Here is a 110,238-nt window from a genome sequence, read left to right on the forward strand (position 1 = left end):
CCTCCATTTCACAGTTCCTGACTTTGCTGTTAAGATGATCACCTTATACCTTCCTTCCAGTACACAAAAAAGAATGCTTATGGCCCAGTATCTGATATGGCTGGTCACAGCCACATCAACTGTATTTTGTAATGAAGTGGCCCAAGTTACCTACTATTTCTTTCTGTGGTAATACCCAACATAAGACTACTTGGAAGGAAGAATTACAAATGCAATTGTTTCACAGTCAGCAGGGGGCAAGGACATGATCCCAGTTACTGAGAACTAGAAGGAGATCAGAGCTACCTGAACAGATTACTTACTGTGTATAATTTGGCTTTTGAAATAAGTCTAACAAAAATTCATGGACAAGGCAACTCTTGATTTTGCCTCTGGGCATAAAACTTGGGGATAATCTTATATCTCAAAGCGGTAAAGCTGCAGGTTTTGTTTATTTTTAGTTCAAATAATCTTTTTTTGTTTTTACTTAAGCATTATTGTTTGCAAAGTACAATGCTTGTTCTTCTTGGACTTTTGCTGAGAGAAGTTCAATTAAGGGGATATACAACTTGGCAAACTGACCTGACATCCAGATTTGTGTTTAAAATGAAGTCGTCTTTTTTAAAATTCGTGGCAGTGAGTCAGTGAAACAGAGGAGTTACTGTCACTGTGGGGCCTCCTTAAGATTTGTAGTTAACTACATCCATCTTACCAGAAGTTTAAGTACCTCAACTTTAAAAAAAAAATTTAAAAATTCCTTACTTCGTGTAACATAGTGCCAGTATAGCAATGTTTTGTACCACTATGATGCTTCTTTCCCACAGTCACTCGTACAAAATTATGATTTTGTGATATGGCAGATTGCTAAATAGGGAGGGCAGCATCAGCCCTCTTTCTGCCCATTGCATTTAATACTATTTCTGTTGGTTTTCTTGCCACCAAGCACTTGCACAGACAATTTTTAAAACTAATTTCACAATCAGTTTTTAAGCTGCAGAGAACTTAAGTGCTTGTTCAACTTAACATCTTTTTTCTCCATTTCTATACATTGCTTTGAAGATTTAAAATTTTGTGCAAAAAATGTCTTTGCATTTGTAGTCTCAGTTGTGTGTACGTTTTTTGTAACAAAAGATGATAAAGCTTTAAAGCATTGAAACAGCATTTTAGCTGGATAACATATGCAGGAATTATGTAAAATTTGCAGTGTATAACAGTAGCTAACTGGTTTCCAATATATAGTAGATTAAACATAATTTATGTAAAAATCTCAGGGAAGTTTGTGTAATGCAATGAAGAAATCTTCCAGTATGCTATTTTTTCAAGCGAATAAAAAGTCTTTTTCTTGTTCTACTACAGTATGACTGAGACATAGTCTATTTGGTTGCATAAATATAGTGTTGAACTCAAGGATAATTTTTAGGTGTCTTGTGGATTTTTTTTTTTTTACTTTAAGACTTCATAATTTTTAGAGAAAGCCATATCTTTACACTGCAGTATAATTTTGTGCTGTTGGTCAGGAACATACAGTCTTTTGTAACAAGTCTGTCTCTGCAAAGGGCTTGATCATTTGAGATGAGTATTCTTAGCTGGGTGCATAGGACCAAGTAGTGCTTAGGACTCTCGGGGGATGTGTGATCATCTGCAGCATCAATGTTTAGGTCCTGGAGCAGACCAAATGGTTTTCTCAAAAAGCTGTTGAGGATGTAAATGCAGTGATGTTGCTGAATTTGCTACTGCCAATTGTAGTAACCTTTAAAAAAAAAAAAACCACCAAAAAACACTGCATTTTGATAACTCTCAGATCTACAGTAGCATTGTATAATGCCATATTTTTATATAGCATTTGTATTAACAGACTCAGGTCTTTGTTTCAGAAACTTTCTTCAGCTGGCATTGCATTTGTCATACTTTAGTGTAATCATTATGCTACCCAAAATGCTGTGATTTTTTTTTTTTTTTGGTAGAAAAAGTGCTGGTTTATGCATACATGACTGCTGCTACAATATAGAATTAAAATATTAACTACTGCTTTGCACTTATATTTGAAGTGAAAGAATTTTTCTGTAAGTGCACAATATATCTTACAGAATCTCTGCAAACAAGTATTGTGTAGTATAATACTGGCTTGTTGTCTATCAGTATAAATATGTTAAGTTTCAAAACTAGTTTTTAAATGTATTCCACAACCTTGCAACAGTCATGTAATAAGCCAGAGGAGGAAAGAATTTTCAGGAAAAGAAATCCATATTCTTGTCAAGTCGTAGTATTGATTAAAAGCTTCCATAGTTGAGATAATTGTTACTAAATGTACAGATGAATATAACTGTCAAAAGATACATAAAAAAAATTTTAATCTTTTTCCAGAAATTAATTTTTTAATTGTTGCATTTAATTGAGATGTTGACTAACTGCCTTGAAATGTATGGGAGAAGATGTTACTCTATGAAGAAATGTCACTGTTGTGTGAAGAAAGCAAGCTGTTCAGGAATGTATGATCACAAACACCTGGAGGATAGGGTTCCGAGAGCAAAAGTAGAAGTGTAGAAGAACAAGACTGATGGAAGAAGGCTGACGTTCAACACTGAAGAAGGTTAAATGTGAAATGCACAATGATTTATGAAAAACTGATGTCTGCTGAAAATGCCATACCGTGACAAATATGTGCTAATATATTTCTAAACTGTGTATTGTCTGCCTTAAATCTAAAATACTCAGAGAGACCTAACCTGACTGAAAAATACAAGAATTACTATACCAAAAGAAAGTGCTTAAGGTTGTGCCATGCCAGACAGCGATTTTGAAAAGGTGTTTGGCTAAGAAGTTTTTTCTGAATTTTGCTTTTTGAATAAGAGGTTTACAATACTTTATATTAAAGTAGAAAATGTCCCGGGGGGGGGGGTGTGGGGGGGGGGGGTTGGAGCGAGGGAAGAGACGAGACATCTGCTAGTTATGGTTGGACTGCAAACATTTGAACACATGGTTTATTGAAGAGAACATGAAGGGGATATTTTTTAGAAAACTGTGTATCGATACCTGAAACTTAACTGTGCGTTTGAGTTTGGATAGTGAAAATAAAATAACTAAATACAATGAATGGCACATGCCTGCCAAGATTTTCTTTTATATAATAACTAAAATTAGTTACTGGTGTTTAAATAGCTACTGAAGAGAGCTGGTCTGTTTAAAGGGGTAGAACACAGCACATAAAACTCTGTGACCTTCCCAGAATAGCCACATGTAGTGCTTATCTTTTGGAAGGAACTTGCACGTACCAAAGTAAAGGTGGTATATTGGCTGCTCCCTAACAATAAGACTGGGGGCTGTTTGTTTTTGGGGTTGTTTTTTTTTTTTTTTTTTTTTTAAGTTTTCATTAAGCTAATTATTTGGGGATGAAGAAGCGCTTCCCTTTACTCTTCAGTATTTAGAAAGAAACAAGTCCGTAAGACAGGGAGGGCTAACAGATTGCCTGTTACCAGACTACAGTTCTTTAGAATTTGTAACACAAACTCTTTATGAAACCACTTCTTGATTTGCATTACTTTGTCATCTTTTTATATGACTTTCCTGTAACTTTGCATGAAAATTACCACCACTTACCTTAAACAGAGTTGAATGCTGTTGTTGAATTTTGAGAAGTGCAATGGCAAAATGGATAATATGCATATAAATACAAGCATGCAAATATATAGTTAAGCTACTGTATTGTGGTGGAAGTAAAAATTAAGCTAGTGCAGTTACGCCTTCCCACACATAAAAGGCATCTTATTCTCAGAGCAGATTGCCTGAAGATTTTATTTTCTTTCATGTGACAAAATACCATCCCAATGATGTTTAAAGGTTATTATAGGTAGTGTTCTTGCTGTTCCTCCCAACACCTAGTGACATAACTGGGGATCTTTGATTGTTCTAGAGAACAAATTTCTGGGAAAATGAAAAAGTTTGAAGCAGAAAATGCTGTAGGAGACATAATAATGTCATGAAGCATGTTGCCCCCATGTCATAAAGTATGGGACAACATAGCCTTCAATTCATTGTCATGTTATGCAGTAGTGTGATGTTCTGCTTGTACTTTGTGATAAATATTCATAGTGGTTTTAATGAATTCTGAAATTCAGGTTTAGAAACCTGTCCAACCGCAGTCAGAATAAGTGAAACATTCTTCATGGATGGTATTAAGGAAAGAATTAAGAATTTGCAAAGATTACCCCAAAATCTTGTCATAATTTCAGGAAGGCATTTAAAAGAAAAAAAAACAAATAGAAACTAATTACGTTAATTGTATAAAGCAAGCAAGGCAGCAGATACTAGTTCAGTTATAGAGCACTGACAGTTGAGTCTGCCCTAGAAATGCAGACAAATGAATAGATGTAACACCAATCACTAGGAGCAAGTGCAGAAACATTCAATATTAAGCTGATAGCTAAGTAATACTAATAAAAGTAGAACAACAAGGTAAAGCTTAAAATACTTCCAAGTTTTATGTGACTCATTATTTTGAGCAATGCAGAAACATCCAGGAGTGGAAAGGATTCAAGAACTTTTTAGCTAAATTAATAGCGCAGCACAGCAAGTACTGAATTCTGATGAACTGTATTGTGTTGGGTTTGTTGTTGAATGAGAAAGACTGAATAACATACTAAACTGAGTTACTACCTTAAACTTCTGCAAAACTGCAATAGTTAATTTGCTGTGTATCTGGTTTTCTGTGTATTCAGTTGCATTTTCCATATGGAGCTGTGCCATAAAACTCATTGAACAATATCAGTCAAAAAAAACCAAAGTAACCTGTAGATGAAAAAAACTGTGCATCACTTACGCTTCCTCTTTTTCCCTTCCATGTTACAAAGATGTGGAACTTCTAGTGAACTTGTAAAAAAAGAAGCTCACATCCATGTTAGCTTACTGAAAGAAGTCAAATAGTGGTTTCTGCAACAAAGTAAGATCACTACTGAAAGTCTGGGTGGTAATGGAGCTGTTATTTTAGCATCCAATTTTGACATTTGCATTCTGCCCAAGTCTTAACCTGAGACATGATTTTTATTTTTTTTTTAACTAAGCAACCTGCCTTTCCTCTGAATTACACTGCACTATTTCTGTAGAGGAAGATTTAATTCTGTGGAATTCTTCAGCCAATACAACTTTATTCCATTTGTCAAGTTTATTCTGAGACTGTATGAAAAAAAGCTGAGCACTGTGACAGGTTTGAAACTGTGTGTGGTAGTATGTCCTATTCTGGAGTTAAACCAGATTCGGGTTTTGGTTTGAGAAGGTAAGTACATGTACATGCGCACATTGAGTTGCCCTATATTTTCCAGAGTCTCGTATCTGAAACGTATTAAAGGGACTGTGTAGCACATGAGTAACACGCTTGGTGCTACAGGGCCATGTGTGATTTCTGTTTGTGTTTATTCCTGTGTTTATACAGGAAGTAGCTGCTCTCAGAAAGCCATACAACCTGTTTGTGATGGCACTCCACATCTGACTTGCACTCCTGTGAAGCACATGATATACTACACTGTATTAACTCTAGAAAATAAGAATTTGAAGGCAAACAGCAGCCTAGAAAGCAAACATGCTCATATTAAAGCCAAACAAAATTGGACTGAAAGGTAAAACTTGGAGAAATCCAGGAAACCCATGCATGCAATTCACAGAGCCAGATACTGCTGCTGCGAACAGGTCAAAAACAGAACTGGAAGAATTAAATCTGGAAAGTGTTGCAATAAGCAGTAAGATCTGAAAGACATGACCCAGTTATAAACCACGTAATTTTTTAATTTCTACTTAGAGTATCTGTAAAACTGTAGCATACTTAAATGCCTTCCAAAAAGTGTTTCAGCTACATCTGAAGTAATGCTAACTCAGAAGCTTTACAGCACTTAACAGAAGAAACATGAAGTTGAACAAAGGAGGTCTGGGCAGTTTGGTACTTGTTGGCACTGCCTTACCATGCCGGAGTTGCTGGTGCAGCTGGGAGGCCGGTGCCCAGCGTGGCAGGGATCTGCCTCTACCCTGTGCTGCTGTGCAGTATCCACCCATGCTGCTGCACAGGAGCTGGCAGGATGCTCCGTGTGGGGAGTCCCCATGATGGCAGAAATGCTGTTTGTCACAGCAGGCAGAAATAGGAGCTGCATGCTTCAAGGGGGTTCCAGAAGGAGTTTTCATACCTAGTAACCCTGTTTCACAGTTGTTGCTGTCAGGTCAATGCACACGCAAATCCCAAGGCACATACAATGTGGAGCTCTGGGAGCAAAGGCTTGCTTGCTCTGTCAGGCACAACTGGAGGTATAAGGGGAGGAGGATCCCCGAGTCTCCAAGCAGCTGTGTGACAACCAAGCATGTACAAGGGCATTGTGTAGGAGACCTTTCTGTGAGGCCTTTGCAAGCCCTGGGGTCACCCTTCTGGAGTGCATCCTTTTGCACCATGGGGGTGTTGTGGCAGCTGGCGTGGATAATTCATTTTTTGTGATGCTATCATTAAAAAAAGATTAACTAATTGCTAGGGAACATCAGCAAATGCTGTAGAAAGCATATCTGAGCTTCTAACCCAAAACTGCAGATTACTGGAGCATGAACTAGAGTTCAGCAGCGTGAGGTTGTCTTTAGAACATGAACACACAGTTTGATGAATAGATGGCTGCAACTGAGCTTCCCTACTTCTTGCATCTATCGTCTTGACTAATATTATTTTCTTAGTAGAAGAAATTAATGATAAATGGAAAGCAGAATGGTATCCAATATTGAAAGGTCTTTATGAGATGCTACTTAAATTTCAAATCTGTGGAGAAGATCTTAATAAAGAATACTTGCACATCAGCAAGGTACTGGATATGTCCTTCATTTCTCAGGACTAAGCAAGATTTTCTTACTTTGCTGTAAGGTGTATAACTCAAAGGCTACAAGGAAGTTGACAAGGGGATATCAAGGCTTTTGCGACATCCCATGTTGCAAGTGTCTAGGCAACCATGCCATTAGAGGAACAATATGATATGGAAGAAAGAGACGGTCCTAGAGGAGCTTTAGCCTCCTGTGTTGGGACTGTTGGACCCTTGGGGACCTGTGGCTCCAGAGCTGGTCAATCAGCATCTCCCACTAGTGTGCTTGGTTGGTAAGTGTACAAAGATTTGGAGCAGGCCAACCAGGATTGTGACCGTGCTGGCAAAGGTGAAGCCTTGCTTTAGGGTTGGAGGGGAGCAGTGCATGAGCACGCAGTGCTGCAATCCAGCACAGAGGCCTATGGAAGGGAATGTGGAAGTCCAGCACAGCACAGATGCAGGATGTGGCTGAGGTGGAGCTGCTCCACATTGGACTTAAAAGCCACAGTGAGGCAGGTGGGAAGGAGTGAGGTGGTCCCCTGGGCTTAACTCTGCTGGCACATGGGGATGATAGTTGGGGCGTGTCTCTGGTGTGTGAGATGAGTGAGTGAAAAGCCTGTCCCATTCTTGGTTTGCTTAATACATTAAACTTAGCAATGTCCAATGTTTTGGTGGTTTACCTACCCCTACCTGAACAGAAGTATACTGTTATTTCAATGCGTGTTTTCCATTACCAAGCTCAACTACCAGACTGAGGGCCTACTAAGACAGACCCATCAGGTGCCGTGTAGGAAAACAAACACTTTCCTGGCATTGAATTGGGCTTTGCCTTCTGAAACAGCCACCAAACCACCCACTAATAAAAGGCTTTGGGGCATCAATAAAAAACACAGGAGCGCGGAGGCACTGGAGAAATACAAAGGTCTATGAAACAGATGGCTTTAAAATTAAGATTCAGCTAAGAAGCAGTTTTAAGGATTTTTTTATGTTTAGAATGAAAACTAACAATCTTTTATCTTTCCCTTGGGCACCTAGGCAAAACTTTTGGATCTCTCCAAAACACCTTTTAATTCAAATTATAATCTTTACCTTGCTTTCTTTTGTCTGTGCTTTCAGATCTTCAAATTGCATGCTTGAAGAGAGGAAAATGTCAAACATACTCTGCTTGCATCACAAATGATGCAATGGAATACTTAAAATTTTCGGTCAGTCTTGGGTCTTGAACTAGTGCATCTGTGGAGATAAACCTGACTTATACAGACAAGAGATCTCAAAGAATTTGTTTCTTTGCAATAATGAGCAATAATAAGAATTTAATTATGCCATGTGACTTCAATAAATACACCTGCCACCTTGTAAAAGACTCTCAGAAGAACTGGAAATATGAGGAGAACCAAAAGCTGGATTAAGTATGCCAGAAGAAAAAAGGATGTTACTGCAGAGTTGTATCAGAATTTCTGATACAAGTCAAACTACCTAAACAAGGATGGCAAAAAAGATCCTGTTCGAGTTCAAAGTGTGTGATCAGTATATATTTTAGGTACGTACAATCAATTTCAGCTGAGTGGTGTGTGATTGAATGCTGCATGGTGGGAGAAAATTAACATAGTATTTCATTCCCTCTGTAATACAGCTGCCATCATATTACTGACTTCTTAAAAAGAAAAAAAATCCCACAAATGTAATAGCTATTAGTGATTTTGCTTTGCCACTGTAATCTTGTCTACTGTTTTACTGAACCTAGACAACTAATTTTAACTTTAGTCTTAAATATGTATAACAATTTTTACAGAGCTTTTGTACAACTTTCCTGAGAAATTAAATATTAACAAATCAGATACTTAAATTAGTTAAATATAACTAAGTACATAGCTCTTAGTTAAATATAACAGTACATAGCTCAAGTGTATTGCAATTCATTTAAAATTGCAGTAATTTCCACCCCCCCAAGAACTCCAGTTAGCAATCATCTAGTGTATTATTAAGTACATCTAACTTGAATGATGAAACAACAAAAGCCAAACAATTACATCAAGAGGAGTTGAAAAGAACAGCTATTAAATGTGGATGCTAGATATATTGCCTGAGCTACAGCTGATTGAGCTCTAATCAGATTAATGGACTTTTCTAACTATGTCATTAAAAACGCTCAGTCAGGTCACTATTAGAAGTGGCTTCTCCTCATAAATACTGATCTATCAATTAAAAAGGTAAATCAGACAACATCTAGTCCATGTATAGCAGCTTCTGTATGGGAAATGTAGAGCTTACAAATAAGCACATGCAGGTTCTTACCTCTTACTTCTGAATGGACCTCTGAAAAGACCTTGAATAAAATTTGAGGTTAAACCTAAGCTTGGCTTCAGCCTTCAACAGAAGAGCATCTGACACGAGGACATGAAACCCTCTATTCACTTAGCCGAAGATATTGGTATTTTAAAGGATGTTTTGATAGTAAATGAAAAAAAAAATGGTTTCCAAAGGCTAAAAGAAATTCTCCATGAAGATTCAACCAAAGAGGTTGAAACCCCAATGCAAACTGAATTCATAAATGAGGGAGAGGAGAGGGAAGTTTGGCAAATCTTTCAGAAACCACAGGCGAGTTCCCAAGGTGAGAGAATACCAAATTCCTTAGATGTGAGGACTGTCAAGTGCATTTTAAAGGAACTGACATAAGTATATTTTCAGTATAAATGTATTGGTTAGACTAATGGACAGGGATATTGAATCAGGTGATCACAAGTGCTTTTATCATACCACATACCACTTACTAAGTACCCTGAATTGATAGTTTTCTGCTACATGTAAAGAAGTTGTAATTATGAGATCCTGTAAAACGGACTAGGGCTTTTTTATATCTTTGCAGATCTACCTCTTCCACCATATTGAAGTTATTGTATATTTTATCCAATATGCAGTGAGGATCCCATAACCTTTATGGGAAGTCTATTCCAGTGATTACTTTTCCTTGCTCTTAAAAGTCTTTTCTTATTAAAAAATACATTTCTATACATTGTCTAAACACATTGCTCTTTGTCCTACACTGGTTGTGTAAAATTTATTTCTTTCATCTTTACTGCTACCTTTACATAGCTGAAGACTTCTGCAACTTCTTGCCTCAGTCTTCTTTGCTCTGTATAAAACGACTGCCATTTCTACATTCTTTATAAGCCATATTTTCATTATTTCATTTGATAATTCTTGTTACTGTTTTACAGACTTCCTCCTTCCCAGCAGAAGAAATATTTCACATAACTTACAGTTAAAATTCTCATTTATATAGCCCCATATGATACTTGATTTGATCATATTTTTTTAATCCACGATGATTGTTCTTCATCATCTTCTAAGTACCTGCATATTGTTTATTTGACTATTTGCTACATTTCCTCTTGCTCCCTGAATTATGGTCAGACTTGACTGATCTTTAATTCTCTGTCCACTTTTTAAACAGAGTCTATGCATTTTTTCCTACCATCTGAAGCTCTCTTGTCCTCTTTGAATTCCCACAGGTAACATTGGATGATTCTGCGGTCTCAGCCTGGGGGATGCAAACACCCAGCTTAACAAGCCCGCTCTGAATCATTCTTGCCTTAGCTGTGACCCTCGAGCCATACTTTGGTTCAGGCTGACTAAGGAGCAACAGGCCTCACACCCTATGGTGAACTGGTGAGCTGGAAAGCTCCTAGCTCATGTACAAGGGATTGAAGGTGCCTCGGAAAAATATTTCGAAAGGTAGCTTCAAAACGCAAAAATGCAAGATAGCCAATGTACAGAACAAGATACCAGAGCCAAAAGTCAAAGCGTATCTTGTCTATGCTATTGACTAGCAGCCAACTACTTCACCCTGTAAATATTACCGTCAGAATGGGCCCAGTTGGAGCTCTCCTTGAATTGCAGCTGGACTGCACACCAGGTGACTTTCCCCTGGAGCAGGGATGCCTCTCAAGGTTTGAGATTCCTGAGACTAAGAGATCCTTCCTTACCCAAGGCAGAGAGATCCTTTATCCACAACAGATCCTTGGCAGGTGATTGATAGCATGCTGAACTAATACTAATGAAACATTACTCATCCACGTAGCTACTCAATATTATTATAAACATTGTACAGATAATTCCATTAGGCATAAACTGTTCATGTTTGAGACTAAAATTGGACCTAGCCACACCTAGGCTCCATAAGGAGTTTAGAAAGCAAGAGGGTCCACTCTGAACCTCGTGACTCAACGGGAAGGTGTTCCTCACTCTTTGCATCTCTTGTCTCTGTGTGAATCATTCTAAGTCAATTTTCCTTTGTATGTTTCTTCCATGAAGTAATTAATAAGGTGAACCTTGCCATCAAACTTATTGGACCTTGTTAAACCGCTGTTAAACTTTGTTAAATTCTGTCAAATTTATTGAACTCTGTCAAATATTTTACAAATATTTATATTTATATGTCTGTTTTACCTCAGTAAAACATATTGCTGCTCCTTTCTTTTAAGTGAGGTGCATTCTGCTCATCCGTGACATTAGCTAGTCTCAATTCTCAGCCCCAGATCACTGGTGCAGTTGTGCTAGTCGATTGCACTTGGTTATTTTAGTAAACACTGGAGCATGGGGGGATGCATTAGATACTTTTTTTTTTTCTTCTCTATGTCATGATTTGTTTTAATGCTCCTTTCTTTTCTAAAAATGATGACTATATCATGGTCATTCTTTCTTATGACGCCCACCGTGTCCACATTCTCAGACAGATCTTTTGTAGTGGTTGTAATTAAATAGCATGTTATCCTCCAGTTGTTTTCTCCATCTTCTGCAGAGTGCTTCAATGCCTTTCCAGAATTTTCTGGGTAATCTATGTCCTTCTGTATTGTTTTCTCATCAAAATGACAATTGACATTTCCCATTAGTATGAAGTTTTTATGCTTTTGGTAAGTCCTTTGGTGACCCAGAGAAAGACTCATCTCCACTATCTTTTTTATTTACAGCCTACTGTAGCCCCTACGTGACAGCAATATTGCTTTTACTGAGAAATGTTTAGTCACTTTAGCCTCCAATAGCCCTTCTGGACTAAAGAATAAGCATACACATCCTTGAAACAGCCTTTTAGTCTTAGCTATCTTTCCTGAACAGACCATACTTGTCTGTATGATCTCTGCAACCAAATCTCTATCATGCCAATTAAGACATGATTTTGAATATGGTTTAAGACACCTAGCCATTCCTGTTTCCTATCCTCTTGCATTACTATGTCATAAACTAATTATAGTGTGTGTGTGTATATGTTAGTTATCTATTAGTATATAATGAACAATAGCATATAATGAATATATATTTGTAAACAATGAACTAAGATATTTCTGCTTACCTCTCTCAACACCACATCAGGAAAATACTTCCTTCCACATCTAAGTCTTTATACCGATTGCTGTCTTGTATGTGCTTCCTTGGTTCATATCCTTTCTGCAGCCAGTCCTGGCTGCACTTCTGCAGGGGAAATCCCAGGGGAACATAGGTTGGCAGGACCTCGGCAGGGCTCCTGTACCCACACCCTGCCCACAGCAAGCTCAGCTGCGGGGTCAGACCAGGCTCCTCAAGGCATTACCCAGCCAGGGCTTGAAAACTCCCCAAAGCTGGAGTTTTAATAAATAATAAAAAGTACTCTCCAAAATGAGTCTCTCTCTTTTTGGAGATATCTGCACTCCACATCTCTAAGAGGCAATGCAGACAAACAGATGAGTTCAGTTTTGGGCCCCTCATTACACAGACATTGAGGTGCTGGAGCGTGTCCAGAGAAGGGCGACAAAGCTGGTGAGGGGTCTGGAGCACAAGTCTTATGAGGAGCGGCTGAGGGAACTGGGATTGTTCAGTCTGGAGAAGAGGAGGCTGAGGGGAGACCTTATCGGTCTCTACAATTACCTGAAAGGAGGTTGCAGAGAGGTGGGTGTTGGTCTCTTCTCCCAAGTGACTAGTGACAGGACAAGAGGAAATGGCCTCAAGTTGCACCAGAGGAGGTTCAGGCTGGATATTAGGAAAAATTTCTTTACTGAGAGAGTGGTGAAACACTGGAACAGGCTGCCCAGGGGGGTGGTGGAGTCACTATCACTGGAGGTGTTCAAGGAACGTGTGGATATAGCATTGTGGGACATGGTTTAGTGGGCATGGTGGTGTTGGGTTGATGGTTGGCCTTGATGATCTTACAGGTCTTTTCCAACCTTAATGATTCTGTGATTCTACACACTCTTCAGTGCCGGGCTGGAAGTCACCTAAGTTTCCAAAAGCAAAGCTGCGAATGCCTCACTTTCTAACTTCGGGTGGATGAGCCTGCAGAAGTTAAACCAAGGTTAAAAGGTAAACAAAATCAGACTCACAACTGGCAAACAAGGTCTGACTGGTTGCTGGACAGCTGGAACAATACAGAAGACTACGCCTTCTTCCATGACCTATTCAGTTTCTGAGCCTTCTAATTTAGATAGATTCTCACACATGGTTCTCTCTCTCCCTCATGCAGCACTCAATGAGAGTGGCAGAGACCCAAGAGACCTAGTGCTGAGAGACTTAAAATGAATGTTGGTAACATAGGAAAGCTGACAAGGTGTAAAAAGTACCAGACTTCCCCCTGAAGTGGAGGTGCAACAATACTGTTAGAAACCTTAACAGGTTCTGAAAAGTTGCGTGGTTGTTCAGGCAACTTTTAGCCCACATTGTTCATTGTATCAGGGCTGGATGGATCTGTACGATCAATCTTCCTGCCCCTCAAACCAGCAAGGTGTCGTAGCTGTCATCAGCCCATTGTAGACTACACCAGCCCCTTACTTAAGTCACTGAAAGACTCCAAGACCAACAGCTATCACATTTCACCACGACAGGAAGGTCGACCTGCCTACTGAAGTCTTGGCCTCTCAGGAGCTCTGCGCAGAGGGTGAAAGCCTGCTGGGATCGACGTGGCACTGCACTGGAGCTCTCAGTCCAGTGTTGTGAGCTCAAATGAAAAAAGGGCAGGAGGAAAAAGCGTATCATCACACGGTGTTGCTGCATGGGAAACAGCTCAGGAGATTCCATCTCTTGGCACAGGGACAAAAAGATGCAAAACTACAGAAACAGAGCAACAGTGGCCTTTGGTGCCAAGAGTAGTTGCTGCTGAGCTTAATAACTTCTGCAGTGCCAGAAGCATGCAGTCACAGGCAAACTCTTTACACCAGGTTGCTGCCATAGAGAACAACCTTGTGCTAGCATTGAATAAGCCACTGAAGAATGTTACCAGCAGAGTTGAAACCATGGTGAGCCAGTTCTGGTGCAGAGGCAGAAAGCAGGATCTTACTGCACTTCACTTTCAGCTTGTCTGGACAAAACAGTTCCTGAAGAGGCACTCCTCAGTGCCAGAACGGATGCATCACTTGCTGGCTGAGGTTTCACAGAAACTGCAAGGACCTGGAGAGTCTCAGGTCAAAGAGTACAATCCAGAAAACGCGATCCAGAGAAGGCAAAGAAAGAGGCACAACTTTCTGGGGCCTCTCTGACTGGCCCACTTGGAAGGGCAGTACTCAGAAGTTTTCGAAGTACAAAGGCTGGAAGCCGGGTTTTGGTTCTCAGCTGAATTTCTATACATGCTACCTCTCTCAACTCTGGTAACATGATGTGCTCTTGAAGGGTCATAGATATACATCATTTGGCTTTACACACTTTAAGGCTAAAACACGAGAGTAGGCTGCAGTTGAGGAATTTCTAGCATTGCAAATCAAGTATAGGAAACTTCCAGGAAAAATATAGATAGCAGGGAGGTTAGGCAGAGGAAAAAGGCTGATGCACAGACTGGAGAATTTACTTTCCTTCCTTTTAGTGCTCATTCTCTAGAGTATATAGGTAAGAAAATAGTACTGGACAAGCACACTGTGACGGTGCAGTATTAGATACCAAGACCTGACCACAAAGCAGGTGGCACAAAGCAGTCAGAGTAACAGTCAAGTAACTGTTGGAGCTAAAATCCAGGAAAAGGAGACAACAGCTCAGATGTTTGTTCCCAAGACACAGAAAAGCTGTGCGATGAAAAAATTCATTCTGCATGTGATGGCAACATGGCACAAATGAGAAAAGGACCCTCTTTCAGCTCCTTGCTGATACTGGTGAGTGACTGCAGAGCAACAGATGGGATACAAATCTATCCAGCTTCTGTTCTGCTGTGTAGGAAGGGAGCTTGCATTTTCTGTTGAGTCATTGCTGCCTGCTGAGGAGGAAAGATGGCAGTCTCAGAAAGTCTTCCAAAAACCCAGAGTGCTAACTCTAGGCCTATCTCTGGCTTTGCCAGAATGTAGAAATAAAGGTTAACTTTTTTCCTGCCTGCCAGCAGAGGTAAAAAAAAGAGGATAGCACATCTACTCCAATAATTCAGAAATCTAGATTTTTTCCTCTATGATTTAAACAACTGGCAAAGTAAGCAACTGATCAAATAGGACTGGACATAGAAGGGAGCTGCGCCCTCTAGGTCTCTGGGACTTGTTAGCTAGATAGCTCTCTATAGCACATTTAGCATTCTATGTACGGTCAAACTTACACCTTATCATCATTTGAGGTAGGTGGCTCTAGCTATATCACAGTCTTCCTATTGCTTAATGCTTTACATGAAGAGTTCTGTCCAGTTTTAAACAAGGCAACAGCAGACAATAGAGCTGTAAAACCTGTTGTATATACTGCTGTGGGTTATTCCCATGTCTCTGGGCATTGCTCAAGGAGTTCATAGTCAGACCTGAATCAGACTACACCCACAGTGGGAAAAAAAATCCCCAAACCATCCAGAATAATAAACTCTTGCAGACGCAAATAGCAGTGCTAATATGGGAACATGCTGATGTATCATTTTCTACTCACAAACTCAGAATAACTGTTCAGAAGATGCCTCATGCATCTTAATAGATTACCCAGAAATTGGACGCTTCCTGTGGGTTAAGACTACATCAATGGGACTGCAATTTCTGTAAGCAGCAAGTTGCTAAAACAATGCTTTTCTCAATAGCTAATTGCTCTGTGAATGAAATGGGTGAAGAAAAGGGCTTATTTCTTGTGAAAAGGTGTAATACGTTTCTGAACAGTTGTGATGGTAAGCACAGTGTGTTGCTTTGAACTGATTCGCTCATATTTATGCTATGGCCATACTCCCAGAGGAGCTTTCAGCAGAGAGAATGTCCTTTTGGATCAATATGCCAACTCACTAATTATTTTACATTTTGAGCTGTCTGCTCCAAAATGTATTTGCTTCCCCCAGGTAACTCGTCAGACACCTCATTTTACATAAAAGGTTTAGCTTCTGGTCTTAAAAAAGCATGTTTGGACACTGAGTCATGTGAGCAGATGGCATCCTCTAGACCTGTTGCAATCAAGTGACACATAACCATCACCTTTGGCTACATTGCAAAGAAACATGGCCTACACACAAAGAAAACATTAGAGGTCTTTCGAAACTCAATTTGCTTTAAAACAAAAAAAACCTTTGCACACTCTAATGTGTACACAGAGTCAGATACTCTAAAATACAGACTGAATTTCAGTCTATGCCATGTACCTGTGTCATGGCTGACCTGCTAAAGCAGTTACAGATTATGACGAAGCCTATTAAGAAACTAGATGAAAACACTAACTTCACCATTTCTCTAGCTTATGCATACTGACGTATCTTGACTCATACCTCTCAAAAATGCCTGTTTATGTCAGATAAAGACTGATTTTTCTATTTACAATTCTGTCTCAGCATGAAACAGTTCATCCGGAACACTAATTTCCACTTAAACTATTCATAGTTTTACCAACAGGTTACATCTAACCTGGCAAGTTAAACTCCAGATTGTTCTGTTCAAGACTTAGGCTCACAAATTTAAGGTTTTAACTTACATCTTTGTTTCACTCAGGATATAAGAAAGCCTGCTCACTATACGTGCAAGCTGTGTACCTGGACAGACCAGTGCTATTGGAGCAAGCAAGCAGAATAAACACCATATTAGCCTTTCCCAACACTCCTTTTTAAAGGCTTGGCAGAAAGTTTTCTAGCGAAACGAACAATGCATACAGGAAAATTTTCAGTTTCAAGCATGGCACTTCCACATTTTCCCTTTTTTTAGGGGTTCTATGTACCACTTAGTCTTCACCTTACTAAGGAATCTGAACTCCCAAAGCCCTGGACCCTACTCAAAAAGAAGGAGTACTTCCCCTCAAACTCCTCCTGTGTTCTTCTAGGAAATCCTGATCTAAACTAGGAGTCTCCAAACCCCTAACTATTTCTGAGGTGAAGTTGCTGGAAGAAGCTAAGCTATAGAAGTTAGCTAGCCTGCTGCAAAGAAAACTATAGCAGAACTTCACACAGTTACCTCCTCCACTCAAGAGTGACAAAAAGCATCTCACTGTCAGTACAACAACGGTGTGGAAGAAGAGAACTTAATTCTTGCTAAACATTATTGTTACAGTGGCGGAAGAGATGGTGCTTTTCAGCTGGAAGACAACAGCATTCATAGTGAATGCCCATTCTGCCCAGTCTCTACTGAATAAAACTGACATAGTTTAAAAAAATAAAAAGGATTGATAGATGCCTAATTGCTGGAATAACAATAATATCTTAGGAAAAGGGATAAAGAGTGATGTAATAATTTCACTCAGCAGTAGTTCAATCAAAGAACACTTTTTGAAAGACATCTGAAGAATGAAGCCAAAGATAACAACCGTGCAGTCTAAGCTATGAAGTATACTACTGCTACAAAGCTACGTTAAGTTACCACGAGCATCATAAAGGTCAGAAAAAAACAAAACCCTCAAGTCATCAACAACATAGCTTGAAATACAACTTGTTACAGCTGAGAAAAACAGCCAGGAAGGCAAAAAGCTTAGAAATCACAAAGATTAAACTAGCTGTTTATAAATACAGTAGCAATTAGCAACTTAGAAATACATCTGAAGTAGTGTAGACCAGCATACCATAAGAACACACAGGAAGATGTCCGAGTGTCCATAGAGTAAGTTACTTGAAGCACATACAATGCTCCCACTTGACAGTAGTAAGAAAAAAATGGGGAAGTAAGATAAACAAGGAATAATTAAAGTGTTGAGACTTCACCTGCTAACTATTTAAGCCCATCCATGAATACGAAGAAATATTTAGGCTGCAAGTGTTGTATTGTGGTAAAGTTTCTAGAAAGACAATATTGCATAAAACAATTCTGCAATTACAAGAAAATGGAAAAAGTGTGTTCAAAATAACCAGCAAGTTGAGTCAGTGTTGAATGGAGTTTCAACTGGCAAAATATCCTTTCTGTACAGCTTTGTACCATGAATCTCATTTCAAGAACATGGCTGGATGTTCATTCTGTTGACAGAGAAAGAACAATTCGGTAACATTTAGGATAATTACACTTTAATGAAACACTGAAGTCCTTCCTAAAGTGTTACAAAGTTATAATACATTTGTAATATAAGTGTAAAGGCTTGACATTAAAATGAAAAGAATTAGTAAAAATACAGATTAAAAGTTACTGCAGCAAAAGAAAGCTGTTACAATTACACTTGTGGATTTTTTTTTTTTTAAAGAAAACGAGCAGTATTGACTGGCACATACAGACAAAATGAAATACAATGAGAGTTTTCTTCCTCCGTACGGTATTCAATCAAGTAGCACTGCAACAAACATTGATTTCACGCATAAGTGCAGAGAGGATTTTAAACTCTGCATATGGTACTAATTTCAGCTTTTGTACAGCCCCATTTGCAACACATTCCTGCCAACCCCAGAGATTCCCGTTTTCTTCTGGGATATCTGGCCCAAAGATAACTGTTTGATCCCATGGGGTTTGCAACTCCTGTTCCTCCCCTGTCCTTCTGGACTGCTTCTTCTACCTGGTGAACAAGTTCTTTGAAGTCATCTGCCACAGGTACATATTCATTATAGTCATTTAAACTATACAAGTCCTTAAATGTCTCCCATCCAAGAAAAGGGCTGCTTCTCTGCAGCTGCTCCACTTCAGAACCCAAAATTGATTGCAGCTTTAAGTTTCCCAGTAGTTTGTTACTCGCTGTTCGTGCAGAATCTGTTTAAAAAAGATTACTTTTTTTAAGTTCAGACTGTAGAAGGAGTATCAAAAGGAGCACGTAGCTCTAAGAAATAGCAATAAAAACAATTCTGTTAGTAATAAGCAGAGAGAGCACTGTTATCTAGAAGAACTGTCAGTACTGCAGAGTCTGCGCTCCATGATTTACTTATAGCTTACTTTTAGGGGAATCTTTGTGTTTTAAAGGCTATGCTGCCTGTTAGATGTGGAGAGTATATGGCTGCAATCACGACTGAGGTATAGATATCCTATTACAACTTCAGTGTTACTGATACAGAAGTCTCAGTATTTCTAATAGAAACAAAATTCTGTTGTAAAGACATGCATCCAGAAGCCACACAGTGCTATGTCATGAATTAGATGAGACCACTCCTCTCCCATGCACAATCACACAAACTAGCATCACATAAAGAACAAACATAGGAGGACTAAACAAGCAAATATTGTATGTGAACTGCTTCTAATAGATTGTATTTTTCTACAGCTATTTTCAGTCGATACTGTCCATTACTTTCATTTCTCAAGGCATAGCAGAGGCTTGCAGAATTAGAAACACACTTTGTCTCACTGACTGACGTCTTCTCAAAAATCCAGTTCTACTTCCTTTCACCTCACACTGTTTCTCTTGGGTTTACTTCTGCAAGGCAAGTGCCATTGCTTACTTCAGCTAATGTGAAGAAAAGCAGCTCCTTCAATTCTTAAGTTAAAAAAATCCAAAATAAGTGTTTGTCTTGTGATCTTAATACTGCTAATATGGTTTTTGTTTCAGAAGGCTGAAAGAATATTCGAACATTCACTGGGTGTTCTCTTTAATATGGCTCAATAATATATAGAAGCTAATTTTCAGGTGGAACAGCTGTCTGAATATGTATGAAAATAAAAGTGGTTGTAGCTACTTTACTAATTAGATAGTAACAGCTATTTAGTAGTCTTTAGGGGTAGGGAAGACTTTTAGTAATGTTTACTATGCCGCACAGAGGGATGTCCTTAGTGACTGATGCTCTCAGAAGCTACTGTTAATGAAAAGGAAAAGAAAGTTTGCTGGGGAAGAACACAATCCTGGCAGAGGCTGTACATATGTAATTTGTCACAATTACAAAGGTAACTTTTATCTTCCACTGAACCTGTCAGAAAAAAAAACAAGCAAAAAAACTCCCAAGAAACCCAAAATACTTGCTTTGTTAACTGCCTGAGGTCCAATGTTGTTTCATTAACAGCATGTTTACGAAAGAAAAAATAAGCTCTTCCATTGTACATTTTAGCCATAATTCCAACTTTTATCCTTATTAAAAATGTTTTTTTACTATATATATTATTTAAAATATCAACATGAGAGTCATCACTTAGAATTACTCTGTTACATTACTGTAGTTTGAGAACACAGCCCCAAAAACATCTGCTTACACTTTCTTAATATATTGTACTTAGAACATGCGACAGTAAAATTCTCTGAGGAATACTTTACCCATTAACTGTTTCACCAAAGATCCCTAAAGCAGTTCTTGCTGTTTAAATTGTAACCTGAAGCACCAGAGAGTCCCATCCATCCTCCAACGTGCCAACTTTTGTAGAGCAGCACAAGCGACTGATAAAAAACCCAAACGAGTCCACATGCAGTAATGCCCCTTCCCCAGCCCGAAAAGACGAGCGGCACAGCTTTAAAGCCCCTAGCAGAAAGGGAAAACTGAGCCAGGTCTCCCCAAGAGTTACCGGGATTTGGGAAGGGAGCAAAGCCAGAGAGAGAGGCACTCCCTGCCACTTCCAAGAGTACATCACACCTCCCTGCATGGCCAAGACGATAAAAGTGATTCGTTGTGGGTTTTTTAAAAATAAGAAGAGTTAAGCAAGCCTCGGCCGCCGGCAGGGCTACTCAGCCCTGTGCGGGGCAATGCCTCTCAACAGACCAAAAACTTTGCAGGTTACCCCGGCTAATAACGGCCCAGCGACTGCCGTGTCTCCGCCTCTAATTCGCAGGTTTCCTTTCAGAAGTCACGGGAAATACTGACCAGCATCGGGAAGGAGAGGGGCCGAGACGCTCCCACTGCGGCGCAGGGCAGGAGGCGCGAGAAGCACCGCGGGGCGCTCGCCCTTCCCTGCTCCCTCCCGTTTCCCCCCCATTTCTCCTCACAGGACCCCTCCCGAGGGAGGCGAGGCGCCCCGAAAGCTCCCTCCGCCCGTGGGGCTTGTAAGCAGCGCCACCGCCCCGGAGCCACCTGACAGGGCTGCCCCGTCCGGCGCGGCCGCTGGCCTCGCCCTGCCCCGTCCACCCCCGCCCGCTTCTCAGACACTCACCGGCCTCGGGCACCGGCTCCATCGCCAGCAGGGAGAGCCGCTTCCAGCGGGACCCGCCGCAGGTGAAGATGACGGCGCGGATGAACTCCCGGCCGCACAGCTTCACCCCGTACGCGTCCCCCTCGCCCGCGGGGAGCCCGGCGGCCGCCGCGCACCAGCCGCTGGGCTGCCCCGGCACTGCCGCGTAGAGCAGCGCCGCCGCGGCGCAGAGAAGGCGCAGCTTGGTCCCCATGGCGCCGGCCACCCTTCCCGTCCCCGGCCCGCTCGCGCGGGTGCACTCCCAGGCGGACCCGCCGGCCGCCCAACCGCTCGCGCCCGCGCCCTCGAGCCCAGCCGCCGTCGCCCCGCGTGCCGCGCGCGCTGCCGCCGCTGCCTGCCTGCCTCCCGCCTTTTATGCGCCAAGGGCGGCGCTGAGTCACCGCCCCGGCCCGGGCCCGGGCCCCGGACCCGCCGAGGCCGCCCCCCGCCGGGGCGAGCCCCCTCCCCCGCCCTGGTCCCGCCGCTGCCGCCGGCGGCTCTCTCGCCGGGCGGTCCCCGTGCCTGAAACCGGCGTCGAGGCGCCCTCGGGCTGGACTCCCTCCTCTCTCTGCCCCTCGCTTGCCGTCGCGGCTCCTCACGCCTCGGTGAAGATACACCCCACCTCCGGTCTCCCTCCTCGGGCTCCCGGCTCCCCACCGACCCGGAGATACGGTCCGTCCCCTCTGCCGGGCACTCCGTCTCCATGTCAGCTTTGCGGGTTCGTGGTCAAGTACCAGTTGCCAATGCCCGCTCGAATGTGAAAAAATCCTGCTCATCTGTCTTTTCCCGTGCGGGTCTAGAATCTGCATAACTACTCCTACACCCTAAAAATGTTGGCTGAAGCAGAAAGACAGAAGGAAGGAAAGTAGAATAAATGCACTTCTGGAGAACTACTTAAGCTGTGGACACTTGAGGTGGGATTTAAAAGCCTGAATTCCTCTCAAGTTTGTCGTTCTCAAGACCCATGTTCAGTGGCAGCCACAGGCACCCAAGCGTCAGAGACGCCTTGGCTCCGATACGCGCATCCTGGGGATGTGGACCTCCACGCTGGTGTGTTGCACCAGCAGCCCCTAGCAGGCACTCACTGACAGGGGTGGTGGTGTTCGGACTCACCAAGCAGAACTATGAGCCCTGTGAAAGTAAACTTTGCTTTTGGGGGTTTTTTTTCAGCACAATAGGATAAGAGGTCGCTGCTGTTCCCTTTTATAAACAGTCACACTGTGGAAAAACAGGAAAGTTCATCTCTCTAAAAATACAGTGAAGCCGTTGTCTATGGATCCTTTTGCATGAGGGCTATGCTTTATATCACTTGAATACTGTTAGTGTGTAGAGAAAAACCCTCAAAGCTAATCTAGAAGGAGAGCACACAGGAGGCATGCGTCCACAGCCTAGTGTACAAAGGTGAATAATTCATCTGTGCTGGCAGAGAAGACATAGACTCCAATCACCTTTTCAAGGAGGACTCGGGGGTTTTACACTGAGCTGAATCTAGGAGGAGGCTGTGGAGGGCTAGAATAGTGAGCAATCTGCAAAGTTGTCTATACTTGGACTTTCTTTTTGGTCCAGACTTAAATGTTTTATACAGTGGTACCACTTCAACAGTAGACACTATCATCCAGGCTGTTACCAGGATGCAATCCGCAGAACTGGAAGTTGAAGAACAAAACCTTGATCTGTTTCTCCCTCAGTTAAAGTCTTAACTCCTACTCTGTTACAGAGAAGTTGTGCAGGGACAAACATAACTTGCATTTTTAAAGAGAGCAGCAGCTTGATCTTGTTGATGTCGTGGACTTTTTCTGAAAATACCCACCACATCAGGTGAACTTACTCGTGGACTGTAAGTAGTCTTCTAGGCACGGGAATTGTTTTCAGTGCCTGGAGAGCTGTAGTTGTGTGCAAGAGCACCGGCAGGACTTTCAGGGCAATAGGGAAGGTGCTTCCTGAGTTGGGCAGTGACTGACCTGGTGACTTATTTAGCTTGTAAGCTAATATAATTTATTTTATACCCTACTTTGATGCCCATGCCCAATATCAGATCCAATCTTTAAAAGCAGCAAAATGTCAGATATGTCTTTCCCAGAGTTTTTACCAGGGAATTTTGAGAGAGGTCCTCAAATAACAGGCTGATCTGTCAATCTAGCTGGAAAACTCCTGACTCTCCACATGCTTTAGTTTCAAATTTAACTGGACTGTCAGTTACCGTGCCACATCTAACTCTCCCTAAGCAAAGGCAGGCATTATGATGGCCACCTTTAGGGTTTTTTTGTAAGAACCTCATTTTTGCAACAGTCTGAAGCATATAACCTCTGATTACAGCCACTAAATGCAAGCACTCAAGAGACTGGAAAACAAATAGCTCAAAACAGTTTTTCTGTCCTCACTTGCTTCTTCATCAGGGGTACCGAATATGAAAGACAATGCTTTCTATGCTTTCCCATGCTTGTTGGTAGGTGATAGAGCACGAGTTGTCAAAGCGGCCTTGGAGGGAGTATCTTTTCAAGATACAATTCCTCAGGGGAGCCCACACTGCAGCACTCTTCATCACTTTTCTTGTTGAAAAGCATAGGCTACGAATGCTATCTTGCTAGGATTAAAGACTGCAACAACAGGCAGCCAGTTAATGAGTTTTATTAAGGATCATATCTGAATGAGCTGGCAGTAGTTTGACATTGCTTAATGCAGTTTCACTAAGAAGGTGTACTGATCAGTATTTTTCCTCCAGCCATATTTTAGTAACATTGCCTTTGCATCTAGGGCTTTCGAGTGCATCTACTGTGATTTGATTAGTAGGTTATAAAGAAACTTACTATGTTAGTCAAGTAACTTTATATTGTACAGGATTCTATACAGAAAAGCCTATCTGGCAATCTCTCAGTAATTTGGCATGAATTTAAATCAAGTCAGAGGCTAGGTTTGTTTATCTGTTCATCATAGATGGAAAAACTACGTCTATTCAAAACAATAAATGCAGAAGAAAATAATTTAAATACAACCAATCTGAAGTAACTATCCACCTTCTTACTGTTTATATTATAAAGAAGAACAGACAACAGCAGAGCAAAGAAATTAAATTCCATTTGTGATCTGTAGCATCTTGCAAGATAGGTACAGCCAGTGTACTGTTGCAATGCAAGTATTTTGTCTTTCTTAGTTTCCTAAAGTAAAGTAAAAGTGATTGTACCGTTTCTCTCCGTTGCACTAAATTTTGAATCAGTTGGCCAACAGCAATCAAAGTCTATAGAGGGTAGAGGATGCCTCATGAAAACAGGTGGCTAAATAAAAAAAGATACCCTTCAACAATACCTTGATAGCCTTGAACACCTCGAATGAAAGGCTTATTCACATGTTAAATGTCAGACAATCTACACAGAAGATCAGTGGTAAGACAGAAATGCACAGACTTCATGAGTCTTTTTTCAGAGACTTCATTTCAAATTCATGCAATTCACTGCTGCAAGAACTACTCAGTTTTTGACAGCTGCCCAAACCTTAATTTAAAATATTTCTTAAGTTTGCTTAGTACCAGACAGGATTCTGCAAGAAATGTGAAGTACCACTGCATGCATGCGACTGGGGACTAAGTACCAGCATTACCCAGCTATCTTGTGTAGGGTTTCATCAGAAGATGATTATGGGTTTTACAAAGCAGTTCACCTTTAAGAAAGCTAACAGTTGAAAAATGGAGAAATCCAAGCATTTTTATATAATGAATTCCAAGACTGATTAAGCAATTAAATAATAATGCAGAAATGATCTTGTTTGTGTATAGCCACGTAAGTGCTTTCCCCTTCTACTTTTAAAAGCATTGATATGCAGTCATAGTCATAAAATAACTTCAAAACACTTAGGAAGGGGCTGTAAGAATTAACTTTCCCTATCGTAAGGAAAGGTTCAGAAAAGTTATATCATTCATCCAAGGAATAAAGGAAGGGGCCCAAACTGGAGCCCCCAAAATAACTTTGCTTGTTTTTCTCAAGAATACTCATGTATCCTATCAAAACCAGATTAACAAGAAAAGTGCGAGGCAGACAGTTGTGGCTTGCAAGTAGCGTGCACCTTCTTGGATTCTAAATGAGACATACCCATAATGAGAACACAAAGAGTTTAATTTTGACATCCTAATCATGACTGACTTCTCACTTTCCCAGAAGAATCCCGCTCTGAGTGACACTGATTCAGGATACATGGCTATCAGTCATTACGACCAGAAAAACCAACAGGATTAAGGTGGTAAGAGTAGTGCCCTCAGGCCAGAACAAGCTCCCCCTGCAGTTATTCTCCTTCTCTTCCCCTATGACTGATGAAAACAGACAGTTGCTGTGATATAGTAAAGTAAGTCTTACAGCTGGAGCCAGTTGAGCACCAATGACAGAAGGGACCAGGATGTTTTAGGTGTTTTATTTATTTATTTCTGTGAGTACAACTGGTATGATGATTACGGGCAACTTGTGCTGTAAACATCTATTTCCCTGAAGTAGACCCTGTCAAAGGTAAGCTTTCCTGCTTTCTTTCATTGTTCTCTGAAGGAAATCATGCAGTTCAACCACTCTGTAGCTGGATATCTATGTGACAGATATGATAGCTTAGCACGTGCATGCATTTTGATTAATACACTGGCAGTAGAATAACTCCTCAGTAACAAAGAATGAGCATCTTCAAAACGAAAGCATATATGTATCAAGAAAAAAGCAACGCTAACAGTAAAAAATAAAGGCAGTAAAGGTGGCTAACACTTAACTTCTTGATGATCTTTGGCACATTATATTTAGCCTGTTTAACTCCATTTCTGGGTTTGGCATTTGACTGTCCTGCTTAGAGCCTGTTGTGTTTCCCTTACAAATTTGGTAACTTTCACTGACACTCACTGTGTGACACTGAATTAAACTTACCCCATTTCCATCACTTTTTAGTGTGGAGTCTTGCAATGGATTAACACTATTGATCTAAGTTTAAACTTTGGGAGAAAGAAAAATTCAAATTTAGCTAGGATGGAGTAATAAATAGCTATCCTATTATCTCCTAAAACCGCTATCTGGGTCATTATTTTGCTTAGCCTGCTTGCTTCCTTTAACACCACCTTTTGATCCAACACCATAGCCAGCAATCTATCACAAACACACAGATATTAATTCCTAATTCACAGTGGATAGGATTAGAGTATTTCCTAATTTTCTAGGATTTGTAAGTAAAACTCCTGAATGGACTATTAAAACTGCTCTTGTAAAAATGTCTTTCACAGGATTAAAAGATGGGTTAAAAAGCACAGGTGGAGACATACAAATACCAAAAGAAACTGGTTTAACTGTTTTTCTTTCTTGGAAGAAAGAGTATCAATAGATGACAGAGATCAAAACATAAAAAGCTGTTATAACCGTTTCAAAATTAAAGCAAGGTGGACTTCAGAACTTGGAGGAAAGGTAGTAGATGATCTGTTATTCAAAGCAAAAGAAGTAAGCAGCGATACATGTGTCCTAAAAGTAATAGGTAATATAGCAGCAAGTGGTGAGGGATTGTTACAGGACAGGCAGAAAACGTGAGGTGATATTGGGCTGCATTTTGTGAGCTCACAGAACACAGGTAGCACCACAGGCTAAGTTGAGGCACACCTTCCAAGACAATTAAAATCACTGCCTTAAATCCTAAAAAGCCAAAGTGTAAACCAAGCTATTATAACCAAAAAAGCTATTATAATCCATTTTATCACTCTGCACATTAAAATGCATCACATTTGAAATCTCTTACAGATTGTATGCATTCTTAACATGCAGACAGGACCAGTTACAGAAATGATTGAATGCAGGAGTGCATACACTTTCAGAAATCAATCTTAAACAGCTACGAAAACTGTGCTATTAATTTCTTCTACATTGAGAAGCTTTTGTTTTATTATATATTCACCTGTCGGACTGTAACAATATTCTTATTATAGTCAAGTAGTCTTCAAAACCAGATTCTGGGCATTATCTCCAGCTAGAATTTAATTTTCAACTCAACAAACTGTCAATACAGACTTAGGCTTAATTCATTATTAGATGTTTTTTGAGCATTTGTTTTTCATTCCACAATTAGACTAATGCTAGAAGGGTTTCCATCCAAAACACAAAATAATCTGTTTGGTTAAACAAGATTTCTAATACAAAAAGAAGCATTTTTTACCAAGTGTAACATCAGAACACTAAAATATACTACAATTATATTCTCAGTATATACCACGCTAGAGTAAAGGCATGCAAAAAATCCCTCAGTTTTTCAGTACTTGTAAGGCCCCTTGGATCTACCCATTACAAAAACATACATTAATAATTTTGCTTGCTGTTAGCCTAAGTTAATATTAATCTTAGTAGTGAAACTCTGATTTCATGTAAACAAATTATCCTGAGTTTCAGAACGTCAAACAAGCATGAAAAAGACTCAGGAAATAGCTACATAATTTGTTTCCTCTTTTTGAGAAATTATCTCTGCTCATACTTTAATACAGTTTTTCCTAAGAGTAAAACACACAGTTAGCAAGTGACGTGTTTACTTCTGAACCTACTTCTGATAAAAGCTGTTTATTCCAGAATTTGAAGCAGAGATGGTGAGTTTACTTCCTAACGAACAGCATATAAAAAGTGTCTTATTTTTCAGAGAAACTGACTGTCTATTCCTGACTTCAAATTGAGCTATGCATCCTTAAATATTTGAAAATTATGACCATATTTATACAAATTTGTAACTACCAATTAACTTATTTTCATTGATTATAGTGAGTTTGGTCAGTACCAGACATTTTTACTACAGGTGAAAGTTATTTTCAAAGTCTAATTAGACAGTGGAAATTCAGTATTTCATTCTAAACAAGAAAAATATACTACAACAACAATGGATATTTTCAAGAGATACATACAGTATGAAAATAATTGCTTTAGAAAGTACTGATTTTAAAAAACTTAACTCTATTTTGATTTTATAAAAGCTCATAATTTTATCCAATTTTTAATTATTCATTTATGTCCAAAACTAGTATTACAATCACATTTCAGATATTAAGCTTTCATACCATCTTCTTATTTTTCTATGAAGAACTTGCTCTGAGATCTTCTGATTTTCTCCAGATCTTCATAAGTGAGTGGTCCTTTCGGCAATTCTAGCAAAGTGCTCTGTGTGTCCAATATGTTCTCTGCTTCACCTTAAGAAAATAAAGAAATTAAATAAATTTCCTCACCCTTACTGTGAGAAAGCAAAGGAATTAAGAAAAAAATAATTAAGAAACTGATTAAGCTATTCTCGTTTGGGCCAGAACAACGAAATACCAGGTCACAGTTATGTATTTTACAATCGAGCTGATGCCAATGTAGCATTAAAGCTGTCTTTAAGGAATTTTGGACTGGTGGGATGACTGCACATGGAAGTGTGTGGTCGGAACTGACTGGCTGCATTTGTTTGAAAGAACTTCAGCCAAAACAATCAATTGTGCTGTTGTTGCCGTTTCTGTTGCCTTTCTCTTAAAAACTACACTAGGTTATAGTTATGTTTTGTTTAGAGATTTATTATACACATGCTTTGGAATGGAGGCATGAGATATAGCACGGACTTAGCATCACTGTATACTTTGTACCAACCCCATACTGTATTTGACCAGTTCGGAGTCTGAGAAGAGGGTGGATCAGACATACACATAAAAGCGTATGTAAGCTTTAACAAGTAAATTCCCTGTACACAGCACCCTAGACGTGCAATATTTGGGCACAAATTTTCTTCTTGTCTCAGGCCTAGGCTAAAAGATGTCAGGCTACAGGCAGAAAGTGGGTAGCACAGGACTTGAAGAAGCATTGGTCAAAGCATACTGCTTTTTGTGAAAAAGATTTGCTAAGACAGTTACCTAAACATGCAGTCTTAACAGCATAGCAGGGAAAAGTTGAAGGGTGCAGAATGCTCTGGCTGAGGTTGGAATGAAAACATCTAAGACAGAGAATCCAAAAAACAAAGATACAGACTGAACATCATGCATAAGTTGTGGTGGTCTGATTGTGATATAAGAAAGGATGAAGATTAGGCAAAGAATGTATTTGTTTTGGCTGATGCCATTTGGTAAAGTGCCAAAAATCTTGTTTACCTATGCCTTAACTCCTACCTTGATGATTGTTAGGGCAGTGATTTGAAGCTGTACTTATGTGCAGTAAACCTGACTGAATATTGTAATGCAGTCAAGACTGTGGTCATTCTTTAAAACAGGTCTGAATGCTGAAATCTCCAACCGCAATTTTGGTAGTATTACAGTGCTTGGCATCTCCACACATCAGTAATATCCAACAACACGACGCTGATTACCACTCCCAGTAACTGGTAGTAACACAATGTCATTCAGTTGCGTACAGCATCTGATTATGGAATAGCATGAGATCTTAGGCGACAGAGAGATGTTACAGATAGTCTAATCTCTATGCCTGCCACTCACATGCACTGGAGCAGATTACACAGTCGCCATCCTTCTCACCTGGCTCAGGATACAAGCAGTGAGCTATCTAAGTCTTGGAAAAGGTAGCCAGAGTTTCATTGCTTAGTGTAGAAGTTCTGTGCAGCTGGAGGCTGGCTATATAATCCCTCCCCTGCTTTAATAATTTGCCTGAAAAACAGCAGCAGTATGTACCTGGACTGTGAGGAAAAGCAGAACAGCAAGGCCAAGAACACAGACAGCAGGTCCATGACTGATTCTTAGCATCCTCAGCAATTCAGAAAAGATAGTACACCTGAGGGCTGTTCTGTAACCCTGCCATCCCCAAAAGATTCAGTTCTGATACATGGCCCTGGCACACTTACGGCTTTTCAGCAGCACAAGCAGAGCTGAAAACAGTTTTTGCTTCAATTAGCCCGAGCTATAAAGCAGGAAAAAACCCCTCCAATTTCAATGTGGGAGAATAAGCAAGTAATGAGAAAATGTTTGGACAAGTAGGCTAGAGACAGAAGAAAAAATTAAGTGTAAGCAAGACTGGAGAGAAAATGCCTGGTGAAAGAGAAATAAAGAAACCTTCCAGAGGTATAAACTGATTCCAAAGAACGAAGGACAGCAGATGCACGGCTATTTGATCAAGGTGGTTCAGATACAAGGAAGATTGTGCAGCAGGGAAATAATTGCAGATTAGTTTAGGAGAGGGAATTGGCCGTGGGGTTGACGATAGGCGTATCCTGGAGGAAAAAGACCAGTTAAAGAGGGAACAATAAAGGGAATGGTTTATACGTTCATTATTACACTACACAAATGAAGCATGGCATGCACCAACAGAATACATGGGCGAGCAGAGAAGTGGTTGAGAAAGTAGTATGCGAGTGGACACAGGGATCAGCTGAGTACTAAGAACAAGCATTGTGGCTGCAGGTCAATTGTGTCATAAAACCTTCTCTTCAACTACTTAATTTTAACCTTAAAATAAGAATGAACTCCTGAACCTGATTTCCACATAATTATGAACCTTCTTCTGATTTCCAGCCCAGATTCATTCAGGCTAGTCCACTTCCTTTTATTCTAGCACTGATATTAGTAATCAGTTTAATTTCCTTCTCTTCCCTTTATCCTACCCTGTAAGCAGGATCTGTAAACCCAAATCTCTCATGTCTTTTTACAAGGCTATACAAACTAATCACATTGTTTTCTCTTGAAAGGCAGCTCAGCATTCCCTGATAATTTTAACTCTTCAGCAATTCTAGATTCTTTATACAGAAGTGATCCAAATTATGTATAAATTTCTAAGGAAGGTGTTACTGTTTTCCTGCATCAATACCTTCCTATCTGTACTCTCTATTTGTACTAAGGTTGTGGAATATCCATCCCTGGAGATATTCAAAAGCCATCCTGGGCAATTGGCTCTAAGTGATCCTGCTTGAGCAGGGGGGTTGGGCCAGACAACCTCCAGAGGTCCCTTCCCACCTCAACCATACTGTGATGCTAGAAAACCTCACTTGATGTTTCTAGACTTTGCTTGACTCTCATAATTTCATCACACTATTGGATTATATTCATTCTGTGATCAACTAATACATTCAGGTTTTTCCCTTTTTCTATCATTTCCAGCTGGTGATCTCTGATGGTAGAAATACCTGTTAGTCTCTAGCTTCTTGCTGACCTTCTTATCAAATTGAATCCTATTTTATTATCTCAGTTCTTCAGGTCACCAGTTCTTCTTGTACTACAGTTTATTTCTTCTCTGTTGATGATACCAATCAAGTGTGTCATCCAGAGACTTCATTAGTATAACCTACTCATAATTTCAAATACAAAACAACAGCAGATCCACACCAAATCTTGAGGAATATTGCTAATAACCCTGCTAAAGCCTAACCTTCCTCCTTAAACACAAACCTTTGACATCTTCACTTTACTCCAGTGCTTACCTGCCTACTAATTTCCATGTCCTTCTTGCTAACTTAATCTTCATGTGATACTGCACTACATGCTTTCAGGAGTTTATAGTTGATCTACCACATTTCTTTTGGAAAAGAGGAATTCTTTTCCTGGAGAAGACAGAGTTAGTTTGGCATATTTAATTTTATCTTAGTGTCCATTTGGCTCCATAGCTTCTTTTCTCCAAAACCTTTCCACAAGCCTTGTGCACCGCTGAAGTTGCCCTAGTGTAACTGAAGTTACGAAGATGCCTTTTCCTATTTGGAAAGCAATAGGACACTACATTGCCCCTCTTCAACCTATACAGGACCACATGGTCCTCAGTAAACACATTACATACTCTTGCCATGGGGTTTGCATTATGATATGCTCACTCTTTCAAAATTTTGGAATGAAAATTACCTCACCTTTAAAAAAATTATTAACAAATCCTAAATTCCAAGTGTTCCCTCTACATTGTATGTACTAATCTCCTTTTCAACACTCCGATTTCCAACAGCCACTCAGTTTTTCTCCCTGTGCTTAGCTACCTCTTCATATTAAAATCCAAAGAAATGTATTTAGTAGGGTTTAGGAAATATTCACAGGTATACATTGCTGCATCACCTAAATATAATTGCATCTGTATGCAGCAGGAAATGTCTCAGACTTTGTCTAATTAATCTACCATTATTTTCAATGAAGTACACAGAGTTAGCAAACCTAGCTCTTAGATTTGGAGGCTAAGACCATAAGCTGAAACAAATTTTTGTTTGTTTTCAGTACGTTTGTGTCAGTAGCAGACAGGAAAATCAAGCTAGTTAACTAAGATGAGTTGTGAAGGTGACAAGCCATGGCCCAATGCTGTCTTCACTTACAGTGAACACTCTCTTAGCATGTCTCCTTCACTAGGAATCAGAGCCAACATAAATGCACCTCCATAATCCTCAACACCCACCACTTAATCAGATCTGCCACTGGCAACTATGAGGCAAGACCCCACTTTCTGGGACTCATCTTTCTTTTTTCCATCTTAGCAGGGCACTGTGGCAAGATGATCCACTGATGACTATGTTTGGTCATGGAGGTATAAGGGCATGATTCCTGTCTGTATCACTTTATCTGCTCTTATCATACCTAGCCCTTGCCAAAACAGTAGCAGCAGAGTGGAATATGGAAGAAAATCACTAGAGCTGTCATTTCTCCCAAATATGCAATGCTTACTTCAGCTGTATTTATAGCTTTAGAATTCACATTTTTTGAAACAAGAGAGGAGAAATTAACAAACAGTCTTAACTGGAGGGAAAGGCTGTAAAAGTAGAGTGAGTACTCTTGACTGGGAAAGTATCTGATTGTAACAGAAAAGAAAAGAAATTAAAGAGTAAGACCTTTGTCCAGAAAAAAGAGAAAATCTATTGCAAGTTTTCTCCTAGCCATTCTAAAAAGATACAAGGTTTTCTGAAATATTAAGCTTGTTTCTATGTGTGAACTAGACAGACTTATATACACATACCTTTTATCCTTTGCAACAGTGTCCCATAGCCCATATCATATTGATAGGCAAATATAAAGCTTAAGGGAACTATTGGCAGTAAAACTCCTGGGTTCTTCTTTTTCAATGCTCTGTTTAAAAAAAAAAAAGAAGGAAAAAACAAGATTGTTTAGGACATTCAGCACATCAGCACTGTTAGTTTAGTTGACCTTGACTGTCTAGGAATTGTGTATCCTTATACACTCTCTAATCAAAGAAGAACAAGTCTTTATTTCCTCAGAAGCGTTCATTTTCTGGTTGCCTTCTTGCTTATCTGTCAACCCAAGGGTATTAAAAAAAAATGCTTCAAGTGAGTTTTGAATATATCTAAGAAAAATGGGACTATCTGACTAGTGTAGCATGCATGTGCACATGCATATATCCATCCAGCCATGTGCAACATGTAGCAATCAAGGTATTACGTTCAGTTCCAAATGCATTTGAGTCCACAGAGAATGCATAATGCATAAGGTGTGTTTAATCTGTACTATGTACACAAAACCACAAATATTTCCTACATTCCATGTAATCATGTTATAGGACAAGAAAAAAATGTTACCAAACAAAAGTCCTATAAGGCAAGTTCTTCCCCATGCAATACAGCTTTATTAGCCAAGGCTTTTTCCCCTTGGGTGAGTTCCTTGATTCAAATTTTAAGTGAATAGGTTTCAGAATATGTCCACTTGTTCACTGACATATTAAAAAACCCAGATGGTGAAGGATTTGTTGCTCATTAATAGTTCATTAAATCACAATACAGACAAGAAAATAGCATGGCTTTTAAACAATACCTCCTGTTCCACACACAACTTTTTGGTACCTCAGCTGCATCATTTTATTGTCAGCTCACGTCTCTACTTTTGTATAAGTCTGCAGTACAGACGTAACCAAAACATATCTGGGACCAGACAGAAATCAGAGTCACTTTGCCAGTTGATCAACTTCTGAGCAGCTGCTAGATAAAAATAACTACCTGTGATAATGCAAAAGGAATATCCTGCATGATGGAAATATAAATGTAACATATTTATATTTTCTGTTAGGAAATAAACTTCATACCCAGCTGTTAAACCTACAGCAGCAAGTCCAAAAAATGTCCCAAAATATTTGAGAAATTCCCGTGTCCAAGCAATCTGCATTGCTGTTTGTCTCTCTCTCATCTGGTTCTGCATCAGTAGTTGCCTTTCCAGCTAAAGAAGGGAGAGAAGTTAAAGAAAACTAAGTCATCCATTTATTTTAAACACTGAGTCAATCTCTTATTGGTCTATAAATCGAAAAGACTAACTGAGAAGGTTTCTTTTTTGGTCTTTTACTTCAGTCATTGATAGTTTTTGATTGAGAATGGTCTTCTTCAGGAATAATTCAGAATTGTTTATACCATTTAGGTCAATTAGCAAATGCTTTAATGCAGAATCTTTCTAATGCTGCTTCTGAAGGTCAAGAAAACCAAAACATCAGTGTTAGGTTTTGAGAGCTCTCCAAGTCTCAGCAGCACTCCCTGGGTTAAGGTTCTCTGACCTTTGCATTTCCATGGTGATCCAAAGGCTACCATCTAGCTGCTTTCCAATTTATTCTGCTTGATTTTAATTTAGCTGACAGTATCTTTAGAATCAATCTTGACACCTCTTTCCCCTTTGAGGATTTCTCTTCGTGATGCATCATAAAGCTAATAATTCTTTTGAAACACCATAGTTTACAAATATAGAAAAAACATTGTGAAGATATCAGATCTTTTAAAGATACTGGAATACATATCAAAAGTCCATGAGAAAATACTGCTGTAACTAAAATTAAAAATAATAATGCAAAAAGTATAATCTAGACAGTATTGTCACACATGAAAGCAGAACTTTCTATGGTGCATAAGAATAAAAAAGCAGACTTAGGTTTTTTCTTTGAAATTACATGCCCCATCTAAACATACTGATACATTTCCATTAAATAAAGGTAAATTCAGTATTTCTTAAAAGCTCCTCTCTAGTGTACAGAACACCAGAAAGAACAATGGTCTTTCCTCCTTAGAGTGATGCAAAAAATAAAAATTGTGCCAAAAATAAGCAGTCTGAAACTGGAGTATAGAAGTTAGTTAACACAATAAGAAGTCTGCTTCTTCCCATTAATGTAACTCATTTTTGGGGAAAAAACAGAGTACCTGAATTGGTATGTCTAGCCTAGCTAACCGAATTGCATAAAAAGTCCAACAAGGTACAGGAAACAGAATACCAGCAGCCTAAAAAAAGAGTATTCTAGAAAAGAAAGAACAAAGAGAGAATTCAGAAAGTTCTCTTCTCATGCATCTATAAAAGTAATTAAATCTGTTCTTTTCTCCTGCTTTCTAATTCAAGAATAATTTAAAAGATTTGTAATTACTTAAGGTTTCCACCCATTTATTCATCTCCATTACTATTGATTTAGCCTGAACAGAACAATTTCTGTTAAATTGTTACTAATTATTTCTTCAGACTATGTTGATCTTACTGTCTTATTTACAAGCTCATTCAGTACCTAGATAGGTAGAATTAATTTTTTAGACAGCATAATAAAAAAAGGACAGATCTAATTACATATAATTGTACACAGTAGGAAAAACAACATTCACTGTAGTCTCACAATACTGTTTCATCTGTTTCTCTTTCCTCAAGACTTAGATTGCAATTGTTCTCACAAAAAATATCAACAAGCTCTACCTTCCTGATATCCATAATTTTCAGATTGCTTTTTTCAGAAGAAGTAATTATATAAGGGCTGACAAACCACTTAATAAAATATCAAAATAATTAGATTTTATTTTGTCACCTATGAAACACTTGGAAATTCTAAAGTAAACAAGCACACTGCCCATTATTTAGCCCCTCTGTGGTCCCCAATAGCCTAAGCCTGGTAAATTGCTAAGGGTTGATGTGACAAGGTAAAATAATGACATGTAATATCAATTTAATGACCTCTATTTTCCCCTTCAATTTGATTATATGTGTAGTTTGCACACGTGTGAAAAGTATTAAGGGATCCTTTGTTTGCCTGTCAGCACAGATAAGGAGCCTACGCTTCCAGGATGCACAGTATTACCCTAAATAAGATTCAATTTGAAGAAGTACTTGGTGAGGAAGTGGGACAAGGATATGCTGATGAAATACAGTCTTGCTAAAAGGAAACTTAATGGAGAAGAAGAAAAACACGGTTTAATATGCACAGAGCATAGAAAGAAGTAAACATGGAATAAAAAGAAAGCTGTAAGTTTAAATCTACAAGACTAAACTAAAGGATCCTAACATGATTTCTTTAAAAACAACAAAAAAACCTAACAAAAAACCACCTCACACCAGTTATACTTTGGTAGCTTTTTAAAACTCAAGTACTGAAAGAAAAAGATAATTACTAAGTCACAGACACTAAGGTCAAACAAACTCTGTAGGAGCCTCTCATATCAAATTTCAGAAGCCCAATGATACTTTCAGGTATATCTACAAGTAATTTACAGAAATTACTTAGTATAAATGAAAACAACTTGTTTTGTATATTATAAACAGCAGCTAGATAACATAATCAAACAATTTTTCATATTCTTTTCTAACCAGAAGGTTCTTTTTTTTTTTTCACTTAAAATTTTTTTTTTCACTTCTACGTGGTACCCCATCCAAAAATAAGGAGGAAAAACACATAGAAAAATGCTCATAATTCCTTTCCTTTCCTTACAGCCACTTCTTCAATGTGGATGTAAAATCTTACCTAGATGAAAGGCAATACTGTGTTTAAATAAATTTATTTAAAAAAGATGTGTTGAAGGGCAGCTTCAATATGCCGGCCTGACCCGACCCACAGGGAGGTCTGCTGCCTCCCTGGGGCCCGGGTGAGGGAGGTCATGAGGAAACTCCCCAGTCTGGTACGGCCCACCGATTACTACCCGCTGGTAGTTTTGCAGGTTGGCAGCGAGGAGATAGAGCAAAGAAGCGTGAAAGGGATGAAGAAGGACTTTAAGGCGCTGGGGAGACTGATTGATGGATCGGGTGCGCAGGTGGTGTTTTCTGCAATCCCTTCAGTGGCGGGGAGGAACACTGAAAGGAATAAGAAAGCAAACATGGTCAACGCGTGGCTCAGAGACTGGTGCCACCAGAGGAATTTTGGATTCTTTGACCATGGGGTGGTCTCCGTGGCACCGGGCCTGCTGAGTGCAGGTGGTGTCCAGCTGTCCCCAAGGGGGAAAAGAATCCTTGCCCGTAAGTTGGCAAACCTCATCAGGAGGGCTTTAAACTAGACTCGAAGGGGGAAGGGGATGAAGCCAGGCTACCCAGAGGTGAGCCTAGGGGTGGCATGCCATTGCCGGGGGCAAGACCGATAGCCCAGCTCAAGTGCATCTACTCCAATGCACGCAGCATGGGCGGCAAACAGGAGGAGCTGGAAGCCATCGTGCAGCGGGGCAGCTATGACGTGGTCGCCATCACAGAAACATGGTGGGACGACTCGCATGGCTGGAGTGCTGCGATGGAGGGCTATAAGCTCTTCAGGAGGGACAGGCAAGGAAGGAGAGGCGGTGGGGTGGCTCTGTACGTCAAGGAGTGCTTTGATTGTATAGAGCTGGATGATTGTCACGACGGGGTTGAATGCTTATGGGCAAGGATGAGGGGGAAGGCCAACAAGCCGGATATCCTGCTGGGGGTCTGTTATAGACCACCCGACCAGGGCGTAGAAGCTGATGAAGTGTTCTTCAAGCGACTGGCAGAAGTCTCGCAGTCGCAAGCCCTTGTTCTTGTGGGGGACTTCAACTTACCGGATGTCTGCTGGAAGTACAACACAGCTAAGAGGAAACAGTCCCGGAGGTTCCTCGAGTGTGTCGAAGATAACTTCCTGACGCAGCTGGTAAGCGAGCCTACAAGGGAAGGTGCCCTGCTTGACCTGCTGTTTACGAACAGTGAGGGTCTGGTGGGTGAAGTGAAGGTCGGAGGCCGTCTTGGGCTTAGCGACCATGATATGATAGAGTTTTCAATATTTAGCCAAGTAAGGAGGCGGGTGAGCAACACCGTTACCATGGACTTCCGGAGGGCAGACTTTGCCCTGTTCAGGACACTGGTCGGGAGGGTCCCTTGGGAGACGGTCCTGAAGGGCAAAGGGGCCCAGGAAGGATGGATGTTCTTCAAGAAGGAAATCTTGAAGGCGCAGGAGCAGGCAGTGCCCGTGTGCCGTAAGAAGAGCCGGCGGGGAAGACGGCCGGCCTGGCTCAACAAGGAGCTTATGCTGAGGCTTGGGGAAAAAAAGAGAACTTACCACCTCTGGAAAAAGGGGCAGGCAAGTGAAGAAGAGTACAAGGACCTCGTTAGGTCATGCAGGGAGGGAATTAGGAAGGCGAAAGCCCAGCTAGAGCTCAACCTGGCCACGGTCGTGAGGGACAACAAAAAAAGCTTCTATAAATACATTAACAGCAAAAAGAGGGCCAAGGAGGATCTCCATCCTCTACTGGATGCGGCGGGGAACCTTGTCACGAAGGATGAGGAAAAGGCTGAGGTACTTAATGCCTTCTTTGCCTCAGTCTTTAACAGCCACACCGGGTATCCTCAGGGTATCCGTCCCCCTGAGCTGGATGACAGGGATGGAGGGCAAAATAGGCTCCCCATGATCCAGGAGGAAGCAGTTAACGACCTGCTATGCCACCTGGACACTCATAAGTCTATGGGGCCTGATGGCATCCACCCAAGGGTGCTGAGGGAACTGGCGGAAGAGCTTGCCAAGCCGCTCTCCATCATTTATCAACAGTCCTGGTCAACGGGGGAGGTCCCGGATGACTGGAGGCTTGCCAACGTGACGCCCATCTACAAGAAGGGTCGGAAGGAGGATCCGGGGAACTACAGGCCTGTCAGCCTGACCTCGGTGCCGGGGAAGGTTATGGAGAGGCTCATCTTGAGGGCGCTCACGGGACACGTGCAGGTTACCCAAGGGATCAGGCCAAGCCAGCACGGGTTCATGAAAGGCAGGTCCTGCTTGACCAACCTGATCTCCTTCTATGACCAGGTGACCCGCCTAGTGGATGAGGGGAAGGCTGTTGATGTTGTCTACCTGGACTTCAGCAAAGCCTTTGACACTGTTCCCCACAGTATTCTCCTAGAGAAGCTGGCGGCCTGTGGTTTAGACAGGTACACTCTTCGCTGGGTAAAAAACTGGCTGGATGGCCGAGCCCAGAGGGTTGTGGTGAATGGGGTGAAATCCAGCTGGCGGCCGGTCACAAGCGGAGTCCCCCAGGGCTCGGTTTTGGGACCGGTCTTGTTTAATATCTTCATTGATGATCTGGATGAGGGGATAGAGTGCTCCCTCAGCAAGTTTGCAGATGACACCAAGTTGGGAGGGAGTGTTGATCTGCTTGAGGGTAGGAAGGCTCTGCAGAGGGATCTGGACAGGCTGGATCGATGGGCTGAGGCCAACCAGATGAAGTTCAATAAGGCCAAGTGCCGGGTTCTACACTTCGGCCACAACAACCCCAGGCAACGCTACAGGCTTGGGGATGAGTGGCTGGAAAGTTCCCCTGCAGAAAAGGACCTGGGGGTGTTGATCGACACCCGGCTGAATATGAGCCAGCAGTGTGCCCAGGTGGCCAAGAAGGCCAACGGCATCCTGGCTTGCATCAGAAATGGTGTGGCCAGCAGGAGCAGGGAGGTGATCATGCCTCTGTACTCGGCTCTGGTGAGGCCGCACCTCGAATACTGTGTTCAGTTTTGGGCCCCTCACTACAAGAAGGACATGGAGGTGCTGGAGCGTGTCCAGAGAAGGGCGACGAAGCTGGTGAGGGGTCTGGAACACAAGTCTTATGAGGAGCGGCTGAGCGAGCTGGGGTTGTTTAGCCTGGAGAAGAGGAGGCTGAGGGGAGACCTTATCGCTCTCTACAACTACCTGAAAGGGGGTTGCAGAGAGGTGGGTGTTGGTCTCTTCTCCCAAGTGACTAGTGACAGGACTAGAGGAAATGGCCTCAAGTTGCGCCAGGGGAGGTTCAGGCTAGACATTAGGAAAAAGTTCTTCACTGAGAGAGTGGTGAAACACTGGAATAGGCTGCCCAGGGAGGTGGTAGAGTCACCCTCCCTGGAGGTATTCAAGGAGCGTGTGGATGTGGCATTGTGGGATGTAGCTTGATGGACATGGTGCTGTGTGGTGTTGGGTGGGTTGTGGCTTGTTATTGTTGTTGTGTGGCGTGGGTTTTGTGGTTGTGTTGTGTGGTTTTTTTTTTTTTTTTTTTTTTTTTTTTTTCCCCCCCCCCCCCCCCCCCCCCCCCCAGGTTGGACTCGATGATCTTACAGGTCTTTTCCAACCGTACTGATTCTGTGATTTGGACTGATGAATCTTAGAGATGAGTGTTTTATGTGCACATGGGGAATGTGGCATAGACAAGAAGAAAATGTTTCAGAGGAATTTTGATGCACAGAAGGTGGTAACAAGTAGATCTAGTGACATTTAGATATATCAATAATTTAATTCTTGCTATTACTGAAGTTGCATGATGTTACAATGAACAGTTCACTATACAAACTCTATTTACAATGTAGCACCAAGAAGTTTTTTAGGGATGCTAAGTAACCTACAGTACCGCTGCAGAGGTTTGTTTTAAAATTGATTTTTATTTAGTCATAGCTGTATGGAGAAAATCTATTAACAACACACAAACATGACTAAATCTGCTCCAAAATCTCTGAACCTATGCAATCTTACGCCAAACCCAGGAATACCTCTCCCAAATGTTGAAAATGCCCTTTTTTGTGTCCTCCTTTACTCTGAAAAAAATCTTCATTCTTGCTTTCCAAGGTCAGTTTTGTCTTTTGGCATCGTTTCATCTTGCCAAAACAAAAGACTATAGTGCTGTAGCTGTAGGATTGCAATGGGAATCTGCATAACAAAGTGATTTAGTCAAAGTGTTCCAGGGCAATTCCACACTGACTTCAGGGGATTTCAAGCTTTCCTTAAGGAAAAGGAAAGGGAAAACCGAGCAACAATTATGGCCAAAGTTGTCCCAGAACATACTGTTTCATCGCACAACTTAAACTTACTGGAATAATTGTAGAAAAAACAGTTTGCAGTATGCCTGAGCTATTTTCAGAGAGCACCATAGCCTCTGTGCTGCTGAATGAAGCGCGTCAATGCTGCCATCAGGTTCCACGCGTGGGCTCCAGCAACGCATGTTCAGCACAACAGCGAACACTCCTCTGGCAGAGCAGACACCCACCCACCCTGTGTCATCAAAGACTGCTTTAACATGTCCAGGTCCAACAGCTGATCAGCTAAGTAGGTTTATGAGCAATGTTTGACACTAAAAGAATATGTGCATTTAAATTAATTTTGGACGCTCTAAGTTGTAAAATAAAGCACCTATATGGGCACTCAAGCAACTCCTATGTACCTCAATCTTTCAAAATTTCAAAAAATTGATGGGCAATATCCTTGTGCTTACCCATTTAACATGCCAACCTGAATTGAACATCTTGAGTTCTGACAGTTTTGAATGACCAGGGTAGCCTGATACGCTGACTGTACACTGGCAAACAACTATTGGTAGATCATAAGGCGAAACTATTACATTAAGATTACATTAACCTTAAGCAAGTCAGGATTTGAAAGCAGATCTATATAGGGAAAGACTCAGGAGTCCACCACAAAAGATTATTCCAAATTAGGTGAAAGATAGAAAACCAAATCATGTTTGACTGCAATTCAAATCAATATCCCATTTTCAGCTGTTAATTTCTTAGTAAGTGTGTCCTATTTTCCTCCACATGTGTTCTATTGAAAATGCCAGCCACAATGGGGTAGTGAAAGGGTGGAGAAGACTTTTGACCTACTAACATGTAGATTTTACGACAAAGGCCTAGTCCTACCCCCTTAGGACTTATTTTGCAATGACATTTAAGATGACTTCTTTTCCCTTTACGGCAGATCAGAAGCAAGAATTGAGAACAATAGGTATTCATTTTACTGCAAACCGTAACTTCACATGTAGAACTTTATAGGTGATAAGATTAAAAAGAAAAGTGTATCGTTCAAACTTAGCAAAGGTGTGCTGTAGCTTATTTAGAATAATCTCGCTGATGGCAGAAGTTGATTATTGAGGAAACAAGCCACAGGTGCACATCAGACACATCAGGTGAACAACAGTTCACCATCCAAGTACCATGTCTTAGGGAATAAATTCTGTTTCATTTTACATACATAAGCCTCCCACCTATATAGCCATAAAAACTTCAATAGGGACTATTTACATGACTATGCTTGCATAAAAACTATAGGTAAAGGGTCTCAGGTGCAGATTTTATCAGGGGAGGAAGGGAGATTCTGTAGTTTTCCCAGCCAGGTTGCTGTGCATGGCACAAGAGAGCTGAAGCTGTGATATGGATGGATCGGTATGCATCCAAGCATCCTAGAACTAGCAGGCCATGTTTTAGAGACACATTTACAAGTACAATTAATATCATAATCTAAAAAAACACTACATAAATTTCTGCAAGTTTTATTCCATAACAAACAGATTTTCTTAAGTGACAGTAGCAACTACTTTACTGGTAATAAATATTGATTGCATAGTTTTAAAATTTAAGTTTAGCATTTCAAAATAAAATGGGTACTAGTAGCAAGTAACATTTTATATTTTATAACACTCTCAGGAGGACCCAATGAGAAGTAGCTTTCCCATTTTCTTTAAATACAGCTAGTAGTTTTTTAACACTGTGTGAGAAACTGCAAGGGCTGATTAACATTTGAAGTCTACCACATACCAACTGTTATAGTAAAAGGAAATCAATCTGACAAAATGGAACATGACGGATGAAGAGAAGTGAGGCGGAGAGGGAAAAGGTCAGTTACTGTGAAACTGATAATGCTAATAAACTAGTCAATGGTAACCATCCTTATCATTTCTATTGATTATTCTTCAGACTGTCACAATGATGTCAAACCATAGAAAAGAGCATTTATACCATCATTTCATTGATTAAAATCCAGTGGGAGAAAATTCTCATCTGAAATAATTTAATCAACTTTGACAACTTGCAAAAAAATAAAGTCTTCTCTGGATTACAAGCCACATCAGCAGTGGTAGATAGATTGGAAATTTCTGACACTTCAGACTCTTAGCTTGTTTTCTCTCTGCCTTTCTCTTTCATGTTCAGCTGCTGTAGGAAGGAACAGATGCTAGTTTGGTTTTGTATTAAGGTGATGCACAAAACAAAACAAATGAGATGCAAGGTGGTGTACAAAGGCTCAACAGAAATTGAAAGCAGAGCCAGGGCAAAATGCTCTCCACTGTCCATGTGTATTAAATACAATTTCGTTGATGTATTTTGTGCAGGTCAAGATATATCTGGAGAGAGGAAGACATAGTAACAACCCCTGGATAAAGCCTCTGTTTGCAACCTGGCATATTTAATGGCTCTCCTGTCAGATACGCTGTTTTCCCCAACCCCTCTAAAATAGTGGTCAGGACAAAGACTTGGCTTGAGTGTGGTCGTGGCAGTAAACCTATTTAGGGAACTGTATTTCATGTCACCATCATTAAGATATAATTATGCTGACAGCCTGGTAAACAGTTATTCAGACAGAAAACGAATTAATCTACCTTAGAAGGCATTATCAGCCAGATATATATATACGCTGTCTCTACTTAAGTTCTGAAACTCACTATCTAAATCTAAAAAAAGAGAAACATGAAGAAACTGTTGGAATATCCTTACACTCATGTTAAAAGAACCTCCAGTTTTGTCACAGGCTAATCTCTTGCACATTTGTTACAGGCCATGGCTACTGTGCCTATAACAGGAGGTTATTTTCACTTACAGTTTTTCAATGACCAGAGACTCTGAAAGCATTCTTTAAACAACTAGTAACTTCTAACTTCTGAGTACTCAGAGGCACAATGAAAATAAGGCTTAATTTTCCAAAAATGTGACAGTCACACATACAAAAATCTGCAAATCACTTACAAAACACTTATAAAAGTTGGTGTGCAGGTAGTATAGCTAAGTAACTGCACAAACTCCTTGCAGTAGCAATGCACCTGGCATTTCATAAGCAGATGAAAGATTAAAGGCGTAGGCGACTCGTCCTAGGTGTCATCCTTCCTAATCAATGTGCAAATCCAGAAGCTGCTGCAAATGGTTGTTTAGCAAAAATAAATGGAAAATAGAATAGTGATACCTATGTTTACACCTCCATTGTAAGCCACCAGAGTGGAATACAGAGATGGTAACTTGAAATAATTACACAGTGTCTGCTTGGTTCTGTGACCAGCATGCACACAGAACTGTCAGTAAATGGGCCTCCAGATCCAATAGTTAAAATAAATCACACTTAAATGTTTCATCCTGCCACTTCAAAGCTTGTTTGCAAATGTTTTTCACTTTAAGTACACAGAGCAATTAAAATTATTATCACTGCAAGTAACTACTCTCCCTAAAAAGAAAACTCAATTTTTAAAGCTTCCAAGTGCAAAGAGACATTACAAAATACTTACAAACTAAGAGCTATCATAAAAAGAAAGGGGTCTTACAATATTAACCACAAGCCAGAATGTAAACTGCACTGAAAAAAAATGCTTATTATTCCTGCTGTTGTCAATAAGTTGCTGGAATTACATGCCATATAAAAAGAAATAAAAGGTTAAAAGCACCTGAATCCATTTAACATTTTAAGCTGTGCAAAGGAGAGGCTCAATCCAATGGACTGTGGTACAAAAGTAAGATTTCTTGGCAGTAACCTAGCATGTCCATGCTTCTGCCATGTGGCCTTTGAGCAACGAACATGCAACAGAGTAAAGAAGGGTGTTCTCCACCTGCATTTAATAATCTTATCTGCAAGGTAAGCAAAGTTTTAAGGTATTGTTATCAGTGTTTAGAATTCTGAGGAGAATTTTGCAAGATCTATAAAGACAAACCAAAGTCATTGGATAGCCAGTTATTTAAAAAAACAGGTGTCCGTGCTATAGGAACAGTAAAATAGATCAAACAGTGCTCTATTAGAATAACATTACAAGATTAACAAGAGTTAACATTACACTATCAAGTCATTTTGAAGTCTGACAAATAACTGAATAAGTAAGAACTATTCAATTTGTTATTTCCATACCCCAATAATGCCTCCAGGTATGCTCCTTGTGTGCCTTATAACCCTGCTTTTAAAAAAGAAATAAAGACTCAGAGCATTGAATCAAAAATAAAAACCAGAAGAAATGGCTGTAAAATGATACTGCGGTATGAGAGGGTGTTATAATATTAACAAAACCTGCAAATATGATGTTTCTTCCCATCCATTTCAGGTTCTGATTTGCAAAATTACTGTGGCTCTCTTTACATCATTTTTGTTACGGAATTAAAATAGGTATAAGATCTCTTTACTTATCCATTGTACCCCCTGGGCTCTTACGAGTTCTGCTAAATACAGGGCTCCTCCCCTGCCCCCTTTGTTGTTGTTCTTTTGTTTGTTTTTTTTTTTTTTTTAACCTTAGCATTAAAGAAATAGTATTTCATAGAAAAACAAGTAAATGGCCAGATTTGACTTCAGTGGACGTAACAACAGAAGACTGAAATGGTAGGTTTGCTCTACTAAGAAGGCAAGAACTATGGAAAATTTATAGGGTTAAATGAGGCAGCTTCAGAAGGCATTTTTTCTTTGAAGTCAGTTAAATCACCCCAACAAACTAAGCCTACATGTGTAAGGGTTAGCTGCAGGTGCACCCCCAAGCAAGACAAGTTTTACATAAGCAAGCTGCATTCACAAGGATATGTACTAGTCACAGATATTCCCCAGCAAAAAGACTGGTAGAACTGATTCCACTGAACAGGCTTAATTAACATTTGTTTTATTGCTGGTGGAGCAATCAGTCTGTTTTGCATCTTTTGCTGGTAGCGCTTGCATGTTAGAAATAGCTATTAAAATCTGCTCTTTGTAAACCACTGCATTTATTTGTTTACAGTGATCAGGCAGAGTATACAATCTCCCGGCTAATACTAACCAAACTGCCTTTTTCCTGCGAGATAGATTGTTCTAATCTTCCTCAGTACAGATATCATTCATCTTGTTCTGTTCCATTTGATGCACGCAAACTAATAAGGATATACAATTGTTACCAGAGAGCATGTATTTCCTGAATTAAGCCCAGATCACCTAAGGCGCAAAACAATTTTTCTAATGCTTCAAGACAAATGCATTAGAGATGCTGTATGTGCTACTAGTATTTTGTCAATAGAAAACAAATCTCGCTATTTCCCACCCCAAAGGGAAAAGGATGGTAGCAGTCAGGAAAGGGAAAGCTTGCCTACATTTGACTCCACATGGAAGTAAGAGAACAATTGTTCATTGTAATAGAAATTTAAAAAATCCTTTTGACTAATTCTCAGTGAAAACTTCAGAGAGGAAAAGGTTAGGGACTTACAAAACCCTGCAGAAAATTAGTCAATGTCTAAGACATTAGGAAAGATTAGATTTTTCAGGTATCATCATGGACATGCTGATCTTTTACTAACAAAGATAAGTTGGCAAATCCGTAGATGGAAAGAATGTCATCACACAAAGTTTTATTAGGCACAGGAAGGACTCTACAGAAAGCAGCCTATGCAGAAGCATGTGTCAGTTGTCTTCCTTTTTTGATCAATAAAAGTGATAAAGCATGAAAAGAAGTTTTACTGTTCAGAAACTCACTGGCATTTTACCACTAGCCATTCTTGTTCTGGCCAAAAGTCAAAACATAGCACATCTATGCCTTTCAACAGCTACCTCATTTTATGATCAACTGATAAATCATCAATAGTATGTTGACTGAGTAATGGGTTAATTGAATTTGTTAAGAAAAAACCCAACAGAATCTCATAATAATATTTGCAAATATACTTCATCTTAAAATAAAACAGAAAGCATCTCACCCTGCCCTTACTCATACTGTCTTACACCCTCTTTTCCATTCCTACTTTTAGCTCATTACTCAAAAAGCATCCTAGGATAAGGACAGCAACATGTAAAAGATACAGGTCCCTACCAAGAACAAAATTATAGGCTTATTAGGTCAATTCGTCTTACCTGTCTAAGATGGAGTACTCTTAGTCTAGCACATATTGAACAGACATTAATATTTTCCCTTTTCAAAACTTTTGTTTTCTTCTCCTCTGGTTTTCATTAACATTTTGCATTTGTCTTTAAGTTGAATTACTACAACAGAATGTGGCCCAATGTCTAGTTTGTCATAAAAATCCTACTGACCTGTCTTGTAACAGCATCTTTACATTCTTAAAACATTTTTAATTTAACTGAAATAAAAATTATGCATACAAAACTTTCACCTCAAATACAAATTCTTTCCCTGTTTAAAACTAACTGGGGAGAGGAGGGCAGACAAGATCATTGAGCTGACTGTTAAATAAGCCAGGCTTTCCTCATCTCTCCCTCACAAAATTCTCAGTATCTGCAATAGTAAAGGAAGTTCAGCAAAGTGTTATGTATTAATATATCCTAAGGACAGAAGAATCAATTATTCAATTCAAATCTCACAAAATCAACAATTTAAGGAAGGTGTACATATTTGTATAAAAAACATTTATATTCTTAACTACGCAGGTACAAATACTGCTTGTACTTTATCTACGCTAAATAAGTAATCTCATTTTTCACTTGAACAAATGTCTAAAATGCTTCAGCTGCCTCTCTCACTATATCCTGTCACATATGTTACCACAGAAACTTCTGCTTCTTAAAAAGTAAGAATGTAAAAAATCACTAGGAGGATAGCTAGATTATCAGATACTTCCCAATAAGAAACAAACTTAAAATTCCTGTTGAAAGGTTTAAACTTGTTTCTTACTGGACATATATAAACCTTAGAATTGTTGTGTACATTTTCAAAAAGACATTGAGATGAAAACCCAACACCAATAACACACAGCTGTATAACTGAAGTTACAACATCTTGTAATCTTTGCTAGATAAAAATCTCACTGGTAACACGATATAATATAATAGCATTCAAACAGAAATCACTGTTAAGACCTGAAAAACAGGTATTTTCTGTATTAAAACAAAATTATGACATTTACTTATGCATTTGAGCTGGTTAGAAATTGTAAGGTTGGAAAAGAGATGTTGCTAAGGAAGAAACAGTATTAAGTGCAAAATAAATCTAGAAGAAAGTCGTTACGTATTAGCCAGCCCTCAGCCCTTGGTTAACTGGACCTGCATTCTTTCAGGTACTTCAGCTTCTGTGTTTGCATAGTCATGGAGATAAGGCTAGAAAGCATATTCAGAGGTCCTTTAAAGCTAGCCTGAAAGCAGGGAGCTGAAACAGACATTTATCCCAATCAAAACCACCAGTGACAGATTTCACTGCCTTTATTAGTAACCCATATAATGACAGTTAAGCCCTCAAAGTCTCCTAATTTTGATCTCAATTCTTGCTTGCTTGCTTTTGCAATGGAAAAGACTTGATATCTCTAGAAGGATGTATGAGAAAAAAGAGTGGATTAAAAAACTACCACCAACACACACAAACTTAAAATTCATAACAGACGTGTTTGTAGCATCAGACAAATACAATTTTTTCATCCTTTCCTCACAGGTTCTAATGCCTTTCTTATTTTTACTCCCATTCTCTGAACTTTTCACAGCTTGCCTGCTCATTAAAAGAAGTATCAAAATCTTTTTCCCAGCAAAGTCATCAGTAGTGCAAATTGAGTAATTTTATCCCCTGGTTAATAAATCCACAATTACATTTGCTTTTTACAAGAATCTGTGCTGTTGACTCAGCTTATGTAACAGTATGTAAGTATATATGTATAAAAAATACACCAATATTTATGCACAAGTGTATAAAACCTAGGTCTTTTTTAAGCTTCTGAGGTCTAATCACTTATACTTGGTTAATGTATTTAACTTTTCCTTCTTGGATATAATACTCTGGACTGGTATTTATTCTGTTACCTATTATAGCATTGCCTATTATTTCAGACATTTTCCAATTCATCAAGACAATCAGAATACTAAACCAATCCTCCAATCTAAAATTTTACACAAACAACATTTCATTGAATTATGGCCAGATTTTATTCTGAGAAACTGCTGAGTGTCTGGATATAAATTGAAATGTTCTGGTCCTTTTCCATCACAATAGGTCTGACTTCATTTTTTTACTATTATTATTAATTCAGAAAAAAATCCAATCTAATTTGGTCATAAGACATGGTCTATTAAGAAGCTTGCTACAGGGTATTTCCATACTTTCATTTCAGAGTTAAGGACAAAATGTTGAACATGAAGAGAAAACGGCCTCATTCCTTTCATTCATTGCCACTCAATGCAAACCTCTTAAGGCAATACAACCTTGGCAGGAAAGTAATGCATTCATGCTATGTTTTGCCTCTGACCAAGTGCTGACAGTGTAGAAGAAAGAAAATAGGATATTAAGTTGCATTTATCTATGCTTTCACTGAGGTTTTGACAGTTTTTCAAAATACAGATACTCTTGTCACACATCTGTAACAACAAATTACAGTCTCATGAATCGCACCCTAACCTCCCTGGGACTGGCCCAACAGGTAGACAGGACGCATGATATGGAAGATTCCCTACGCTCTCTGCCTGGCTGAACACAGTGACTCAAGGGATAGGGGTCAATGGTGACAAGTTCTGCCTGGCACAGCAGGCACATCTCCTCTGTGACTACCCCACCTTCCCAGATGCCTTTGCCTAATAGGTATGAGGCTCTGCAAATGGAACCGAACAATAATGAGGACTATGGTTCATCTAGCTTGGAGGTGTCACTGAGGTTAAGTCGGCCTACTCCCTGCATCAAAACTGCTTCCATAAAGAAAGAAAGACAGGTCATTGTCATAAGAAACTCCCTTCTGAAGACAACAGAAGGCCCAATATGCAGACTGAACCCACTTCTTAGGGAAGTCTGCTGCCTCCCTGGGGCCCAGGTTAAAGATGTGAACAGAAAGCTTCCTACCCTGGTACGGCCCTCAGATTATTATCCATTATTGAGTTTTCACGTACGCAGCAATGAAGTTGCAACAAAAAGTCTGAGGGCAATCAAGAGAGACTTCAGGGCATTGAGATGGCTGCTGAAGAGATCAGGAGGACAAGTAGTGTTCTCCTCTACCCTTCCAGTTGCAAGGAATGATAAGGGAAGAAACAGGAGGAGCCAGCAGATCAATACTTGGCTCCGAGCCTGGTGTCACTGGCAGAAATTTGTGGTTTTTGATCATGGGTCGGTTTACACACATCAGGCCTGCTGTCCACAGAAGGAATATACCTGTCTCAAACTGGGAAAAGGATCTTTGCACAGCAGTTAGCAGGACTCATTGAAAGAGCTTTAAACTAGATTTGAAGGGAGAAAGGGATAAAATCAGGCTCACTAGAGATAAGCCTGGGGGCAGCACACCAATGTTTCAGGGACAGTGTGCTAGCGAGGTCGTTTGGTCTGCCATCTCAGTGGAGGTAGGGGACAGAGATCCATGTGGCAGCAAAGACACAAGGGTTATTGATGTGTTAGAAACCACAGAAGTGCCCGAGAATGGTCACGTAGGAATTAGGGCTTCTCCCCCTAAAAAGGTGGTGGGATCAATAGCCCAACTGAAGTGCATCTACACTAATGCACACAGCATGGGCAACAAACAGGAGGAGCTGGAAGCCATTGTCCAGCAGGAAAGCTATGATATAGTTGCCATTATGGAAGCCTGGTGGGACGACTCACACAACTGCAAGCTGCTGCAATGGCTGGCTATAAACTCCTTCAGGAGTGGCAGGCAAAGAAGGAGAGGCGGTGGGGTAGCCCTGTATGTCAGGGAGTGTTTTGATTGTCTAGAGCTTAATGATAGTGACTACAGGGTTGAGTGTTTATGGATAAGAATCAGGGGGAAGGCCAACAAGGCAGATGTCATGGTGGGTGTCTGTTATAGACCACCCAACCAGGATGAAGAGACAGAATAAATATTCTATAAGCAGCTGGGAGAAGTCTCACAATCGCTAGCCCTTGTTCTCATGGGGGACTTCAACTTACCAGATGTCTGCTGGAAATACAATATAGCAGAGAGGAAACAGCCTAGGAGGTTCCTGGAGTGTGTGGAAGATGACTTCCTGACACAGCTGGTGAGTGAGCCAAATAGAGAAGGTGCCCCGCTGGACCTGCTGTTTGCGAACAGAGGAAGACTGGTGGGGGATGCAATGGTGGGAGGCCATCTTGGGCACAGTGATCATGAAATGATAGTTTTCGATTGTCAGAGAAGTAAGGAGGGGCATCAGCAGAACTGCTACCTTGGACTTCTGGAGGGCAGACTTTGGCCTGTTTAGGAGCCTGGTGGACAGAGTCCCTTGGGAGGCAGTCCTGAAGGGCAAAGGAGTCCAGGAAGGCTGGACTGGACACTCTTCAAGAAGGAAGTCTTAAAGGCACAGGAGCAGGCCGTCCCCATGTGCCAGTAGACGAGCCAGCGGGGAAGAAGACTGGCCTGGCTGAAGAGAGAGCTTTGGGTGGAACTCAGGAAGAAGTTGTTTATGACTTTTGGAAGAAGGGGCAGGCAACTCAGGAGGACTGCAAGAATGTTGTGAGGTTTTATAGGGGGAAAATTAGAAGGGCCAAAGCCGAACTAGAACTTAACCTGGCAACAGCTGTAGAAGACAATAAAAAATGTTTCTACAAAAACATTAGCAACAAAAGGAGGGCTAAATCTCCATCCTTTATCGGATTTTCAATCATTTATGGGCAGTCCTAGCTAATGGGCAAGGCCCCAGTGGACTGGAGGTTAGCAAATGTGAAGCCTATCTACAAGAAGGGACAGGAGGAATTCTGCGGAAGTACAAGCCTGTCAGTCTGACTGTGGTACTGGTGAAGATTATGGAGCAGATCATGTTGCGTGCCATCACATGGCACATACAGGACAACCAGGTGATCAGGCCCAGTCAGCATGGGTTTAGGAAAGGCAGGTCCTGCCTGACTAACCTGATCTCCTTCTATGACAAGGTGAGCCGTTTAGTGGATGAGGGAAAGGCTGTGGATGTTGTCTACCTAGACTTTAGTAAAGCCTTTGACACCGTTTCCCACAGCACTCTCCTGGAGAAACTGGTTGCTCATGGCTTTGATGGGTATACTCTTTGCTGAGTAAAAAACTGGCTGGATGGCTGGGCCCAAACAGTTGTGGTGAATGGAGTTAAATCCAGTTGGCGGCCATTCACAAGTGGTGCTCCCCAGGGCTTGGTATTGGGGCCGGTTCTGTTTAATATCTTTATCAGCGATCTGGGTGAGGGCATGGAGTGCACCCTCAGTAAGTCTGCAGAAAACGTCAAGTCGGGGAGGAGTGTTGATCTGCTTGAGGGAAAAAAGACTCTACAGAGGGATCTGGACAAGCTGGATCGATGGGCCAAGGCCAATTGTATGAGGTTCAACAAGGCCAAGTCCTACACTTGGGTCACAATGACCCCATGCAACGCTACAGGCTTGGGGACGAGTGACTGGAAAGCTCCCCTGCAGAAAAGGACCTGGGGGTGTTGGTTGACAGCCGGCTGAATATGAGCCAGCAGTGTGCCCAGGTGGCCAAGAAGGCCAACGGCATCCTGGTTTACATCAGAAACAGTGTGGCCAGCAGGACTAGGGAAGTGGTTGTTCCCCTGTACTTGGCAGTAGTGAGGCCACACCCCAGATAGTGTGTTCAGTTTTGGGCCCTTCACTACAAGACAGACATTGAGGTGCTGGAGCGTGTCCAAAGAGGAGCAATGAAGCTGGTGAAGAGTCTAGAGAACAAGTCCTATGAGGAGCGGCTGAGAGAACTGGGGTTGTTTAGCCTGGAGAAAAGGAGGCTGAGGGGAGACCTTATCGCTCTCTACAACTACCTGAAAGGAGGTTGTAGCAAGGTGGGTGTTGGTCTCTTTTCCCAGGTAACAAGTGATAGGACAAGAGGAAATGGCCTGAAGTTGTGCCAGGGGAGGTTTAGATTGGATATTAGGAAAAAATTTCTTCACCAAAAGGGCTGTCAAGCACTGGAACGGGCTGCCCAGGGAGGTGGTTGAGTCACCATCCACGGTGGTATTTAAAAAGACGTGTAGATGTGGTGCTTAGGTTCATGGTTTAGCGGTGGACTTCGCAGTGTTAGGTTTGCGATTGGTCTCAATGATCTTAAAGGTCTTTTCCAACCTAAATCATTCTCTGATTCTATGAAATTAATGTTTACACATTAATGTTATGATGAAATAATGTTCCAAATCACATTCTTAAGAGACTGAGAGCATTCGAGCCATTTGCAGACATGGAAAATACTAAACAGCAGTTTCACTTCAAGCTGAATCATGAATGCATGCGCCATAGCTCGTACATACAATGTAAAATGTGTAGATCTTTCTCCATAGGCAAGAGCGGAAGAACAGATGAAAGCACAGAACACTTAAGAGTCATTTTCAGAAGTAGATATCTTGTGATTTATAATCTGAATGAACTAAGTTATTTTGACAGGTACAGAATCTGCAAGAGTCAAACATGTTTTTGGCATTTCTGTGCTCTATCAAAAAAAAAGTTTCACTTACAGAGGAAACTGCTATATTCTTTTTCATCTTTAAAAAGCCAGACTATGCAGTATTGCACTGAAGGATGAGTTTCCCTAGCAACGTTTTATACTATCTGCCCAGCTATTCAACTTAACAATTTTTACTAACTGAGGAAAAAACACCTCTAGTTTTTATTTCCCTTATTATTTTGCATCACTGACAAAGCTTCAAAAGGAGCTGTTAAAACAAAGCAGGAAAAAAAAAACCACCAAGGGAAAAAAAAAGAGAAAGCAGCATAAATGTATCTAATTAGGTACAGAACTGCAGAGGAGCTTCAATACCACTGGCTGGCCCTCATTAGAATAGGACAATGTAGTCTTCCCATGGCTCAAAATGAACCTGTGTGACTTTAGGGACCTCAAAAGAGGGAAAAGATTTGAAAAACAAGGAGAGGCTGGCATGGATTTTCAGAAAAGAAGATGTAATTGCACTGCATTGTCAAAATATAAAAATCAACCCCTTCCAACTTTACTTGATATTGGCATTTTTTTCACCAAGGAGTATGGAACCTTTCCCATGCCCGCACAGGGAGCATACAGGGAGCAAGTCTATAAACTCCCAAAGACTAACAGCTATGAAAGCAGATCTATGGCTGTTCCTGGCTATCCAATATTACCTGGGGAGAAGAATGCACTTTACAGTCTGAAATAATAACATAGGGAGAGAGAAAGGATGGCAGGAGAAGGGGAGTGAGACTATCCAGAGATTCATATTGCAATCAGGAGGTTATAATCAAACATTTTTATTATGGGCAAATACAACATTTGTCAGAGTGCATTATTTTCCTAGCCTGTTTATTTTCTCCTGAGGTTACGTGGCTCCCATCAAAGATTCATTTGGAGGATTATCTCTGACTCCTAAATGCAACTGTGCTTTCCCACAGAGAATATTATCTTTTTGTCTGATAAGAAATTCTCTTGCTGGGAAAAAAACCCAAAAACTCAACTGACTAAAAGTCCAAATCACTCTCAACTGCTATCCCAAAACAACAACAAAAAAATCTGTGAGCCACAGAAATGATGATACGCGCTAAGCACTAACTGGTCTCCTATCTTTCCAGCACTTTCAGTCATTTTTGGCTCCTCCTGTATTACTTTCTCCTAAAACTTCCGTTTTCCAAGAATTCCAGTCCTCCAGTCTTCCACTCTTATCAGTCTGATCTGCCCCTGAAAGTCCAGCCGAGCCAACCTGCTGTAATCTTAAAGTAAGACTTTTGTAACAGGTTTTGCTTAAATAATGGTTACAGTTTTTTACTGGAATTGCTGATTTTGACCGACTTATGTAGGTGCTGCTGCTGGATAAGTAATATTAAGCAGCACTGGGGAAACTTATATGTGAGTACAGCAATATATATTATAAAACTTTCAAAATATACAGGAGATTGTACAATTCTTTTTCAAGTAAATTATTCCCACAGACAACCAGATTTTTGCTTAGTTTTTGCAATGTGACATGCTGGGCACGCCAAGGCTTTAATTCCGAATTCCCTTCCTTGTGATGTTACTTCTGTATCAGTATCACTTACACATACTTAAAGTCTACGTAACAACTGTCAGTTAAAAGTTACACCAAGTCACAGCTTGTTTCAACAGATTGCTGCTGTGCCTCTGGTGCTCAACAGGAGTGCAGACATCAAGGGGTAACTCATCATAATTCTTAGCCTGGGAAGAAGCAGATGTGAGGAAATCCTACCTCCTATGATCCACAAAATACAGTGGGCCACAGTCTGTGCCTGCTTCCATAGTGGTCAAAGCATCATAGAATAACTCAGGTTGGACAGACCCTTAGCAGGTCCTGCTCAAAACAGGGTCGGCTATGCGATCAGGTGATCTTGCTGAGGGCTGTATCCAGTCAGGTCTTGAAAACCTTCAAGGATGGAGGTTGCACAGCTTCACTGGGCCTCTGCTGCATTGCTGGGTTGTTCTTGTGGGGGAAAAGGTTTCTCCTTATTTTCAGTCTGAACGGCTCCCCCCATCCTGTTGCAATGTATACCCACTACCTCTCACCCTCCTGCAATCCACCACTGTGAACAACATGGCTCTGCTTTCTTAATAACTGTCTCACAGTTTTTGGGGGGGCTGCTGTTGGATCCTGCACCCCAGAAGGCATCCCTCTCCAGGCTGAATAAATCCAGCTCAGTTGGCCTCCTCTCAAGAAGTGCTCCAGCCCTTGACCATCTTGATGGTCTGCTGCTAAACTTGCTCCTTTTCATCTACATTTTTCTCATATTGGGGGAGGAGAAGGGGGGAAAACCTGAATGCAGTATTTAATGCATTTAACAAAGCACTGAACAGAAGGCAACAGTCATTTTCCTCAACCTATTGGCTGCACTACTGTTTATAAAGCCCTTGTTGTTGGTCCTTTCGACTCTTTGCTGCCAGGGCACGCTGCCTGCTCATGCTCCGGTTGCTGTCTTCCAGTATCCCCTCCATCTCTACAGAGTTGCTCCCCAGTTGTCAGCCCCCAGCCTGTATTGTTGCCAGGGGCTCTGTCTTGCCACGGACACTAGGAGGAGGTTGTCCTTAAACATGTCAGCTTTCCTGAACTCCTTTATCCTCCAGAGCTGCCTCCTACATCTCACCTAACAGTTCCCTGAATAAGACAAGATCTGCTTTCCCAATGTCTAGGGTCTGCACTGTGTTACCTGCCTTCCTCAGTCCCCTCAGGACCCTGATCTCGCCATCACAACCAAGACTGCCTTTGATATACATCCCCAAATCAGTTCCTCTCTATTTCTAATAAATCATGCTGCGCATGAGCCCTGGATGGCCCACCCAGTACCTACCTGTATCAGTTATCCCTCACATTTTCCAGAAACGCACTCAATTGCTTATGTCCTGCTTTATGGCCCTTCCAGCAGATGTTAGGGAGACTGAAGTCTCATGAGAACCAGAGTCAGTAATCCAGAAGCTTTCTTCAGTTATTTAAAGGCTTCATGTACTTTGTCACCCTGAGCGGTGGTCTGCAGCACACTCCCACCACAGTGTCATGTTTTGCAGTCTCTCCTCTGACCTTTAACCCACATGGTAGTCCTTCACATCATGGGCAGCCCTCCTCCTTGCCTTCCCTACCTGTCTTTCTTGCAGAGCTTGTATCTGTCCATTATAGACTTCCAGTTGCATGAGCTGTCCTACCACCTCTCAGTTATTGCCATGATGTTGCAGTTTTGTGACCAGAAACAGCTCTTGTTCTTCCTGCTTGTTTCTCAGGCTGTGTACATATGTACTTGCGCATGTACAGGGCTCCTTTCTCCAGAACCATCAACACTGCAGAAAATCCAGCATGTTGTCACTCATAAAAGCTTCTGCAAGGACCAGATATGTTCTAGACTTGTTTACTTAACATCTGCTGTTAAGAAAAATGCTCCTATTGTGCTGCTATACTAGGAACATTTTTTTAGGATAGGGGAATGTGATTTATTGTTTCATTTGGAGAAAACAGTTTTTTGGGTTGTGGTTTTTTTTAAAGAGTAAAAATGGTCTGTGAAATTATTTGGAGAAAGAAGCTCATTGTTTAGAACTGCATCAGTATCACTTTTAGCAATTCAACAAAGCTAGGAATTAATCTTTTCCACATGGCTTAAACTCCAGCTACAAAATTCTTGCTTTTTGAGCTGACCTGCTCTCATTTACTTCACTTCACTGGGCAGACCCCTATACAACAGATTTTTCTCTTCCATTCTCCGACCAAAATCAGTGTTTCTCTATCTCATCATTGCTTTTTTGTACAGTTTTCCCACAATGGTATCTAGGTGAAAACATCAATAGCTAGACAACATCAAGAGAGTGCTTAATCCCTTAGGTATGACAGTTATACTTAAAGATATCACAACCATATCAGTCAGATGCTGCCTTCCCATTTTGGTCATCTCATGTTAAAAAAAGAGTGATATAAAAAACCCCTATAAGCTAGTCGTCAATTCAGATCTCATTATTAATGATGTTGCAAGTTAACATATGAAAGAGTAAAAAGGCTAGTCATTAAAGGACTCTATGTACCACCAATTCTTTGTGGAGTACCAGTGAAAAATTTCTTGTCATTAAGTAAGAAAACTCCTTATACATTGACATACAGTTGAAAACAGTTACCAAGGATTTCAAATTCTACAAGGAGTTAATTTTTTTAATTTAAATTACTAGAAACCACTGTTTACTATGCAGTATTATTCCTACACATATCAAGATATCTTCATGTCATTCAACTCTCATAATACCACTGGAAAAATAACCCAAAAAAACCCCTTATAAAACAAAATCTCAGCCTCCTCCTCTGAAGGGTTACCTTTCATGTAGTTCACTAAGTACTTACAGAGAGACTATATACTGGAAACCTGGGAATTCACTTGGTTTCCCCTGTTTAGAATCTCCCAAGCAAAGCAAGGAAAAGCAACTTTTTAGAGCCAAAAGCAGTATCACCTCTATAAAAATAACGGGGGGGGGGGGGGGGGGGGGGGGGGGGGGAAGGAAGGGGGGAGTGGCATAGTAGTGAGTTGGTGGGGTTCTATTCAAAACAAAAGAAAGCATTTTTGATTCCTCTATATGCATGAGAAAGCTTGGCAAAAATTTCACAGGAGAGCTTAGGCTTTTTTATGTCTATACCCTACAGTAAAAACCTTTAAGTTGCACTTAGAATGTCTTTTACGCATCAGCACAAAAATATTCCTCCATTGTGCAAGTTTAATTTAGTAAGCTTTGCTCTATGTAGTCCTAGAACTGAATTCATTAACAGTTAGAAATTAAATTTAAAATTTTAATCTGTACTGTGTCACGACCTTCTACCATGATTTTGCTTCTTATCACTCTAAATAACACTACATATAGAATATACAAGGTTGTTTTAACATTTTTTTAATTGTTTGAAGACAATGTACTTATATTATGCATTAATTGTACTTAAGCCTGTCTCATCACAATAAAGTCTTTAGCAAGCTTCAAAGTATGTGAATTCAGCCAGTTTCCTATGAAGAGACGCACCTGTTGGTCAAGGAATGTCACTGTCTAGAAATATCAAATAAAAGAATATATTTAAAGTGTTCTAATCCGTACTGAGGAATAAACTACCAGCCATAAATATTGCTGCATTCTTAGTTGCCAGTTTCAAAATGTGTATCTTTTTCCAGGTTGCCTTGTACATCTGAAAATGGTTTTCTTAGTAAATAGCTATTGAAATAGCTTTTTCAAGGTATACATTTGGGTTGTTGAAAAAAATGGCAAGGAATAAAAGTCTAACCAGAACAGAAAGTAGAGAATATAGCACTTCAACAAAAGAAATGCATGAAATTCCTGCTTTTAAATGTGTTAAGAGCACCCACATAGCTCATGAAAATAAATAATTGCTATAAATGTTCTGAGACCTGGAACCTCCTCTTACCTGTTCAGCCACGCTAAAAGCACTTAGTGAGGCCATATGCTAGGCTTGATCTGTAGGTCTGGTATATTAAGTGTTTGGAAAGAATTTTGCAAGTTACACTTTAAGGATCAGGCTCATGATAACAATGAAGCCTCAACAAACTTCTACCATAAACAGTCTCCACTTGATACAGACTGGTGTTTCATTCTGGAGCCACACCAAGACAACACAAAGAACTGGCAAGTCCTTCAATATCAAGGCAAACTGTCAGCTGAGTTTTCATTACTCTTCCAAACAGCATTAAGATACAATTTACAAGGCCACAATCCCTTCTTTTCAGAGTTATCCGAAGAAGGCTATAAAGAAAAAAATATGCACACAACTTTACAGCATCCTTTAACATTCTCTTATTGTGAAGTAGTTGAGCTGCTTTGGGTGTCTAGCACAGGTCAGAGCAACTCTAAAACTGACCAGCTTTAGCACACACTAAGGCTTGGGATCTGGAGGGGTCTTTATCAACTTCTGCCATGTTACTTGCCTTTCTATTTTTGCAATGGTCTCCTTCCAACCTACAATCCTCCAGAGAGGGTAGGTCAATGACTGAACAGCTTTGTGTCTTCTCTCCATTGAGAGGACAGCATATACTTAATTTATTTTGCTTTTTAAAAAAAAAAGTGTTCTGTCATGGAAAGTGATAGCACAAAAATCCTGTTCCAAACACTTTACAGTAACTTATGACTCCTCCTCATCTACAAGGAACAGGACAAGCCTGCACAGATTCTGACTGTGTCACCAACACCTGCTGTGTGTTGCTCCAGGTCAACCCAAAGTTCATTTCTGAGCAGTGTCACACCACCATTGCTGGTAGGGAAGACATTCTAGGAGAAACAATTTTGATGACTTCTTGATCCACACCAGTTGGCTTGGAGTAACAATAATACCCTGTTCCCTCAACATTGCAATCATGGGGCACTCCAAAAAGTACATTCAGAAGCTATGAAAAGCTCCAAGAGGTTTTGATTCTTCATGTTGTATTGGGATAGATTTACATTTAAAACAAACCGGTATTTTTTACTTTCTCATAGCAAATACATCATATTGCTTGAAGTGGAACCTTCTATTTTATTAATAAATATGTTGGTTTTCTGAGGAAGATGACAGAACTGTCAGCATCCAAATCCCAGTATTTCACTGTAAGAGAGTATGTAACACTTTAAGTTAAGCTATTTCATTCTGGTCCTAGTATGACCTAACTTCTCCAGGTATTTCTAGTTACAATTTCTGTCTAAAAGCAAATAAATCAGGCTATACTACTTTCCACAAATAGCCTGAAAGTAGTTTGTCTAACACTAGACTCCAGACACATCACAGGTTTTAGTCACATATGGAGAAGACACCTGGCAGTCTTTTCCTCTTCCTTATACTCTCCCTAAGCCCAGAGCAGAGCTATTTTCTTCCACCCCCTTATGACACAAAATTTAGTCCTCCCCTTGCCCCCACTGCATCTTTTGCACCTGACATAACTGCCCACTTCATGCATTTTTAAAAGATGTGGGTTTTCTAACATGGCCAATATGTCTGCAAACATAGTACAAATCAGATATGATCAGGCATTTGTAGTGTTAGAAAGAAATCTACTATGTTGGCTATTACTGTTGTCAAAAAGAAAAAATACAACACAGGGAGAGTTTCTAAAGAGCAACGTGCAAAAAGTTTGTATGCCATCTTGAAAGGGTTTTTGTAACTGTCCTCAAAGAAGTTTATTTTTGATGTTACCCTGAGCATTTGGGCTAGAACTAGAGTTGTTAGGCATCTGGGGTCAAGACACCAAACACTGTTTGCCATTCAAAGCCCACAGCACCCTACAAATGTTAGCCTGAATTCAAGCTGTTTCCTCAACTCTGTCTTTCATTCTGCACAGCAGAGAAGCAGATCATGAAGCAAGCCTCCACTTTAATTTCATCATCATTCTCTCAAACAGAAAACATTCCCATCATTTGGATTTCCAAACACTTCAGGGGTGGGAGGAGCCCCTCTGTATGGGGGGAAAAAAAAAAATTGTAGACAAAACTTGTGGTTGCATCTGAGGAACATATAACCCAGCACAGACAGAAAATGTTTACAAACCTTGCAAAAAGTTGATTTTCTTTAAACAGTTAAGAGCTATCCAGTATTTTATTATATCATCCTTCCTGACGATGTCTTTCTCTTTCCCAGCCACATTTCCAGGGTTACCTCCCAGGTTCAGTTTACATGGGATCCTACAAAACCTACCATCCGCATGCCACTTTGAAAACTAGAATATGCCATCTACTGGCAACTTGATAAACTGGAAGTTTATCCATCACTTTAAACATTTTAAAATTCCTGTATTCAATTTAAACGCAAAACTAAAGGGACAAACTCCATCTAAGTCCTTCAGATTGCATTCTAGCATTTGGTACACAAACAAGTTACAGATCATAAGATACCTAACACCAGATCAGAAAGCTATATAACTAGTGCTACACTGTAAATTCCCTTCATCACAACTTTCTGAACCTTAGTCCAACTGGTTTTCCTTCTGTTTCTCGGCTACTATTTTATTATTTTATGAGAGGGAATAAACAATTCCCTATGCCCTATTTAGTCCGAGGTTTCTAGAACCACGAAGAGCTGTGTAGTGCCTTACTAGTAATGTGGAATAACTGCCGTTGCCTAACTGAACCTAAAGAAAGTGTTGTTTGAAAGATTTTATATAGTGGAAGAGTTTAACCATGTTTAACTCATATATTTTAAGAAAACAGTATCCATGTTTTAGTAACCATGCTGTTACTGATTCACTTTAACATATCCCTGTTGCTTAACACTGGAGTAGCCTAGTTGTGCTTCGGGGGACGGTGCAAGGTAAGTTTCAAAAACTGTATTTTTAGGGTCTGGCTACCACAAGGATAGTGTCCACCTCTACAACTTGTTAACACAGACATCCGAGGAAGCTGTTAGATCCAGAGAATAAGTGCTTTATACATCTGAACCCGCTGCGGTAGATGACCACACCGGAACTGGCAGTCTGTAAACGGAGCACCTCTAACCCCAGGAGGACAGCGAACCTCCGCCGGTGAAGCCGCAAGCCCAGCTCCGTGCAGACAGCGGGCCGCGGGTGACCTTCCTCCACACCGCCGCCGGCGTACGAGTTACCTGAAGCCGTGAGTTCATGAGCATGAACTCCTGCTGAGCTTTCAGGCTGTCGTTCACGGACTTCGAGAAGACGAACCCCATCGCGCCCCGGCGCGCAGAAGAGACGCGGCAGGCGGGGCCGGCGCCACGCGAAACGCGGGCGGTGCTGCGGACGGCTCTCCTCGGCCTCGCCCGCCCCCGGAAGGCGCCCGCCCCGTGGGGGAAGGCCGGCTCTCGCGAGCCTCCGGCGCCCGCCTCAGCTGCACGGGCCGCCCCTTCCCGCCCGGAGGGCGTGCGCCAGCCGCGCCCGCCTCCCTGCCAGGGGGCAGCCCCCGCCCCGCTCCCGGAGGCCAGGCAGAGGCCTCCGCCCCCGTCCGGCCCGCCGCAGCGCAGCGCGTTGCGGCACGGCACAACACAGCCCCGCCCAGCCCCGCCTCCCCCCGCCTCGGGAAAGGCACCAATCGGGCACGGGCAGAGGGCAACAGCTGAGGCCGGCCCCGCGGCAGGTCACCCAGCTGCCCCGCCGCCCTGCCTGCGGCCGGCGATTGGCCGGCGCCGGCGGAGCCGGGCGGGGTTTAAAGGGCCGGCGCCGGGGTGCCCGTCCCGGCCGCCTCGCCTTGCCCCGCTCGCCGGCCCCTCTGCGGCTGGTGCCGTTCGTGGCCCTCGTGCTCCTCGGCCTCGGGGGGTGGGAGAGCGGGGCGGGGCGGGGCGCGGGTGCTCCCTGAGGGAGACCGGCGGCCGCCCGCTGTTTGAAATGTCTGTGGGGGAGCGGCACCGCTTGTACGTGCGTGGGCCGTTGGTTTCTGTCGTAACCAGGAACGCTTTGCCTTTTGTTGTTTTCTTTTTAAGCTAATTTCAAGTAAACACCTTAAATCCGGCACCAGTCTGAAAAGATGCGGTTCCATTCAAGTGGGACTGGTACCACATATGTTTTTACCCGAGGAGTATCGTGGCATTGGCATGATGTTAGGGGTTTCAGGCAACTTCGAAATGTAAACGTGTGAAGAAGCAATGGGTTTCATGCTGGTTCTTGCCGCTTAGGTGGGTACTAAAAATGCACTGGATGGGAAGTGCCAGCTCTGCAGTGGGCTGCCTGTTATTTTCCTTCCCCCGTTGTTTGGTTTTTCTGTTTTTTTTTTTTTTTTTGTTTGTTTGTTTATAGAAGCTGTCCCAAGAAAATTCCAGGAACTCTTCTCCACCTTAAACGTGTACACAGGCCCTGGTGTGTTGACAACATGGGCATGATGCAAGCAGGTACTAAGTATAAATTGGTCAAGAAAGGAATTAAATGCCTTTGACACTTAGGCTTCTTGTCTAACTCTGCCTTTCTTTCATCATGTGTTAGAATGTTTTCATGACATCACCATCCATAATTAAAGGCTGACTTTGAAATCCAAAGAAACGAAATTTTCATAATTAAAAGAGTGTTGACACAAAAATTACACTCTGTCAGTTGGCTTTGTAAACGATGATACAAATATGGGATAGGATTCCCAGGATTCTTTTGGCACTCAAGAGTATCTCATTAAAGTTTCCAACACCAGTCCATGAGAATATATGGCACATCAAACACCACCTCATAGTGGAATTTGACATCTGACCTTACAACAAGAATTAATCATCTGTTTCCAGAAAGAGTCTTCTAGTTCAAGATTCAGATGTAGTGAGTGTCATTCTCAAATACTGACATCTGCTAATGTCTTGATCTGCAAGTGATTCTTGTTGTTAGTATTAATTAATTTTCTAAATGCATATGTTTTTGCAAAGGTTGGGTTTTTTTGAAAAAAATGTCTGAGAAGACAGCTATCTTCCCATTTTTCCTCCTTCCCCCTTTTTTAACAGCACAGCAAAAATAGAAGTAAGGACAAAACAAAATTTTTTCTATTGTGGAAAACTGCTTAACATTTTTACTTCAAGTCTTTCCAAGAACTTGAACTTTTTTTGTGATATTTTGAAAATCCCTGTGACTTTTAAAAGTATTTAATCTCTTGACCACACATAGTTTTAGTTTGTAAGGAGATAGAAACTTTAAAAACATGACGGTGGGATGTATTTTCAGCTCCAGAGGTTTGACAGACTAGTCCACGTCAAACTTTCACTGTCAGTTTACAGTATAGAGTAAGTGTTGATTTAACTGCTTATAGATGTAAGCACTTGCAAGGATGCAGGCATCTGGCCCAAAATTCTGCATACACCTTTGAAAGCAAGGCTTTTGCCCACAGTTAATAGTTTCACTTTGTTGCTCACTTGAATAAAAATCTTTGTGTAAATCTTGGTTTATCTAAAGTAACGAGCTGCCAATCACAGGAAAGGAGCATTGAAAAGCCCTGTTCTGGCAAACTTCTCTGCGGTTTAATACATGCGTAAGGTTGTATCTAGAATCAAAACATTCTCTGTCAGAAAGATGCAGTAAATGACAGGAACAACCAAGGGAGGGGGAAACAGGTCAGCTGACTCTCAAAATGGCAATCCTGTGCAGAGAACTGGAGGATGCATTGGACTGTGTGTACTTAATTCTAATTGCCTGTGATCCAAGAAGGTAGTAAGGTCTTGTGGAAGGATACATGGAAATCTGTTAGATACATGAGGGATGGCTGGTTGTGTAAAATGTTATGAAAAATGGAGATCAGCATAATTATGGGACAAACTGAAAAAATTAATAAATGGTGGTGTACTGAGAAGGAGGGAGAGAGAAATGCTGTAAGGAAGGATCAGAGAGTGAGAAGGCAGAGGCCAGAAAAAATTATAGCTAACAGATGAAATTACGCACTGCTGATAACAGAGCTGTCCATCCCTGAGTAGAAGAATCCATCCTCCAAGTGCGTTGGAGTAGCGGCTTGTGTGATGAACACGAAGGTGACACGCAACTCCCTGAGGACTTGCCTGCTACAGTTGCAGCAAAGATCCAGGGGAGAAATTTCCTGCTATATGCCAGCTCCGCGCAAGATGGCAGTACTGCACTGGCAGCCAGTGACAGTTTTTTCTTTAACTAGGCTTCATCGGAGAAAATTGTGATTGATGGGTCTTTCACTGGTAAATTTGAAAGAAGGTAATTTTCCTTCAAAGCAGGTTACCAAAGATAGCACCCACCCCCACCCACCGAGCCTTTTGCAGCCAAGCAAACCATTTTGGTCTGTCCAAATTTCTTCTTTTCTTTGGAAGAAAGATATTTCAGAGTGCAGTAGACCTCCATATTGCAGCTCTGGTAGACCTCTGTATTGCAGAGGTCTGGTTTCTGTGGAGGGGTTAACATGATGGGGCAGCAGATTTCAATAATACAAGAATGGGGGCGGGGGGAGGGGGAACTGTGGCTGATTGCTAGGGAAATGGGGCTAGTTTCTGAAGAAAGGATTAAGGATTTAAGAAGTAGCAGAGAGAATGGAGACTAGTTTCACATAGGTAGCATAAAGAGCCACTGTGGTTTATGTGCGTGGAGGGGAGGCAGGTTTGAGCTACACCAGACTGCAGACACCAGGGAGAAGCCCGTCTGCAACTGGGGCTGCAGCTCTTGCCTCTCCTTGCTGATACCTGCTTGCTGCTCCAGACATGAGCTGAACAGTATGATTTCAGTGATGCTGTGAATATTCACGGCACCACGCTGGGGGACATTGCCTGTCCTGTTCCAGTTCCTGCACCTCCAGCCACATTGCTGCTCTTCATTTATGTTACTGTCACAGGAAATCAGAAACACTTCTGAAGAGCCACAATCAAATCCAGAATCTCTGTCCTGTTTGGCTGATTGATACCTGTCTTACCCCTCCATCAGTGTCTTGCTACCACGGTGTTTCAAATGCATAATGAAGAACAAGAGCTGGGTTAAGTGGCGCTGCTAAGTCTGCTTCAGTACAGTGCCTTATTCATGATGTGCTGGCACATCATCAGCTGGGAACCGTTGTCCTGTGGAGTACAGCACTATAAAACCTAGGCTTAGGCACAGGCTTTTCTTCCAGTACTGCAGGCTGTGGCCTGTTGACAACCGATCTGTCAGGTCATGATATGGAGTCCACAGAAAAAAATCAGACATCACATATTGCATGGTGCTGTTGGATCGTTGGCATTTCTGAAGGCAGGGAGTGTTCCATTAGTCCAGAAAGCTATAGGGATTGCTGCCATTGCAGAACACTCACATGCAGTCATAAAGACATTTTGTAGTAAAGCATAACTGGCAGCCATTAGTTCAGGCAGTTATGTCTCCTTCGTTCTTGTCATCTTTTTAAAAGTATTTAAATTATAAGATGTATTTTCTCCACAAATAGTTGCTCCAAAATGAATTAAGTCGTAGAAATTTTGGTTGTGGTACTTAACTGAAAAAATTGAGTAACCTAAAAATGGAAATAACTATAACGTGCCAATGCAGATGTTTACTGGGTAAGTTAAACGTGATTTTAACATGACAAGAAAGAAAAAGAAACATAGAAGAACAACCAGAAGAAATGTTTGAAAGAAAGCAAGTGTTCTTTCACTTATCTGTATATGCAGTGCACTTGGATGAATCAGTTTGAATTTTACTATAATGATTTGCGTGTAAAACAATTCATTATCCACTTCAGTTTCATAATCCAGATTAAGAAGGAAGCAAATCATGCTAGAGATAGCCTGCAGAATTAGTATTTGGAAAAGAGTTAGATCTGTATCAGTCTGCCTCATTGATTCCATTGAACTGATTATCTACAAAATTAAATTCCAAGATCTATCAACATTTTCCAAAATGGAACTTATTTAATACCTTATAACTTATTTAATACCTTATAACTTTAAAGCTGCTGGATCAAAATTGTTAAATGGTTTGAAAGAGATAAAAGTCAATGTCCTAAATTCATCTTTAGCAAACCAATTTCCCTGTTTTACCATAGAGTATTTATATGAGTACACTAGAAGTGTACTGACTGTAAACATGGATGACTGTAAGACTTTTTTAATCCCATGATAATTAATTCTTTAACTTGTGACAATTGCTTATTTTTATTTTGGGAATGAGTATTCAGCAAAAAATCCGGATTTCTACTATCTTATGTTAATGACAAAAAATTACTACATTCTTGAAGATTTTTGGTTTTTGTTTTCCTTTTACTATTGGACTTCTGAAAAGAGGAAGTGCATGAATATATACACATATGTGAACTTTGAAAATCCAAGGATGTACACAGAGCGAATATAAACTTCTAGCTTTGACACAGCATTTTTTGTTTGCAATAAGGGAAGTCCCAATGTTACCTAATCCTCTTAGTTAATGAAAGCATTTATCAGCTTAGTAAAGTTGCTTTTAAACTAGAAGCTTCCTCTTCTTTCTGGGAATGTTTTTGTAGTCATTTGTTCTTGCTGGAAAGAGACTTGTCAGACTGGTTTGTGATTGTTTTGTCTGGTTTTGGGACTGTTTTGTAGCTTTATTTTTATGTGCACTACCTAGCTGTATAAGTAAATTTGCCATTTACAAATGTCACATTTATTACTAAACAATTTAAAGCTTATTAAAATATTAGCTGAATTAGTTGTACTGGTAACCTTCATGTCTGGCAACAGTTTCCATGACCAGTGTGCCTCTTTTCTGAACTGCAAGGACAAAACTGGATGGGTAATTTCGATTCCTACTCATCAAATTCCTGATTTTTTAAAATAAAAATCCAAATTCCATTGTTAATTTAGGTGGTGAAATCTGCAGCCAGGAACCCACTGGATAACAACATGTGGAATAGGTTTGTTTAACCTTGCGACTTCAAAGTGAAGAAGTTACTGAAGAGATATGCTGCTGCTTAGTAATTCCCAGGGATAATGATTGCTCAGATCATTATTTGCTCATTTTGGTTTTCCATTTGGAAAGGGATTCTTAGATCACAAGTGCTGTAAATGCTAACCAGGTGATACCCACTCCCATGATCTGATTCCCTTCTTCCTTTCTGGTGGGATTTGATTTAGTGTTTACTAGAAAGCATATTCTTCACTGTAAGAAACTGAATAATAGAGAAGTGTTTAACATTTCATTTTTTGTTTCTACTGTCCCTCTCATGTTGTCACATTTTGTTAGTCTAACAGAGCCCTTCAGTACCTGATCATGCTTGATACCATTAGAGAGGTTCCCTAACACTTCTGGATTGTCATTATGGAGTTTGCAGAGGTTGCTGTCCTCTCCTCTATGGCATATGCAGAGGTCACAGACACTGTTGCTGGTGTCACAATGGGCTCTCGTTACCCTTCTACATCAGTCCCTGTGGATGTTAGAAGGATTTCCAGAGAACCAGATGAGTGTTGAGGCATGGTCTAGTAGATATAGGTTGGCTATACCTTTTGGCCCTTCTAGTAATGAAGGCAGCTTCACAAAGCCAGGTGTTAACTTTAGTCACCAGTCTTCTGTTTGAACTTCAGTCTTTAGATCCACAAAAAGATTTTACACATGTAACACTGCATATTGAGTACCACATGTGGCCAATACACAAACTACATATGCTAGGTATGCTACAGTACACTGTAACTACAACAACTAATCCCTGTATTCCCAGGGAACCCTTGCTGCCATGTAGCCCTGTGGTACTATATCTCCATTTCTAGTAGCAGGCCATAAGCTTCAAATTGAGTTTGCAAGGCCTCAGGGCTGAGGTTTTTCAGGCCTACTCTAACTAAACTTTTCTTGATCTACCCGCAGCTTGGTGTTATTTGGCTTGTCTCTGGCAGCAATTTTGCTGAAAGTGATCAGTTTTCTATGGCTAATTTCTTTTATATTTGTTATCTTGGCATGGTACCACCATGATTTTAAGACCAACGTAATTAGGTAGTGTAGACAAATGCAGGCTTGGTATGATAGCAAAAAATTCTTGGTTTTATATATAAGCTCTGTTTCCCCTTTGGCCATAAACAACACTTTAAGTGTACCTGTCATTAAGCTTAGTCTAATCTGTATTCCTCCTTCAGTGTACTGAGGGTAAATGCACTTTTTTACACAGTTCCATTGAGGTACTTCTTTGAAAACATGGGAGATGTGCAACAAAACCAAATGTGGCTATCCAAAGCTGTTTTCCTGTGCTCCAGAAGTCTTAGGAAGGATGCAATTGTACTGTGCATAAGCGCTTTTAGTTCCCAATATGGAAAATGTTTCCATATTTGATTTCCATATGGAAAATGGAATTAGTTTCAGTAACTCACGCATTATAGACTTGTCTCAGACTTGTCTCTAATGTCAGATTCAGCAATAAAGTGCAAATAAAACTATACGCCCACAACAGGGCAGGGCACATATTAAGGTTGGGGTAGACTTCAATCATGAAGTCAGTAAGCCAACAAGAGGAACAAAGGTAGAAAGATGAATTTTTGTACAGAAATTAATATATAATTTTCAACTACAACTAGTAGCTTTGTGGGTGTAAATTCAGTAGTAAATTTGCAGGTAAGTGCATAAATGTTGTTCGGAGCATATGGCAGAATACAGTAAAGCCTTCCAGCTATTGCATTGCAGATGTATCTCTGTGTCTGTTTTGAAAGGTACCCAGCACACAGAGCATGGGAACAATAGTTGTTGGCACTGTGATTCTGGCTGAAAGGAACAGTTCTGCATGTCAGGGGAGTCAGGCAGATCTGACAGCCTAAAAGAGGTGAGGCTGCCACAGCCCCATGCCACAGGTCCAACCAGTATGAGCTTGGTATGTATTCCCAGTAGGCACATGCACACAGAACTCACATATACACCACATTATGTACATACGGCCACCCACACAGTTGACACAGACAGACACGCGGAGCACTCGCACAAACAGCATCAATAGCTTCATCCTGTTCCTCTCTCTGGCTAAGCAGGACAGAGGTCCGCTGGCAGGAATATATATACATACGTACAAGGTGGCTTCCTTCTGCAGCTGTGCTCAGAAACTCAGTCTGCCCACCAGCTGCCCCTGGATCCCAGTCTCCTAGTCCAGCATCTAGACACATGAAGCCACGAGGTCTGCAGCCCCTCTCCAGTTGCTGGTCCTGACACTTCCATCGCATGCATAAACCCCACTGCACCCCCCAGACCTCCACCTAGAGCTGGCCAGAACTCCCGTGCTCTTCTAGTACCAACCCTCCGTGGTCTCTCCCTTAGAGACATACACACACCCACACGCCCAGTGGGTCTCTCCTGTAGAGATTCCCCAGACCTCATGGTCCCTCCAGCAGCTTCTTTGGTCCCTCTGATAGGGTCCCAGCTCCTCCTGTGATCTTGTCTTCAGAGACCCCCACACCCTGCCTCCCAGACCACCACACGTACTCGCCAGCTCATCTGGCCGGATCTTTGCTCGCACTCATGCACCTGCACACCCTCTTGCTCCCGGTGTTGCACCCAGGGAACATGGGCCTTTGATCCCCTGTCCCATCCCAGGGGCTGGCACTTGGTGTCGCTCAGGTCTCCTCAGCTGCTAGCACTCAGACACAGGGGCCCTCTGGCCAGTCCAGCTGCTGCCAGCACAGACACAGTGGCCCCTACGGCCGAGGTCTTGCTCCAGTTGCTGGCACTTAAGTCCACTCACTCCAGTCTCTACTTGCTGCACCATGGACACATGGCTCCTCCGACCCATGGTATGACTCCAGTTGCTGGCACTCGGACCCCCATAAACACACACACGCACCCCTAATAAAGAGTCCTTCACCCATGGAAAGAATCAGAAAGCAGTTTTAACAAGAAGAGAGGACAGACTGCACTAATTGGGGGCAGGGCATGGCCAGACAAGTGCGTCGACCAGCATATATTTATATGCAACTGGTCCTTTTTATCCACTTACCACTCTACTTGTTCCTCCCCAAATCACTTAGATCTATCCCTTTTCCCACCTTTGGTTCCTCCACTAAGCATCTCATAATGAGCCCTGTCCAATGCCAAAGTGCTCTTGCCCTGCATCCCATAATGTGTCCCACAGCACACCACCAGGCAGCAGCTCCCTCAGTCTGAAAGGCGTGCTGGTGTTGGCTCATCCTGGTGTGCTTCAGACCTGGGGCTGAGGCTCTCCTGGGAGAGCCCTGGGAGGGGCCCAGGCAGGGTGTCCCTTCCTCTGAGTCTTTTATTTGGCTTCCCACCCATCTTGGGGCCCCTGTGGTCCTCTGTGCTTGTGGGGGTGGGTCTCTGTTGGGCTGATACCTCCTGTGATGGGCCTGGGAGCAGCAGGGACAGGGTGTTATTTGGCCTTCCCCGCCTGCCATTACCTCTCTGTGAGGCTGCAGAGGAGCTTTTATTGTATAACCTAACATTCCACATCCTCCTTTCTGAGGGGCTCATATTATATGATTTTGGAAGATTTGGACCCAAGTCAGTGAATGAAACCGATTTTTGTTATGCACCTCCACAGCAATGTGCTGTATCAGCAGAAAACCCGATGGCTTCCAGGTAGGGCTCCTGGTGGCTTGTCAACTACCTGCTGGCTTACGGCCCCTAAAAACCTTAATTATGTATTGCAGATGGCAGTACCTGATACTTACGGCATAGAGAACACAGGGGTTTGGGTGTCCTTCCCCTCCTTCAGTATACATCTCTGCCACGTGCATGCTGCCATGGGTTACAGTTTTGAATTTGCTTTATATTCCACCCTGTAAATGTACTCACTAGTAAACTGTTCTCAAAATGGCTCCTTGGTAGATTAATGTCCTGAGAAATATTCTTATTTTGGGGTTGTTTTCTTTCGGGAAAGTTATGGCAGAGATCTTGTTAGGGTTATGTTTCACAAGAAACATTACCACAGCAAAGAAACTGTATACCACACTGTATTATCAGATTATATTATCAGATTATTGGAGTTTTATCCGTCAGCATGATCTTTAAGTGGCAGGGAACAGAGCTATTTAAATAAAGTTGGATTGCTTCTTTGTCTCTGGAGAAGCGGCACATCGCTCCCGGACTTTACGGCCATCCCGGATGCTGTGTCATCAGCCAGATTTCCAGTCCTTTGACTCCAGTCTTCCTCCAACTAAGCAGATTTCATTATGCAAGCCATCCGTTTGGGGCGTGAAGGATGTGATTTCACCATGAAACAGTGTTTCCCGTTAGGAAAAAAAAAAAGGCAAGCAGCCAGGCTACCTGAGCGGTGCGCCGTGCCGCTCCCGCCGGGTACCCCTTTTCCTGAGAAGGAAAGAAACGGAGAGCGGCGGTCGTGGCCGCTTTCGGTTTTGTTTCTTGAGAGCCCGTGGCTTTCAGGAACGGAAAGGTCGCCCGGGAGGGCTCCCCGGCCCGCTCCGGCTGAAGCGTTGGGAAAGGCGGGGCTGGGAGCACAGCGCCGGGGCTTTTCGGGCCGGCTTTCCGCGGAGGGCCGCAGCCGAAAGATTTTCCGGCGCGGCCTTCGCCGGCGAACCTGCAGCGGGGGCGGGCGGGGAAGGCCCGGGCCGGGGCTGGGGCCTAACGCATCGGATCCAGCCGAGGAGAGGAGGGGAGAGGAAGGCGGGCCGGGCTGAGGTGGCGCAGCCGCCGCCGGGAGCAGCCGCAGGGGAAGCGGCCCGCAGCGCCCCGATGGTCCCCCAGGCAGGGCTGGCCGTCGGCCGGGAGGGTCCCTGCCCCCTCAGCCCCCCCGAGTCTGGGGGCTGGGAGGGCGGGAGCGGGTGGTTCTCCGTCCCCTCGGCACCTCGGCGCCCGGGTGAGGGAGGTGGCTGGTCCCAGAGGTCAGCCCGGGGAGGGGCACGGGGCTGCCAGGAGCCCGGCCCGGTTCTGCGTGGACCTCGTCCTGCCGTGACGCGTCCATGGCACAAGAAGCTGCTGGAGCCTTCCCGGGTGCATTCTGTCTGAGGGCTACTGCGGTGATAGGATATGAGGAGTACCCGATGACAGGCAAGACTGAGGTATTTGTCTGGAAAATCTGCGGCAGAACAGAGGTAAAGCAAACAAAACCCCACCAACTGTGGTATATAACTATGCTGTAAAGCGTGTGGGTGTGCATATAGATGTGTGTGTATATGTGTGTGTATACACACACACACACATATATATAAAACAAACAAAAAAAAAAAACAACCCCCAAAAAACCTGTCCAGGTCTCTTATTTGCTGCTAAATACTTGCATGGAAAAAGCCACCCTGTGGCCTCAAGGCAAGCAATGAAAAAGAGGAAACTAAATTCATGACATTGAAAGCTAGCTACATCAATGGCTTCTGTGGTCTCACAGTCAGTATTTTACAAATCTGTTTCAGTTTCTTTTTGTTGCATCTTTTTTCTGAGAAAAATAGCATTAAACCTGTTTTAAGCACAGAAGAAATCAGTGGAAATTAACCTTCATCGGTCTCACCTATTGCGGAAATCCACCCCCTCAGCCTCCTAAGGTAGTTTCAGGTTATTAGAACTTAAATGTTACATTCAGCTATTTCATGTGTCACTGCCTCCACGTTCCTCCCACACATCAAGTAAAAAGGTTAACTCTTTACCAGTTTTGTGTGTTATGTGCTTTTGCTTCCATGACAGATAACTGTGAGTGGGCTGTCAAGTGGAAAGAAGAAAATACTTCCTGAAAATTTTTAAGTGGTCACTTCATAGCATTTTAACTCTTCTGAGAATCTCAATGCTTTTTTTGAGATACGCAAAGACAACATAAGTGGGTGATCTTACACTGAAACATATGTTTAAAGTTGCATTTTGTGCTGTTGACCAGGTTATCCCACTACGGTCTGCAAGTTGATGTGAGTACATCCTTTGGCTTCTAATACTTGGGGTTTTTTTCTGTATTCTTGAATGACTTCTAGAATGAAGAAGGCGGCAGTACTCTTTATTTCTTGCTAAGCTAATGCATAAGCTTAACAACTCTTCTTGCACTACGCAGTGTCAAGGCAAGGGGCCTTCATTGTGCTTAAATCTTGGGGAGAGAATATCTGTTCTTACCAGAGATGGGCAGGCAATGCTCTTCCCGTTATTCCTGTTTATGACCTCTGCAGACAAGAGTAAGCTGTGTAGAAGTTTCCGGTCATTGTTAGCAGCTGTTTGGGACTTCTTGAGATTAATACTGTAGGGACCCTGAGTTTGTGTAGATGGATGACTTCTTGCTACTGATGTTCCAAGGACTATTGCTTACATATGGCTTTGATCAGATGACATGTTTCTTAAAATGCCTGTGGCATTTTATGTACTAATTTTCCCAACATTTCTGTCTCTGGTTACAGTGAACCACTGTTAGCAATACAGAATTTTCCCTAGTGGGGAATTTTCCAATAATGGGGAAGTTTCCTAAAGAAGTAGGTGGAGTTACCTCAATATTTAAGTTCTGTCACAAGAAGTCTTTGCGCAGAGAGTTCTGTTTTTCCTGTCTTCTTCGTTTGATTGTGAAGGAAACATACAGCAACAATAGAGAAGAGCATTTTGCACTGTGAATATTTTTTTCCTTTTATAAAACTGTTTGCCATAGATGTCAGAAGCTGGCAGGAGGAGAGAAGGGGCATTGTGGTAGGTTCTGTAAGAAAAATCACGAGAAGATTGCAGCTTTGGTAAAGATCTTTGATTGGCAGCTGTGTCTCAAGCTGCTTCAACCGATGCAGCCAGGGGATCTTTCTGCTCAGGGCAAAAGAGGAGAAGGGTCTGTAATTGTTATTGCAGCGAGCTTTTTCATGCATATCTGGATTTGACTTGGACCTACTTTTTTTTTCTCTGAAAGTGAAAAATTGAGTACAGCAGCAGACTTTCTCAGTCTTGAGGAATTTTGTAAGTAATAGTCATACTTCTTTTGTGTGTAGTAAGGCTTATTTTCCTCTACGGTGGGAGAAAGCATGCAAATTAAAGTTCAGCAATCACAGGATGCAAGCATGGGTCTTGGAACCATAAAAGCTTACTTGTCATCCATCTTCCAGGAGTTAATCAGGACACATCTCCTTGGAGTTCATACTGACTTTCAGATTTCCTGACAGAAAAGTGGGTATGGGTTGCATGCGTGGGTATGGGTATCTTTCTGTGATTGTAGTGCACATGCTATTTGTTCTGAGCAATCTCTCAGCTACAGCGTCTACTTTAAAAAAAGTAGAAAGTATTTTGGGGCTGAGCGTGCTGCAACTCTGGTCATTCTGGCATGGGGAGCACAGAGAGGTGCACACCTATACCCATCAGTCTCAGTGGCTCGCTCTTCTGCAGGCTTCCCTGTAAATATGATCAGAGCACATTTGTGAGATTGGTATGCCTCTACCTTGTTTGAGAAGCTTTACTCTGGAGCTTAGTTCATGCTCTGGACTGCTTGTTACTCAGGCAGTGGCACCATAATGGAGGCACTCTCACGCGTCCGCATCACCAGAAACTCTTAGGTACTCACAGGATTAGGCAGCAGTTTGCTAGTGCTTTTAAGAACATCACTTGTGGCTAAGGAATGAATTGGGTACCTAACGATATTTATTTATCAATCACCCTGAGGATCTTACTTGTATTTTCCTGTCCCTGTTTTCAGAACAACCTTTTGTAATTGCTTATGCCTGCCTAACAATGTATTAGATGGACTCCTTTTCTCAGCTCCATCTGTGTTGCCTTCTGCAAACCTGCTATTGGGATCAGGCAGCAGCAATCTGTAGAAAAAAGTAGCTTGAATCAAATTCTTATGAGGAGTCTAATTCCCTTAAGCCACAACACTGTAAAGGCACATGTGTCTTATGATTCAGGACAATATTGTTACTTTATTATCATCTTAAAGTTGACAACCAGAGAAGGAAAGACAAAACATCTTACCAAAAATGGTAAGAGTTGCAGTCCAGGTAGAATTTCATCAGTTAGGAAGCGTGATGGGTATTACAGTTGCCTAATTTCTTACGCAAGTGCTGAAACTACCACTAGAAAACAGTTGAAGGCAATCTTCCCTTGTTTTTGTGGCTGTTTGGGTATCCAGAATGAGGACTTTATTTAGATAAAATTCTACAGTCCTCTGTACTCACGAAAGACTTCCATTACAATGAGTTTGAAATTTTCTTTAGAGTAATTTGAAAAATGATGGCAGCGTTTGATACTAGTATTGCTCTGACTTAAAATACTTAGCAAGTGCAGTGGGTGTGTGAAGGTTAAGTGTATGAATTGACATTAATCAATGTTTTATAATGTTAAAGTGTTGTGTAGGTGTATAAAAGCTGTGTCAATAAAGAGAGGAAAAAATTCCGATAGAAAATTGAAATAATTTACATGTTCAGAGGTAAAGCAGCAGAAGTTCAAGAAAATAGATTTTGTTTGTAGGCTGACTGTTTTTGTCACTGTTTTACAGAGGCACTATTGTGTAAATACTTGTTAAATGATTAATTACTGCATGAATTCTGTTCACAATATATGTAACTTCACCAGCCCTGTTGTAAGTACTGTGAGAACAGGTGTTATAAAACAGGGTGTGTTCACAGGATGTTAAAGAAGGCAAACAGGTGGGGAAGGACTAAGTTCTATTTCTTCCACTGAATGCGTATAGAAGACTCCATTCTTCTCCTAGCAGGAGTAACACTCTCTGCTACAGTGTAGGGTAACAATTGGGTATTTGTGAGTATTTATTTACTAATTGACAGATAGTGATAAAGCATATGTTTTGCCATAACCACAGACAAATGTTTAAAGCAAATAAAATTAGATGTTCTTCCTGGACCCATGCAGGAAGCTTTCTGTCTGATCATCTACTGTAGTTAAAGATGCAATTTTGCCATGTTTTCGTCTAGAGTGGAATTCAGTGCTTTCTGTCCAGTTCTTTGTGTGGAGTGACTACAAAGTGTATTTTACAGCACAAGTTAGAAAATTATCAGATATTTATATTTGTCTATTATTTTATCATTTTAGGTTCTATCTACATCATGGAAAAGCCTTTGCTTTTGTATATATTTTTATTCTACTGGCATTTTCTAAATGGTAAGAAGCTGAGTCATAAGAAGCAGTAGAACTGTTTAAGTATGTTTCCTTTCCATGTAGAAGCGCAAAAATGTTAGTCCCTCAGTCTCCTTCAGGTGCTAGCATTTGGGGTTTTTTTCTTAATGTTATAAATAAGAAGGTCTTAGCATGCTTTTACATTAAACTAGATGTGTGTGCTTAATATGTGTGCTTTGGTACGGGGCCAGGTTGAAATCCCTATTGGTGTTTCAGCACAGACACCATTTCAGACAAGGTACTGTTCGCATTAAACAAAAGGTTTTATTGGCACTGTCAAACCTGGGAATTGTCATGTATTCTTTAACATTGCATGTAAAAACAATTGACATTTTCATATAAACAGAACATTCCCATCCAAGGCACTAACAATTGCCTGTAATTGTGGCAGTGTTCTGAAAGCAGCAGCTGAGGGGCTGCGCACACACATTTGCCTATTTTTAGGACAGTATCACACTGCATGTGTGCACGAAGCAGGTGTTTGCAGGTATAAATAGCCCAGTTTGTCCCAAACTTGGACAAGTGCATGCAAAAATGTTTAACTTTTCTGAACAGGGCAGATACTTTTGGTCCTTAAAATGTCCTGTGTATATGGTAAGACATGACTTTGAAGATTAGGCTTACAATTGGAAAATTAAGTTTTCTTCCAAATTTTGTTTTTCAGCTTTATTCACGGTTGAAGCCCCCCAGCCACTCTACACTGTGGAACATGGGAACAATGTGACCATGGAATGCACATTTCCAGTGAATGGGAAATTGAAGTTTAGAGATTTAAGTGTCAGCTGGGAAAAGAAAGATGAGTTAAAGAAGCAGGTTTATGTACTTCTCAAAGGAGAGGAAGACTTCAAAAGTCAGCACAGTGACTTTAGGGGAAGAATAAAATTGTTGAAAGAGAATCTGAACTTGGGACAGTCTCTCCTTCAGATCACTGATGTGAAGCTCAGAGATGCAGGGGTTTACCGCTGTCTTATTGGCTACGGGGGAGCCGACTACAAGACAATCAATCTGAAAGTTAAGGGTGAGAGTGCTACTGCAGGAGGTTCAGTGCTATCTGATACTGTTAAAAGATTTCAGAGGAGACCCTGGAGTAAGACAGGTTTGGTTTAACATTTAAAGAAACCTCTCCAGAGACAGGGGCTGCCTCATGGCCATTGTGCAGCTGTATAACTGTGTTTCTATCTAGGTTGAATCCATGTTCTGTCTGTTATTTCCCACAACGACGTATGAGGAATGGTGTTGCAAAAACCATTTAGACAGGGCAAAGACCAAAAAGCTAATACAGTTTTCTAACAGCATCAAAATTGTAATAAATCCTATACCTCTAGTTACTACGGAGGGACACAGTACTGATATTTACTTTTCCTGTCAAGAGTATTATTTACAAAATCCAAGATGATGTACAGAAACTTGGCCCAGGGGCTAGGGATAAAGAAAAGGTGTCTTGCTAATATATGCTGTTCTTTTAGCTTCCTACTAGTAATAATTTCCTCCCATTTGTTTAGCTCCTTATAGAACTATAACGCAAGGAGTGGTGAGCACAGGAGACAACAAATGGAAGTTGACATGTCAGTCAGAAGGATACCCACAAGCTGAAGTGATATGGCAAAACAGAGAATATGAAGATTTGACTGATAAGGCGAACACAAGTTACGAAGCTGGAAGTGACCAGCTGTATCGTGTGACAAGTACCCTTACAATCAAAAGTAGGATAGATGAGACTTTTTACTGTATATTCTGGAATAAAGAGCTGCAAGAAAATACATCTGCCATTTTACACATAGCAGGTAACATTTCTAAGGTTCATTTATGGTAATACGCTTCAAGGTACTATGTCATTTTCACAGAATCACAGAATCATTAAGGTTGGAAAAGACCTATAAGATCATCAAGTCCAACCATTAACCCAATTCACAGGCATAACTTTCAGTACAGCGAATTTTTTCCCAGTGGAATCAGCCATGATTTGTTTCTCTTTCCTATCTAATTTTAAAAAGGCTAAAAAGAAATACCTGTGTTGTTGAGTTTTGCTATTAGTGTACACATCTTACTAACATGTTCAGCATGCATGTGTGGATGGAATTCAAGGACAGGAATTTTGCATAACCTACAGTTATGTGAAAATTGAGTCTGAGTGTTAAAAAAAGTTCCATTATTTGAAAAGCATATAGCTCAGAGCCTAGAAATGATACCCTCCCATAAAAATTAAACACATCTTCCAAGAACGTTCTGTTTTGCTGATGATAACTGTCAAATAAATTTGAACAATATGATCTTTTCCTGCCACTACAGCCTTTGCTTTGAGCATATTTAGATTTAACAAACTGTACACACATTTTTTTCCTCATAAAGACTGGATTGAAGGAAGATGCATGAATGGAGAAGACCAATACAATTTCTCATTAGACCTTTTAACTGGGCACCACCCCTACTGCTTTTGCTTTTGATTACTCTCTTAATTTCTGCATTGTACACTGGTATGTTTGCACAAGCTTTCAACCAGACTGGAGATCTGATCCAACTCAAAAATAATATTTCTGTTTATAAGACTGTTACTTGGTCAGGTCATTTCTCTGGTCCTGTTCACCACACAGTTTTAAAAACGCCTGTGCTGGCACACTTTTTGGGACTGACAAGGGGTGGGAACAGGCAGCTGAGAGTGAGAAAGCCAAGTCATGCTTTCAACGAGTGGTGAGCGGGCAAGTTTGGTTTTAACAAGAAATGCCTCTGGGATTCAAAGAGGCCGCTTATCCTTTGTATTCAGAGCTTTACCAGATGAAAGGGAATCTTGGTTGTCTTTCTTAATCAGCTCTTTCCTGTAGTCCTGATGGGAAACTAAGTTAGTAGCACTTGGTACCTTGGTGACCAGCAGAATTTGTGACGGGAATCAAAGGCATATCACATGGAGTGCAGGAAGCAAAGATAAATACGAATATGCTGTATCTCTTTTTTCCTTTATTGGGATAATGAGATACGGCGAAGTGCACCATCATCACCTGACCTTAGACACAATCTAAAATGCTGTTATTGTGTCTGAACTGCCTATAACAAAAATAATATGGTGAAAATGAAAAGGGAGAAGCTTATGCAATTATGTAATGTCTTTGTCCCACTTGTTTTTCTCAAAGATTCAGCTGATGGTGTTCTGTGGACTGAGAGCAGACGCTTTGTTGGAGCAATTCTTATTGTGACTGCTTTCTTCGGATTAGTGCTTCTATTTATGCTTTGCATAAGAAAAGGTATTCAAATTATTTATTTTAGTGGATCTCAGTTATTATCAATCTGTTCTGTTAATTCATCGTTGCAGAGGTGGAATGAGGTGATAAAAGTCTGCTTTAGATCTTTCATCCTGAAACCACTGAATTTTTTAGCACATTGTTTATTTCTTTTTCTTTATCTGGCTTAGTTAAATACTAGCAAGTTAGCAGAGTGGAACAGGTTGTCAGCCCCTCACAAAGCACTTACCCATGCGTCTCTCTTAATTTTTCTTCTAGGTAATGATCTAAAGCAGTAAGATTAGTGTCTAATCTATTCAAACATCAAAGCACAGGTTGTGCACCTACTGGAAATGGACGTTTCCTATTCTGTGTCCTCTCTTTTGATTGGGGACCAGAATGCTGGGAGCAGACAGGGCACTGGAGGGGTTTTTACGTATTTTTTTTTCTCCTGCATGCTCTGAAAAATTTCACTGAACTGTGAGTGCATGTTTTTTTAAGTGAACTAATTGTTATGAATTCTACATATATCTTTATTCTGGTTAAAATACCATAAAAACAGTAGACTGTATATGAAGTGATATGTCCAAGGTTTTGAGTCTGAAAGATTTTTTTTCACAAGAGAGAATATTCCCACTCTGCCTTCATACCACTTGATTCATTTCCTTGTTAAGTTTTGAGCTTTTTCAATTCACTGACTTGAATTGCACATTTTCAGCATCACAGTATGCTGAAGGCTAAAGCATTGGTGGTCATTTTTTTTCACTTGCTAGCTAACCAAAGAAGAAACTTGGAGAAATAATTTTTAGGGTATCTGAGCATGAAAAGAATATGGTTTGCCCCCAAATTGAAGAAAAAGATGTTTGAAACGTGCTGCTTAACCTGAAGTACTGTTACTTGTTTTTTTCTTTGGTTGTTAGTGGGTTTTTTTTTTCCTTGGAGGGAAGGTAGGTGTGTCTGAGGATTTTATATTCAGGGGTATTTTTTACTCTTCATTTTAACAGATAAATAAAGTCATGCAGATCTCAGAACATCTGTAGGACTCATTTGAAAATGTCAAAAGGAAAGTGTTTCTCCTGAACATTCTGGTTTTGGCCAGAATTATTCCTCTGTATAACAAATTCGTGGATTTTTTTAGCTGATGTGTAGCTACTTCTTTTTGTCCAATTAACTTTTTGAATTTTCTTTTTTGTCAATTTGTCTGCAGAGAAAATGTACAAGAGGCACCGAAGCTGATACAGTACTCTTAGCATTATAATATCATACTGGCATGACTCTGTAAATTACTACCAGAAATGCTGCCAAAACCTGAAAGAGATAGTTGACTAAATGCTCCTCTCAAAATTCTTCAATTTTATAGGAGATGTAAATGTGTGTAGCTAGCATGAAACTCAGCTGGAACTAATGCAAAGGCTAGTTGTGCTGTCTTTTCAAGTGGTATCTCAAAAGCTTCCACACTATTTTCCGAGGCGATGTAGCAGAACTGTTGGTTTTCTTGTCTGCCAGCTCTCTTTTGCACAGTGAAAACCAGAATCAGCCCTAATTTCTGCCTGGAAATTACACAAAACCATCTGTAAGCAAACTCTACACTGAGCGTTCATGCTAAAGTTCCATAAAATAAATACAAAATTGAACTAAACGTGGATATTCAGTGTTTTGGTCAGAAACTTATGTCCTGCATTAGCGCTATGGAAACATGTCCTGGGAGAAGTGTTTGTAAGCTTAACAGGCTGGCAGGTGATGCTAACAAGCTGCACAAGGCCTGTAGATAACCCTGCATGTATAAGAATATACCTGTCCTAAGAACATAATAGGAATAGGAGCAGAACATGAAAGTGGAAGAAGGGACAGCAAAATCCTTGACATCTCAGAAGATTCCCATCTGGGGATTTCAGTGAAGGTCAGAATTTTCATAGGTTACTTGAGTAATATTTATTTTTTGTGTGTATACATGATAATGTGTATACATGTCATGATGTATGTGATTATCATGATTATGTTATATAAGTGTCTGTGTCATAAACTGCAAGTTGATTCAGAAGCTAAAGTAGCAGCAACAGGTTTTTCTTTTAAAACCCAGGTTGTCCTAAATGACCACACAAGTGATTCTTTCAGAACAGAACCGCACTGGAATATGGGCTTTTTCCCCCTCAAAAAGCAATGAGAAGGTGATCCCCTTCTTGTTCCCTCTTGCCCAATATGTTCAAATTCTGGGTGAAAATATACAATGGAAAGCCATTTGAACAAGTTATTTTTCAGTGAGTTTAGTGTATAGTACCAATGGAGTTCTGGCTTAGGAACAAGGAAAGGAAATTGGAAAGGAAACTGACAGACTGGGTGCACTAAAAAACATAAAGTCTTTGAAGAAATTGAGTATTTTGAGAACCACTGATTACACTGTGCTAACTATGCCCTTCCCACCAGTGTGCTTAAGCCCCCATTAGATCTAAATTAAGTATTTAGTTTTCTTTTTGATTTTTCTCTCTTATTTTCTTTCAGCTAGAGCAAATAAGCACAACAGAACACCTGTGGCTATCTCATCAATAGCAAGTATGTACACACAGCATAAATCTAGCTCAGTGTGATTCTTGCATAAATAATTGCTTGAGAATTTACTTTGTAATGGTGACAACCGAATGCACATTTACATTCAACTTTCACTTTGCTTTCTACTTTTCATTTATGTAACAACTATAAATTACAATTGAAGAGTGACTTTTCATTACTATGCTAACTTCTTGTAAGGAAAACGTGAAAGAAAAGCATACTTTTTCCAGGAGCAGATACAGTCCTGATATGCACAAGAAAAGCACAGAGTGGTGTGCTGTGTTTTGGAAAGTGTGACAGGCTTGGACATGCTCCCTGGAATATATACCTCAGGATGGCAGCACATCCTGGTCGGCAGACTCTATGCTGCAATTGAGCCATGTTGGCATGATCCTGTGTTTTCTCCAGTATTATAGTGTGCATTTGAGGGTCTTTGTCACAACATTGAGGACAGAGGGTTTGGCCGTGTTGAGAGAAATACAGGAAGAAGCTTTAGCTTCCCTAACAGTTTCTTTTTCCTCCTGTTGAGATAATGGTGCTATTTGCTATGAGGAAAGCTCAGTGAATGGCCAGTACCACCATGACAGTGAGAAATGGAGGAAAGAGTAGAGAGAATTAATATTTACAGTAGGAGAGAAGAGATTAAAATCCTTTAGCCTCCTCTCATGATGGCTCGTGTTTTTTTGTTTTTTTTTCATTTGTTGTGTTGTTTTATTTGGAGACCACTTCAAATTAAACTGCTGTGTGAAAGTTAGTTCATACTGGCAGTTGGGGTTTTTCCTAAGAAAACCTCTCTTGAGAATACTTGCCCAAAAAGGACACAACATTTGGTATTAATCTATTCTCCCGATCTGCATTTAAGTCATGTAGTTCCTGGACGGCCTGAGATAGCAGCTTTTACCAAAGATTTATCACTGTATGAAAAGTTTAAGCTATGCTGACTGTTATCTGTATGTATGTCATTTATTTAAAGACCTGTCAAAAGATAAGGATACACATGACTGTAGAGATGCTTCTTTTGAAGATGAAGAGCTGAAATGTAAGTATAAATGATAAAGGGAAAAATAGTAGCAAATTGCACACAGCATAAATTGTCCATGGTCATCAGAGCCTTGATTCATGGCTGGTTTATTTAGTCCCTTGTTTCAACAGACAGAGCCTTCAAGAGAAGTACAGCCTTCCCATTCTCTGTCTTACAAACTTACCACCATAACTCATTGTGTACTGGGAGTTATATCAAATAATTAATCTGGTTTCAAAAATAAAAAGAAAAGCCATGCAAATGAAAATGTGATGTGGAGATATATAACAACCCAAATTAGTCTAGCTCACACTTTTGCTACACAGAAAGGAGGGATGATGGCAATGGGTAGGGAGACCTTAAGCCATCATGGCCATTCAAACAAGTCTCAAGCCATGAGATTCTGTCTCAAGCAAAGCAAGAAAATAAATGACCAAATCTCTGAAATCTCTGAAACATACTGTGGTATGGAACAGAAGGGTGAAGTTATTGAGGTTTTTCTTTCATGTTCTTTCTGACTTCTAAAGCACTTGTATTAATTATATCCCAAATTCCTCCCTGCTACACTTTACTGGTGTAAACGTAAATAAAGGTAAGCCTGCTGGTCCTTCAGGTATAGATCTCCAAGTCAAAGAGTCAGGACCTGGGGATATGCTGCTAGGGATACTGACAGATAGAGCACTGAATGTATTTGAAAGACTTTAAAAGAAGATTTTAAAAGAGTGGGTGATCTAAGCCACAGCAATTCGACTGTAGTTGCTACAGACCGCTTCCCTCCAGTGCGTTTGAACTACCACTTTATTTCCTCCCATGATCATCTTTTTCTATTTGACCTTTTAATTAATTTCATTTTATATCTTTAATTTTGACCACAAAGGAATTTTTTTTGGTACCTCTAAACTCTAGGAAAGAGTCCCAAAGCCATGAAGTGTTCTGTGACTTCATAATTTTGTAATTTGGTAATTTTTTCTTATATTTCTTTCTTTTCCAGATATGCATATTGAGAAGACCTAGAGAAAGCAGGGGGAGCTTTTTTGCTCTGTGGTGAAGGTTTGACAGCTTGGATGTTCTGTGTTCTGTCTATTAAGGGGCATACTGATTTTTTGGTTTTATTCTTTAATGGCAATCTACTTCCATATCGTTGTAACTCAGGAAAAGCTGCAATGAAGTTAATAGAATTATTATAACGTAAAAAGTCCTTGGATTCAGGCTTCTGTATATGTGACTAGGTATGAGGGTATTTATTTAAATATACAGGTTTCTGCTTTCTCAAGTTTAAGCACTTTCAAAGACATGTTTCATGAAAAATATCTTTAAGGTAAAGCACTTTAGGTCTATGACCATTATGAATTTCATAGCTAGTTCTTGAATAGGCCATCTTCTGGGCTTTCCTTTTTCTCTTTTCTTTTTTCCTCTGCACCCCCAGCCCCCACCCCACCCCACCCCCCCAGCTCTCAGTTTCCTGCAGAGATTTTGTTTTCCAGCTTTTGAAGATGTTTTTCAATACTTTGATCCTCATAAAAGATAAGGGTGCAACAAGACAAGATGCCATACAGACAGGGCATTTTTTATCCTTACTGTAGAGCTGAAAATACTAGATACTCACAGCGAAAGCCTGAAATAGATGCTGTATCCCTCTTGGCAACCATGGTTTGGAAATTATTAGATAATACTGAGTTTCTTGATCTCTTTCTCTGAAAAGTGTTTTGGGGATTTAATTTCCTTGTGATATAGCTGGCACTACTTAGTTACTGCTCATTAATCTTCTGATTTACCATTTGGGGATAATGCAACTCTTCAGACATTCAGAAAGAAGAGCTCTTGATTTGGACTGCCTTTTTGTTCATCTTGGGAATAGAAGAAAGAGAACCTTCTCACTTCCAGGACATGAAATACATGCTCATGTGATGATTACTTAAGAAATGCTGAGGCAACATGCTCCTGGATCCCATTTCTTAAGCTATTGCTTTGTTACATTTTGCTAGGTGCATAGCTTTTTTTTTGGGGACATACACAGATGAAAATATTTATTACAATGCTATTCACAATTATATTTTTTTAATAAAATGTTTTGTTTTTCTTGTGTTTTTTCCTGCTGTCTTTGACTTGTCAGTAAGTACTGTTAGCACTACTTGTGTTTTTTTCTGGGAAAATTGGGTATCTATGATTTGGATGTAAAATAGCGTCTACACTCATGTCATCCGTCTAATGGCTCCCACTAAGAAGAGGCAGTGGAGATCTGGAATCTGATTGGACTCAGGTTTTATTTTTCAGTTTAAAGTAAATGAGTCTGTTGTGCAGTCCTAAGGATGTGAATGCAGCCCTCAGCCCAGGGCTTCACTGCTGGCAGTATTAGATCTAGCTAATGTAAAGTTGTGCTTACTACATCTCAGCAAGATGCCCTATATAGTAGGATAGAGAAATGCACCTCATAACCATAATGGAGTTGGTAGACCTCAGTTAAGTAAAATAGTTACTATAGAGTGATTTCCCTAATTCATTGCAGAGCTTGCATATTCTGATACTGATTCCTGCCATTCGGTTCTTCAAGGATGCTATGTGAACTTGAATATCCCCTGCTGCTTCCCAGCATGCTTTTTGAGGCCACAGTCTGGGTGTCACTGAAGGCAATGGCCAACTTTTAATTATTCCCAGAGTGCAAGAATGGCTTTGAAATATTAGAGCCATTTGTAGAAAAAGCACTAACTCTCCTCAAAACGCAAATGTAGTTTCATATCACCACATAAATAATTCCCCTTCCAGACAACCTCTGCATTTTCTACTTCCTTTTTGAGACTGCAACAGCTGTTTGCATATTAAAGTAAAAGTGAAAAGTCTGCTCCTTCTAGTTATTATCAACCTTTGCAAGGCAGTGCTGTTAGTGCATGCTTAGTATCATGGAACCGAAGTCAATGTCTTCATCAAGCTCCACCGGACAGCAGGAACTGTTACATTTATCTTTTTCCAGCAGGAGAAAATGTAAGTTACTGTTGACAATGCTGTGTATCAGATGAGTTAGATAATGAAATGAGGGGATAAAAATACATTCTAAAATTCTGTAGCTGAACCCTAACATACAAAATGCCAGTGCTTGAATTCCTGAGTTGTTCATAGAAAGCTTGAAATTTTGCTACTTCATTAGAAAAGCAGGATGTGTGGGGGATAACGGATGATGTGAAAAGACCTGTCGTCTCTAAATAAGCTCTAGTTTATATTTCTCTGACATCCAAACCAGAACTTGTCTAATCTAATTTTATTAATTTTATAAATTAGGCTTTTAGGATAAGCTAAGTGTCTCTGCTTCATTTTTATGAATACAGGAAGACAGGCCCACATGCTCATCCTCCAATGCCATGAGTTGTTTCGACACAATTACTTTCCACTCCTGACAGAGGGAGAATATGCACCCAACTGAAAATACGATGCATTTAGGTCATGAGAACTAAGTGAGAGGAAATCCTTCCTATCCTAACATAAAAAAGTAGTTAAACACCATATTTGTAATAATCTTTTTCCTTCCATTAACAATTTTTACATACTACTTCAGTGGTTTTGGATATCTGGAAATTGAAATCCAGTAGGAAGCTAGAGCAGACAGCTTTAGCAAGCTGCATTTTGCTTCCTAATGGCCAAGCATTGTTAGATGCCCAGAAGTGCTCAGAAAAGCCTGGTTCATATGCATAATCTAAATTGGCTTATTGGTATTTGAGTTCAGGACTCATTCATTTGAAAAATGTAATTATGAACAGGTTGGTGGCCTGTTTTGTGATGTAGCATTCAATTTTGTAGAATACGTATGCTATTACTAATAACAATTACATTGAAGAATAACTAATAATCAGAAAAATAGAATCATTGCTATTGACCTTCAGGGCTTTTCATGGAACAGCATGCAGGATGTGTGTCCCTTTTCCCTTTTGGCCGAAAAAGTAACTGTAATGTCATTGAGTGATGTGTACCAATGGTGCATCATCCAAACATGGGCTAAACAGCAAAATGGCAGAGATGTTAACAGTGGAACTTCTGCTTTTGCATATGTTGACAGTGGGACTTCTAGTTTTGCAGCATCTTCTCCCCAATTCCCTGTCTCCTCCATATTTCTTTGGTCCTGCAATCTAGGTGATTGTGCCAGCCAAGTCCCTGCCGGGTACTGCTGGGTTCATGAGATGCCCAAGGCAGATCACTGACTCTTAAGCAATTGCACTGAGCTTTCTGTCTCCTTGTCCCAAAACGACCACATGAAGAAAACCTATCGTAGCCAGAGCTGGCTCAGAATGAGTAGAACATGGTGATGGTGACTGTAAAGTAACTTTGGGCTACCTCTTCTGTCGGGTGGGAAGAGAACAAGGAACACTTTTGTTTTTCTTCCAGAAGAAGTCTCAATACCTGCAGGGAAACTAGACACCTAGGTGCAGGGGAGGTAGAGATTCCTCAACAAACAGTGAGGAACTTGTGGATGCGGTAAGCAAGCAAAGGGCTAATCAGAAGAGAAGGAACATAGCAATCAACAAAACAAGGCTTCCCTGAGGACTTTATGCAGGTAGAGAGTCACCCTTGGTAGGACACTGGTATTCTGCAAAGGTGTTTGCTGGGAACCACCATGACTCCAGCTGGGACATCCATCTTTTACAATGTCTCTGGCAGAGGATTGTCTCCTTTTCCACCTCAAAATGCCTATTGGCTCTGCACGACTTGCACATCATTCATATTTTTCTGCCTTTTTCTTTATTTTACCATTAATAAATACTTTAAAAATGTTATTAATTGCAAGGTGTCTTTGCATAAATACTTCTCCCGAAATAGGCTATCTGTCTTAGTGTGGAAGGCCATGAAGGAAACAAGGCCTTCGAGAGTTGGTGGCAGGTGGAGGCTGAAGATGGAGTTAAGAGAAATAGTAGGCATAAGCATCGGTCAGGAAGAAGTCCCTTAGGAAGATTCAATTCCCCCACTCTCACATAGTTACAAAAAGAGCGCAGCTCTCAGGTTGCTGCCATCTTTAACTCCTTGCTTTTACTGAAAATGTTAGGACATCAGGCAAACTTGATTTTAATTGTAAATCATAGCTCAAACTCAACTCTGGCCCTATGAACTTTTCTTTCTCCTTCAAGTGTCCAGTCATCCAAACCATTGACTTCTGACAGCTGCCAAAGAGGTCAATGGAGTTTTTCTGGAAAAAAGCCACGCTACCCAGGAATTACTTTATGTGATAGGGCTACACAGGTTAAGTTTACTGAGGAAAAGAAAGTAGTATAACAGCGGTTTCGTTGAGGTGGATTGCTCTGCACCAGGCAGCAGGAGACATGATTTCACAGTCTGAGTCAGACTGGAACTGTGAGGCAGGCAATCATCATACATCATCCCAAACCAGCCAGGATTTACGGGACTAAAGCCACAACCATTATTTGCGTGGAGCTAAAGCACAATTCTTCCAAGTGATGAGGAACTAACTGGAGACAAAAGAGTATGTGTGTCCCACCTGTAGCACCAATGCATCCAAGAAACCTGGGAAGAGACCACTGTGTCGTCTTTTACGTCTCCCATTCATGATGTGGTCATAAATTAAGACAGAGTGATGAACTGCAGTATGGAACTAAATAGTACCTAGTAACAGTAAAATGCACAGAGACATCCATTGGTTGTTTAATAGAATAGAATACTTTATGTTAGAAAGGAGCTCTGGCAGTCAGCTAGTCCAAACTTCCACTCAAAGCTGGGCCAACTTAAATTTAATTGCCCCGGCTTTGTCCTGTCAAGTTTTGTATATTTGCAAGGATGGAGAGTCACAACCTTGCTGGGCAGCAGTGTTTGACTACTCTCATTGTGATTTTTCTTTTTTTTTTTTTTTAGTAATATGGATATAGGTGAAAATGAACAGGTAAGGTGTTCTGCAAATGTTAGGTCATCTCTCGGGGAATTCTTGTAAAATTAATCTGATGAAAATTTTTAAAACGCAACTTGATAGTTTCATGAATGCAGAACAGTCTTACTAACTGCAATTTCAGATGCCAAGGCTATATACTGCTCTAAATGGATATAAATCCAGCAAAAAATTAAAAGCAGAATTTGAGCATATAAATTTTACAGAAGACTTTGAGCAAACTTGTTTGGATGCACGTTCTCAGCAACGCAGAGGACTGAACTCAGTGCATGAAACATCAAAATGAAACTGGAACTGCTCACAAATTCCTAAGAAACTTCGTGGTTTCCTTTTAACACAGTCAGTTGTTTTGTGACATACAGCCTGAATAAGATCAGCCTACAAGCTGTGCTATCAGTGCATGTTTTAAACTGATCATGAGAGTTGGACAGTTTCTGCTATCATGAAAATAGAATAAAGCTACTCTGTAAAACTTTGGAAATCTTAGCTGTTACGTGAACCTGATTCTTCCAATGACTACGTAAAGATCTGTTGTGAGTATAACACTGCTAAAATGCAAACCTATGTTTACTGTGTTTCTGATTGATGGATTGCAGATTTTTTTCCTATATTCTTAAGATTTGCTTAAATTAAGTTTATTTTCAAATGATTTGTAGGGAGTGGACTCTGATTCTGAACCAGAGATCGAGTAAGTTTGAGATCCTAAAACACAGGTCCATCTAACTTCAAACCCTGGAGATTAAAGAGTTTTAGAAGCTGAACCTGTCTCGCAAGTCAATCTTCTGTCATAGGCAAAGGCAGAAGTGTGGTGCTAGCGAGCCTCTTCAGCTTATGCATTGGTCTGTTGCTGTTTGTAAATCTTTCATTCTGAATTTCAGGGAAGAGTTGTAAGGAGACGAAAAATCTGTATATATTTGTATCTAGATGTTCCTGCTTACTTTCTTCTGGTTATTAAACCCCTACCTGCAGATGGTAGGTTGTTTTGATTGTACAGCAAGTCTGGGAACTTTCACCTTCTGCATTCCCAGGAGGAGCACAGGCTAGGAAGAGGAGAATTTCTTGTGCTTCTCTGAAAATTCTTTCTTTCTGTAGAAGCTGAAGATATGAAAGAAAATTTGCAGTGCATCACGCCACAGTGTTATCCTGTGGTGTTCAGTGCTGCTGCTAAGAGCTGAAAGGCATGTGTTCTCTAGAATACATAGCTGCATTTTAAATGTAGTTAATTATATTTTCCCTAAGCAAATTTCAGCCCAATCTTATTCTAACATCTATGGCAAAAAAAAAAAATTATTCAAGGTTGTGTTAGAATTATTGTATTTGATGTTGAACAAAAGAAGTGACAGTGAAAAAGATACAACAGGTGGCAGTTAAGCAGTGAAAATTCACAGGAAGGGGGAGCAAAGAAGAAAGTGAGAAATGATATCTCTTCACCTGAAAGCCGAAGTGAGACGGAGAGCAGACTGAAATGATGCAAACAGGCTGTCACAGGTGATGTGAGCATCAGCTATAAAGCAATGGACCCAACAGTAGATTGACTGCATGGTGAGGTGGACAGCAAGGGACTGCAATAAGGGTGCAGGGAAGGAACAGCAGGTGAGAGGGTGTGAGGGTGAGGTGGGTTGGAGAGAATGATGGCAGAAGACTATGTCTACAAGACATACTGAGACAGGCCTGAGAAGCAAACTTTGAACAAATGTTAATATGCATTGCTAGGTTTTTTTATGAAATCCCTGAAATGGAAAAAAAGTACCATCTTTCTGATGGTGAGGTGTAGAACAGAAGCAGTTTGTATGCGGATCTAATGCTGCTTTTGTTGTTGTTTATTTTCTGACCTAGGATTTTTTAACTTTTTTTTTAAAACTTTTTTTTTTAAACTGGATCCTTCACTGAAAGGAAAATCAGTTTAGTCATTTCATGAGGACGTTGAAAAGGTTGGGTCTTTTTGCACACATAAGAGTGTTGGAAGGAAGCTTTTGAAACTGCAAGATGTATAGAAGACAAAGGAGTTTCAGTAACAGAGAAAGACAAAGAAAGCAAACAGTGACTGGGACTCCTTAGTCTTTTGCAGTGTACATATGTGTATGAGAAGATAGTCTGTTTTCCAATGAAATGAGCATAAAAGTCAGTTTCATGCAGGAAGATCTGAATTACATCAAAACAAACTAGCTTAGGCATGAGAAGCAGTACAGTCACATTAGCCTGGTACTGCTCTGATGCTTTCTTTCAGCCAAAAGGAGCCAAGTAGGATGCCATGTTAACACAGCTTGATTGCTTCTGGTATTCAGATGAGTTTGTATTTCTGGGCATTGTGCTGCGTTTTGTGCAGGCACTTTTTGCAGCACAAAAATACAAAGGCTGTAGAAGGAGAGGGAACGGGAAAAGAGTGACGTGAGCTGATCTCTGTAATGTTATAGAGTATGTCAGCAGCAGAGCAGAAATATTGAATGTAGGAATGAACCAATCAATAGCAAGATTACTATTTCTAATCTGTAATAAAGTCCAGCAGTTCAGGATTCCTCACCAGCCTTTCAGATCACCTGCAATACCTTGTTTGCTGAAGTGCACTTGACAGTTCATGTGGAGGTGGGCACAGGCCACCTGGCCAGCCTGGTGATGTTACAGTCCTCCTCCCAGCTCCCAGCTGTGGAGTGCAATGTCCATGCTTTCTTCCAGGAACTTTGTAAGAACACCTGTGTTATACCTGCATGATCACATCGTAAGTGCTGTCAGTGTGCAAACGTGGTTTGCAGTGAAATACAATACAAACAAGGGTCTATCTACAATACCTACTTAGCTTTAAAAGGACCAAGTACCCTTTCCTTAGTCCTTTAATCCTTTAATCTTTCAGACTGAAGTCTGAGTAATTATTGTGAACTTCTGTCTATGTTTGACTTCCGCTTTAAAGGTGGAGAAGAGCTGGTGTGCTTGGAAGCTTGCTGAGATTTTCCAATGGTTCTGATTATTCTAGTGGAAGATACACTCTTGGTCTACAAAACTCTCTTTGCTTACTACTGCTGAGTGTCATTATGTAAATTCTAAATGTGTTTACTGTTCTTAATTGCTGTTCTTAATTACTGTTCTTAATTAACTGTTCTGTTGCTGGAATACAAATATTTTAATAGCTGAAATGATGTTTCTAGGAAAGGGTGATGCATGATTTGTTATACTAAAAGGTCCGTGAATCATTGTCTGTGCCCCTGGTTGTATTTGGTTAGTGGACAGCATAAAGAAGATTCATCCTGCACAAGATCCTTTGTTATTATTGTGTTGGCGGCAATCAGAGAATCACAGAATCATAGAATGGTTTGGGTTGGAAGGGACCTTTAAAGGTTATATAGTCCAACCCCCCTGCAATGAGCAGGGACAATCATAACAAGGCTGGTAATCAAAGGTGGTTGCCAGAGGCTCTTGTACTAAGGTCTTATACTAAGATGCTCCTTTTGTCTAAGAAAAGCACTATGATCTTTCAGATACATGGATGAAAGGAATAGAACTGAATTCACAGTTCACATTATTCAGATGTGGGTTTCAATCCTTATTACTAAGAAGCAGATTTCAAAATATTCTCTGATTTCCATGTTCCTTTGCTTACAAAGCTTCTTGCAAACTCTTTAGTATTGTCAGCATTGCGGGAGTTGTCACAAACTGAGGTCAAATATGTCCTTACACTTCTGACCAGACTAGTGCCAACCTCCCTCATCAACTCACTGTGGTTCACAACCTGGGTATTCCCTGAAAATAAGATCCGGTAGGCATAACAAAAACCACATGCTAAAGAGATCTATACAAAGCACAGCTACTTAAAAGAAGTATCCCACCTTTTGCTCAAGAGCTCCATGGTTTAACCATATAGCAGAGATTGATGTTCCCCTTTTGCCACCACTGTTACCTCCTGAGAGTATCCTTATAACACACAGGTCTGTTAGGACAAGCACCTCTTCACTTCTGTCTGTAGAATTGAATGAAGTCTATATTTATGTTGAAAATTGAACAATATGTTGAAAATAATATTGTGGCCTAGAGCATGCAGCTTGTGCAGTTTGAAATGGGAATGCCAAGTCTAAATTTTCTGAGGGAGCAAGGAATATCTTCCTCACTCCTTACCATGAGAATTTTGGGCAACCACTTGAGATTTTATGTGAACTGGTGCATTGGCCAAAAATTACTTTTTTTTTGGAGATGAGTTTTATAATCCCTGTGGGAATGTGAGCTGGGGCCAGGACTAAAGTCAGAGACACGATCAATTGAATCAAAAGGAGGAAAGCTATATACAGTGTCATTTTGACCTTTGGTGGAATTTTAGCAATTTATTATCATTGCCCTCTGGATTTCACTCAGCATTCACTAAGAAAACTTATCAGAATATGTTCCTTTTGGGCCAAAGAGAGTCAAGTATGGGTTTCAACTTAGTATTTTCAGTAAAATAAAAAAGCTGTATAAAAAGAGAAGATTGTATTCCTCCCTTTTCCCATTCATATTGTCATGCCTTTGTTTCCATTCAAATTTTTAGTCTTGGGCCCTACATCCTCATTGGACTTATTACAACTCATAAAAAGGCATGATGGTTTTGAGATGTCTGATGCTATGGTTTTCATCACCTCAACCCTCAAAGGTTTATTCAGCTTCATTTTCATAATCACACAGCACTGTGTGAAAACTTGCTTTTCCTTCTGCAGGTTGGTCTGGGAAATTCATTTACTGACAGGATCCGAATTGCTGTTGAAATGTCATGCAACTTCCTCATGTTCTCAGATGTGGATTTCAATTCCTGTCTTTTCTGCCAGAACAACCAAGTGCTGATTTTTATGGTGCAGTGTTCCTTTGTTATATTTCTATGAAGCTGTAACAGACAGATGATGAATACGCTTTAGAAACGGCCTTTTGCTTAAAGGAAAAAAAAGACAGTGTTGTGCACAAACTTGTTAGGATTGTTCTGTACACGGACTACTGCATAGCAGGGCATGGCATATGTTTTACAAAAGATAGGGAGAAAATGAAGGCTATTCTGTAACAGCATGAATGGTTGGTACCGCAAGCTCAGAAGAAACCACCTCCCAGATGCTGGCGCAGACCTTCTCTATGGAAATGTGTCGGGATGCCTGGCAGAGCCCTATGATTAAGTTGCATAGGTAGACTGCATTGAGGTTGCACGACAGGTTGATGTCCACTAGTAAAATCATGGAAGTAAAGAAGGATGGCTTCTAATACAGATCCTTGCTGATGGATCCTTGATCCTTCTAATACAGATCCTTGCTGATGGATCCTTGATCCTTCTAATACAGATCCTTGCTGAACCTCACAAGCATTCCATGACTCTGCTTTCACTATCACAAGCAAAAATGTTTCCCTGTTTGGGTTCTTCTGCTTGTTTATGGTATGTGTCATGTTCCTCTCACACTAATCCATCTGGTCAGGCAAGATTTACTCTTATTTGATATTTAATAATGATGATTGCTATCTGCTGGGGCTTTGATTATGTACCCCCTTATTTTTGTTCTATCCTTTTACTCTCAGTAATATGTATATTTTACAAAATCCCATCCCCTATGTCATGCAAGATACATGCTCTGCATTCTCAATGTACTCCGAGCTATAAAAAGACAGATTGCCTCAAATGTCCCACATGAGGCTAATCCAGGGATCTAAACATTGATGCGAAATACTGTTCCATTCCTCGTTCAGTCCTTCCCTCTATGTCCACCTGCTTCTAGGTAGGCTGTGTGCCGAAGTGAGCGTAGGAGGAGATTGAGGACAGAAAATTTCTTTATAGTATTAACTATGAAACACTGTGGTGGCTACATGAATGAAATTTAACCTGGCTGTCAGGGCAGTACAGGACCTTTGTTTCTGCATCCAAGAAATGGAGATACTGATGCTGATATTTTTTATTAGCTCCTTTCTCATACAGCTGAAATAATTGTGATTTATCACACATTAAGTAGTGGCATCTCAGTCAGTCCTCTGATAAAGGTAATTATCTTTCATTTACATGTAGTAAGTCTGCTTACTTTAGTTTGCATATTCACCTTTATGGTAACATAAAGGTCACCTTTAGCTGTGACATTAAAAGATGAAGGTCTAAATTTCCAGGAAAAGTCTTCTAATTCTGGCTGATAACTTTGATAAAGCTTGAGCCTGATTTACTGAGGTACTCTGAGCTCAAAGGTGGAAGCAATCAGAAAAATACAGCACCTGAGAACATCAGAGCCAGAATATTTCAAGTTGAGCCACAAATGAATGGGGAAGTAAAATTAAAAACCCTCTCCAGTAAGTCTAGCTCTGGGGAAGTCTAAAATTGCTCCTTCTCTTCTTTACTTCCTTATGCTTATTTCTGGATGTCCTTCAATGGTTTTTCAGATTATACTATATGTTAGCATGCTTTACTCAAAGTAATTCTTCCTTCTTATCTATTATCTCAGTAGTATTGTTATAAATGTTGTCTCTGATTTTTGGTTTTTTTGCTTTTTGATTATGTTGATGTGTATACAAAAGTACAAACAATAGTTTTCTTGTTACTGGAACAGGAAGGTACTCACTCTAAAACTGGACTTTCTCCTTTTGCATTATTTTAGGGCTGTTGGTTTACTGTCAGTAATACAATGTACTTTGTACATGTCAGGCAGTGCTATGTGCAAGGTGAAAAAATTAGCAGCACTAGGTCTGAAAATCTAATCCATTCTGAAGCAAACTTTAATTTACCCACCCCAAGATTTCCAGTACCTCACACTGAATTCCAGGTATCTGCTGGTCTTGAGGTTAAAGAACTCAGACAATAAACATCCTCAAAAAAGTATGCAAAGCAGAGTTGAAACAAAATCAGGGTTAGCAGTCTCATAAACTAGATAGGTGTTAGTGCAGGCAGTTAAAAAAGTCTGCTTGTGCATGCTTATGAAGCTTTCCTGCATGTGAGAAGCCAACTGCAATTGATGTTTATTATTCATGGGTAGAGTTTCAATGTGAAGTTGCTGTAAAAGCACTGCCCTGTCAGACTATTTAAGACTACCTTCAAGCTACAGATCCTGAAAGCCTCACGGGTGAAGTTGTGGAAATGTTTTCCTTCCCTTCATTGCCACAGGTCAGTGGTTCATGTTCCATGTGTGTGCACGGGTTGTTTTAATCAGGATTTTCCTTGTTTTTAGTGGTAGTCTAGTGTTTGTTTTTATTTTTGCTGATTTTTAGCTGTGATGGGCTTTGAAGGCTAGCATGGCTCTAATACATCTCAGCAGGAGAAGGTAGTGTTGCAAGTTCTGATGAGATCCTATTGTTGTTTCAGATCCACCTGAGAAAATGTTCCGGATCCTCATAATGTTGTTGCTGGAAACGCAACTCTATGGGGTTTCAGGTGAGAGAGAAACTGCCTTTCAATTCCGCGAGCAGAACCAATGCAGCAAATGTTGGGTTAATGGTTGGACTTGATGATATTATAGGTCTTTTCCAACCTTAATGATTCTGTGATTCTGTGAAATACCACTACGTCCTCAGTACATGGGCTTCAAGCACCCCCAGTGATACTTGCATGAATCCAGTGACGTCCAGACCCTCTGCTTTGCAACGCCTTACAGAAAGCACTGTGTACCAATTGAGCCCCATCACTTTCCAGAATCAGGCTTCTTTAAAGCATAATGTATTGACAGCTGAGGCATCCAGCATTAGCAGGCATGGCTATGAGAGGGAGGATGACCAAAGCAACTGAAGCCAGTTGTAAATTAAGCAACCTCAGTGTGAGGCAGAGTGAAGTAAAACCACATGTATTGCCTTGTCCATGCCCGTAGCAGGAGCAGCTTGGCTAAAACCCAGAAGGGGCTTGGCACTTCTTTGTATTATTTTTTCCCTCATTACAGTTGTAGTAAATGAATAAACAAACATTGCTAAGAGGAATTGAAGCTTTCCCTGTAAGTATTTCATGAACACCTGAAATAAAAGGAATGCACAACAGTTGCATTAACTTCTCTTTTGAATGTCACTATCAACATTTCCAAGTGCTTCTGAATTAAATCTACCAATATAGAAACTAGTAACAAGGTATACTGAATGATGCATCATAAATAACTCTTCATTATCAAGATACTTTAAAATGGTAAAATAGTCATAACAATATGAATTTCAGATTTGGTGAATGGCTAAGAAGATTATTTTGATACACTTCCTGTAATGCTGTTGCATATATCCGAGAAGGCGCATGGGATCAAATGATACTCACATGGTCTCAGGCTTGTGGAAGACTGTAATTGCTACATAGCAATCCTTCCAAGTTACATGTGCTTATCCAGTGCAACACTGTTTGTTTCACAGGAGTTACGGGATTTTCTCTTTGTAAAGGATAATGAAATTAGATTTACCATTTCCACAATTAACTGTTGCTTTTACTAGAATCCTAGGACATACAAGATACAAGCAGTTTCACAGAAGTGCTCCCTGTGTAATCACTGACTCAGCCTTAAGTTATTTCTAAAATGTGAAAAAAACCCTTGCTTGTTTGTCCTTGTCTTTCAGACTCTGTAATCAATACAGAATATAGATGATTTGCTATAAATACTACTGACATGGTAAAAATGTTAGTGTGAATAGCGATGAAAAATGCTTAAGACTTTTAGTCAAACCCGTAACCATATGCCTGACTACACGACACTTTCTTGCCCAAGTTTAAAGAAAATCAGAACATATTTTAACACAACAAATGAAACTGTTTTCTTTTCCTGCTGTAGCTTTATTTACAGTTGAAGTTCCTCAACAGTTATACGTTGTGGAGTATGGGAGCAATGTGACCATGGAATGCAGATTCCCTGTGAATGGCTCGTTAAACCTTGGACTCCTGACCGTTGTTTGGGAGCAAAAAAGGCAGGGCCTGTCGAAATCAAGAGAGGTGTACACACTCCGCAATGGGAAGGTATTCCCTCCATCTCAACACCACGATTACGTAGGAAGAGCAGCACTTCTGCACAGTGAACTGAGATCGGGACGAGCTATCCTTCAGATCACCAGCGTGAAGATCACAGATGCAGGATCATACCTTTGTCTCATTGACTACCAGGGCGTGGACTACAAGTACATTACTTTGGAAGTAACAGGTTAGTGGCTGAATTGAATGTAAGTATATATCCATTGAGATGTGGCTACTAAATTCCTATAGGCTTGCAGAAATTGATAAATTCGGAGGAATATGTTGCCAATTCTCTCACCAAGACCCTGTGCTCAACCCCCAGGTAAGCCAAAGCAGTTGTCTTAGTGATGTCTAGTCTTCAGTTCAACAGCCAGCTGGGCGTCTCTAGAAGCCTGTGCCAGAGAGGGAGAGCGACTGCTCCCCGTCCATCCTTCATCCTTCCTCCCTTTTCCCACACCTTCTTCTCCGGTGCCCTCACCTCCGCCTCTCATTTGACCTCCTGCCCTGTTGAGCCATCTCTGGCTATTCCCAGAAGTTTCTCAGAGGTGCTTTAATTTACTTACAAGCCCTGGTGCAACTACCCAAGGGGCTGGGAATTCCCTGAGTGACTGCAGCACCCAGAGCAAGGACATGTGATCTTCTGGGTTTGTCAAGGCCAAATGGACATTAGCAATAAAGGCGTACATTACTGGATAGCATGACAGACCAGTCCTTTGAAAGGTCTCTGGTGTTTCCCACTAACTGCAGTATGTCCGTGTGATACACGGCAGCATTCATTTCCTGCCCAGGCATTTAAATAACAAGCTTTGTCAAACGCAGAAATGGATACAGACATTTTTAAGACCCACATTGGGTCCTCTGAACTGTCCACACAGAAATTCTAAGTTCATTTTGTTCTAATATGATGAAAATAACACACTTGTTTATAAGCTATGGTAAAATGAACATTAAAAACAGCCTTTTTCTTGAAGTGGCATATTCAAAAAGTGAAAATAGAGTCCCATGAGATTTCACTTGTTTCCTCCGTATTGATAAATTATAAATTCAGTGTCAGCTGCTGCCTTGTATAAAGTAGTGGAGTAAGTTCTGTCACTGTAGGCTTGAGAAGGATTGAATGACGAATATGGAATTGTTCTACAAAACATCCTTCATCATTTCAAATAAGTGTACCTCAGATACAGCCATAGACAAAATATGGCTTTAAAGGGAAGGAGGGAAAATGAAGTGGGAAAATTACTATTGTTGCATAAACTAATTTCACTCAACTTCTTCTTTCTTATGCAGCATCCTACAAGAGAATAAACACTCAAGTAATGAGAAAACCAGGTGAAGACAAGTTTGTTTTTATGTGTCAGTCAGAAGGCTTTCCTCTGGCAGAGGTTTTCTGGCAAAATGAGAAGAACTTCAATCTCAGTGGATCTGCAGATACCACCTACACGCTGACCGCAGATGGCCTCTACAATGTCACCAGCATCCTGACATTCAAACCAAATATGAGTGAGAACTACAGCTGCGTGTTCTGGAATAAAGAACTGAATGGAGAAACTTCAGCTCACATTTCCACTTTAGGTTCGTATCATCTTGAACTTGTACAAGACAGAGAGTGTTTGTACATACATCGTGTCCTATGATCAATCACTGGAATTTGGTTCTAGAAAACTGTGTAATATTGATGCTCTGGAAAAGAAACAAGTCAGTATTATTTATGCCTTTGAAGCCTCATCTAGCTTGCACTCCAACAAGCCAGTCTGTCATTTTTCTGTATATTTTAATTTTAGAGTAGTTCCCATTATTTGGCTGCCAGTACAAAGGAAATTCTTTAATCTGCATGGGTATCTTCCCTGACCTAGATTCCTAATTAATTGTTCTTCAAATGGGATACAGATAAATTGCAGTAGGGCTCACTCAAATGCGATACAAATGAGAGATTTGACTCATTTTTTATAAAGCTTTTGTAAAGCTGTAGTAATATTGCAGAATAAAGTATTCATAAACTGAGGTAAAACACTACATTGATAAATTTTAAGAATCTTTCGTTCAGTCAGAGCAAGACTTTGGAGAATCAGAACTGATAAATTCAAAAATGATGCCTGTTTTGTAAGTTATAAATTTACATTCTTTTCATGTTTTTGACAGCTTTAATGAGTACACAGTATAGTGGACAAAAATCCCTGATCTTATTTATCGTCCCCACATGTGTGATGGTAGCTGTCCTTCCCTCTGCACTAATAATCTTTCAAAAGAGAAAATCATTCAAGAATGGGCAACCCAAAAAAGGTACATTTTACTTCATAGTGGATCTTTTCACTTATTCTTTATTTTTCCTCTGAATGACCTTTTGGAAATTTTAGTAACCCTAGGTATGCTTGTGTGACTTTGGTCACATTTTATTTCTAGATGCGCTCTGTTCTAAAATGAGAACTTGGATCATTTGAGTTGGGTTTTATTTTCCTCATCTTGCTACTTAGATGAGACAAGGTATACGGGGAAATAGATTTTTTTATCTGATCAGCTACTATTCTGTAAAAGACACAAACAAGCTTTGGCTTGGGTAAGGAGGGCTGTAAAAACATAGTTTGAATGCTGTTTTTCTTCATGGCCTCAAAGACATTGTAGCTACAGCATACTACACCGAACTTTTAATTTTGATCTCCATTAAGGCTGTATAACTAAAATGGTATGATGTACTGGACTATTACTAATAGTGTTTCTTTCCGTGTTTGCAAGTGCAATAGTGGAAAAGTAATAAAGGAAACAGGCTATTATTCTAGTCTTTACTTGCGTATGAATAGTCTCCAGTAAGCTCAAACAAACGTATTTATTGTCATGCTATTAAGGACTTCAGAATTTGGTTCAAAATTTGTAAAAGAAAAGAAATGTAAAGAAGTTTATATATTTGGTATGCGTTAGTAATAAACTTAAATGTCCTTAAAGCTCAGTTTAATCTAAAAGTTTGTTGAATTGTATTGTTTCTTTCAAATCTAGACATGTTTAAGCTAAATTTGAATACATTTACTTCAACAGACAGGAAAAGAAAACTGAACCCTAACCTGGAAGATGAGAACAGTAAGTCATAATGTTTTCTACATTTATGCTTACAGCTTTTTCTTTCTTACAGCTAAAATCTTTATAAATCCATAGATGGCAACTTAAATAATGTTACATCAAAATACAGGCTAGTTTTGAATTTAAATTCATCTTTTCTTCAATTTTATAAAAATGCAGTATCTAATTTATGACTTTCTCACAGGCGATGTAAAAAATTATAAATGTTCTCCTTCACTGAGATACAGATAACTTGCATACATAGCTGGGTATACACCTCTGTATACTAACTGCAGTTCTAGTAGCCTCAGCTGAGGAGGATACAAACAGAAAGCTGGTTATTTTGGAAGGCATCAAGATTTTTGTTGTAATAGTCTGTTATATTTTTGGCTCAGGCCACAGGTTTTAACAACAAATAAAATGATACCTCATTTATCTGGAATATTAGATCATCCACTGAGCCACTTCTCATGAGTATGTGACTTTCCTAGACATCCAGGAATTTTTACATTGCAGAGGGAAGGTAATGTCTAAAAAAGTATCAGGATGCGTATAATTGAACTGGAAAAAAGAAACCACCACAGAAAACTATAAAGCAGTACGATAAGAAAGCTCTTAAAACACCTACTTACATGCATCAGTTTTGTTACCTATAAATAAAAGTCTGATTGAGAGGTTAATGTATTGCCAGGAGAGAGGCTGTGGCCAGTGTTAGGTATGGTGGTATTGGGTTCAGCTGTAATTCCTTCGTGTCCAAGCAGACCCTAACACAGCCTACTGAGGCCAGCCTTGAGGCTGCCTAATGTGCTCTGGGAATATGAATGATTCTCCCCCAACGAGCAAAATTGGAGCAAAACTGTGATGCACCTGATCGAGAGGCCTGAAGAAATAATACATATCAGTTTCTGGACACATAGGCAGCTTTGGGCTTTTCCAAGGACAGGGTTTGCCTGAGAAGCCACCTGTGTTTCTAACTGCTGAAAAAAATACATCAAGAAGTCACCAGCTTAAAAAATAACTTCTGTAGGTGAAATGAAAACTAGGGGTTGAATGCAGAGGGCGTGAATTCACGGATTCCCGTATCACCTCAGGTTGTAGTGCTTGCATCTTACCTGTAGCTGTCCAATCCACTGCCATCAGTAGATATTACAGTCAAAATGACACTTTCAGAAAAACACTTTCACCTTTCAGAAATCAGCACTTGCTGTAGTCAAAGGCCCTTTCTTATTTTTCACGTGCTGCTGTGAAACTTCGGTGGAATTATGCCATGTGCAAATGGACAAATGCTCAAGGCAAGCAGCGATCTGGAGGACAGCGTGGGTGCATGTCTGGACATAATTCCAGTGCACGTCATCTGAGCACGGCGTGACTTCCCGTGGCTTTTTGTATTACTGTTGTAGAATTTTTTCACTTTGTAGGCCCTAACCTCCTCTGTGCACTTACTGAAATGAAGAAATTAGAGGAGAGGTAGCTGCTTTTTGTGGTTTTGTTTTACTTCTTCATTTTAATGACCGAAAATCTTTGTGCAACATGCAGTAAGTCATATGACAAACATTTATATTTCTCAGCATCATATATTTTGAAGAAACACTGGAAAGAACCTTTTTTCCATGATGAGTAGGTAGTTGAAGCATAAAAGCCACAGATACTTTACCAGAGAGCCTTGGAAATGACCCACATGGCCCTGTTTACAGGAACAAGGATTATTCATCTTTATCATTTTAACTTACAGCTCAAGCGGTATCAGCACAGAAGATGTAGGACATTTGATCTCATCACTGAAGTCCCAGTTCTCCAAACATTTATTCAGATACACAGGTTTTACTGACAACCATTCCTCTGGATGCTATCTAACCAGATTTCAGTTTTGTTATTTCATTTATATGGCTGATAGTCAGTGATAGCTTTGAAGTATTAGAAAATTCAGAATTTGGACCACACATTAGAGAGAGAGGGAGAATTCTTCCCTCTGCAAAGATTGCAACAGGGTGTCTTTATAATTAATGGGAGCTTTGAGGAGCCATTGTACCTTAAGCACGGCCCAGAAAAGCTTGCATACAATGAAGATGATAGAGTTTTCACTCTTTACCACTCAGTTGTTAAAATCAGGCTATTTATTTGCTTAAATTATTGCAGTTTTTTAAACTAATACTATTCCATTTTCTTTCTTTAAGGAGGTGATTTTAACTGTCAAACTGAGGCTTTCTACTTGACAACTGTCACAGCTTCAAGAGATAGTGGGAGTGTGGGTCTGTGAAAACTCTTCATCTCACATGCTGTAATTTGCACTTTTTCTATCTGTTTTTGGGGACTTCAAAGGAAAGTTAAAGCACTTTAGCTTTGGGATGAACAGTGAACTCATGGGGATTTATTGGCACTGCAGCAATGGAATGCCTCTTCAGATACCGTATCTTGAAGTTACTGAGAATTATGCTGTCATGAAATGTGGTTTACCATTATGAAGAGGTTATCTGAGTGCCTTTGATACACTTCAATTTTGGGCTTACTGTTGCTCAAAGAATTTTTGTTTAAGAATGCCTTTATTAACTGTTCCAGTCTTAGGAATGGTGCTTGGATTCAAATGTCTTGTGGGAATTTGAATAAAAGCTGTACATGCTATCTTATGTCTAAACAGTCATCTTTCAGGTGGAGATGTCATTACATGCCTGTATCTCATTTCCAAACTTTCCAACACATGAAACTGGAAATTAGCACAGGTACCCACCAGCATGGCAATATACGGAAGATATTTCATATCACAAAATCAATAAAAGGTTGAAGTTAAATCAAAGGACAGACAAAAAAAATCCCAACCCCAACAGTAAATCAACATTATGTCACAGAAGAGAATTTTAATCCACGGTCTATGTAAAACCCCATAAGTAAGTCAGGTAAAAAACCATGAACTGTGGTGCTGTGCTACATGACAGTAAGAAGTTTTACATTTGAACTGATTACTCAACAGAATTTTCTTTAGGAGGAATTTGGAAGCAAAAGTGAAAATGAAGCTCAGCCAGGTTTCTCCACTGATTATTTTTAAACAGTAATTTTAATTTTTCTTGGAGGAAAAGATGAGTCTTTTCCATGCCAGGCACTTACCTGTTTTATTTCCTATTACTGGAATGCCTAAAAATGCCTCATTCAACTCCAAATACGCTGTGTGCTGGGTGTAGCTTCTACAGTGCCAGTTTTGAAAAAATGACCAGCAGGAAAAAACTTTGCATCCTAGATAGTTATCAGATAGTGAAGCAAAGGCAGTGGGTAGGATTTGTCATATTATTTTCAAAGAGCACTGGCTCTGGTGAGCTGTGTTTTCTCCTAAGATAGACATAACAAGATTGAAGAAAGGTGTTCATATGGAAACTACTTTTGTCATTATCTTGCTTCTCCAAGAATGCTATGTGTTTCACAAAAAATATCCTATCAGTCATGTTAAGGTTTTCTTCATAGCACTTGCTCAGGATTTAGATGGGAGCTGCTTCTCCAGTGTCATGTTGCACCTATTTACTCCAGTACTGCAGTGCTGCTATGAGACCAGAAAGACAGCATTCACACCCTCCTCTGTTTCACCAGGATAACTGATTTTAAATAGCAGGGCTGCTGTTGATTTTACTTGTGGTAGAGAAACACTAATCTCTCTCTGTCATCACCTCTACTTTAATATCTATGTATTGTGCCTTTAAATACTCATTTGTAGCCATTGGATTCAGCTGAGATAAATCCACACTAGGCTTGCTATGTCCTTGCTGAGATGGCAAATCAGGTAGATGCCAGAGAATCAGAGGCAGCTTCTTGAAGCATTGCTTAGCTTCAGATGCAATAGCAGCTTGGGGACTGCCCTGGCTTGCACCATCTAGCAATACTTAAGGGTCAGTGCATAAGGTCAAGCAATCTCTCCCTGTGCCAAATTTGTACTTCGCTGGGAACTATGAGCCCCTTCTGTCAGCCACAGTAAAAAATCTAACCCACTGTGCTCCTGGAAGGACTTCATTTTGCATTTTTCTATTTCTTTTTTCCTCATAATCATAAAATGGAAGTAATTCAAACTGAATTTATGTAGATGAACATAAATAGTGTATTATAGATTATGGTGATTATCATTGTTCCTTACTGAAATGAAAATCATCCTGACATTATCTTACACTGCTGAGTAAAAGTTGCTTTGGTGTGGGCAGCACTTCCTGCCCATTTTGCAGGCACAGCAAACATGACCCTGCTTTCCCTCTCAATGGTCTGTACACTGCAAGGTTTCACCTGGCATCCCTAGGCAGAGGCAGCTCAGCTTTGCACAACAATCCTGTGCCCTATCCACTCCATTTCATAGGAAAGGAGAAATAGTACTATTAACTGTATTAACCATAAGAACACCCAGAAATATATCTTGGTTTACAAGTTTCTATTTTTACCAGCTCTCACTGGATACTTATGAACTGCAGTAAAAATAAATGAGAATGATTGTCACATCTTTGTAAGTGAAAGTTAGCTTGTCAGCAGCTTGACCAGTCTGTATGTGTCTATGAATTCACACAAGTTGTTTTTTACTGTAAATCATTGAGCATATGATATGTGTGTGATATGATGAGTCTCTGTTCTTTCTGCTTCAGTTACTGTTTTATATGCTGTTATCTTGAAACAGCTGAAGTAAGAGTTTTCAGATACAGATAAACTGCCTGCAAAATGTTTGAAGGGTTTGGGTTTTTTGGGTTTTTTTTGATAGTTTTGAAGTTTACAGTGAGTCAAGAGCTGATACTATTACACCATAAATACTAGCTATATTCAGGTGTGATATAAAGATTAGTTTGTAGGGATTGACTTTTATACTTACTTACATTCTCAACTGGCATTTTAAAGTAGCATAGTGGATACTTTGCATAGGAAGCTTCCATTATCTTTTCTGATATGTACCTATGTACCTCCTCTAGTCATCTCCATACCTTTGTCCCAGCTAGGACAATGTCATAAGCTATACCATGTTAGTGTACTGTATAAAGGTTATAGTTGGTGGAATGTTTGTATGACAAGATGGGCAAAGAATCTATTCACTGGTTTATAATAATCAAAGACATAGTTCACTGCATTTTAATGATGATCATTTTTCAAAAGCAGGTATAAAAAAAGTAATTTTTAAGTATTGAATTCTTTTTGTCTGGAACACTACTTTTGCAATCCTCTGACCTGCTTTACTATGAGTGAGGTATTTGCCATTTTAGCACAGGAGTGACTGGCAAATTGGGTAATTAGTGTTCCCGCTCATTCCTCACCTCTGCTCTTCACCATAGATTTTAAGGACTTGCCGTAGGTTCATCTGGACTTTTCTACCACAGCAACATTTTTACTATCTGTGAGTTCCACCTTGGTCTGTGATTAGGAGCACAGAGGAGAGTAAAATTAGCTCTGTTTTGTACTATGTCCACTTTCATACCAGCAACAGCCTAAATCCACTCCATTTATTTGATTTCCATTAGCAAAGATATGGCTGAAAGCACCAGTTAACACCAAGAATGTTAATATCTTTGGAAAAAGACTGAAGTGGAAGAGGGATTTCTACCGGCCAGTTGAAACGTAAGTCTTACAAGACTCACATCTGCATACCAGAAAACTACCAGCTGATTCTTACGACAGATTACTGGGAGCAGTTGGAAATGCCTTTTAGAGGTTTGGATTGCCAATGAACAAAACCCTATGTCTTTCTTAAGAAATGGTGCAGTCATCTTTTCTTACAGAATTTCTTCCTTCACTTGACAGAAACATGCTACTTGCCACCAAACCCAATATCTTCCTACTTCACGAAATAGTAAAGGAGAAAGGTTTTACAAACCATCTCTATACTGTAAAGAATCACCATTACTGGAACAGATCTAACTTCAAAGTTGGCTTTTCTTTCTGTGGGGGTAAGGGTCAACTAAGTGACCTCCAGAAGTCCCTTCTAACCCAAAGTGACCTTTCATTGTAAATTTGTTCAAATTAGCTTCTGTATTGTTTGTAATTATCTGACTTTTCTTATACTCTGATGAAAGCGTGGCCTGAAAGTATAGCCCCAGATCAATGACTGCCATATGGTTTGACAAGACATCCTGATTTTCCTCAGCATGTTGTCAAGTGTGCCCTGAAATACTATTTTACAGCCAGTGCACTGTAATATTTCACTCAACTTCAATACGCAGCCATATGGTAAAAAGTAGGTGACACAGGTAAGTGCACCGTGCAAACGTTGTTAAAAGGTGACTTGAAAGAAACATTAATTAAGTTCAGATGTATTTACTTTTCGCTTTTATGTTTACTGCCCTTTTTCTGCAGCCGAGCTTTGTTTACTCACAACCCTCTTTCCTTAATGGGCTTTTCCAAGTGAGAAGTGAAATCTCGTTCATGCAATTCTTTGTTGGAAACCACTTTACATAAGGAAATAAAAAACCCCATATGTAGTAGAAATTTGAAGAGTAGGTTTAAGTGCATTCCCTACACACGTGTGTTTTTCAAGCAGTGGGGCAAGACGATTACATGAGTCTCAGCTGGTGAAGACAAGGCTTTCTGTAGTGAGGTGGGAAATCTATCTAGTCAGAAATTTAGAGTTCTAATTGCAATGGAAATGTTGCTAGCAAGAATATTGCTGTGCTACTGGATGACTGCATTTGTGTGTGAAATTCATCTTTTTTCATGTGAGATGATGAACGTACTCTCCCCAGATCTGAAATAGACAATTGTCAGTCTTAACAATGCTCCAGCTTGGCAACAGCTGGAATTTCCTGGTTCATATAAGAAGCCATAAACTGCTGAGGGATGCTTCTGTACATCCTCAAAATATTGCAACCCTAGTCCATGGAGCCATCTCAGGCTGGTGAGAAAACTGAGGCAGCAAGACAGCTGTAAATTTATTGAGCAAAAGCAACATATTTAGACCTCCGTGCAAAGTCTTTGATTTTCTGTATGTTTGCCATTCACATACCTCATGCTCTTAAAGAGTTGTGAAGTAAAATGTGAACAACAGAGTGTAAACCTAGCTGAGATATTGGGGAAGATATCAGAGACAGAGCCTGCTTCTGGACTAGTTAAATGCTCAAAGCTGGGAGCAGAATCTGATTCAGCAAACTTAGAGATGGAGAATCTGGTGAATTTGCAGCTGAGAAGCTTATTTACATGACAGTCTAAATTTCACAGAGCTGGATGAATATTAGTATATGCTGTAAATGGGAACTATTCCCACCTTCCTATACATTCTGCTGTTGACATAGATTTCACAGTTTAACTTCAGACGAGACCACTGGATCAGTTGTTTTAACTGCCCCTATGTTACAGTTTATGAAGGATTGTTCAGGTTCTTTATAACAAGCCTCAAACTTCACCTCTACAAAGTTGTTCAGTTTTCTGAAACAAAATGTGTATGACAATTGCTGCAAGAGAACAGAAAATCAGAGCCCCAGTGACCTCCACTGGGAGGAAGCTGGTTGGGTCAGGTATTCCCAGGATTTCCAAAATGCTGAGTTGTTCAATTGTACCCCACATTGGAGAGAGGAAGGTGGAAAAAGTCCAAGGGTGCGAAAAATTTTCTTGCATCAGTCAAGACATACTCTGGAAGCCATCTCAGGGCACGAGCCAAGTCTGATCAGTTAGTCATTGCTGACCCTGCCCAATCTCTGATACTTCAGACAAGGGTGCCGTTGTGCTGGAAGCCAAAATGTGTGCTGGGATAACTTAACATTCCTGGTGCTTCCAGGTGACTGGCTACAGTCTGGAACATGGAGATGTAGTTGCGCATCTTGCCTGACAGGAGATCTGCTAATGGGCAGAAGCTGAAATGTTCTTGACTCAAATAGGGAAAGCTACGAAGAATTGTAGGAAGTGATTAGCAAAATTAACTAGACAGATGGGCTCACAGTCCCATGTAGAGAAGGCCAGGGATTTTCTCAAGTCAAAGGTCATCAGCCTACGCATCTTCTCTGTGCTGTGTCTTGATATAATTCATACATCCTTTGTTGATCTGCATATTTTCAGCTTCATTCTTTAATTGATCTGTCCCAGGTACCCTGTCAGTTACAGCAGCACAACTGCATATATAACTTAGCTCCAGTTCTGGGCTACATGTGTGACATGCTCCTTGATATGTTATTTCAAAAAAAGATCATAGCTGAGCTAATTAATCTTTCTGTTTCCAAGCCTGCATAGTTGTCCTTTTTGTCATTGCCCTTTGTAGTACTCGTGTACTCCCTGGATTTTGCCTGCCTGCCTGAGAGGGAAGACAGGATTGCTGTTAAGAAAAATATCTCATTTAGGTTATTGGAGGAATAGTCCACCAGGATGGAAAGATGTTGTTCAAAAGTGAATAGTAACATAGAAAAAAAGGTATAAAGTGGCTCTGTGCTAAATGCAGTGTAGAGATTAGACTTCTTGAGGGTTTTAGTGTAGGGAAGCTCAGAAGAAGCTTTTCAGTGAAAGTGGTAGAGCAAACCCCAAACTTGTTTACAGCTAGAGCTCAATAGGTTTATGAAAGGGTTTGTATGACTTGGGTCTTGTGACATCGGGGTCCTGGATATTGTAATCATGAGACCTTCTCCAATTCTGCACTCCTGTCTTAAAGATCGCAGAAACCCTTTTTACCACATGCTGAGGTCTACACCTGTGAGGACACCAGCTTTCCTGGAGTTACAACTTTTGAGACACTGTTTTCCACCCAGTAAGTGTTGTCTGTATAAATTTTCCTTCATGGCCTCCTTTAATAAACAAGAGTAACAATCTGCAGTTATCAACTACTGAGTTCCTACTCAGAGACTCTGATTCTTA

The 110,238-nt window shown here is 40.5% G+C and overlaps 3 protein-coding genes across 3 annotated transcripts; 2 read left to right on the forward strand and 1 right to left on the reverse strand.

Moving 5' to 3' along the window:
- Positions 1–18,811: 18,811 nt before the first annotated feature.
- Positions 18,812–62,244, reverse strand: PLGRKT (plasminogen receptor with a C-terminal lysine). Its single transcript, XM_059834362.1, has 5 exons — positions 62,113–62,244; positions 34,117–34,247; positions 33,040–33,149; positions 28,209–28,337; positions 18,812–18,838 (listed from the first exon to the last, which is right to left on the reverse strand). Exons 1-4 carry the CDS (start codon positions 62,191–62,193, stop codon positions 28,216–28,218), a joined length of 444 nt encoding a protein of 147 aa, XP_059690345.1. The 5' UTR covers positions 62,194–62,244; the 3' UTR covers positions 18,812–18,838; positions 28,209–28,215.
- A 14,551-nt stretch (positions 62,245–76,795) lies between these two features.
- Positions 76,796–84,821, forward strand: LOC104263441 (programmed cell death 1 ligand 1). Its single transcript, XM_009820126.2, has 7 exons — positions 76,796–76,864; positions 77,544–77,897; positions 78,382–78,663; positions 80,005–80,115; positions 82,591–82,641; positions 83,612–83,677; positions 84,651–84,821. The coding sequence occupies exons 1-7, from the start codon at positions 76,810–76,812 to the stop codon at positions 84,671–84,673; spliced, it is 942 nt and encodes a 313-aa protein (XP_009818428.1). The 5' UTR covers positions 76,796–76,809; the 3' UTR covers positions 84,674–84,821.
- Positions 84,822–96,824: 12,003 nt separating this feature from the next.
- On the forward strand, positions 96,825–103,720 carry LOC104263440 (programmed cell death 1 ligand 2). The gene is made up of 6 exons (XM_059834215.1): positions 96,825–96,879; positions 98,243–98,605; positions 99,703–99,987; positions 100,555–100,695; positions 101,443–101,484; positions 103,638–103,720. Exons 1-6 carry the CDS (start codon positions 96,825–96,827, stop codon positions 103,718–103,720), a joined length of 969 nt encoding a protein of 322 aa, XP_059690198.1.
- Positions 103,721–110,238: the final 6,518 nt, after the last annotated feature.

The sequence above is a fragment of the Gavia stellata genome, chromosome Z (genome assembly GCF_030936135.1).
Source record: "Gavia stellata isolate bGavSte3 chromosome Z, bGavSte3.hap2, whole genome shotgun sequence".
NCBI classification, from domain to species: Eukaryota; Metazoa; Chordata; class Aves; order Gaviiformes; family Gaviidae; genus Gavia; species Gavia stellata.

Excerpts from the sequence above, each read along its gene's own strand:
- LOC104263441 (XM_009820126.2), top strand. The coding sequence starts at position 76,810 with ATGGAAAAGCCTTTGCTTTTGTATATATTTTTATTCTACTGGCATTTT. Across the intron at positions 77,898-78,381 it reads AATCAATCTGAAAGTTAAGG|CTCCTTATAGAACTATAACG; the intron begins GTGAGAGTGCTA and ends CCATTTGTTTAG. Across the intron at positions 78,664-80,004 it reads TGCCATTTTACACATAGCAG|ATTCAGCTGATGGTGTTCTG; the intron begins GTAACATTTCTA and ends TTTTTCTCAAAG.
- LOC104263440 (XM_059834215.1), top strand. The coding sequence starts at position 96,825 with ATGTTCCGGATCCTCATAATGTTGTTGCTGGAAACGCAACTCTATGGG. Across the intron at positions 100,696-101,442 it reads GAATGGGCAACCCAAAAAAG|ACAGGAAAAGAAAACTGAAC; the intron begins GTACATTTTACT and ends TTACTTCAACAG. Across the intron at positions 101,485-103,637 it reads TAACCTGGAAGATGAGAACA|GAGGTGATTTTAACTGTCAA; the intron begins GTAAGTCATAAT and ends TCTTTCTTTAAG.
- PLGRKT (XM_059834362.1), bottom strand. The coding sequence starts at position 62,193 with ATGGGGTTCGTCTTCTCGAAGTCCGTGAACGACAGCCTGAAAGCTCAG. Across the intron at positions 34,248-62,112 it reads TCATGAACTCACGGCTTCAG|CTGGAAAGGCAACTACTGAT; the intron begins GTAACTCGTACG and ends TCCCTTCTTTAG. Across the intron at positions 28,338-33,039 it reads ACTGTTGCAAAGGATAAAAG|GTGAAGCAGAGAACATATTG; the intron begins GTATGTGTATAT and ends TATTTTCTTAAG.